Source organism: Halichoeres trimaculatus, unplaced genomic scaffold (genome assembly GCF_033239565.1).
Source record: "Halichoeres trimaculatus isolate MK-OKI-2021-1 unplaced genomic scaffold, fHalTri1.1 fHalTri1_scaffold_11, whole genome shotgun sequence".
In the NCBI taxonomy this organism is placed as follows: Eukaryota; Metazoa; Chordata; class Actinopteri; order Labriformes; family Labridae; genus Halichoeres; species Halichoeres trimaculatus.
The window spans coordinates 5,933,575-6,077,753 of record NW_027437189.1 but is presented as its reverse complement, the minus strand read 5'-3'; the positions used below and the strand labels follow the sequence as shown (position 1 = coordinate 6,077,753).

The following is a 144,179-nucleotide window of genomic DNA, read 5'->3' as shown; positions in this document are numbered from 1 at the left end:
CATAAAACATGTGCGTGCACACATAAAGCCCAAAATGCACGCCCACACACTCGCACAAACAACAGAGATGAACCGCAGCAGCACGGCGAGGGCCATACCCCCGGCAACAGCACACAAAAGAAAGTCAAATTATTAGAAATAATGAAAAGCCATCAATAAGAATTCTGCAGAGAGTCATTTCATTCTGTTTTCAACAGCGCTTTTCAGCCCATTATTTTCTGTAAATGTTAACATCGCCAAGCCTGCCTATTGATTCTATTATTTTTGACCTTGCATTAGTGTCGGCTAATCTCGCATGCTATAAAATTTCATTTCATAGTGAAAAATACTCCGAGGCCCTAAGGGTGAGTTATACACAGGTTGCGGCACTCCTGGGATTCATAAGTGCACATGCGGGTAAACAAACTGTACATTTAATGTTTCTTAGATGAGTGAGCAGCGCTGGGGGTTTCATTTCTTCCTAAACATCAGGATTTTTCCCTTTTTCCTCCTGTGAGGTGGCTCAAAGTGAGTGTTAGGTGTAGAGAGGCTCATTCAAAGATGAATGCGAGCGTCTTCCAAAACGATATTGTGTTTTCACTCCCCTGCCCAGGCCTGAGAGGAATGCTGATCCAGGAAAGCCAAATACCTTTTTTTCCAATGCATGTATGAGGCATCGCAGCGGATTGTTACATTTTTCAGATCACATTCAGGAATGACCCAAGCTTGACCTGGACGGGAGAACAATGAAGCCGTGCCTGTTGTACACCGGCGCTTATTCAATTGACACATAATACTGCTCTGTAGTAGATCCAGTAAATGTCTGATTAGGACTGCTACCTTGATAGATGACGTTAGAAAAACTGCTGGCTGCTTTTTTTTTTTTTCAAGGTACACGTCCACAGTGATTACAGCTGTAGTAAACAGAGGTACAGACCAAGGATATCAAAGTAAACATACAACCCTCCAGCTGATATACGATCCTGAATTCTTTGCTGTGACAAAAAGTGTACCATACCTTCATCCTTTCACGCAGCCAGTTTTAAAGCTGTTGTTTGCCTTATTAATAAGCATGAATATAAAATTTTTAAAAATTTGATAATCTCTTGTTTATTTAACACTTTTTAAGGTTGTTTGTTTGGGGATTTTTGGTTTTACTGGACAGGACAGCTGAGGAAAAACAGGAAATGTGGGGAGTAAAGCATGGGGTGAAGACATGTAACACATGGTCCAGGTCGGGAGTCCAACCAGCATCTGCTGTGACTACAGAACCAGAATCAGGCTCAATTTTATTGTCACTCCCAAGTACATGGAACATACAAAGGAAACACAAACAAAAACATGACAGTTCAATACAGCGAAATACAATACAATACCAGTGGCGGCTTCTGAATGTTACAAAGGGCAGGTATCTGGTTACAGCCTCTGGAACATGCACTAAAGCTAATGGCACCCACATTTTCAATATTTTTAAAAAAAGTGGTTAAGATTGTACAAAATTATTTTTTTCCCTGAATTAGTTCAGCCAATTAGCGCAGACATCAACATTTGGGATTTATAGGTTTTTTAATAAAAATGGAAAATCTGTCAGTTTATACATTTCTTCTACTGTCTTTTGTAAGTAACTGTCAGTCTCATATGACATAATCTAACTAAGGCTGTTTACTAGCTATAATTTAATCAAAATAAGGGATGGATATTAATTTTCAAGTGTTGGATTAATCATTCAATGATGGAACAATATATATATATTTTTTATTTGCTTTAACCAGCCCAGGGTTTAATTATGATGTATCTATGGGATGTTGTTGGTAGGGCTTCTGGAAGCCAATCCATAAAAAATAAAAAAAATAAAAAAACAAATGAATAAATCAATTAATTAATAAAAAATTAAAAAAACAAAACAAAACAAAAACAAACAAGATAAACAGGTATGGCATTGTGAGATTCAGCAAAAAGCTTTTGGAGGATCATCTGCTAAAATATTATAACATGAGGCTAAGTTCTAAGTTTGCCAGCTAAAACTGGAATCAAGAATCCAAATACTTGTGGATCATATCCAGTATTGGGTGTCGGTATTTTTGCTTGCAATGTCCATCCCTAATCAAAACATGTATCACGATACAAGGGCCATTATCTGGTTTAGTCTGATTCATTATGGGGCCATGAACAAGGAACTTGCCTCTGCTGATGGCATTTGATGAAGAGTCAATGCAATTTTTGATGAAAAAAGTTCCAGTGACATCATCCTTTGGTTTCTGCAAAGGGGTTTGGATGCCCAAGGATTAGGGATGGGTACCGAATTAGGTACTTTTGTCGGTACCGACTGATTTCTGTCGAAAGTATTTGGTAGCGATTCATGTAAAATCAAAAGGTACCATGTTTAGGTATCTAAATGCATCCTTGTGACTGTGAGATAGTGGAAGAGTAGGCGATTTACCATGCTGGACATGAACACAGCATTGCAAGGTTATATATTGAAGAACAAATATGTTAAATTTAAAAATATATATATATATTAAAGAAATTGATATTTTTTACCACATAAACACAAAAAAGTACCAAAAATTAGTACTGTTGAGTACTGGTACCAATTGCCAGGTACTGGGCATTGGTACCATATTGTTTGAAATGTGAAAGGTACCCCTCCCTATCAAGGATGGTGGTTGCCGGATGGAAATCATATTTTTGGTCAACACAAAGGAAGTCTATTGGCTAACGGCTACATCCCACCCATCTCTCAGTCAACTCAGCCACTTAAACTAAATAACCTGGGAAACAAATTGGTAAATTATACATCCTTACCAGAAATAAGACTTCAAATAGAATTAAAAAAGGTGAATGGACTAAGAAATATACCCTTGTTACAGCTTTTTTCAATAAATTTGCCCTTTTATTTTAAGAAACTGGAGAAGTGTTTTCTTGTTCCATTGGAAGATTTGTTTACATATTGCAAACAAATCAGGCCTGATTTTGAGCTTTTAAACCTTAATATGAGACCTTTCCAGACTTTCTGAGGTTAATCTGGCTTTTATTAAGCCTAAAAATACCAAGATAAAGACAAAACACTTGCACTTGTTTGAGTTTTTAAAGTGAACTCAAACTAAATATTCTATTTGGTGTTTTTGTTTTCAGACCAGAGGAGAATCAAATTAATGAGAAATCATGGAAAATCTCAAGTCATAATTCAGCTGGTAACTGTAACATGAGGTTATTTTAAGAATAATTTATAATTAAAATTGACTGGAAAAGGCCTCTACTCTCGAAAAGGATCTTCCAGGAACATGCAGCTGAATGAACGTGAGCTGATCAGCACAATTCAAATCACGCTTTAACACATAGCAATGGAGTCAGTTGCACCTATTTTTTTTTTTTTTAAGCGAGGAAAAAAAGTTATATCTTTTAATTACGAAGGCAAAAGAACTTTGAACAACAGATTCTGGGTCCATAAAATGAGATAAATGAGAGAAAAAGGTGATGACGTGAGTTCTTCATTAAGCCAAAAGCCTCAGCTGTGAATCCTGCAGTCTGAAGAGTTAAAACCACCTCAGCTTTCAAAGTGTTAGTTTGTCCTATCAGTGCTGTTTTCCTTTAAAAGTGTGAGCTGGGATTGTTGATTAAAATACTTTATAGTGGTGCTGAAGCGTGCCTATAAACAGGTATAAAAATAAAACGCACTCCACATTCTGTTTGTTTTAATTACAAAGCTGTAATTATTGACTAAATACGGTTAAATGAGTGGTTTATTTTCAGGTTGTGAGCCTGATGCACAGCAGACTCTGCCAGATGGTTTCGTTCTGAGTGATTCAGAGATCATACAGTCATCACGACACCAGTCTATCTGACTAATCTGTCCTTTTATTCTCCAATCATTTGATAAGCAGAACTGTGATTCCAACCTCTCTTTGGTCATTGTTCCCCTCTTTCATATTCCCACATTAGCCCACAGATGTGTGTTTATCTATTTTTAATGTTCCTCCCACCTTATCACACTTTTCAATTTGGAACTTTTGACACAAACACGCTGGAGCACTTTGCTGCGAGCTTCCAAAATTAGAGACTGAGGAGAATAGAGGGAGAGGGAGAAAGAGACGCAGTGATTTTCCAACTGTGGATGCCTGTGTTCTGGGTGTCACTTTGGTTAATAATCTCCTACCAATCCTTCAAGTTGGGTGCACGTTCAGGACGCTTCAAACCATGAAAACAGCTGGCTCTGTGCAGCCCAACTGTCAGAGTCTCCTTTGCTGTCGATGATGGAAATATCAACCCAGTGAGCCGTGAGTGGACATCTCAATCTGAATCTCTTCAGCTCAGCTAAACCACGGCCGTCCTCCCACTGATAATTCATGCAACATACACTCGCATTAGGAGCACACTGAACCGTCTCCTTCCTCTCCTCTTTTTTTCCAGCAGTAATACACAGAAAACATCAAGCGCAGTAATTCTGTTACATGTGGAATGAAATGGGTTTTTGTCATTTCTTAGATTGAGCTGTGCCGTTCATATACTACTGTCCAATAAGCATCAAGATTCAGAGAAGGGCTTCGGCTCTTCTTGAACACTGAGCAGAATGAAACACAGAGGCCAAAGGAAGGTCATTGACCTCATGAACGAAGGCCTTTTTCACAACGGAAGAAGCCAGTGCTGAAATGATCTTAATTTAGCAGTTTGACCTTGATACTACAGCTGTTATGTTACCACATGTACACCAAAACATAGAGACTTTTGTTGTGTGTTAATTATGTGTAAAATTAATAATTTAATAATATAGACAGATTATCATTCTTTGTATAAACAGCTTTTAGTGCAGTTACCTTACAGTAAGAAGGTTCCTGGTTCAATTCCCCTGAGTTTCATGTGTGTTTTCTCTCCCTGAGTGCCATAAAATGCTCACATGGTTGATTGGTCACTCTTAATTGTTAAGTTGGTATGTATGCTTTTAACTGATGTTGGTCACGTGATGGCCTGGGGACCTGTCCAGGGTGAACCCCTCCTTGCACCCAAGCTACTGGGACAGGGGGGCTTCACTGTTTACCTTTGATGGGTGACAAAAATAATGATTATTTTTTTCTTTCGAGAGTCCATCTTTTCTTGGCTCTCCCTCCTGACATGTCTTACTATCCCGGATAAAAATACACAAGAACAGCAGCTGTCAATCATTGGAAGCATGACCTAAAACGTCTTTTTAACCTCTCATAACTATTGAAAACGAAATTTTGTAGAGGACTTGAACCCAAGGCAGCAACATAATTAATATCTTTAAATCACCACAATAATCAGATGTGAGAAACATTTCTACAAGATGTATCAATTTTTAAAAGTTTGACCACAGCCCATCTGGAATGACTGGGGAGATGGATTTTTTGACCTATCCTCCAGTCAGCCACCAGAGGGAGTAGTTTCTGTGGTGACCTCACTTCAAGCCGAGCAAGATGACGTCTTTTTTCTTTCTTTTTTTTTTTTTACAGTCCATGGTATAGATGCAGTTTCCATGATGTCACCCATCTGTTTCTGTAATGTGGTTTTGTAGCCAATCTTTGGCAGGGGCCATATTGGAAATGAGGCAGGCTTTAAGCCTCCACACTGAAAATTAAAGGATGCCTTCCTGTCAATCAGCTGAGCTGATTGGGTAAACTTGTGATATTGATATCTTCTAAACTGCTGAGTTAGTAAAAAATGTTTACCCCGTACATTGTGTGCTAATTGAAGAATGAGGTACTAAGACCTCAGTTGTTGTTTGAGCCAGCCTCAAGCATAATCTCAAAGAACTGTAGTTGGCTTCATTTCTCACAGCTTGCAGCTTGGACATATTTTTTTCTCTCTCTTTTATTATTCTTATTTTTTATTTATTTGTTTTTTTCATTAGTAAAAACAGTGAGAAAAAGAAGCTCATTGGAGGTCACTTACAGATGTGAAAACTTTTGTCTGTCACTTGCTTCCAGCTTTGATTGTATCAGCAAGTTTGCGCTGCTCCAGTTAGCATCAATGGCCTTTCATCATTGAGAACTACATGGAATATAAGGGGGGTTAATTGCATGAATATAGAGAAACACAAAGAGCATACCCACTGACAAGTTTAGCCGAAGGTCTCCAGTTTACAGGGTCAAGTCCAAAAACACTCAGAGTGCACCACCAATCAGAAATGTTCATTATCCAGACCCCGCCCCCAAATGTATAGATGTATAGAAAGAACCACCCCCCAGGCAGGGTCATTTTCAGGGATGAATCTATTACCCCAGAACTTAATTAAGACCTAAGTTCCTGCAGCCAAAAAGCATTTAGTTCCCCCAAAAGTCCTGCAAAAAATTACCTTTAAATGCCATCATCTATTTTTTAAACAATGTTTAAAGTTTCTGTTTTTCCTACATCGCCAGCCCTGACATCAAAATTTGGATAACAAACAAACAAAAAATAAATAACATAATCTTTGTCTGTTTGATTCCACGTAACACATTGTCCAAACATCCCATCATCCTAAGAACTCCCAAACTTTGAAGGACACCTTGCAGCAGAAGCTTCACACTGCAGTCAGGATTAGCTAGCTAGCTTTTCCAAGGCCATGTCCACACGTACCTGGGTATTTTCAAGAACGAACACCCCCCCTTTAATCGTTTTTAAAAATACATTTGTCCACATGCAGCAGGTGAATGCAGCGACAAGTGCAGCTCAAGGCACTTTAAACACATATTTGGCAGTGTTTTCCAGACATAAAACCCGTGCCAGCCAATCAGAATGAGCCCCCGTCATTCAGCTGTGACGTTTGTGAACTGGTGCGTCGGCGAAACCATGAAACCAGAGTTTTCCAAAATTTTCACTTTAGCTGTAGTTTTCAGAAAACACTGTTTTAAGTGATGTAAAGCTGCAGTTTCTTGTGGACAACAGGCGTAAACCTTTTTTGAATACATGCAGTTTCTGTAATACCCAGCTGCAGATGTGGACATGACCTGGATCTTCTACAGCTGCTCCTTTGTCTGCTCTCTGTCTTATGGCATGAAAGACTACCACTATGAAAGTGAGTAAGGTGTAACTATGGCAATTTTTTTAGCAGAGTATTAATAGCTTTTTTTTTTTTTCTAAAAAGGGGGCTAAAGCCCACACCGGTATCTTATGACAGCCCTCAGCTGATACCATCAACTGAATGCCACATCAGACCCTTGCATCTGTTCCTACATCAAAAATGCTGCTCTCAGATGCTCTGCCAGCCTGCACTCAACCCCTCCATTCATCATAATCATCACAGAAATCTCAAAAACAAGGAGTAATAGGTGTGGCACGCCATGTGAAGCACAATCAACGTACATGTCTAAACATTTGTGAGTGATTTGTGGAATCAAAACAAAGAATGCCTCTCATCTATTTGGAGATTAATAACAGATAGATGGGGCGGAAATTAAAAGACACAAGTGGATTTATTCTCCACTGAGAGCAGATTGTAGTTAAAGTTCAAAAATGGGGGTGGAAGGAATGCCGTGTTTGTTTTTCTTCTCCGGACCACCATTATGTGTTTTCAATATGATGTGAGTTGGAGATAGAAATTAGAGACGTCCCTGGGCCTCATCCAAGTTTAACAGAGCTGCAAGGACAGACAACCTTAAGCCCACACAGCGCTACAATGCTCCTCTCATGGAGAATGTAATAAATAAATGAGCAGATGAGTTTGGTTCTGACAAGTGAGGGACATGGCGCTCCCCGTGCATTTTTGATAGTGATCTAATTCATCTGGCAGGCGTGGATGTTGATTAAATCAGAATGTCAGCCACTTGACAAGACAAGACGCAAGCCGGCGCAGAACCTGTTTGAACAGCACGAGCTGTGCGAGATGGCCAGGGAGATTTGCAACGCTGCGTGGCCGCTGAACCCGGCGCACCGCCCTGTTATCATCACTGCCTTACAACACGTCCGGAGAGACAGACAGACAGACAGATGGAGACAGACGCGGAGGAATCCACCTCCTCTGTTCTCTCTCAGGGTGACATCAGCCCTCTGACACTCAGGGTAAACACAAGGGTGTGTGATGGCACGGCCATGTTCCCCTTCACTCACACGCCGCTGATGCCTCCATCAAATCTCGGCGACAATCACAGAGCTGGAGGCGAGACATACGTACGTGCTGAAATCACAGGCCCCTGTAATTACTGGGAACAAAGCCTTTCTGAGCAGACTCACTATATGAAAGAGCATCAATGGGAAATCAGAGCGAAGAATACTAAGGGTTGGTCCGTCTGTATGGCGCACAATAGGACTATGATAAAAGGGGAGGTTCAGAGACAGAAATCGTGGCGGCAGGTTGCTATTTAACTGATGAGTGCCTCTCCAGAATCACTATATCTGTGGAAAACTATTGCTTTCCCGCCAAATCCAACACAATACCCCAACCGTCTGCCAAAATATGACAACAGACTGATGTAAACACCCTTTGAGAGATGATACGCGTCTTCTGGGATTGCTTACACAAACATACAAGTGACGTTTCTTAGAATCTGCTGACGTGTCCCTGTAATTACCACACCTTTATTCACAACTACAAACTACTTCCTTTAGGTGAGTGATTCTATAATTACAAATTTCATGTCCATGGGATATTCTTATCGATTTTTATTCAATATTTATTTCAAGCAATGACTAGTTTTACAGTGGGTCATTTGGGTGATATTTCACTTTTTTTAATACAGAAAGTAAAACAGGTCATGCGTTGGAATTTGCAATTTTTGTGCTCTCTGATTTCTCAAACGTCAAGTTTTGTCTTCAAAATTAACACTAGAATATATGTTTGTGAATATTATTTTCAGTATTATTTGTTTAAAAAAATGTGGGTTTAAAAACTATTTTAATAATCTATATGGATAAAATAATTCTTTTTTTGTGTCAGAGAAATCAACGTCCACCGTGTTGCCCATTGAAAAACCCTACAAATCAAGCAATGGTTTGCTCCAAAGTCACATAACTTAAATTAATTAAAGTCACATCCTTTTTGGTGGAAACCTTGAAGAAGGTGTTGCATATTTTAACTCCTCATCAATATTTCATCAGAATGATTGTCTGTGCATGGGGCGCATTCATTGTTCGTCAGGTGTGTTAGCAACATTTTCTGGTGTTCTTACTATAAATGTTGAAAAAAAGAACAAACTGTGAAGAAAATGCACAGAAATTTGAGGTGATTGAGGTCAGGTGGTGCCATGTTCAAGGTTTGCAGTTAGCACAAGAGCCATAAAATGTTGTCCGTGACAAAAATTTAATGTTATAGAGACAGGTTTGTCCCGTCAACCGTGTTACCATGTGTTGTCAATAGGGGTGCACCAATCACAATTTTCTGGCCAATCCCCAATAACAAATCTTTAAAAAGCCTGTCCTGGCGATACTGATTTAGGCCGATTTTTTTTTTTTTTTTCATTTTTTGTAACTGACAGCATATACCTCCAATGTTCCATCTTAGTTTAATGAAAATCATTGAACAATACCTGTGAAACAATAAAATCTTTATGTTTTAACTTAAAAAACCAATAAGGTGTCCTGAATTTTTTGGTCTCAGAGCAAAAAGCAACAATGTCTGGCTGTCAGACCTTCCTGGAGGTATATCGATCAGTTTCAAATGTAAGGATGGGCCGATATCTATGGCCAATGTCTAGTTGTCAACCATGTTACTGTGATTTTTGTGCCATAATTCTTTTAAATTTTGGCTAAACTGTGATATTAATGATGAGGGACATTACTATGGTGCGTAGTCTGACATAGAATGTTGAAAAACTCTAAATTCAGTATAATATGGATCTATGTTGAAAAAATAGTTACAACTTTTGTCCATAACACAGTGGACGAAATTATGCTCCTTAATTTTTTTTGCAACTTATATATTTAGAATTCATTAGAGCTTAAGCTTGCTAACTAATGAATTAAGTACATTGCAGGCATATCGTTTGCTATCAAATAGAAAATGAAACCAAAAAAAGCACTATTTTTTTTTCTTACACTTTTTTGTAAAGCCGAAATGTTCTCCTAATTATAGAATTACTTTTATATAGCTCTTAGTCTTAAAAACGATAGAGAGCACTTGGCGCTAGCTTGATGCTAACATACATCAGGAATTCCATTAATATGCTAGCGGTTAGCATACATCGATAAAACTTTTTCCAGCTGAATATCAACTGTCATCACTGAACACACAAACAAATGTACAAAATTTCCTGCACGATCACACGTAATTTCCCTAAGCGCGTAAACAATCAGGCCACAATTAAAAATATGAACATAAGTATTAATATTAACCATACAGCAATGACGATAATGCACCGTTTTGGATGATTCAGTAACAAACATTTAATATTATTATTCGGTAGCACTGGGCTCTACGGTAGCCGAAAGTTCACACACCACCTGATTTTTAACCGGATACACGTCATGCTCGCTTGTGCATAAGGCCTATTTTCTGATGTGTTCCTGTAATTATCATACCTTTATCCACAAATACAAATACTCACAGCAGCACACAAACTACCTCCTTTGGGCGTCTCCTCCTCTCCTCTCCTCTCCTCTGTCCTGCATGCATAAGCTCCAAGGAGGTCAAAGTTACATGTAGAAAGTCACGCTGCTAATCTCCTTTGTCACTCATAAAATTTACACAACATCTCCCTCATGGAGGCCTGTCAGTTTGCTGCTGCCTGCGTCTGTCAGAGAACACAGATAATTACTCTGAGGGATCGGAGGAGGCCTCGATTATTTATGGGGCTGGATGTTTGAAAAGGAAAAAAAAAACACTATATGAGACTTTGAATGATTTCTTGTCAGTAATAATACAACATTATTATCCTTTAAAAATCTTCACTGCAGTTATCTTTTTCTTTTTTTGTTGGGAAATACAAAGCCAAAGAGTGTTAAACCCTGGAGCCTGAAGGTCTTATTTATTACTCACTGAATGAAGATTTCATTTTGGTTGAAACTCAGAAGTGGAACGTTTTCAGGACCTCAGAGGAGAGGCTGACCATGAAAAATTGACACGCTACAGTCATTAATTTAGTGTTGATGATAGTTTAACTTCTTCTCTTACTGTCCAAATTCTCTGTTTTGCCCTTTGGTGTTGTAACAAAACTGTTCCTGCATCTTTCATGCTCACAAACGCATGACTCGCCGTGTCTCAAACTGGACCATGATGTAATTTTAGGGCCTGGAAAACCAGCCCCAGGCCGCACCACAGCGCTGATCCCTCTGAACATTACACTCCCTGCTTTGTGGTGTTTTTGTTCCCCCTTGTTGTCGTGACCTCACCTGCTGTTTGTGTGTGATTCTCTCCCGGTGATAACAGCACCATAAATTATGCTAAGCCTCGTGTGAGAGCGGGGAAAAAGGAGAAAAACAAGCAGCTCTTCAAGAAGACATGACGATCACTTTGCAGCAATGACTGCTTTTGATTCGGCTCCTCTTCAGATCTTGAATCGTTCTGTTTTAATTTTCAGAAGAAGACGGCGCTGTAATGTTCTCTGAGGTTTCAATCCTGGAGTAGTTTTTTGGAGGTTTTAAAGACGCTGGCTTCCATTGTGAAACATTTCTGAACAGGCGTTGATTAAAGTTACAGGAAGTAACCCTCAGGTCACAGTTGACTTTGTCATATTCTTATGATTAAAAATATTTGTTGATGACATTTTTTTACTACCAGAAAACAACTGAATAAAAACAAACCTTTGAGAACAGGAATAGTGACTAACTGCTTTACATTCTGCTTTTATGAATAAAAATGAAACAATAACAAGCGAGCCAACAGATCATTATTAAACCCTACTTATTATCTAGTAGGAAAAAAACACAAGGAGCAACATTAACGGCATATTTACATCTGGTTTAAAAACCTTCTTCTTTTGTTTACTAAACCCACAAATGGTGAATGAATTGGACCGACTGTTTAGTTTTATTGACCTAAACCTGAGGTCTTTTGGACAGGTTGGGGGTACGATTCTCTGGTTTTTGTTGCTAGACGCTAGCTAGACTCTTTTTTGTCATCTTTGCATTTGGAGTGGGTCATTACTTTGTATGGTTCATTTGTTGGTCGTGGCCACCAAACTGGTTTTGTCTTCAGTGATATTTTTACTATTTTTGCTCCTGTGTTTGTCTAGAGATCCACCATGTAACCATGGCTGCATTGCATACATGTGACATCAGCTGTTAGCAGCCTTTAGCATGTCAATGCTAACTGGTGCAAGGCATGATGTTCCCCACAAGGTGAGGAGAAGGAGGTGAGGATGACGTGCTGGTTCTCAGGTGTGACCTAAGAAGTGACGACATCGACCTGTCCTTCCATCCATCGTTGTCGGGAACGTAAGATCTATCTCCAATAAGATGGACGAGCTAGCCGTGCTAACCCAGCGACAGAGGGAATACCAGAAGGCAGAGTAGCATCATACTATTCGCAGACATGGCTAACAGAGCTAACACCAGACATCAATGCCACATTGGAAGAACTTCACCTGCTGTGAGCAGACAGGATCCAGGAGACAGAGACTGAACAGACTGCTGAAGAAGCTTAGTCCTGGACCCTGTGGAGGTGATGGCTGGCTGAACTGGACAATGATGGACAAGCTGTCAGCATCTGTTTTCTTATGGAGCTTTTTGCACTTTCCATACACTTTCTTACTTTTGTTTTTTTGCTTGCTGCTGCGACTCCTGAATTTCCCACACCAGTGCAAATTTTTGAAGCTTTAATATCTGATAGTTCAATTTTTGTGTTTTTATTGTAGGCTGAAAAAGTGGGGACTTCGACCACAGTTGAACAAAAGAAAAAACTGTTACTATGTAACATGAGGCTGAGTGTGAATTATTCATTTTTTTAGCAGGCTAAAACGATTGCTAAACTTTGTTTATTTTACAAGGACAGCCCATCTAAAGGGACCCCTCCTGCGGTCCCTTTCACGCTGAAAATTTCCAACCTGCCAGACAAAGATGCACTATGGCCAAAGAACAGGATCTCCTAGTGGTTGAAGTGAAGAAAAACAGGCTTCTGTATGACTTTTCACACAGAGATCACTGTGAATAACTGTTAATAAATCATGGCGTGCAATTGCGGCCACTCTCAGCAGAGAAAAGAAATTACTTTAAGAACCTGGAAAAATCTCCGGGATGGATACACGATGTTGTAAACAAAGGCAAACTTCTCCGACTTTCATTGAGTACCCTGTTTGATGTACATTTGTGATATACCGCCCCCTGCAGTATCGGAATGTACACTAACATACCTCTGTGTGGGGTGTTAAAAAGCATTAAGGCCTCACGTTTTCTCTTGTGGGGATTTCATTTGTCTCATTTCCGCGCATAAATCATAACACAGCCTTAACACTAACAAACCCAATGGGAAATGGAAAAAAAACAAAATGCTTCTTTTAAATCCACTGAAAAACAAAATTAAAGAAAGGTTTTGGCTAGGCCTGTTAAAAAATGTGTGGGCCTGGGACTGCTGAGCCCACCCATAATGCCGCCCCTGGTTTGAGTCTTATCATACCACATACCACTATCTGTACCCAAACAAGCCTCTGAAGGGAAATCTGTAACATTGAATCATCAAATTGTTCAAACTCTTTCTTGAGGCGGTGTTTTCACATAGGATCCTGTCACTCAGAGCAAAAAGCAGACAGAAACTCCAGTTTTCAGCAGCTTTAAGCTTGGTTAATTAAATCTCCAAAAGTGGTAAAACAGTGCAGCTGACCTGTATCCAAACGGCTGGTCGTACCTTTAAATACACGCGCCTGTTTAATTCTAATACTCTACTTAAATGCCAGCTTAATGAGAGATGGCAATACCGCGTGCAAATCAATTTGATATCTGCAGGGACTGAAAAGTGCACATCACACATTACGAGTCAGGATCAAGCTGGGGGCAGGTGCCTCTCCTCGCTGAATTACAAGGAGAGCTCGCAGACGGATATGAATTTACAATTAGTCTCGTCCTGGCGACTTCTTAAGGTTTGTGACAGTGTCTGGGGTTCCACTAAAGGCCATGTGTGTGGAGCCATGAATTTCTTGCGACAGGCTATGATACCAGAGAGGCTATATTTAGGGGGGATAACTAGTACTGCACGGTATAATCTGACATTTGTACCACAAGGGAGTCATACTGCATTGCTCACAAATGACAGTGTCACTGTTGGTTTGTGTCCCCGGTGGAATAGGTTAAAGAGAACAAAACATGTTTTTGCAGTGGAGTGCCGCTCTGCAAGACAGATCTAATAAAACTGTATTTGATTGTGGGGGTATGATCTGACTGTGGCTGTCACTGGTGAGTGAGCCCCCTGAGCGCGGAGACAGCAGCAGTCTGCTTGAAAAGGAACAAAGAGTCCCTGGGAGCGGTCTCAGTAGACTCTGAAACAGGAGTCTGCATGACTGGCCTGCTTTTGATGGCTGACTTCAGCAGGACATTACAGCTTCCCTGGCCCTCTAACCAGGGACATCAAGACCACCATCGCCTGGCTGTACCACCTGCATATTTCCTCAAAAGCTGGATTTTATACGTTAACACTTTCAGGCGTAAACATCCTGAGTATCCTGAAAGACTTTGTCAATCTGCGCTTGCATTTTCCCCGTTCCCTCATGCAGCATCGAAGCCTAAATTAGAACGTCAACCCGCATATTTGAGTACCTGTCAAATCCTCTTAAACAAAACAAGCATGATGTAATTCTGTTCAACCAGGCAATTCATTAGCCCCAGTCAAACACTCGTCCTTCTGCAGTTGGCTGCTGTTGTCCTCCCCGTGGACGCCCCGAGAAGCCACTTAGGTCTGCATTCACCAAGGTGATCAAACCTGCGTCAGCTTACACCTGCCTCCCCTCTCAGGAGGAACCGGGACAGGCTGCACAACAAAGCTCCTGCTGCACACTTGGGGGAGTTGGGCTAACTGCGTCTTCAATCACCACGTCTCAGTGCTATCTGAGGATTGTGGTCGTTTAGGGGAAGAGAAGAAGAAAAAAAAAAAAACATGGTATGTTTAGGATGCATGCTGCAGGAGCTGATTGATGCATGAGGAACAGTCCAGGTACTTCTGCACTGTAGTGTTTATTGTTTATTTTAATCCCCATTAGTCAATTTAAAAACAAGAACAGTCCAAAACGGAACAAAGCTCAATAACAATCAACTACAAATTCAATATAAAACCTTTTACATATATATATATATATATATATATATATATATATATATATATATATATATATATATATATATATATATATATATATATATACATATATATACATATATATATATATACACATATAATATATATATACACATATAATACATGTGTGTGTGTGTGTGAAATAAGTGCCAGACCTCTCCCCCATAACTTTGACAGTTTTTTCAATTTGCTTGGACCACTTCTTCGACTCATTCTACTGGTACTCCTTTTACAGACACATGTAACTGTGGTCTGACTTTAAGTCTAGTATTTGTTCCAAATCAAATGTTCTTTTTCTTAGATAGATTAAGAATTAGGTTGTTACTCCATGCCCAGTTTACAACAGCCTGTAGCTCCTGATCCAGAGTACACGATAATCCCTCCCGAGTTAGGCTGCGTGCATGCCCCTCCGTGGCTGAGCAATGACATTTATGCAAGTCCTAAAGTTTTTGTTTGTTGTTATCATGAGCTTATATGCCCAGTCGTCTTTTCTTGATCTCAAACTACGCCCCCTGTTGGGAATTGTCTGGAATTGACCTTTTTTTTCCCCCTCTCTTCTCCCAATGTTATTGTTTTTTCATTATTATTGCAAAGTGGTGCTGGGTAGCTGGCAGCTCCTAAGTTAATCCTATTTGATTTAGAACAAGAGGAAGGTCAGTAGTGAAAATAGAGAAGAGTAAAGGTCCCAAACAACTCCCTTGTGGTATACCACACTGCACATTTTTCATTTGAAAAACAACCATTATCAGGGATGGGTACTGAGTTCGTTACTTTTATAGGTACTGACCGAATTCTGTCATAAGTACAGGGTACCGAATCACGTAAAACCAAAAGGCATCATGTTTTGGTACCTAAATTCATCCTTGTGACTGTGAGGGAGTGGAAGAGTAGGTGATTTTCCACGCTGGACATGAACACAGCATTACAAGGTTAAATATTGAAGAAAAAATATGTCAAATTGAAATTTTGTTACATTCTTTTATTGATCAAATTGATATTTTTTTACCACATTAACTCAAAAATGTACCAAAAATTGGTACCGTTAAGTACTGGCACCAATTGTCAGGTACAGGTAGGGATGGGTACCTTTCACATTAAAATGATTTGGTACCGATACCTGGTACCTGGTATTAATCGGTACCGGTACTCAACGGTACCAATTTTGGGTACTTTTTTGGCTGTATGTGGTAAAAAATTATAAATTTGTTTGATAATGAAATATATATTTTTTTCAATTTAACATGTTTCTTCTTTAAGAAATAACCTTGCAATGATGTGTTCATGTCTAGTATGGAAAATTGCCTACTCTTTCACTCCCTCACAGTCACAAGGATGCATTTAGGTACCTAAACATGGTGCTTTGTGATTTCACATGAATTGGAACCCGGTACTTTTGACAGAATTCGGTTGGTATCTTTAAAAGTACCTAAATCGGTACCCATCCCTAGGTACCGGGCATCGGTATCATATTGTTTCAAATGTGAAAGGTACCCATCCCTAACCATTATAAAATACAGATTGTTTCCTATTGGACAATACCTCTCCCCACTAGTTTCTTATTATCATTATCAGCAAGGCAATCATCAGTTATCAGTCCATCCTGCTTAATGTTGGAAATTAGTAACCAGCATATTTTCTTTAAAGAAGCAGTGTGTGTGCAGTGTTCTGTGACACCCTGCCGTTTCCTGTCCTTGCTGAAAGAAAGAACGAAACAGTGTCGTTAATAAATAGACATATGGAATATGAGTGTTGAAGACATCTTTACTGAGAGGCATTAAAGCCATGTTAGCAGAGGCGGTAGAATATTACACCAGCTAGACGCTCAGTGGAGATTTGGGGATCAGCAATGTGCTGGCTGTTTTTTTCAATGATATGTTTGAATTATTTCTTATGGGTGTGCATAATGGCAATATAAATCTTTCTGGGTGTGCAATTACAAAGACTGGCATGGTCTATTCCCCGCTGGGTGATCGCCTGCGAACAATGACATATTACCGGCCGGCCGGCAGTGGTCATTAAGAACTGATATGGGATTTATGGCCAGTCTTTAAACATGAGATGGCATTAGAGAGATTTGAATACAGTCAAAATGGCACAAAGAACCCTGCCTGCACGGGCAAGATGGAGCTAATGAAGTGTGGTTGGAAAGCAGGGGGGGATATAAAGTTATTTTGGGTAAAGCCAATTTCTCATCAAGTCAAATGAGTCTGATTTTAATCACGGGTTGTCAGAGTCCATAACAGGCTTTGCTGTGTTATTGTATTGTGAGCTTTTATAGGGTCGTAATGAGCAAAGTCTGACAATTAATATATTAACACATGCTTCAATTTGTAATAATGAAATGCATGTTGAAAAGCAGATGACAAAATATGCAGTATGAAGAAAGCACGGCGTGATTATATTACAGACTTTCAGGGAGCAGTACTGTAGCATCTCAGTCAGTGTTGCTGCACCGCGACGAAAAAGCTCGAGCATCGTGCTAATTTCCAACGGCAATTAAGGCGTCTTACATTCCTCACGATACCTGCTGGGAGAGTATAAGGAGCTTAAACATCAGATGTGTTCATTGGAAAGAGAGAAATAAAGACTTTGCCTCATCATATTAGTGCCAGCCCTTAAAGTGACTGTTTATCATGAGGTAGTGCTCAAGGTTTTAATGAGCTCCCTGCCTGTTCTAGTATAATTCCAATTAGTCCCTCCGTCTCATATAATGGCATGATTACCTTGTGAAGCCTCCATTGTTTTCTGTACAAGCCTTGAAAGGAACCCTGACTATTTTAATCTGTTTCCCAGTGGCAGCACACCTGCCAAGCCAGTTACACCTCCTGCAGAATGATCACAGGTATTGGTTCATTAATACAGAGAATGGACGGGTTTGAATCCCCCTCCTTCGGTCACGCTTAGGGGATAGATGAGAAAATGAAAGTCAGAATTTGACTACATTTCTCTTTCTGTATGGTATCCACGCTGAGCTTAAGAGCACAGCGCGTGAGGAGAAGGAGGAGTTTACACAACAGTGTTTTCGCATACATCTATTTCTGCGTCTCCTACTTGAACCCCTTCTTGAAAATCTCGGCTCACTCATTATGAAGCGCGACTGATCTCAGTCAAAGTGATAACAAAACCCCGCAGCTGTGTCAGCCTCCAAAGAAAGGCCCATTACCTCAATTTTGGTCACGATCTTTTCAGAGGGAGAGGGAGCGAGAGGAGAAGGAGCTATTTTTGATCCAAACCCAGGCAAGAGGAGAATGAGTCATTAGCAGGAGCCATTTGCTCTGTCATCTTGTTTGGACAGCCTGTGGCTTCTTCTCCAACGACGGTCCTGGTCGTGGAGGAAAATGCACTGTGCTGCCTGAGTGTTCTCCACACTGGGCTGATTTCATGAAAGATTAATAAGAAGCACAGTTAGCCACCGTTAGGTCATCTACTTGTTTTATGACTGCTGTATTAAAACCAGTAGTGTAGCAATGTCACCGCCACCATTTTGGATTATGGAGCCAGAAGTGACCATTTCCAGGCAGGAAGGTTGGGCTCATCGTATCTGCCACATCATCAAAACTCTCTGGTGCTAACAGCTGAGAATAAAAAAAAGCTTTATGTGTTAACTCTTAACTTACTGAGGCTAAAATGGTCTGGACAGATTTTGTTCTTATAGCTGTAAAATGGCCTGAAAATGCCCTGTGTGTGAGTGCTTTAAGACCTTTGTTCAGTCGTACAGTAACTTGTTTTTTTCAACATTTGATAAATGATTATTACACATGGTATGGACGTATTAGCAGTGTAAGCGCTGGATTTTTGTGACTTAGGCAAAACCTTGAGAAGTAACAGCTGTTAAGCATTTTTAGGATGGTTCTGTTAGGGATGGGTACCTTTTACATTTAAAATGATACGATACCAATGTCTGGTACTTTGTATTCGGTATCTGTACTCAATGGTACCAATTTTCTATACATTTGTGTGTTAATGCAGTTATAAACATTGATTTATTTGATAATAAAATCTCAAAGTTTTTTCAATATAACATATTTATACTTTAATATACAAACTTGCAATGTTGTGTTTAAGTCCAGCATGGAAAATCGGCTACTCTTCTACTCTCTCATGGTCACAAGGATGCATTTAGGCACCTTAACATGGCACCTTTTGATTTTAAGTGAATCGATACTACAGAAAGAATTTGGTCTGTACCTATGGAAGTCCCTAATTCAGTACCCATCCCTAATTTCTGCATTGTTGCTTTGTGGGGCTACGTCATATGTGATGTGATTACCATAATGAACCATATATTACTGGACAGCGCAAATTTTAAGGGTTCCATTGCTGTTTGAATTTATCTGGTCAAACAAGGGGTGACAGAATTAACACTGTAGTCAAGGTAAATAGAGCATGTGGTCTACTGTTAGGTGTTTCAGTTGGGTGGTTCAAAATAGTTGCTACACTGCAACTGAGTATTGTAAACTAAACAATATTTTACAGTAATAACAACAGGAACTTTAATAAATACTACTATGAACAGCAAAGGATTATGGGGGGAAAAAACGATACTTTTCCAGCAACTTACTGGCACCATGCTGACAGTACTTAACTGCAAATTTTATAGCAACCTTTATTTTTTACCGTGCAGGGAATCAGATTCTTGAGTTTATTTCTTTGTTTTTATGTCTTAACAGACAAATTATGAATATGGAGCCTTCATACATGGGGCACATGATTTAACCACTGAGACAAATAAATTCGCCAGATTCTAGTTTGATGAAAAAAAAAAAAATGTCAGACTTCAGAAACATTAAGAAAGCTAACACAGCAAAAAAGGACTGGCATCTTATTCTCACATTATATAACGTTTCACCAAAAAGGCACCAAAATATCAAACACAACTGAAATGACAGGTTCAGTTGACAAATGAACTTGCACATATCACCTTACAGACAACCAACGGCACCCAGTTAAAACATCCACGCTTAAAGTTAAGTCAAGCTCAAAACTTTAAAGCTCCTCAATGAAAATTCTCCTGCATGATAATTTTGGCGCCCCCTGTGGAAAAAATAGGAACCACTTCCTCTTATCTGATATTGTTAAAAGCATGTGAAGGTGGTGACAAAAATCTTATCTGTGGTATGCTGTAACTGACTTCATCAGGCACCTACCCTGCAAGAGTAGTAACAGATTTTGAAAGGATTGATCTTGTTTGCTTTTTAAAGTCACATGAATAGAAGCTCCTCCAAAGCCAGCTTTTAAAAAAAAAAAAAAAAAAAAAAAGAGAAAAAAAAAAGAATCTCACAGGAGCTTTAATGTCATTAATCATGCAAATTAGTAATACTAATTTTTATAACTAGTCTGTTGTTTTGATTGAAATCATAACCTATGTTATATGTACATGTTGTACATGTGGGCATTTTCAAATAAAGCTCTTTGGGGGTTGACTCACCTTTGGGGGCAGCCTCAAGTGGCCACTAGCAGAAGTGCAGGTTGTGACACCTACCCTGCAGCAACAGTAACAAAGATTTTTTTTTTACTTACAATATGTAGAAATGAGGAATCTTGTGGCTGGTGGTCTCATTTGGTTTAAGAAGTCTCATAGATACTTCAAATAGTCATTTCAGTTTGTTCCATAAACAGGTAAAAACTCCTCACAGGAGCTTTAATGCATTTTTTATAATGAAATTTATTTATACTCATGTACATTCTTGTGTGTTAATGCTGATTGTAATCAAAAGCCTTTTTTTGTCTCCAGTCTGCAAACGTGCAACACATGGGAACATTTTAAAAAGAGGCTATTTGGAGATGACTTACTTTGGGCAGCAGCCCCTAGCGGCCACTAGAGGAACTGCAGGTTTTGGTGTATTTGCAAAAGAGCAGGTTAATGAAAGTGCACGAAAGAAAACACTCTGCAAACTGATAATTGAGCTAAAGCTGTCAATGCTATGGGTTTTTAATGCTTAGGGCAGCACTCTAATGCCACTGTAATGCCCCCCATGTATCTGGGTAATTGATTCAGAGCCCAAAGAGATGCTGTCTTCCACAAGAAATGTTTCATTCAAATCATAATTTAACAGGGTATCAGCAACAACGAGCACAATAGGAGGGGATGGTAATAGCCAGAACCTAAAACTGAATTTAGATTTTCTCCCCGATTTGACACTCGTGCTGAATAAGAGACAGGAGGGAAGAAATGGTAATCTGCAAGAAAACCCTTAAAAGAATCAATTTGGCAAGGTGTCTGCGAATGTGACTTTATCCGGCACTGTGATTCCGACTGTCTCCTGCAAGAGTGGGATGACTGTCTTTCTTCCCCGCTGACAGGCAGACCCGGGCCAAATTGACAGTTCTTTAAAGCGCCTGACAGAAAGCCGCATTAATTAAGTCATTGCTGGACTTTAATTGTGTTAAGAAGTTGGAAAAAAAAAATCTAATATGAGAAAAGGTTACCAAGTCCTCGGTGGTGTCAGATTTTCTACTTTCTATGAATATTAATGTGCCTAATGAAGACAATCTTCGCTTCATCTCCCCATTGTTCTGTATTCAGGTGCCAAGCTTTCAGCGCCATTGATTTGTTGTTAAAGAACAAATATGTCATGGGAGAAAATGACTGCCACGTCTTTTATCTTAAATTTATCAAGAAAAACGCCTCTCTCTTCAGTTGAAGTGTGGATTTTTTTTCCCAGCTACTTTAAAAAGATTTTAGCCGAGTGAGTGTCACGCAAAAGTTGTCAAGGTGTGTTTGGGTGTTAATTAGATGTGGTAAGCCAATTTTGCTGTTCGCCTGTGAAAAAGAAGAACAAAAGGAAATTTTATTTCATGAAGTGCGGTGAGCACAAAGTAAATACAAAGCAAAGAGAGTCTTTGTCTGCTGGTTGCAACATTATTAGGCTTTTAAGCGCTTAAATAAGCACGTTTCATGCCATGGAGTGTAAACACTGATTTTGCGGATCATGATTTGTCCGCTGAGGTGCGACTGTCAGCAGTCACAGGCAGATTACCGGTCATGTGATAAGATATTTGATGGCAAGGTACAAGTTCTTTGTGGCTGCTGCAGAGCCTGGAGGGGAGAGCAACACCGCGCGCTCCCAACACTTCAATATTAACCAAGCGTCATGATTGCCAGGCATATTGAAGAGACAGAAATTCAAATGAACCCTCCCCCCTCCTCCCTCCGTGATAAGACGACCTGAGTCCTTGTGAAAGATGAGCTATGGCTATTTCTGGAGAACGAAGTGCTCGGTCTCGCCACAGGGCAAACCCTGAATAGCCAGGGTTGGAATTACTTGAAAAGAGGGACTGGGTGATGCACTTGGCACTTGTCATTGAAGGAGTGTCTTTTGTTCACGCTGCCATAGATCTCCATCTGAAGGAAATCTGTACAAAAGGACTCATGTATTTGTGAATCCTTTTGTGAAAAATTAACACGTGAAATGTTACCAAAAGGGAAAAGGGCTAGTGTCAGAAAATTAATCTTGCATCGTTGAAATTTTTTGGAAACTGTAACACACCCTCCTGTGCATCTTCCCCGTCTCCCGACGTCCTCGTCTTGGACTGCCGATGAAAAGAAAGCAGTCACCATGGCTAATTTATGTCGTGGGCTGAGCGTACACACACACAAAGTGTGAAGGATGAGGAGCTACAGCACATGTGGACTCGTCTTTATTGCATCTGACAGAGACGGCTTCTTTCTGATGTCATCCCTGTGCGCATGTGGGAGTCAATGAAGTTCACATTGTTTCCCATCAGAGCGGAGACGCTCTCTCACACAGGAGGAATCAGTCAAAGCTGTACTGAGATCAAGACTCAGACATCATCAATTTAATGCGTCTTTCAAGAGGGAGCTGTTGTTTTATGTCTCTCTGCAGTGTATGGTAATTAAGGACCAGATCATCTTATTCACTACACGTCATAAATGTTTTAGTGAGCTGAAAACTTTTCAGCTCAGAAATTCACATTATGTCCTTCCTGTCATTTAAAGGCCTCATCTGTAATCTGTGAGGAGCGATACATTACTTTAAACTGTTTCAGCGTTGTAATAAACAGACCTGGCACAGTCAGCCCCCGGGGGAATGTTATCCACATAATTCAGTTAAACTGATTCAAATTATAAATTATATCAGACACAGCTTTGATTCCTTTCACATGATGTCACTACACTCCTGTACATCCTGGGTATAAAGGGCTAACAAAGCAAATCAGGATTATTGTGCCTACATTTCTCTAGGTTGATCCAAAAACAGACTTTGGCCTTTTGGTTGAATCCCACAAGCTTAAAGCGTCACCCTGGGGTGACGTCCCATCCTCTGCATTGGCATAACTTCTACAACAAAGTGCATAGGTGACTCTGTTTGGCGGACCAATACTTTTTTGCCCCTTCACATCATAGTTTCTTGTTGAAATTTATAAAAACACCTGAATTACACAACCTTTGATGCATTAGGTGAGGCTTGTGAACTTTATTTGGCGTTAAGTGACGCTAACTTGTCTGTTTTTGCTGGAGAGTAGGGGTGGGCGATATATAAATATGTATATTGTGTACGATATCCAAAATGTTAAGTCACATGACTCAGTGGTTCGTCATCCCTCACCTGGAAATGGTTTGGAGCCAGTGTTGCATCTTCACAGAGGAGGCATTGGGGAGATGTTTCTTGAGTTGTTTTTCAAGCTCTCTGTCCGCTATATGGAATGTGCTTCTCTGTGTGTGTAAATGCGCGCAGGGGTTTGTGTAATTGTGAACAGGTTGGGGCGGAACCTCACAGTGTGTGAAACAGCGACTGTGTACTAACAGCATCCCATCCTGTAAATTAGATATTAGATGAATAACATAAAACAAGGTATAGACCCCTACAGTGGTCGGGGTAACGCTGTCATTGTTAAGTTGCCATAGAATATTGTTGGGCAACGTTTTACAGAGATGTATGAAACACTTTTAAAAAAACAGGAACTGTTGTTCTGAAATTCTGTGTCTATTCATAGTCCACAGTTGTCTTCTTGGTAGGCAAGTAGTTTTTCAGTATTTTTTGTTCAATATCGTCAGAATATTGTTATCAGCAAATTTGAAAAAATAATTGAGATATATTTATTTTCCCTTATTGCCCACCCCGACTGGAGAGTGACGACAGATTAGCTCAAACATGGGCCACATCCGGCACTTAAGGCATCCCTGTCTGGCCCACATGAGGTCAGTTTTAAACTAGAATAAAGATAAAAAACAAAAGCTGCGCACACAATTCAACTGTGCCAGACTGACTAGATCTCTCTCACTGCAGAGGTAAAATGCAGCGAAAAACATTCAATTCAGCAATTTATTTGCATACAATTTTTATATAATTTTTAAGTATTTGTGGAGGCTAACAAGCTAAAAATTAAAAGAAACACTAGCTGAATTGATGCCAGGAAAATACAGAATTTTTGAGTTTTATCATAATATACTGTAGATTTACCTACATAACTCAGTTTATTTGAATATTTAAACAGTTTAAGCTTTACAGTGTTTAAGGCAACAGAAGAATTTTAAGACTGAAACACACAAAAAAAATTGTAATAAAATAATCTTGTCTCATGAAAAGTATTTACAGACTTCCAATCTAAGTTTTTCATTTTTTTGTTCAGATTATTTTGGATTAATACATTTTGACTCTATTTCAAAACATGTTTTAAGTCCTTTTTTTTTTTTTTTTTTTTTGCTTTAATAAATTTTTATATTTTTAAAACTTTTATTTTTTTTATTATTTTATTTATTTATTTATTTATTTCTCTATTTATTTATTCAATTTTAAGTGACTTCGCACCCTTGTCAGCTAATATTGCCATCTTGGGTGGGTGCGACTGGATGATGGTTGTGGGGGTTAATGGTTGGGACGGACTACCATGCATGTTATGATAACACTGCCAAAACCATTGGAAAAATAACCAATAGATAACTGATAAAAGAAAGAAAATTTAGTCTCGTTAAATTTAAACAATAACAGTTCCATCATTATGTATTATGGTCTAGAGGCCCAAATTGTTCGCATGTGAAGCGATTAAAATCCACCTAAACAACCCCCTCTTTGCAGCTTTCTCATGGCTCATGTTTTTAGTCATTGTTTAAAGTTTATTTACACAGCTGGTCTTTAATGCAGAAATTGCCGACTTTTATTTTAACAGTAAATAGTCTTTTTTAAAATCCATTACTCAAACTCTAAAATTATTAAGTGGGTATTCTCAACATTTATGTGCACAAAGAGAAAGATGGATCATAGCGTTAAGGCCCCTCCCTGAAACAATTTATGTTCCATGAAGCAGATTTTTCAAAGGTAACTCTGCAGGGGGAACTTCTCGCTCAGATTTACTTTGGTTCCCATGTGCTGCGAACCACCCTCGCTTTTATTTATGAGCAAAGTTTAACTTCTGGCTTTGTGCTGCACTGATTATAATCTCGACACTGCGCCATTATCCAGCTTTAAAATGAATCAAGTGTAATGGCTCTGTTGCCTTTATAATTTCTTTTTATTTGAGCAAAGATAATAATAATAGTAATAAAAACAATCATTATTTATGAGTTTTCCGCGACCCTTAATTGTAAGTCGACTGACCCAAAAAAGACACGGGAGAACAAATGAAGAGCAGCATCAGAGGGAAAGTAATGAAACGTCTTTCAACAACACTTTGTCTCCCTTCCTTTGGCCAAGTCTGGGATACCTATTAACATTCCCTTTAAATTATTCATTCTGATGGATAAAACACCTCCACAATTAATTGCATGTGAGCCACCCAACCCCCTTAAATCTGTTGAAGAGGCTGAAATTCACAGCGTGCACTCGTTAAACGTATCATTTCCTTTACACTAGACTTTTCAACATAGTGCTGAATGAAAAAATAATAACTTCTAGGTAAATAAAGAGAGAGGAGGATGACTGCTGATTAATGGGCTTAGCATGAAATATTCTCTCTTCATCAGGGCCCCCGTTCTGTAATAACACGGCGTGCAGAGACAGGAGGAAGAGGAGAGACATCCTTCTGATATGGAACTTTCCAGTGGTTTGTAAATTCTGTTTCATGGACATCACTTCAGAGGAAATGAGTACCCCACGTCTGGCACACTCATGTAAATTACATCAGACTCCCAACCTCACACCATGCAGTGTGAAAACTGCATTCAGTGTTATACATTAATCATATACATCATGGATGTATGCACTATTAATTGTCACACTTCTTATGGGAAAAAGAAGATCAGATGAACGCGTTTCACAGTAGGGAGGATTTCTCTGTTATAGCTGTTAGTATACAGATAATTTTATGAATTCTTGATAAAATTAAGTTGAAAAAACTTTCACTCTTCCCTCTTAGATCAGATTTGCAGTGTGCAGAAAGCAATGAGTAATGGTGGACGGGTTGGACATCTCAATTGCTGAAGTATCCACAAATGTTTCCTTCTCTTTAACACTAAACTTATTCTTTAATGAAACTGTTCACAGACTGACAAAATAAGAGAATTTTGACTCCACTATTCCGTTAAAGCTGGGTTTCATGAAGGCTATGAGGTATTAGCTTACACCATTGTGTCTTCTTGCTCAGAATATCAGCGCTCAGATGGATTATTAAAAAAAGGCCCAATACATTCTGAGGGGAAAGATTCTTGTTTTTAAACTCAGAGAAGAAAAATGAACAAAATGTTTGTACTTTCTGAGATGCTTTATGGGTTTCGTACCTGGCTCTCTAACTGCAGCATACTAACTGACTCTAGTCCCTCAATCACTTTAATGGCTATCTTTAAAGCAATGGTTCACGGCCTGGTCTCAGAGCCCATCACAGCGTCTTTGATGAAAACTGTGACACAAATTTTAAAAAAAAGAAAAGAAAGATGAGTGATAGAGAAGTGACCTGTCTAGGGTGTATCCCAGAAACAGGACAAGCAGTAAAAGTATTTCATGAATTGTCTTAAAAACGTTTGTGGTTTGGTGTTGCTGTAACAGAAATCCAAATACCGACTGGCTGACTTCTCCGATGGGTCTTGAAACGCTCAACAATCTTTTAAAATCAAGTAGCAGTCCCCAGTAAATAGAAATGTTCCCCTTGTGGGAAATGCTTAAACTGCAGTTCTTCAAGCATCCACTAGAGGCTTGCTGTCAAAACACCATAAGCCACATACACAACAAGCCCCAAAGACTATTTTAACAGCCTGGTTCAAAAAACTGCCTCAGTTTAAGAACTTAAACAAGATCAGCATTTCCAGGATGGCATCTGTCAACAATAGGCCTCAAATCTCTGTATCAGAGACACATGGGTGACATCACAGAGACAGGAAACCAAACCTTTAAGTTCTGGCCTCTTTTAAACTCAAATTGAAAAGGGTATCTCTGCATCTACAAGTCCATTTGAATAATTCTGGTGTCGTAATGGAAAAGGACAGTTGAGAAATTTGATCAGATGTGTCAGTATTGGTATTTATGTCACTGGATGGCATAGCTCAAACTAACTGAAAGTCTGGTTGAAGTATGACTTGACAGCGTTTGTAGCTGATGTGCAATATGACAATATTTATACCTTATAAGTGCTTCGTTTTATAGTTGTTGTGTAGTGACCTCAAAGTACCTCAATTCATGCTAGCTAACAGCTAGCATGAATTGAGGGGTTAAACTTCAAGTCTCAATCCTCACCCAAACATGAAGAAGTGAGGTTGAATTCAACGTTTCCAATATGACTGCCATTGGAGATAGGCCTCACAACTCTGTATCAGAAACAAATGGGTGATGTCACAAAGATTACATCCTGATGTTATACTGTCCATGGTTTAAACTTGAGATGGCTTAAATTGAATGGATAATGAGGGAATCAAACAGTTTGCAGGCTAGCAATTTTAAATTGGTTTGCTGAATGTGACTACTACCAATAGCTGAGCTAGCACCCAAAAAAAGATTGAGCCTACAAACCTCTTTTTCAAGGGAGACCTGGCCAAGAAGCAGCAGCAAACACAAAGGTGCAGACAGGAAGCCCAAAAAACACAAAGCACAGTCAACAAAACACAGATAATGGATTAAAATCCTATTCTAGGGATCCATTGTAAAAAAAAAAAAAAAACTAAAATACTGACATCTTATAGATGTCTTTCATATTAGATTTACAAACATTTAAGGACACCACCTTGCTGTATGCCATGTATCGTCTGTGCCTGTTTACATCCAGGTTGTAGAGTTTTCATGCAATATGACTGGTAGCTGCACAACGGCATAGACCCAATATAAAAACAACGTTTCATTCCTAAACTAATGGAAATATTAATGATTTGTTTAACAGAATAATAATTGTAGGGTGACTATCGAGGATATCAATATGTCATTGTTAAATTTACTGAAGAGGTTAGTTACAACCAGCATTAACTTAAATTGTGATAACTAATTCTGCAAATCTCTCTATCCTCTTAAAGACACACATTTACAGTACGACCCCTTAGGATGTCTTTGCGGCCGACTTTTGGGACCCAACCCACTGGTTGAGAACCCAAGGGCTAATTAGGAGACACTTATAAAGTGTACTTCAGTGAAAACATGGGACTCGTGTAAACCAATAAAGAATCTCAGTTTGATTTAAAATAAATTAATGGGAATAAATAAAAAGAATGAATAATTCATAGCATCAGGAACAATTCAGAGTGGATACGCCTCACCACGGAGACTTGTTTTCACTGGTAACTTGCTGATCGGTGATGTTGTTCCCACATGGAGAGCAGAGCTATCAGGTTCGTCTAACAGTCAAAGATGAGTCAGGCAGACACTGCAGTATTGATGCAGAATAGAAACATAAAGGCAGACTGATGGCTGCTACTAAACTGATGTTAGTGTCAGTATTGACGTTTTTGGACAACGCCATTTAAAAAAAATGCAAACTCAAGAAGTTTTGCGGGAAAAAAAGTCATGCTGTAAGCAGAGAGGGAAAATAAGCATTGTGTTTCTGTACAAGTGAGCTGTGCTGAAGCTCATCCAGGAAGAAGAGAGTGCTGCCCAGCTATTTATTGCGACGCCGCTGAATGCAACGCCAGCTCGAAAGGCTTCAAATCATCGGGGAGATTGTTAGGCCTCTGTGAAAATTACGGAAATGCAGGGGAAATGGATGAGCAACACTTCATAACAATTAATCAGGGGCGGCTGATTAATAAAGTTCATTTTTTATTCTCGATGATTCAGGGGATTATCAAAAGGACACTGTCCTTGTCATTTTGATTAACAAACCCATCCTCGCTCTGGAGGAGGACGCGCTGAAGGGAGACGCTTTCTTTCGCCCATAAAATAAATATTGAATGAGAATATTAACTCGTTAACCTTGACAAGTATTTGTAATTTTCATAAGGGGGTAAACCAGCAGATTCAGCACAAAAACTGCTGTGGGGGTTTGAGAAAAGGCACAGGGAAGAGGGGCAAGGGGGGCCGACAACACGCACAACAAATTAGAGAGAATGAAGAATGCTACTGCATGAATCCTGTCATTTTTATGGGCTGCTATGATTAATTTGTTTGTTCAAATTCTCAATTAAGCCAGGAGGAACTGGCAGAATTAGAAAAGGAGAGCACTGCAGTGTTGTCTTGGCTTTGCAAGCGCTCTGGGGAGATAGAGCCCTACCTGATCTCAGGTCATCAGGCGGCTCTGCAGACAGCTCACCGCCTGGAGCAGGGGTGTGGTGCATGTCCGGGAGATTCATTTCAAACAGCCGAGGAAAAGAAATGTAAATCATAATATTTCGTCAGCCAGCTCCTGATAAATCATCCTGCCTTTTTCTTTCATTTGTCCAGGTCGCCTTGTCAAGGGTAATGCCCTTAAAATGTCAATTGTCAGTGTGAGCATGCATTGCATTAGAAATAAAGTACAGTTCAGCACACACAAAAACAGCAGTCAGTCGCTGCGTTGTACAGAAAGAAATAAAATATGGAGCCTGCACTTCCCTTTTCCCTAGAGACCCTGTGCACTTATTATTTGTCAGAGTGACAGATGTTTTTCAAATGATGGTGTCTCATGTGTGCTGAACTTCTACCAAAGCCCTGCCGTGAGAGACTGCCAGACGTTATTCACCATCTGATGGTGGAAGCCTCCGCGGACTGAATCCCTCTGCTCTGAGGCTTTCTGCAGGGAGGGCTCCGCAGCGCAGGGAGAGGTTGTCAGGGTGGTCCGCAGAGGTGATCGCTACACTTTGGTGAGCAACAGTCCACGTACAGCAGAATCCAGAGTCAGTTTGCACATATTGGCTATTGTAACGCGTTGTATGTTGGTGTCTCCAAGTCATCACTCTGCCGTCTTCAGCTGGTACAGAATGCCGCTGTACGTTTCTTAACAAACACTCGCTGTTTTGAACATGTTTACCCTGTTTTGTCTTCCATTCACTGGTTTCCTGTTTCTTTAGGAATTGATTTTAAATTGTTACTTTTTGTTTTATCGTGCTTTTATTGAACTAGTTTTAGCTTTCTGTCCTGTTTCATGGCTTGGAACATAGACTGTAGACCGCCATTTACCATTGTACGGTTTTGAAGCCAAAATACCCCTGTCACAGGCGCAGCCATTGGTAGCAGTTGCGCAGCTAGAGTCTGCGCAGTAGAGACTGTGAGGGATTCTGGGAGAATCTGAGTGGAGCCGGGTGACAAAAAATATATATATATTTTTTCTTTTCCAGAGTCTAATCACTTCTTGACTCTACTCTCTGACATATTTTACAATCCCTGAAAAAAATGCACAAGAATGTCAGCTGTCAATCATCGTTAGACGTGACGTAAAACCATGTTTTAACTTTGTATAACTAATGAAAACAAAACTTTTCAGAAAAAAAGGGACTTAAATAAAAGGCAGCCAAATAATATCGTGAAATCACAACAGTCAGACATGAGAAACATTTTACGAGGCGTATACATTTTTTAAATTTTGACCACAGCCCATCTGGAATGACTGGGGAGCCGGATTTTTTGACCTACTGCAGCCAGCCACCAGGGGGAGCAGATTTTTTTAACAGTCTATAGATACAACACATTATCCACACAGAGCACCATGTGACATGAAACAGCTTTCAACTGGACCATTCGACAACATTATTCTTACATGGTATATTAGCTTAACAAGCTAGCTCTGTTTTACTTTTTTACTCTTAATGACTGAGTGGGTCAGAGTTATGAAACACAGTGCTGCATAATAAAACAAACATAAAAACAGCCTGCTTATACGTAATAAAAATACACTTCTTAGTCCACTGAATTTTCTTATGTTTCTTATATTCTGATTAAAATGCTCCAAAAGGCATCATTTTAACGTTAGCATAGCAAGATTTTTCCTCTGGGGAACATTCCCCTAGACCCCCTTACTTTATTGCCTTTTTTTTATACATTAACTTATTCAGATTTTTATTTAGAGTAGCTGTTTCTTCTGTTACTCTATAAAGCAATAAAATTCAGAAAATTGTAGGTCAGATTTGTTAAAATAGAGGCCAAAAAAAAAACAAAAAAACCTTTAAATAAAAAAATAAAAAACATGTCAGTTTTATTTCTTAAATAAAAATAAATGTCTGTTTTCTTTCTTTAATCCCTGTGATAGCCAGTCCGGGACTATGGGTAGGTGCAAATTCATTGAGGGTTGGCTGGGATTGCAATACAGCAGAATCCCTTGACCATCACGCGTATTTCAGCCTTAAATTTCCGTTAGGGTGGCATTGAAAAGTCTTAAAAAGTCTTAAATTTGACTTGCTGAAACCTGCAGATACCCTGACAAATGATACCCTCAGATGTGAGTATTAAAATTGAAGTTACTCTGAGCGAGCAGCTCCACAAACTGGAGAGAAAGAAAAAGGTCATTTTGGCAATGTTCAATTTTATCTGCATGTGGGAGGAAACCGCTAAGGTAGCATCACGGAGCTAAAATAGTTCAGCGAGTGGTTGTCAAAGTATGCAGCGTCTGCCTGCAAAGAGAGGGTCAACAAGGTGCTTCTGCTGCTTTCTTTCTCACCTGCAGCTCAAACCACTCAGGGTCAGACACAGAGCGCTCAGAACAGATACCTGCGAGAAGTTCATCAAATAGACAGAGGCGCTGTATACACAGGATGTACTCTTTAAAGCTGTTGTTACAACATATTTAACTCCAAAGCAGCTCATGATTTAAAATACTTCACATCAGGATATCCCGGAGTAGGTATGCTATTTTAGTCCTGCTTTATTTATGTAACCTCTGCAGCATTGTACAGTCACATCTTCTAAATATAACCGCCTCCTCTCTTTACTGTAAAACACATTTGAATCAAGGTATTGCTGCAATAGAAGCTGGATCCCTGAAAAGCTCCAGAGCTTGACAAGCTATGGCAATGACATTTTGAGCTTACTTGCAAATGAAAAAAAGACTAAACTCTGAGCTATTTCAGTGAAGTAAAAAATTGTTTTGTAATCTTTGCAAGCGAAACAAACACACGCAGGGCCCAGTTTCTTAAACACAAGAAGTTTGTGGTTTGAATTTCAACAAAATCTTTTTGTCTTTCTTGAAATTTGAAGGCATCCCTTTGTGATGTGACCAATTTAACATTTCTAAAAACTTGAACAACCCCCTGCTTGCCCCATTCAAAACTCATTTTCCAAAAAACACCTTTTGAAGGAATGAGTCATGTGTTTCTAAAGAAACCGTTTGAATTGAAAACAATAATAAAACAACATGAAGTGAAATGAACTCATATTTTCAATATTTTTCAAAATGATATTGTCACATTTAATCGAAAAAAAAGTGATACGTTTAAATATTTTCATGCTGTGTAACTTTGACTCTTTTCGGTGGAGAATGAGTAAGCTGCAGCCTCCAGTCTAGAAATATGGAGCCTATGCAGAGGTGTTTAAAAGTGTAGTTCACTGAGCATCCACTTGAGGCTGGCTGCGAAAAGACAGGAAACCACATACACATCAAAACAAGAAAGAAAAAACTTTTACAGCCTGGTTTAAAAAAAAAAAGAAGGGTCTAAATAGCTTGTTTTTCTATCAAACCGTAAAAAAAAAAAATGGGCATCATCTCGCTCTCCTTGAAGTTAGACCACCAAAAAAAGGTTTGGTGCCCTGTAGCTGTTAGCTAGGAGCTCAAAGCCGCCTCTTGAGTCAGCAGTTCCAATATGGCACCCACGACCAAAGCCTTCATTATTCTTTATCAGAAACAGATTGGTGATGTCACAGACTATGTCCATATATTAAACCGTGAGTGAACTTTGGATCTGTTTTTTTCTGGCCCATACTCAACAATGCCTCTTAAGACTAGAATAGAAAATACTGTATATATGCCCAAGGGGAAATTCAGGAGGAGTTACAGCAGCAATCAAGAAAACAAAAGTAAGAAAGTGTATAGAAAGTGCAAAAAGGTCCACAACAAGATAGATGATGAAAGCGCGTCCACCTTTCTCCAGTCAGCTTCTTCAACTCCACAGGGTCCAGGACTGAGCTTCTTCAGCAGTCTGTTCAGTCTCTGTCTCCTGGATCCTGTCTGCTCACAGCAGGGGAAGTTCTTCATGTCCAGTGTTAGCTCCATTAGCCCTGTCTGTGAATAGTATGATGCTACTCTGCCTACTGGTGTTACCTCTGTTGCTGAGTTAGCACAACTAGCCTGTCCATCTTATTGGAGATAGATCTTATGTTCCCCAATAACAATAGATGGAAGGACAGGTCGATGTCTTCACTTCTTAGCTCACACCTGAGAACCAGCACGTCGTCCTCAACTCCTTCTCTTCACCTTGTGGGAGACATCAGGCCTTGCACCAGTAAGCATTGACATGCTACAGGCTGCTAACAGCTGATCTCGTATGTAAACAATGCAGCCATGGTTACATGTAGGATCTCCAGACAAACACAGGAGCAAAAATAGTAAAAATTTCACTGAAGACAAAATCAGTTTGGTATCTTTTTGAGCTTGCCATTTTTAAACATCATATTTCTTCCCTTTGTAAAACCTTGTTTGCATCGTTAACCATTATCTTAAAATCAACATTCATGCCTTGATTGTTCTTTCAATTCCAACGACTTACAAGCAACTTTGTTTTGGGCGATCACTGTGTCTCGCCATCTCTTATCCCTCAGGCACTGGGGTTGTGAGCAACTGAGACCGAGTCTTACTTCACAGACATGTAGCTCTACTGTTGAAACAAATATTGACTCTAAACCTCCAAAATAGAATAATCCCACTTTATTGGTACTTCTGGGTTCTTGGGTTAACACGGCAGACTAGCTATAAGACTGTGCACCAGGTTTGTTGATATAGATAAGCACAAGTTGCATCGTAATGTTTTAGAAGTTGACGCCTACCTTGCTGGATGGTCAAAATAATGACACCATTTATTCACATTGGGTGTTATTGTTTTATTATTTATTTAGTAAAGGTGACTCCATCATAATACATGTCTGTGAACATGTACATGCCAAAGCTAATTTTTCTCTGAAAGGCCCATATTGGCCTACGACAGCTGTTTCAGGCCTGTATGTTTCTTTCAGATGGAGAGAATTTGAAGCCACTGTGTTTATTTATCATCCTCTCTGTGAAATATTTGTTTACCCCTATAAGAGCTTTATAATATTGAAATCAGACGAAAAGATAAGTCCGAAGCACTGAGGTGTAACAAAGAAAATCATCCTGAGAGAGCTCTGTTTCTGTTCTACATACGCTGCAGATTCTCCCAGCAAAAGTGCAACTTTGTTATTGTGTTTACGACCATTATATGATTTTTGTAATGAAATCACAGTGTGTTTTCCGGACCACTGGGTGCTTTTAATAGTGCTGGCCACCTTTTCTTTTTTTCCAATTCAAGGTGTCCTCTGTACAGCCTGCATATCCAGAGCAGCAGCATTGACTAGAGCCAGCACTCGTGAAGCGAAAATGCTTATTAGTCAAACAGTCCCATCGGAATAATGCCACGGTCAGCCGGTGGTGAGGGATAACTCTGTGTGGATGACACTCTGGAGCTTATTCTGTAGGGGATCTGCCTCAGTACAGCACGCACAAACATGATGTATGGACACACAAGCAGAGAAGCATCATGGGACCACACAATGGAGGAGGTGGGGATGAGTTAGTGTAGCGAGAGCAGGGCTCGCATCGAATGTGCTCTTCAAAACAATGACAGTATGTTCTAGTTTCTGTTCAACGATCCGTTTGCCCCAGCAACCTTGATCAAAAGCTGTCTGCAAAATACAGCAGCTAAGAAAGGGCACGGAGCGACTTCAGTGTGTTAACGCAGACACATAATCACATGAGTGTTTGTATTCCTGGTGACTGAAGACTCAGCTGTACAAAGATATTCACAGCACCACTCAATGGCTTTTTGTTCTAACACACAGGCTGCAAAGCTAACGGCTAGCATTGTAGCATCATGCAAGCACAAAGGAGACAAACTCAAATACACTTCTGCCAGCTCTTAAGGAATTGAGTTTTGTTGATGTTTAGTTAAGAATATATTTGCACAAGGAAAGAAAACAAAACTCATCAGTTTGTTAAGTTAAAAAAAAGGAAATGCAGTTTAAAAAGTTGACAGCTGGAAGGAAACCAAATGTATGTATGGCTTGACAAAGATGCATTTTATTCTTGTTTGTTTTTATTCTTGGATTTGAATTTATTGTATTTTTAATCTCCAGTTGTTTTACTAATCTGCGAGGACCCTTTAACACAACATAATGTCATGACTGACTCAGCACGTCAACATAAGCCGTTGAAAGAGACTGGAGCCAGAATGAATGTTTGAAACAGAAGATATTTGTTAAGTTTAGTTTATTGGCTTACACAAAGACAATGCACTTCAATAAACATTCTTGTTAGTTTTAAAATACTTTAAAAAAATAGCCCTTGAGATTGCGTGTTGTTGAAGGAATTCACTGTACTGGATCAGTGTTGCTTACTTGGCGACTTTGTAGCTATGTTTAGCGGCTTTTCAGACCTTTCTATCGACTCTTTTTCTCAAAAGCAACAAATCTATTGACTTTTTCTCAAGTTTGAAGACTCTAACGTGAGCGCGTGTTTCAAGCTACTTTTCTCAACCAGCAGTGAATGCTGCGGTCAGTCCCTCCCTCAGATGTAAACGGATAATTCAGGGTCTGAAATAAATCACTGTCACAGTCCCAAGCCTGGATGAAGGAGGACGGTTGTTATTTTATTGTACAAAAAAAGGAAACAAGAATCAACAAAGGGAAGTTCATTTGTAGTTCTTAACGTATTAACACAGTTTTTACTCACTTTTGTCAGTTTTTACTCACCGTTTTTGTCACTTTTGTCACTGCATTCATGAAAATTACATGCAAAAAGGTAAAAATGCAAATTAGGCAATGATGTCAGGCAATAGCTACTATGTCATACTTGTTAACAAATTGCAGCTGAGATCATGCTTGCCTTGAAGTGTCCAGATATTCATCTTTAAATCCATTTAGCAGGATGACCTCCCCAATATACAATAGCAACAACAACAACAACAATTATATAAGAAATGAGAGGAAATTCATACAATAACTCAACTAGATCAAAAACAAAACAACAATAAAATATGTCAAACACATTCTGTGAGATACAAGCTTAGATCGTACACCTCCATCCCTGGACCACAGAAAAAGTCCCTCCTCTGCAAGGTTTGTAAGTTTAGTTAAGAAAAAGTGTTTATTTCTATGAACGAAGGAAAGAAGGGAAAGTTTAATAATACACTTTATTATTAAAGTGCATCATACAAAACATAGTTTAACAACAAGTTTTAAAAAAACTCAGAAAAGAAAATGGGGTAAAAGTTTAAAAAAAGAAAAAATGATTGATTGAGTTTGCCACATTGAGCATTTTTGGAGCCTTTTGGGAAGTGGAACCTGAATTACGAACTGAACTGATTACACTGAAAATGGTATTACCTACCAAAACCCTACCAAAGACTAGGGATTTCCTGATCTGATACATTGATCCACATTAGCCCCGATATAGCTATTTTTTGAGGATTGGATAGCATCAGATTTTGTTACGTGATTGGGACCGATCCAGTTTTCACATGTTTTCACTTTTCCCTTTGGAAAGCGATGATTGTAAAACAGTGTCTTGCAACATTTGTGAAGTGAGTGTTCATTGAGGAGGTACCAATGGGCCTCACTTCAAAACATCAAATATGATTTTTCATTTACAACGGAATCACCCAACAGAGTATGTGTAAAACATATCATAAAAAAATCGAATCAGATTGGAAGCAAAAAAAAATCTGTATCGTGACATCCCTACCAAAGACTAGCTATAAATCAAACCTACTTTTTCAAGCACTCGTACTTAAGATGTTTCAGTAACAGTCCACGTAGAAACGTGAAATTTCATGCAGTAGAATCATCTTTTTTTGTTTTGTTTTGTTTTGGTCTTCACTGCTTTTAAATCGGGCTGTTATTGGTTTCATGTTGACCCACACACATCTGAACTAGGGATGAACCGATACCGATCCTGGTATCAGGTATTGGTGGAAAGGGGCCAATTCATGGTGCAGATCCCTTTTCTGTGAATCATGGTTTTTACCAAATTGTTTTTTACAAGGTGGTTAACATTTTAATATTTTATATTTTAAATAAATATTACCTTCACTATTTCTATCTACTCATTTTTTGCCTTTTACCCAAAACACAACCAGTCTCATTCAACAGTAGGGCATGCAGGTTGTAATTGAACACTGGTATCGGATCAGTATCGGTATTGGTCGATACCCAAAGCCCAGGTATAGGTATCGGTATTGGTGCATCTCTAATCTGAACCTCCATGAGTTAAGTTTGGTCCTCAAAAACCTCCCAGTTCTTAGTCTTTGGGCCTTAACAGAGTTATATTTAGTCTGACTTCCACTGCCAGGGCCCTTCAAGTTTAATACAAAGAGGTTTGTCAAAGCCTCATATATTTATGTGGGACATTTGCTGCGTATGGGGAAGGGGAAAATCAATTTCCCACTCTTCTTGATAATTGATCAAGTTTTTTTCTATATATGTCTATGAGTAAATCCAAATGGTATTAACACACTATCTATCTATCTATCTATCTATCTATCTATCTATCTATCTATCTATCTATCTATCTATCTATCTATCTATCTATCTATCTATCTATCTACAGTGTTGTGTACTTTGCTCCTTTAATTCCTCTGTCTCTGAAGATTCAGCGTCATTAAGCCTGTAAACCTTCTCAAAATAAATCCAATCCTATAAATCTACCTCTGAAGGAATCTGATACTTAAAAAAAAAAAAGTGACAGTGACTGACCTTGAGATTTATTTTTGTCACACCAGAAACTGTCTCCCTCAGCAACGAGAGACGTGCCTGTCCAGATGGTTTTGTGTGGCATCGTCTTGCTAATTGTCAGTGATGCCATCAAAGGGATGTAGCAGACCTGACAACTTAGCTGATGAGCAATAAGATGAGTATGAGGGGGGAAATTAGAGCCAAAAAAAAAAAAAAAAAAAAAAGGAAAACACGTGACGGTGATTTTGTGCAGCCTACCTATGCTTTTAAGCCATTTGAATCCTTTTGTTTCCTGAATCGAGTCGAAAGCAGAGCTGGTGTTATTAAAGCAGGGTTCAAAATAGTAATTTCTGCGTAATTATTATGCCTAATTACATTACGCTGGCTATAAATATCTCTGAAAATATAATAATTCAGAAATAATTGGCCCATAATAACAGGCTGGATTAAATAGGGCCTCTGCGGTGAATAAATAACATGTTTTCAAAGCTTTCACCTGCCTTTGGCTGGCTTTAAAGTTGAATAGGCTGCGGCACAGACGCCCGGCAGTGCGTCCCCGGTGACTGTAAAACATGCAAGACAAAACATATGACACAGGGGATGATCCTGACCTGAGAATGACATGTGCTAAAGTACATTATAGTCAGTGCCAGGATAAAGGTCACATTGACTCCTGTTATAAATTGGACAGGACAGCTCCAGCATACATGGAGTGTCAAGTGTGAGGAGGTCTGAAAGAAAATCCCTGGGATGTTTCAGGACACACACGCAGAGGCACACACACACACACACACACACACACAGGGGTGGATAAAAGTGTCTACGTCTCGCTCTCACTTGTGATTAGCACACTTAATCATCACATTAAAGGAGAAGTCCGCACATAGTTCATCATATTATGGAGTCTCACTTTAAACCCTCCTTCTGGCCTGAAACTGTGGAGCACAAGTTGAACTCCGGGGTGTATTATCGCTCCTTAATGAGTAAAGTCACAGGGTTCTGCTGCTGCTGCAAATATATATTTACATATTGATTCGAGGCGTGATTCTGTTTTGACTAAGAATACCAACAGCGAGCACGAGAGCAGACTTTCTGCTCTGAGATACAAAGGAGAAGGACTTGAAAGGAAATAAGCAAATGAATGCAATGCCTCATTAGGCGGGCTTTATTTGACCGTAGCCAATTAGAGAGCATCTGTAATTTAAAACAGTCAACCCTAAAAACAGACTCAACGAAGAACACATTCCCCTCATGGGAGCAGATCTTTCGCCTTGTTTTCATTCAAATTATTTTTTTTCCACTGGTGACATTTTCTATTTGAATGAATATAAATAATACACAGAGGACGCTCAAGTTCAGGAATAGATGAAAGGGTTTGAGGGATTTCCAGGGGAGTCAAGGTTGCTCCTGTGCCCGTGTGTTCGGCCTTGGTCGCGGCTCGCTGTGCTGACTCGTTTTGTCGTTTCGCTCGCGGATCGATACCCTCTCCCCCCTCCTTCCGTCTTAATCAACGACCCCGCTGAGGTATTTGCGGGCTGTTACCTTAATGACACAAAGGTGCGCTTTTTAAGAAACAGAGCCGCAGTCAAGGGGGCGAGACTGACAGCTGTTGGGCTGTAAATCACACCTGAGTGTAGATTAAGGTGGCACTCCTCACAAACAGACACGGCTTTGAAATATTGATGCCGGGGAGGAAGATTCAGAGACTCGAGCGAGTGATCCGCATCAAAAGATACCACCAAAAAAAACAAGATCCCGGCTGCTTACTGTGCAAGGGGAGCCTCGTGAAAAATAGTAACACCTGTATTGCTTATACTGGTTGTTAAGCATTGGAATAAAATTTTGTGCAATATGCATAACCAAATGCTGGAATAATGAGCCATCTGTATGTGTGGTCCCTTCCTTGGAGATGCCAAGAACGGCACCATCTGTGATGCAGCTACCAGCTGTTTTCCTTCTTATTACATGTTTATTAAAAGCTGAAGTTGTCCTCTTCAGGAAGAGTAAAAGAGAGCACGGGTGGCAGTGTTGGTTATCTGATTGCCTCCATCTCCATTAGAAACAGAGCCGAGCTCCAGCACCAGCTCCGGGTCTTATAAAAACTACACCAAGTGTTTCAACAGAACAGAGGGGCTGCTAATTAAATACTTCTTTCTTTTTCATCAGCGGCACGCAGGAAATTAAGAGAACAAACAGGAGATTGACTGGCAGCAAAGCAGCAAACATGAAAGAGGATGAATGAATCTAATCCACCAGGACTGGAAAGAAATAAATAAACTGTGTCACTCACCCCACCTTCGCTTAGCCCTTTGGGTTTGTGTTTCAAAAATCCCTCAGCAGGGTTTAAGAGTCTTTTCTATTTGCATTGTTTTCAATTTTCAAAACCTATTAGCAAGCTATCGATCGACCACAATTGAGCATTTATGCACAGCAGGCAACCTACATCCCTCAAGTCAGAATCAGATCACATCTCCCGTAATTGAGGGTGGCAGAACTGCAGACCACCCTCTGCAACTGTCAACAAATTTCAGGAGCTCAAACTAAGATGCGTCAGGGATGCATCCCGCGCCGAGTGATGGACACGGAGAAGGAGAACTGGAAATGTCCATCAGCATCCTCTGCCATGTGCTGAACAAGACAGGTCAGGTCTGAATAGACACTGACAAACCCAGGGTGGACACACTGTCGACGCAGACTAAAGCAATACCAAGGGACAAGTGACAGGCTGCTCTGATGCCTTACTTAACCGCAGCGCGCACACGCACACACACACACGAGGGAGGCAGGAGCAGAGTGCGGAGGATCGGACACCCACGCGCACGTCCGTCCATATGGACAGACAGGCCTCACACCCTACAGAGGAGATTAAAGAACTACAGAGGCTAATGTGAAAAGTCAAAATGCTGAAGCTAGCTCTGCATTTTAATTCATGTGATGAGAGCTGCGGGTGTTACAGTGGTAAAAAAAGTAATGAACGAGCCAACTTTTTTCTCATCACATTTATTTCCAAAGATGCAATTCAAACAAAATTTCTACCAGACATTGGTTTAAACTCAAATAATCCACACATGAAAAGAAATCACAACGTTCAGGTCCATAAATAATGATTATGGTGAATTAAGTACGATAACATAGGAAAAAAGCATTGAACACGCTAACTGAGACTCATCTAATACTTAGTGGAGAAGCCTTTGTTTGCAATGACAGCTTCCAGAAACTTCTTGTATGTTTGAACTTATCGCCCACACTGCTCAGGTGTGGTTTTGGCCCATTCCTCTGCACAGATTGTCTTTTAAATCTGGAATATTCTTTGGTGCCCTCTGGTGAACCCTTTTCTTTAGTTCTTTCCACAAATGTTCAGCTAGATTTAAGTCAGGTGATTGACTAGTCCATCCTAACAGAGTGATTTTCTTTTTCTGAAACCATTTAAGAGCCAACTTTGCTGTGTGCTTTGGATCGTTGTCCTGCTGGAAGGTCCAGCCACGTCTCATCTTCATCATCCTGGTGGAAGGCAGCAGATTCATATCAAGAATCTCCCCATACATGGCTCCATTCATTGCTCCGTCAGTTATATGAAGTTTGCCAACACCATGAGATGAGAAACAACCCCATGCCATGATGCTTCCACCTCCAAACTTCACTGTTGGTGTAGTGTTTTTTGGCTGATGTGCAGTGCCATTTCTCCTCCTAACATGGTCTGTAGTATGACAGCCCAAAAGTTCAGTTTTGGTCTCATCTGACCAGACAACATTCTCCCAGTATTCTACACGCTTGTCAAGATGCTGTTTAGCAAACTTTAAACCAGCTTCAACATGCCTTTTCTTGAGGAATGGAGTCTTGTGGGCTGAGCGTCCACAGAGGCCATGGCCGTGGAGTACTTTGCCTGTGGTTTTCTCTGTAACAATTATACCTGCTGCCTCCAAGTCTTCCTGGGGCACTTTGCTTGTTGAGTACTCTTCTGACCATCTTTTCTGACTCCATGGTCAGGGATCTTGCAAGGAGCTCCTGTGCGTGGCCTGTTGATGGTAAGGTGGTGCTTCTTCCACTTGCGAGTAATGGCCCCAACAGTGCTGACTGGAATATTCAGGTGCTTTGATATAAGTCTGTAACCAGCAACAATCAGGTTGTGAATGTCTTCAGAGAGCTCTTTGCCTTTACCCATCATGAGGTGTGTTGGATTTAACTGCTTGGTAAAAAACAACCTTTTTATAGGACCATCAATTTGTGGACAGATTTTGGGTGGTATGGTGCATTTCCTTGCCAAAGTATACAGCCTTTTTATGGTGTGTTCAATACTTTTTTTCCTGTGTTATCGTACTTGATTCTGTATAATCATTATTTATGGACTTGAATGTCATGATTTCTTTTCATGTGTGGATTATTTGAGTTAATACCAATGTAGGTAAAAACATTTGTTTAAATTGCAGCTTTGGAAATAAATGTAATGATAAAAAAGTTGACACGTTCAGTACTTATTTTCCCCACTGTATATCAGAGCGTGCATCCATTCCTGGGTTTACTGTGTTCCCTCTGCTCAATGCTCAATAAAACAAACAAAATGCCATCTCTTTCTGTAGAAACAATTACCTGCCATAGATTGTAACCTCATTGGATCAAGTGAAATGTTTGAAATAAATCATTAAAGGCGCTGACAGGGCATTTATCTTCACTCTTGCTTTAATGCTCTATGCACAACACACTGGATGAACTCAGTCAAGGGTGTGCAAGTTTTTTTTTCAATTTTTTTTTCTTTTGAGTTAATCCGGGCCCCTGTGTGCCTCAGTGTGTGCGCTTGTAAGAGCAGCGTTGCGTGTGTCAATCCTCCTGTGGAGCCATGTTCTCAAAGCTCTTCATTTTGAAATCAAGCATAAATAATTAAGCCATTTCACAAGGCTGCTTTAACGATATATTACATTTGAGGAAATAGGTCAAGCAGCAATGTTAGAAAGATTGTTTGCCTGGGTGTTACGGGGTTAAAAAAGAACTGCCTTCATGCTCCACATACTGTGCTTACTGTGAGGAGTGAATGACAGCTGCAGCTTCACACTCATTTTCTTACAGATGTGAGGTTGGCTAACATCTGGGTCAAAGTGTCTTTCCACCTGAAATCACAAGTCAACTTTAACCCCACCGCTGAGAGCTGATGTCCACGAGCAGACAGAAGCTACAACAAGAAAAAGAGCCAATCATTAAAGCATTATTATAATACAAAGATACATGACACATTTTTAACTGTATCTGCTGTACCCCACTCAAACTTCCCCCGAACGTTGTCAGATTTAAAAGACAGATTCTTTACCTTACTTCATTAGTTTGTTTTTCGTCATTTGTGGGTAAAAGCAGCCGCTCTAATCCAAGCTGTGACATATTATCACCTCGTAAAGTTCGTATGGAAAACTTGAAAAGGAAAAAGTCGTTAAATGAAACCACAAAGAGGGGCTGAGAAATGCTGACTGAATTTAAGAAATGTGTGTCTCAGGGTTGCTGAAGATTTAAAACTACAGTTGATACCCTGATTGTTGCTCTGTTTTGGTCTCCACCAATTCAATTAGAGCTATCATACCTCAAAAATGGAAGCAATAGAAAAAAATGTTTCAAGAGTCACAAAACTCCATAACCTTCTTATTTTGTAAGATTTGCTCAGGAGCATAATAATAGTCTCAGTTTTAAGGCACCATTCAAATCCTCTTGAAGTACCTGCCTGTTTCTCTGAAACTTAAATGTATTTGTTTTGGGGTACCCTGGGTACTCCCTTACGCGTGGTTAGCCTTTTTCAGCCTGATTTCAGGTATCTGTTTTAACTCCCTTTTTGTTCTTATTAACTTAAACTTCAACCTGTTTTATGGTCCTCTTTACCTTTAATTTAAAGGTTGAACCCCTTGCTTTTAATACTACAGTTTACCTGTTTTCATGTACCCTACATCTATCTTTAAGCTTATGTGTATTTCAGCCTGTTTTGAGATACCTAATTAGCATTTTCAAGCTTTACTTTTATTAATTCATTCTGAACTGTTAAGCTGTTTAACTGAGGGGCCGTCAAGGCGGCAATGGTTTTAGGGGGGAATGCAAACGTTTTGTTGCGTTTCAGCCTCATGTTTACATGGAAATAGCGTTTCAGTCGACCTACAATGCAAACTTTTGAAAACGGCCTCCAGAGTGGAATTCTTCCGAACTGCTGACACCGTTGTTGCGATCGCCATGGACTGCCATGTTGTGTTTGTGCTGAATCTGCTGACTGTCTTTCAACAAAATGAGTATCTGTTGCTCCACTTATTAACTTAGTATTCCCTAATACACCAGATGATCAGCACGTCAACCCTACTTTGGTGGAGATCTACCTAAAGTCGCTTCTGGACAAGACAGTTATAGCGCTAAGTACAGGCCTGGCATGCTTACTACAGCGTTTTCAGTTGCTCAGCGTTTTAGTGTAAATGCAGATTTTTCTCACTGCATTTTAGCGTTTTTGGATGAAATGTTGTGCAAACGGGGCCTGATTCTTCCATTTTCTGACACTTAAGTGTGCTTAATTTGAGGTACCCTGACACATATTGTTAACCTCTGATCGTATCTTTGTTTTGCCTTTTTTGGCCTGTTTTAGATTACCCTGATGCGTCTCTTACAGACTGTTTAAAGGTTTTCTTTAAGCTTCTATTTTATGGTTGAAATTCACTTTTTCTCACACCCCAGGCTATTTTTTTTGGGTACCATCAGCTTCTTTGTCAGACTCTGATCTCATCATGGCTTTCAAGCATCTAGCCTGTTTTAACGTATCTCATTACCACTGTTTCAAGGGAAGTTTTCATCATGTGTACATTAACTTCAGCCTGATTTAAGATTGTCTTTTCCTTCTATTTTGAGGTTGATTGCCCATTTTTCTTACGCAAGAGATACCTGTTTTAGGGTACCCAGGCTTTGTTTTATGCTGTTTTGCCTGTTTAAAGTAGTCTTTAAAGTCGATTAAAATGCTCATTTTTAATCTAAAATTATATATAATTTTGTCTGTTTTAAGGTACCCCTTAACGTCTGCATTGGCCTCTTATTTCTCTTTTTCTTTATGCTAGCAACACCTCTTTTAAAGATACTTTTAAACCTGCTCTGAGCTCCATTTGTCACATTGATACCTGTGTTTAGGTAGTGTTAAGTTCTGTTTCCTTGGTTTGGGCGACACATCCCAGTGTGGGTTAAAAGATCAACCACATACTGACGTGTGTATTTTCGTAAAGTTGCAGCACTGATAAGGCCGCTTCTTGGGGAAAAGTCCTCCTCAGTTCAGCCCTGCTCCCACCTCAAGGGGATAATATCGGCCTTTCCACAATGTCATCTCCCTCTGCCTCAGGTCGGACTTCAAATGATCTTGGAGTGTGTGGTCTGTATGATAATCATAATTCACCACTCTTCAGAAGCACCAGTGAGAACAGTGAATGAGAGCTGCCTGACATGTTACACATACCGTACATTCCAACCGTTTCGTCATGCGCTGAAAGACCACGGCAGCTCCGAATCAAACGGAGTCACATACAGAAAGTGTGCGGTATTAACACCTGTCAGAGGGAGAACGACTGGTACCCACTTGTCAAGAACATTAGGTACAAACAGTGCAACAATGGTGTCTGTGTCTCCATAGTACACTATAAAAATGTGAAAAGGAGTAAGTTGTGAGTGATGTGGAAAAAAGCTCCAATGATCTCTGTCATCTGTTACATTCAGCCCCGAGGACAAACACGCTGAGTCCCACAAAGCTCCTTTAACTGCTTTCAACAACAACAACAACAGCAACTCTCACATCAGCTCCTTCACCTACTTTCAACTCCTCTCTCTTCTTCTAACACAGGGTGGGACAGCACGGCTCTGTGTGTATAACCATCACTACTCTTTGTTTAGACGTGTTTCTTAAACCGACTCATTTACAGTAATTTACATCCAAATTTAATGACGTCATCATACATGTACAAGTGAAGTCTTCTCCTGCTTTAAATGTTTGTATGATCACCACCCTCCCGTTTCATGGGAGTCCTTTTCATCCACTTGAAACGAGCTCACATTAAGCTTATGATATTATATCGCTGCACTATTTTCAAGCTCTGCCAAATTTATTTTTAACTGCTTGTCAATCAAACATCTGAAAAACTCCTATTTTTTAAGACATGCTCTGATTTAGTAAAAGCTCTTTGTTTTATGTTTTTCACAAGTAGCACATGAATCGAATCTTTAAAAAAGGAATCAAGCAGCTGCTTTTGACTGTATGCATATGTTGTTGTTCAGCTTTGAACGTTTTAAAACCAGACTTCAGTCACGGGCTTTCTATTGTACATGAAATTTTATCCATGGATTAAAGACGGGTTTGGATTTCCTAGACCGTCATCCTTTGATCACTATAAGAGCTTATAATTAGACTCCCTATATCCTAAAGGCTGTAAATAAAAAAGTACACATGCTGAGGATACTGGAAGCAGTTTCAGGTTGAGACTGACATGTTTGGATCTTTCAAAGTTTTTTTGTGTTTAATTCTTTAGATAAAGTGTAAAGCTGTATGTATATATATATATATATATATATATATATATATATATATATATATATATATATATATATATATATATATATATATATGCATTAGTATATTTATACTGAGTATACAGTTGGATTAAAAAGTGCCTCTAAATCTTCTGTGAGAGTTAAAGCAACAAACCTACAAAGCCATAATGAACAACTGAGAAAAATGATCTAATTTCCTCAAAGGTGCCCCAGAAAAAAAAAGGCAATTTACATTCACTTAGATTTTCAAGAATACAGTTTGAAATACTTGAACTCTGTGAGCTGAGATCTAACCAATTAAATCTGACTGAAATGTTAGGGAGAGGAAGAAGACAGACACAAATGTCAGAGATGAGGGGAAAAAAAAGAGAAATAAAACAGCTTAATTGCAGGATTGTCCTTCACACTGGGCTGGCTGAAATGAAAGGATGTTTTTATCAGTTTGTAAGTTTTAAAAGAAAAACCTTTTTTTGACCAACTAAATTAGCCACAAACGGAAAAAAAAAACATTTAGTGTCATTTCATAAAGATATTATAAACCATTCAAGGTCTGTGCTTGGACCTTTTAGCTCTGTTTTGGTCTCCACCACCTCCCTACATACGTCTGTTTTTCAAAGAGTAACCAAATAAGCAAAGATGTGGCCTTAAAAGCCACAAATCCGTCAAAGTTTATGCTACTCTAAAATGTTGTCTTATGTTTGTTTGCTCGTCTTCTGAGAGATTTTAAGCTTTCTCTGACAGTTAAGCTAATCAAAGGTCAGTTGATTATTTTCAAATATAAAATGTATAGATATTCGGCGTCCTGGTAGCTAGTGACGCCCCATGGAAGGAAATTTCCTAGCTGTGGTGTGAAGGGAAGGACACATTCAGAAGACAGTCAAAATTCAGCTCAATTATTTCCTCTTTGGAGGCGAAAACCACGTGTTGAAGTGGGTGAGTTCCCCTGTGCCCTCGTCTCCCTTTTTTCCCTGACAAGTTCATGGACTCTCTGGGTAAAGGTGTCCATCTCAGTGAGAAAAAGAAGAAATACGCCAATCCAATTCTTGATTTAGTATCAGTTCAATAATGACTTAACAACAACTGTGTGTTCAGTGTGTGTTGGCAGTTGTTTTGCGTGTGTTTGGCGTGTTTTCGGTATGTTTTTGGCATTTGTTTGGCATGTGTGTTACGCATGTGTCCAGTGTGGGGCATTTGCTCTGCATGTGTTCATCATTTGTTTTGCGTGTGTTTTGCATTTGTTCGGTGTGTGTTTTGCATTTGTGGGGTCTCTGTTTGGCATATGTTCGGCATGTGTTCTGTGTGCGTTAAGCATTTGATCCAGGTGTGTTCAGTATTTGTTTAGTGTGTGTTCAGCATGTGTTCGGCATTTGTTCAGTTAGTGTTAAGCATTCATTCAGCGTGTTTTCCGCATTTGTTTTGCATGTGTTTTCAGCATTTGTTTGACGTTTGTTCGCTGTGTGTTAAGCATTTGTTCTGCATGTGTTTGCAATTTTTTTGGCATGTGTTTGGCGTGTGTTCATGGCATGCATCAGGACACTGCAGGGGCTTGGGCATCAAACCTTACACCTTGGAATCGAGAACTCTACCATTGAGCCATGGTCGCCTCATTTCCATCTGAAAACAATAAAAATTTGGGATCTTGGAGCGTAGATGGCCTAGTGGTCTAGGTCGCGCTCTATGAGGGTTAGCCCTTGCGCGGACGGCCTGGGTTTGAATCCAGCCTGTAGCTTCTTTCCTTCATGTCACTTTCTGCTCTCGCCCTGTTTCTTGCCCTACCTGCTGTCCTCTCCTCTGATTAAAGGCATTATAGCCCCTAGAACTTAAAATTAGGGGTCCGGCAATCTGACTTTGGTTTGGGTATCAGTTTGATACAAACCAACACAACTCTAACAGCAACATCTTAAGCTAACACATCATCAAACTTGTCCAAAAGCAGTCGGCATGAGTGCGACAACACACTTGAGGAGCCTGGGGTGGAACCCTCAACCTTAGGGTATCATTTTCAAGTTAAAATGATAAAAATTATAGATGCACTCCGGTTTGGGGAACAGTCCAATAATGATCAACAACAACTCTGCTGGCAATTTGCAAAAGATTAACTCACCACATATTTACTCATTTATAATCCCATATGATAAGAATAATACAGCCATCTTAAATATAACTAATTTTATTTTTTAAAAAGTTAGAAAAGCCTGAAGTTGCCAAACTCTCTGTCTCATCCTCATATTTCAAAGCATGTTAAATTCATGCAGGTATCTGGTCGGATGAGTATCTCAATCAGCTGATAACAAAGTCCAGGTATCCGTTTTGGTTTTTGGACTTTAAAAAAATAAAGAAATTAAGAAATCAATCATATAAAGAAATCCTCTTACTCTCTTGTCTGACCAGTTCAGTAAAGTTCTCTAAGTAGGGGAGACTGGGTATGGTTGTAACATGGGGAGAGTTGTAACACCACCAATTCTACCATGCTATACCGTAAGGTATGACTCATATGATCATTTCATTTCAAAATTTGATGCATATTTCCCATGCTAATTTCAATCCATATGCTAATACAGCTACCTGGTAGTGGGGTAGGTTGTAACAAAGGACCACCATGTTTTTGACATCACCTGGTGAGCCCACAAATATGGGAACTTTGTGCTTAATTTTGAGAACTCTGACTCAAAAATTCATTGAGTTGGAGACGCTGAAGCAAAAAGTGTTACCACCATACCCGGTCTCCCCTATTTATCTTAAAGACATCAATTTCATGTGCCCTTACACATTTTTCTGAAACTAAATCAGTTAATAAAAACAGTTATTTCTGGTTGCTAAATTCACAAATTATCATCATTCAGAGTGTTGTGCTGTCTGATGCGTGAACTCGCTGTAAATCATCACCCTGACACCTTTTGGATCAAAGTTGTGCTTGTCAATATGAGAATCCAAAAATATCTCCTATCAGCAGAGGGTGTCAGACATAAATGGGACCTTTATCAGCATCAGTGAGGAACTTAAAATAGCTTTGAAACTTAGTTTTTGTTGTTTGGACTGACAGCGTTTTTTCATTGATTTGCCTAAAGCTTGTACAAGAACACAATGCGATAAATCATTTTTAATGTTATTAAGGCTGCAGGCCGTTATCAGCTGCATGATTTGTTGGGTTTAGTTTCAGACACTGATGCAGCACAGTCTGATCTTTCTCTCTGATATCTGTCCTGGGTTTGTTTCCCTCAACACTGCCTGAATCCGGCTGAATCTCTGCTCCACAAACGCTCCAGAATAGACAGATCGAAATCTCTCAGAGCTTAAATGTGAGGAGGTTAAAACTCTCGCTGTTGTAGAAAGCGATTTCTGAAGCTCTTGAGTCAAAAAAATAAAAAATAAAAAAATAGCCGGACTCTCTTCCAGAAGTGCCAGGAGTGACTTCCAAAGAATGTGGGCACTTTTTCTATCCGGGAGCCTACGCGGGCGTTAAAGCTCAAAACAAACATTTGAAGAATGCAAAAACTCTGCTCACTTCTTGATGAGATGTGAGATAAAAGATTTCAAGTTTCAGGAAATATCTGCTTGTGTAACTTGGAAGATTTTAACATTTCTTCAAGTTAAATTTATGATTCAATCTCCAGCTGTGGTGAAAAAATCTGTAATCACACTGAGGTCAAAGTTTACGTGAGTTTTCTGTCTTTTTTCTGTAAGTGAGAAGCTTCTTTTTTCCCAAGCTACAGGTGGCTGCAAAATAATTTTAAAAAAGCACTAACAAGACATATGTTTGTCACATTTTGTTACAGCAGAGGATCACACTGAAAGTGAAATCTGTCGAAGTTGTATCCCGGAAAATCCTCGAGCAGCCAGGTATGAGAATTGCAACCATGTGAGTGAGGAAGAGCTCATCAAGACGAAAGGGATGACAAATCCCACCATCTGCACGTGGATCTGCCGCTGACACTGACGCACCAGAGGTAAGAGGAAAGTTTTAAATGAAAGCTCTAATCAGGGGAAGTTTGGTTGCAGGATGGAGCTGTTAGTGTTGCAGCAGCAGCAGCAGCAGTGGAGGCCGGGCTGGTGGAGATAAGGTGGTGGGCGCTGGTGTAACTTGTCACCGCACACGCTGGCTTTGTGTACACACAGGGTGTTAAGAGCTGTCAGGCAGGTATGGCTCAGTCTTGATCCGAGCCGTGATTGATCGCTCAGGTTCAGGTGGAGTTCACGGGAGGTCTCTGCTATCATTGGCGAAATGAGTGACAGACACAAAATGGGGTGATGGAATATTATCAGGAAGCCATTTGTAATCCGGGGCGAGCCTGGATCTCTGAGGGGTGTTGTCTCTCTGAAATGAAGTCATCCATCACTCCAACTTCATATTTGATTAGGTCATGAGTAGCTTTTAAAGAGAAAGAGAGGCTGGAGTATTGTGCAACAACCCAAGTTAACGGTTCAGGCTTTCAGGGGCTCCCTTTAAAATCTGAGCGTTCTTAAAACGCAGGGTGCTGCTTCAAGCTGCTGTGTGGAGATTTTCTGGTTATAAACCAGACTGATTTTAACACAGAGGCCTCTAAGGGGTCGTTTACACAATACAGTTTTAGGATGACACGCAAAAGTCTTCTTACATATTGGCCACTCGTTGACACGGAAACAGCGTTTCTCCAAGAAATTGTGCATCTGTTGCTCCACTTCTGCTCTTAGCATTCACCAATACACCAGATGATCGGCCCAACTCCACTTCAACGGAGATCTACCAAAAGCTGCTTCTGGACAAGACAGTTATAGCGCCACCTACAGGCCTGACATGCCTTTAAAAAAAAAATTGTAGACGCAGATTTTTATTTCTCTGCCCTCGTGCGTTTCGAGGTGAAATGTTGTGGAAACGGTGCCTTAAATGATTTACAGAAGCAAGTAGGAGCATTAACATTAGGATTAGTAATGGAGAATACATCTAATATACTCAATATATTGCAGGTTGTTGCACGTGAGATGTATGAAGTGTCTACATCGGGACCATTGAGAAAGGAAGTAAAAAAAGTTGCTTACATGTCTTGTGAGTCGAGGGCTTAAGGATTGTAAATGCAAATTTTAAAAATTCAACTGAAGGGTTTGTTTGAATCTGAATTCTGAATATTGCTGTCATTTCATGCATCAAAGGGTTTAATTTAAATTTTATACAGTGATTAAAGACAGAAAATCGAGATATGTATTGTATATCAGGAGATAGCTCAAAAGTATCAAGATAATTGTTTTAGGCTGTTAAAGCTGATTTTAAGGCCTACAAATGACTTTTGAGGGGGGTAGCTGTAAAAGAGTAAAGGGTCCATTGTCAAAAAAGTTTAATTTTAATATTCTGTGAAACAGTTTGAAAGCAGAGTTTCAGAAAACCACCCCTAACATAAGTAAGTTATGAGATACCAACTTAATCCACAGGGGGCGCCAAATTCAACCCAAAGGGGAGCTTTAGTTGTGAAAAATGTACTGTAAAACATTGTAATGCACTTTTTCTGTCATCTTAAAGGTATCTGCATCCTTAACATGGGAAAACAACCGAATACAGAGTATTCAAATATTCATTCATTAGATGTTTAGAATATTCCAATACAGAAATTACACTAAATTCCCATCCCTAGTGTTTGATAATAGCGCTACATAACTACAAATATGTATCCAGTTAGAGGTGTCTCCCAAATTATGGAAATAAAAACCAACCCTCACCCTTCAAACTTTTGAATTCCATCTTAAAACTTGTTTTATTCTTTGGCTTTTAATTTAGCATGAGAGTTGTGTGATCTCTGCCCTTTTGTGTCTCTAATGGTCTTAACCCTTTTGTTTTTATGGGTCTTATTGGTTTTATTGTGTTATTTTAAATCATTTTATTTGCTTCGTTGATGTTTGTATTTGATTTTTATTGTGCAGCACTTTGGGAAACTTGATTGTATTTTAAATGTGTTGTATAGATAAAGTGGATTGGATTAGATCAGAAGAAAAGTAGATCTACTCTTCGGTAAAACTTTGGTAAAAGTCATTGTCTCACGACAAAGGATGCTAGTGCTCATGGGAGACGGAGTCTTTATCCCAGAAAAATTCTAGCTCACCGCCCCTTAAACTCAATCAAACATTAAGTGACCTCCAGACAGCTGTCAGACTTTGAACACAAACTGAGCATGCTCAGAAGCAGCACTTTGGACGGCACTTTAACTTCTTCAGACATCCAACAGTCCCAGGCCCACCTCAAACTTTTCTTTGAAAACTTTTTTTTTCTTTTTTAAATCAATTTGAAGGAAGAATATTATAAAATTTTCTCCCTTTACGTTTTTTTTTGTTATTGTTAGATGTCCTGTCTTAATGAAATGAGCCAAGTTTGGCCATTTTTAGCCTGTTGGTAAAAAAGTTATGACTCATTCAGCCTCATGTTATACCAGTAGGACTAGAGAATGATTTGGGGAAAGACTGTAGATTTTTGTCTTTTATTTAACTGTAGTCAATGTTGCTGCTCTCACAGACTATAATATATGGAAAGTTGAGACAGAGCAGCCCATTGGTGGATTAGAGCGCTATACTTTAGCCGATACCAATGAAAGCCATTGCTGTCTGATGCACAAAAAAAAAAAGATAAAATTAAAACATAAATAGAAACAATACTATGTCTTTATAGATATAGTGATTTACTAACTCTCGTCATTTAAGGCCCACCTGAAAATGAAATCCTGGCTCTGTCCCTGCTTGGCACATGAGTCGTCATCAAAGTGTGTGATACAACGTGCAACAGAACAAGAAGAAGTGCATTTCCCTTTTCAGATCACACAGCCAAAACACTTCTTCTGGTGTTAACATGTGATGCATTTGTGGTTTGTGCTGTGACAGACAACACCCCGAATAACTGAAGCACACTGGGTTAATCACTCATTAGATAGAGTGACTCAAATAGAAACTTTATTCTCAGTTTTGGCAGCTGAAAAAACAGCAGCTTGGAAACCAGTTTGTGAATTCATGTTGGGCCATGTTTGAGGTGTTGTGAAGTCAGATTGATGCTTTTGATTTTCATTAACAACTAGGGGTGCACTGATCACTGATCTTTAGAAATTTAGATTTTGATTTGTTATCTTTTATAACTGACAGCATATACCTTTAATGTTCCAATCTTATTGTATTGAAAGTCATTGAACAACGCCTGTGAAACAATAAAATCTTTATGTTTTAACTTAAACAACCAATAAAGTGTCCTGAGTTTTAGGTCTCAGAGCATAAAGCAATGGGCTGATCAAAATTAAGGAAATCTGCACCGATCAATCGGTGTATGTCGATTTCAAACCAAGAGGGCGATTCCAGGAAAAGGATGTTTTTATGGTGGGATCAGGATCTGGATTTTATCAGGATTGTTATTATGATGATTTTAAGACTATTTTGACCCCAAATACTATTTTTATCCCCTATTTTTTTGTTTTCTTTGCACCATTCCATAACTTTACTCTGGTCTTGTGTCCGCTAATGTGATTTTTGAACTGTTTCATCATGATTAATCCATTCATTTAAAGACGTCAGCTGGAAGAGTTGTTGAGTTTCAGCAGAATATACAGAGCTTTAGCGTCATACAAGCAGCCTGTACACAATTCAAATGTAGTTTAGTGAGACGTTAATTAGAGCCTGACCGATTAATCGGTCCGATTATGCCTGTCACCGATTAATCAACATCAACATCGTTATTTCGCATGTCCACAGTTATCTAATGTAAGACTATAATACAGCGTTTTAACGTTGTGCACGTTCATTGTGCTCATTGTGTGTTTACAGTTTGACTTTTTTTCTACTTACTGTGTTTAAAGTTTGACTTCTTTATTTATTATTGTGTTTACAGCTTGTTCTTATTTATCATTGGTTTACACTACAGTTCTTATGTTGACAGTTTTATAGTTAAAGTTCCTTGTTTTAATTTAATAGTGTTCTGTCTCTGTCTTGAATCATATGGGTATTATAATAATTTGTGTTCATATACAGTATATATCCTGTGTATATCAATGAATTTATTATATATATATCGGCTGATATATCGGATATCGGTAGATATATTGGTTATCTGCTTTTTTTTGCCCCAAGTATTGGTATCGGCATCGGTCCCAAAAATCCCATATCGGTCGGGCTCTAACGTTAATAGATACACTTTGGATTAGTTTGTGACCTTAACAGAAAATGTACATGTACACATGATCGAGAACATGATTCATTTTAGTATCGTAATAAATTTATTGTAAGATAAATGCTGGGAGCTGTATAAAAAATGGAACTTGAGCCTGACTTTTGACATGCGTGGTCAGTGGTTTGAGATACCAAAGGAAGGGCGGTAACGGCCGATCACCGCCTGACACCGATCTTTAAAAAGCCTGATCTGTCCATACCAATTTAAGCCAAAACTGTTTTTTTTTAATAACTGACATCATATGCCTTCAATGTTCCAATCTCATTTTATTGAAAATCATTGAACAATAAAATCTTAGTGTCTCAGAGCAAAAAGCAACAATGGCTGAGGTATATAAGATCAGTTTCATATGTGAGGATGGGATGATCACAGATCCCCCAAAATTAAGGAAATCGGCCAATCAATCAGGGCATGTCTAATTAATCATCATATGGGAAGTAGGGATGTGTACCGAACTAGGTTCTTTTATAGGTACTGACCGAATTCTGTCAAAAGTACCAGGTACCGATTCATGTAAAATCAAAAGGTACCATGTTTATGTACCTAAACACATCCTTGTGACTATGAGGGAGTGGAAGAGAAGGAGATTTTCCATGCCGGACATGAACACAGCATTGCAAGATTACAAATTGACGAATAAATATGTTCAGTTGAAAAAAATGTATATATTATATTACTAAACAAATTGTTATTTTTTACCACATAAACACAAAAAAGTACCGAAAATTGGTAGCGTTGAGTACTGGTACCGATTGCCAGGTACCGGGCATTGGTACCAGTATCGTTTCAAGTGTGAAATGTACCCATCCCTAATGGGAAGTGATCAGACTGACAAAAGTCACATGGAGAAGTGAAAACTAAAGGTCAGTTTGTGGTGTAGTCATAAAAATAGATTTCAGTTGGTTTGATTATTTATGTTTTGAAGCCAAATCTTATAATTTTACTGTTTTTACGCCAAATTATAGCAATGAAAGTTGTAAAATTCCATCTTCAAGCTACTTTTTGAAGTCTAATGTTTTTAAATCCAGCCTACCAAGTATTTTAAAGGATCGATGTGCTTTATTTTCCAGGAAACAGCTTTATGTCTCAGGGAAAAGCTAAACTGTCGATCGTGAACGCAGCGCTTCATTCAAATCTGTCGCAAATCTCACAAACTTTCAGTCTTTCATTCAGCGAGCAAAGCGGAAGCTGTAGGATCTGGAAAAGCAGGAAAAAAGGGCTGCATGGAAATCCAGCGAGCAGAGACAGAGAGTGATAGAAAGCAGCAGCAGCAGCAGCAGCAGGAGCAGCTCACAGCCCGGGCTGCTCTCTTTTCCCTGGCCTCTGTTCCTTTAATAAACTCATGGTTATCTAGTGTAACAAATGTCTCGCTGCCATCATCAAGTCCAGGCGAGGAGGGAGGAGTTTTTAATGTTCAGTTTGTTCTATGGATCGATGTCTGCTGGCATCGCCTCTCCCCCTCGCCTGCACCGTGCGTAATATACTGTACCATTACCAAACGCTTTTTACGCGCTTTCCCCGCACATATTGTCCGCTTTAAACTGCCCGCAGGACTGACTGACACACGTCGATCACCGTATGAGGCACTGATGGACAAAAACGGATGGTGAAAGGAGACGATTCGCCCCCCGTAGGAGGAGGAAGAAGAAGAAGAAGAAGAAGAAGGTGAAAGACCGATTTAACAGCTGTTTCCTTCCTGCTGCAAGCGATTCTGGATTTTTTTTGTACAGGGGGAGAGACCGAAGTACTCCGAGAGCCACAATAAAGCCTCACACACACTCTCCCCCTCTATGCATGGACTATCGTAGCCCGCATTCAGATTTCACCTGGGCACTGTAGTGAACCGCGACTCCAAAAAATGCCACGGAGGAAACAGCAGGCGCCCAAACGGGCTGCGGGTAAGCGGATTTCTTTCTTTCCCCTTTCAAAAAACCTGTTTAATACGAGTGTGATGTGTGTGTGTTCGCCTTGTTACGGGTCTGCACATCGCTTGCTTTTCACACAGGGTTTCCCTCTCAAACTTTTATCATGTGGGACCCTTTTTTTAGACACGCACAGCCCCTCGGATTTACAAGGATGTTGTCCCGTGTGAGCAGGTTTTTGTTGGTGTGGATTCAGCAGGCTGGAGTTATTATATAAGTGAAGAAGTGCTTTTATTTGTCTGAAAATTGAACATTTAAGAAATGATCTCCTCCCTGGGGGGCCCCCCCACACACACACACTGATGTGAGAAAGTCAAATTAAAACAAAAGGAGGTGGAAGTTGCAGCATCTCAAGCTGCTCCTGCAGTCAGAGGTCTGGTACTAAGATAAGAAAAAGAAAAAAGAGGCAAAAGCAGAGGTAAACAGTTTATCAGGGTTTAAAAGGACAACAAAACAGCTGTGTAGTTTTCCTCACATAATCCAATAACATGTCACAAAGCGTTTAGTCACTCATTGATCTGGAAGTCCAAGTTTTTAAAGCGCTCGCAGTTGAGAAGGAAAAAAGCCTCCCTGGCTGTGTTTGATTTGACCCGCATGAAGTGTAGAGAGGGGCTGAAAGATGTGGAGCCGCTGTATCCGTAGCAGATGAACTCTGTGTGAACTCCTCATAATCTTATGGACAAATGGAGAATGGGTTACACTCACTCACACACACACATTAAGACACACACACACACATAGATGCAGTTCGTCTGCTGCTGCTGCTGAGCTGGCAGTGTTAGGAAGATGCACACACACTTTTCTTTTAGGATACTTTCACACTAACGTTTATGTTGTCATGTTAATGAAGCGCCTGGTGGATTAATAATCTGATTTTCCCCAAAAAGGCCTTAGATGAAGTGTGTGAACGCTCAAAATTCACATGCCTCTAAATCACTCTCACCTCTGACCTTTCCTCTCTGCAGCTTTGACCACTTCCTGAATTATCATACACCCCCTCCTCCTCCTCCTCCTTAAAAAAAAAAAAAAAAAAGTGCCTCATTATGACGGAGAGACTGTGGCCTGAAACCAGATTGATCAATCATATTTCATTGTTCGAGGAGGATGCAATCGCTCGCTTGTGGTGTGTGTGTTGAGAAGTTATCAGTCTTTATTATGGTTGCGGATGTAGCAACCAGATGGCGATTGTTCCCTGCCAATAATAGCGTCTCTTTATACCCGCTTAAGATACTGAGACCCTTATCTGCTCGGCACACTCTCAGTTTACGCATACACATGTACACACAGAAGCACTCGCTGGCATACAGTCCCACACTAAATATTTTTCCCACATTTCAGCCTCCAAAAAAAAAAAAAAGAAAGAAAAAGAAAGCCCCCTTTTCTTCAAAACAAAGCCCCCCTGCTTTTTTATTCAGTGAACTTTTTTGAGGAGATGCCTAAGTGATCCCTTTACACGCTCTCAGCTGCCTCGCCTGTACTCTGGTAAATGTGTCAGCCCTATAGAGAAATAAGCCTTCCAGAAGAGTTTCTTCATTGTTGAGGTAATTGTCTCCTCTTTGACAGGCACATTCATCAGTGGCTTAATGGTCAATCAAAAGTTGGCAGGCAGAGTGTTTTCATTCTTTCCTATCCACTACATTAGGAATACTTAATCAAAATGTCTCCCGGTAATGGCTGTGAAGAGTTCATGACTGACTGATCCGTTGTCTGTGCCGATAGAAAATTAACAGCTCGGCACCGGAGAGATGTGGGCCTGCAGATAAACAAATTGTGCATTAATATTTCATCTTCAAGACCTGGGATGTGCTATCAAGCGGTGGAATATTCCTGGGCTGTGTTGTCATTTTTCTCGCGTTTTTTTTTTCCCTTCCTCACCCCCCTTCCTCCCCTCCTTCTCCTGTATTCTTGAAGGCTCTTTGCAGCTGTAACTCATTTCACTTGATGACTTTACTGGGGTTACAGAGAGTGACGACAAATTGATTACCTGGCAGAGCAAGAATGGAGCGAAGAGAGACGCGGGCTGACAGTCATGTTATAATAATATGTTTAATGATGTGTGGAGGGGGAACAAGGAGAGGAGTATTGAAATAAGAGCATGGAAGATGCTAAGGAAAAGGTTTCTTTCCTTTTTTTTTTTTTTTTTTAGCTGTAGTCGTGGGGCTCTTAAAGATGCAGCATCCTCTCTTGGTGGTATTACTTCAGAATAAAAAAAGCATCAATTCTGAGGACACTTTGCATCCGGGGTGTTTGTAATCTCCTCTGGGACTTGTATTATTAATAGGCGTATTTGTAAACGTGGGACCACAGATGCACCAGTAAAGGCCAGTTGTATCTGATTTACTTCCTTTGCATACATGGTTTGTATGGTAATTCAAAAACGCCAATTACTCACCGGTGCAGGAGAGGATGCTCTAAACCTTTTGCTTTATCACTGAGAAAGCTTCACAGAGCTATCAGGCTCCAGATTCCTGGATGAAATTTGTGTATCAGGTTTATATACGGCGTGAACCTAAAGCCCTATAAGTGCACGGGATGCATTTTTGAGTGAAGGCAGCCATATGTTATTTTAGCGGCCGTGGGAGTATCCCTCTTACTGTTTTTTTTTTTTTTTTTTTTTTTACAATAGCTCTGTGCCTCAAACCGTTAGCCCAATTTGCTGTTAACAAGATAAATTGGAGAACAGACAAAGGCATTAAGTGTTGCAGTGCCAGCCAGTGACTGACAGCAGCTTGTGGGAATTGGCTAGCAGGAATTCCTCCTAAGTGGTTTGTTCAGAAAACATCCTACGATCAAGGCAGATGTTGTTTATCCAGTTTAGGTAGAGAAAGGAAGTCCATTTTGAGTGACAAAAGCTGGGGAGGAAAATGGCAGAAAATACAAGGGGGTCTTATTTTATTTTTTTTAATACCAGATTACCACCTCCTTTATTTCCCACTGCATTAGCACACTGTTCTTTTGTCTGCAGCCATTATCACAACACGGCTCTTTTTCTATGATTTGCTTGAATTTGTTTGGCTATTGTTGTAAATCAACAACGAGGAAGAATGATAGCCTTTCACTGGACTTTAATTCAGAGGTTTGTTTTAGATTTGGAGGGCTGAGTTTTTTGTTTACAGGCGACATTTGAGCTCTGGTACCTGCAGTTTTGAGGAGACTGAGGATTTCTGCTCAAACGTACACATGAATGCTCATATTTTTTTAGCTATCTTTATACAAATGGATGTATCGTAGTATCAGGAGTTTTTGTTTGATGATTTTAATTGGTGATTTTTTTTTTTGAAATTTTATTTAAGCCCTTCATTTTGATTGTTTATGAGCTGAGTTGGAAAAAAGTTGAGGTGTCAGATCCCCCGAATAAATTCTAAAAACTGACTCACATGTGAGGGAAAACATGGCTCCTGACATATTTTCACTCGGCCTGTTGTTGAAAGGCAAACTAAAAATCAGGAAAATCCAAAATATTACAAAAATCACAATTCAAATCCAATTGGCAGCCCAAAAATCGTAAAAGAATCAATTTGGGAAAAAGGCATCTCGTCCCACCCCTAGGTTTTGAGTTTTGATGTACTTTTTTTTTAGCGGCATGTAACGAGGGATTTGATTGGCTGTAGCATTAAGGTTGAGTCAGGTAATAACCTGCACAACTGAATCCAAGAAAGATGACAAATAGCGGCTGGTTTATGACAACTTTTGGCAGAATAAAAACACCTGTAAACAAAAATCCTTGCAAAATTATGTTATAAAACAATTCTTTTGAATTATTCTACCACTTTAAAATCACCCTCTTTTGAAAGATGCCTTTATAAAAATAAACAAAAATTGTTTTATTTTTATTTTATTTGACTCCTTCATTTTAGTTCTTTATGAGCTGAGTTGGAAAAAAGTTGAGATGTCAGATCCCCTGAATAAACCCTAAAAACTGACTCACATGTGAGGGAAAGCATGGCTTCTGACATAGTTTGTAGACATCATCATCATCATTTTAAAACTTTTTTACTTAGTCTATTGTTGAAAAGCAGACAGAAAATCAGGAATGTCCAGACTATTGCAAGAATCGCAATTCAAATCGAATCAGCCCCCCCAAACAAATCTCTGCATAAAACGAGGGATTTGATTGGCTGCAGCACTGAGGCTGAGTCAGGTGATAACCTGCACAGCTAAATCCGAAAAAGATGCAGAAAGCAGGTGTATAAGGACAGCTTTTAGCGAATTTGCCCTTATTTTTTTTATTTTTTTTTAAATGTGTAGTTTTGATTCATTAAGGCAGTGTAAAAACACCTGTAAACAAAAATCATTGTGACACTATGGTTCACAATGTTTAAAATAATTCTTTTGGATTATGATGCCCCTATAAAGTCACTGTCTTCTGAAAGTTGCCTTTTTAAAAAAGCTAAAAAATATTTTATTTTATTTTTTAATTTTTATTTTAGTCCTTCATTTTAGTTGTTTATGGCTCCTGCATAGTTTATAGACATCATCATCATAATTAAACCTTTTTACTTGGTCTGTTGTTAAAAACCAAACAAAATCAGGAATGTCCAGAATATCAGGAATAAAACCCACCCAGAAATTGTAAAAGAATCAAATCGGAAGAAAAGCAAATCATCCCAGCCCTAAATTCTAAGTTTCTTTTCTAACTTTTTTTTTTTCCCAAGGCATAAAACGAGGGATTTGATTGGCTGCAGCATTAAGGTTGAGTCAGGTAATAACGTTCACAGCTAAATCCCAGAAAGATGACAAATAGGTTTTTGAACATGCAGTTGTGAGACATTGAGGCAGAGTAAAAACAAAAATCCCTGCGACATTATGTTGTAAAACAATTCATTTGGATTATTTTGCCACTTTCAGAAAAAAAAATCACCGTCTTCTGAAAGTTGCCTTTTTAAAAAGCTAAAAGTCATTTTATTTTTATCTTATTTTAGTCCTTCATCTGAGTTGTCTATGAGCTGGGTTGGGAAAAAGCTTTGATGTCAGACCTCCCCCCAAAAATCCCCAAAACTGACTCTCATGTGATCTTCATTTTTTGGGAAACATGGCCTCTGACATACTTGTTAGACATCATCTTCATTATTAAACTTTTCCCTTGGTCTGTTGTTGAAAAGTAGTCTAAATTGGGAATGTTCAGAATATCAGGGATATCAAATAATTTTAATTTAATCACCCCAAAATTGTAAAAGAATCAAATCAGGAGAAAAGCATGTCACCCCAGCTCTAAATTTTAAGTTTTTTTATGTTTTTTTTTTACTGTTGTTGTTGTTTTTTGGCGGCATTAAACGAGGGATTTGATTGGCTGCAGCACTTTTGACAAATTATCCCTTATTTTCAGATTTTTTTGATGTGCAGTTGTGAGACATTGGAGCAGAGTAAAAACACTTCTTTTGGATTATTTTGCCACTTTAAAATCACTATATTTTGAAAGTAGCTTTTTTAAAAAGCTGCGTGCATCCATGCACATACCCCTTCTATCAGCTGTATCAGCTCTTCTCTCCCATCCTTTGCACATATTTCTACCTCAAATGAGTCTGAAAATAAAAAACTGAATCACCATGAGCCCATAATCTTTGCGGTTTTCTCCGCTCTGTATCTTTTTTGAATCCACGTCAACAAGCCAATTCTTTCTGTTTTGATCACATTCAGCCTCAAAATTCTCATTGGCTCGTGAGCCAGCCACACACGGTATACTTACACTTTGTTGCAATGCTTGCAGTTTTTTTATACTCGCAGGCGCTCCCCACAGAGATCCCCTTTAATAACTTTCTGCTCATCAGCTACTTTCCATGCAGTATATTCTTACTACAGAGAAAAAGAGAGTAATACAAAGTCAGTTTCTTTTTCAGTGTGTTATCTCAGTGCATTTTCTCCTCCATGCCACTAAGGTGACAGGTGTAGATAGCTAATAGTTTACGAAGGCTTTTGTTTGCGTGAGAGGCAGACAGGGTGGTGCACTGTCTAGGTGATAAGAACCAAGACTCCTGTGCCCTCCAGCACAGTGATCTCTCTCCTCCGCGGTGGAAAAAACAGCCTGTTATGATTGGTCTCAAAGCAAGTGCCTGTGCAGTGTTGCACCTCTCTACAGCAACTGCTCATTCACCTTGCCTTCCCTCTGAGACCTGCACTAGTTTCCAGGCAAATGACACAATTTGATATGCCGTTGGGGTGATTCATGTGGATAATGTTTCCATGTGATCATCACTGCAGAAAAAGAGACTATTTCTTGTTATGATTTTTTTTTTTTACTCATTAAGTCTGACAATAACTGGAATATTGGGAGAGTTTATTGCGAGCGGGCTAAAACTCATTATTTCTGCTAGACGTCCCAAGTACAAAAGAAATTATGTTATGGTATTTTGTCCAGGTCCCAACAGATATAATGATTTACAGAGGAGAAATGGGGAGGAGATTTTATGGCTGGGGTTGTTCATTTATGTGGATTTAGAGGATAAGAATACAAGGCGAGCTCTCTGGGCTCGTACAGTAGCAGCGTGGGTCTGGTATTGATTACACAGAGGAGGTATGGTAACGTTTTCTATGCTTTATGATAAAAAGCTCTGCACCTCATGTGCTCTGTGTTACAGTAATGATAGACAGCCCCTCCACCGTTTATGTCTTTATAATTTATATCATCTGCAGTTTCGTCAGGGAGCACGTCATCTCCTTTTGTTCATGCAGAGTGAAGGAGTTTGGAGTGAGGACATCCATCTTGTAGTTGTTGACCTACATGAATCGTCTGAGGGCAAACATGTTGGCCATATGGTTAAGAAACAATCACAGCCGGATCAGGTTAGACCAACCAATGAAAAAGGAAAAAGAAAGCATGGCGCTTACTTCTTCACACGCTAAATAAAAGTCATATAGCCTTCGTCACAATTATGCAAAACGCCTGGAATGAATGTGACATTTCCACCCGATTCACCGGCGCCAAAAAACAGCGAAAACATTAATCTTAAGTTATCCGCGGTGTACCTGATTTGCTTCTTATCAAACCCTTAATGAGCTTCAATTAAGATTTATTATGCAAATTAACCCTCAGCTGCTACTGACTGCAGGAGCAGGAGCTATGACAATATTGTGCTAATGGTGTGATCTGTAACAATTACAAAGGTAAACTGCCTTCACACTGCATGCACCGAGAGGTCAGCGCGTTAAACCTGCGTTCAGGTGTTTTCATGAGGTTTGGACGCTGGTGAATGTGTTTGTTTGGCGTCGACAGCAGAAGACACAAACAGGAGTGCAACCTGAAGAATCCGTGCTGCTTGGAGCCGGAGTCTTTATACACTTATGATAAATAATCTCTGCGATGTCAGCGTGTGCGTTTACTCCTCTAAAGCTGATGAGTCAAACCAGAGTGAAAAGGATTATTCATGTAAGAACCTCATTTCCTGGCAAAACGAGGAAGCAGGTTTTAATTTAATATGAGTAACACATATGACTACGAAACAGGAAGATAACAAACCAATCTCTTTGAGGAGTTTGATTAAAAAGCAGCTGAGAAATGTGTCTGTTTCCTGGTTACGAGGTTACGACCGGACGTGGAGCTCCTGGACACTTTACTCCTCGGCTGCATGAAGTTGTGAACCTTGCACCTTTTGTAACTTCATTTAGCGCCCGGCTGATGGCTCCCTGGCAGCTTTATAGCCGACATGTTTTATGAGTCGTCATGCAGCGCAATTACATAGGACCTAATTTGATGAATCAAGTCAATGTTTCACCGGCTCTGTTGACCTCGCTGGCCTGTGATCTCCTGTCTCTGTACGAGGGTCAGACTGAGGCTCTCACACTCTGTACCACTCACTCACACCCTGTTAGAGTAAAATCTCCAACATGCACTTGTTATTACAGCCAATCAAGGACATAGTGATTTGTAACGAGCTATTGTGGGTTTGTTTTAAATGACTTTGGCACGTCATCAGTCTGAGTGAATCAGTTTAATCAGCCAGCCACAGAAACATGATGCACTTCTTATAATTCAGCGCGAAATGAGTCGCATGTTTCTGGTTTTTGTTTATATTTATCATCCATGTGAAGTGGTCTCAGTGTTTGAAAATATACAAGCAGGAATAATCACAATAGAGGGTATTTCACAGGCGACAGCCTTTAATTATCTCAATCTAAACACCTTTAATTCTCCGGTTTCAGACTTACGGAACAGAATTAAAAAGCAAGAGATATTTGACGTTATGGAAAACATCAGTTTTACATCATAGTGTGTGTGTAATTGTTTGGGATTTCTTTTCACGAGAGCGAGGGTTTAACGTTGGGACTTTAAAAAACAAAACTAAGTTAAAACATTCGACACTGTGGTGGGCAGAGTCCACATTTGTGAGGAAAATATGTGTTTGAATGATCCAAAAATGAGACTGGAGGCTTCTTTGAAGACATGTGAAATTTTAAAGAGAGTGTCATGAGATTGGCTCAATTTGTGACATTACAGATTGTTGGCTCTTCTATGTTAAAGCTAAAGATTCGTCTAGGTGATCCCCTTCCAAACTTTTGGGTTCCAAAATATTTGTCTGTATTTTATAGTTCTTGAATTCAAGTAGAGAAACAGTGGTTAACTCAATTCTGACAACTTGGCAACAGTGGAGGAGGCTGCTAAAGAGCAGTCTAATTGGAATAAAGTGAGATTTTGAGGGAAAAGCTCTCAGAGACAGATTGTAAAGCTACTGTAAAAATATAAGGAGACTATGTGATGTCTAATACCTAGTAAAGTACCCCCCTCTTTAAAGCTCCTGCAAGCAACTCTCAGATTATGTTGTTTTTGGCGCCCCCTGTGGACAAAGAGGCGTAACTGTGAACATTTAAGGATTGTTTCAACAAATTCCCAGATTTTTTTTTATTGTTTTACTAGTGAAGTGTGTCGCTCATTGAAAATCTTTGCTTTGAAAATAAAATATTAATAAAGGCTGTTTTGGAAATTAAAGTGACTGACACCTACCCTGCTGCTGCTGAGGTTTCGGACATTGCAAAGTTAAATACAAACTGCTAACCTGGCCACTAATATTATGTCTTGTTTTGGTGGGCCATAAAAAGCCATAAGTATCCATTCCAGTCTGTTTCATTTCCAGATTAAAATCACTCACAGGAGCTTTAAGTTTGATTTAAAGTAAATCACAAGATGCTGTTTTTGTAAGACCTTGCAAAGGGAGCACAAAAACAACAGTATGGCACATCACAAGCATTCAAAAAGGTGTTTAGATCTGTCTCCCATATCATGCCTTTAATTGTAACCCAGCTCTAACAAACAAATAAGTTAATATGTTTTGATTAGTAGCTGTTGAAATGGATTTATTTGAATAAGAAGCTCATCCCGCTCTGCTAACTGGCTAATTGTTCCGTGTATTTTTCATGCTTCCAGTGTTGTTATCTAACAAACTCCTGAATGAAAACACTGATTTAGAGGATTAAAAAAAAACTCCAGCTTTCTAATTAGTGAGCCTCACAAATACTGAATGGCTCATTTGATCATTTCTTTGTGAGCAGCAAACAAGTTTTAATGTCAAACCCAATGTAAAGTGACAGGAAGAAAGAGTTTGTTATTCCTCAAGGCAGGGGGTCCAGGAGGATCATGCACCCTATTTAACACATTAACATCCAGACCCTGACACCTTGAGGTGCAATCTGGATGTCAAGGCTGGAGGGTGACACTTAACTGGTGCCAGTTTACCCAGAGACTTTTCCACCTCTCTGTTGACCCAGATTCTGTTAGTTCTTAGAGACAGTTCTGAACAGTGAAACATTAGAAATAAGAAAAAAATCTGAAAACTCAGTCTGCTGTAGATTGTATTACATTAAAGTAGAATTCAAATAAAAAAGGGGAAAAATAGATACAAATAAACACTTTTTGACTCAAGTAAATAGAATGATCCAGTTCAGTTTTAGATTTTCAAATAAAATTTGTGTTTGGTTAAATTAAAAAAAAAAAAAAAAACATATCAAGCTGTTAATGTTATCACCACATGCACAGTTAAGTGCTGTAACGTCACCATTGCTTTGGTCATCAGCTCACTTTCCAGTCACAGCACGATTAGCTACGTGTCATTTCCTCTCTCTTGCTCCACTTTCCATGTATTACTCAAGCTGTTCTTTCAAAATAAAAGCATAAACCCAACAAAATATAAGCTAATAATGGCTGATGTGATGATAAAATAAAAACCATGACATTCATATTAATTTACATTAAGTTAAAAAAAAATGGAAAAGCATTCTGAATGAGGAATACATTCCTTAAAATTCTCCACATTTTTTTTCACCCTACTTTTTGACTCGTTTTGATAAATCTGCCAAATGTGGCTTAAAGGAATGTTGAATAATGCAATGTCATCCTACTGTTGGTCATCAGCTGAATTTCAAGTATGTCTTATTCCAACCTCCCTCTGAGCTTTTCCAGTCTTTCTCAAGCTGTCTTTTCAAAATAAAAGCATAAACCCAACAAAAACAAGCTTATAATTGCTAATCTGATGCTAAAATAAACATCAAGATGTTTCCTTTAATTTCCATTGAGTAAAATAAAAAATGGAAAAAAAAGAATTTTGAATGTGGAAAACTTTTCTTAAAATTCTGCACATTTTTTCTTCCCCCTACTTTTTGAGTCATTTAGATAAATCAGACAAATATGGCTTAAAGTATTGTTTAATAATGCAATGTCATCATAGCATTGGTCATCAGCTGGATTTCAAGTCCTGGCTTGATTTGGTATGTCCCCTTACCATCTCTATTTAAGCTTTGCCAGTCTTTCTCAAGCTGTCTTTTCAAAATAAAAGCATAAACCCAACAAAAAAAAGCTTATCATCGCTAATGTGTTGATAAAATTAACACCATGACATTCATATTAATTTCCAGTAAGCACACAAAATATGATAAAAAGTATTTTTAATGAGGAGAATTTTGCTTAAAATTCCCCAATTTTTTTTCATCTTACTTTTTGACTCATTTAGATGAATCGGACAAATATGGCTTACAGGATTGTTAAAAAATGCAATGTCATCATACTTTTGGTCATTGGCTGGATTTCAAGTCCTGGCTTGATTTGGTACGTCCCATTCCCACCTCCATCTGAGCTTTGCCCAGCTTTTTCAAGCTGTCCTTTCAAAATAAAAGCATAAACCCAGCAGAAAATACAGTAATAATTGCTAATTTCATGATAAAGTAAACACCAAGTTGTTAACTTTAATTTCCATTAGGTACAAAAAATATGGGAAAAAGCATTTTGAATGAGGAATACTTTCCTTAAAATTCTCCACACTTATTTAACCTACTTTTTTTACCCATTTGATAAATTGGACAAATGTGGCTTAAAGAATTGTTCAATAATGCAATGTCATAAATACTATTGGTAATTAGCTGGATTTTGAGTCCTGACGTGATTAGGTACGTGTCATTACCACCTCCATCTAATCTTTGCCAGTCTTTCTCAAGCTGTCCTTTCAAGATAAAAGCACGAACCTGAGGAATAAGCTAATAATAGGTTATAAGATGATGAAATAAACACCTATATGTTTATTTTATTTAACGTAGCATTAGTCAAAGCATTATGAAAGATAAACACTTTGTTGAAAATTCACTATAAATGTAATTCTTCATATTTGTTGGACTGATTTAATCAAATTTGTCAGATATGTCTCTAGATTTACTTGTAAAGGCAAACAGAAAGCACATCAAGAGGAGATGTAAGGCCAGCTTACAACAAACAGCAGTTTTATAAAGAACCAGAAAGATTAAAGAAGGTGTGTGTTATAAAATAACAGATTTTCGTTGATTGTCACCTGTATAGAAATGCAGAACACCTCCTTTGTTTCAGCTCCAATCCTGCACCTAAACTACCTCGGAGACGGTGCAGAGTGTAGTGCTTAGAGGCTGCTCCTTAGGGCTGCTCCTGCCTGTTTGTGTCTACAGTATGTGCTGAGCTAGTCTGTTGAAACAGCTTAATTGATACTCATTAAACAGCAGTGACAGCTTAGGTGTCCTTGATGAATGTGGAATAATTCGGTTGTACTTACAACTTGATTAAGGAGCAGCACACAACATGTCAGTGTTGTAGCCCATGGCTCGGTCTGTACGCTCTCACTGCCTACTTCTAACCATCGGCTCCTTTAAGTTAATCCGCTGCTGTTGTCTGAAATAAACAACTTTTCAAACTCTAAATGAAAAAGTATTAAAAACACAGCAGCTTATTTGACTTTGATAACTTGGAGAGTGTTACACCTCAGAATATACTTCATCTAGAAATGTGAATTATGTTGACTTTTCTTTGTGTTTATTCAGCCACAGTCTGGCATTTCCAGACAATAATAAAGTCAATGGATGTCAGGCAGATGAAAAATGTGCATCTTGTATTATTTCAGTTAAAAATTAGAGGCAATTGGAATTGGTTCAAAATTGACTGTCTTTGTAACGAGCGCATGACGAATGGTATAATTTAGAGGAGAAAATGAACGTGGGGAAACCAAAAATATTATTCTGCTGCATTTTATATGCCATGATACTCCGTGAAGATGAACTAATTTCGCTAAATACCCTGAGAAATCTGCTCACAATATTTCTTCTGCACCCACATAGAAGCGTCAGGGTCACCAGGGCACGAAGCAGACATTTCTTTTGGTCTAGTTTTGTTTTCAGTAACAGCCTCAGAGTAAAATTAAAACCCCTCCATAACTTTCAGATTTCAAGGCCCGTGCAGCCTCACGATCCTCCGACATCTGACGCTAAAAGAAAGAGCCCCTTTTCTCCGCGTTGAGACGACATGAAAGCAAGGGGGGAATTTCCGCAGAGGATGGATTTACAACTTTATCCTCACATGATTAATATTACACAGGGAGGTCTTTGTACAGGAAGCAGCATGTCTAATTATGGTCCAACTGTGTCTGACTGAGAGCAAACATGATGCCAGAGACTGCCAGGAGGAACTGCACCGACACGTCACACAAACGTGGGTGTGGGGTGAGGTCATCGTCACCCAGAAAATTTCACGATCCTTAACCCAGAAATGATTGAGCAAGAGCAGAAGTCAGACTCTGGCACGTCCAGCTGGAAAAACCCTGAAACACAGATTTAGTAGCTTCAATGAAACTCAACCAGGAAGTGTATTTGTGTGTTTTTTTTCACATTTTCAAGGTTACACACGTCCTCAAACACATAATAACGTCCATGACCTCACTGATGATAACTACAGTTTGTCCACATTTGCTGTACAGTTTAGAGCAGTTGCAGATTCATCACTTCTCCCCCTCTTTTTTTTTTTTTTTTCAAGAATTTCAGGGACTCTGTGTCCTCCCACGTTTGTCTGTTCATCATATATCTCAGCGCAGACATTCAAGAGGTTGCTCGCCAGGCCAGCCGTAAGTCATCCTGCCTATCAAGACAAGACCGTGTTTCTTCCTGGGCTTGATTTTCAGCTGTTACTTGTAAACCCGAGCAGCATTCTTAAGATTAACAGAGTGACGGGGGAGGCCTCTTAAAGCAAACTATAATAGTACGATATGTTACAGTCATATTTTACGGCTTTTTGCGTGTGAGGCCAAGTATGTGTGCAGATGGATCATCTGAAGGATCTAATAGGGTTGCATTGCACCTCAGGGAGAGCAGAAAATAATGGTGTTGTGTTTCTGCTGTTTTTCATTAGGCTGATAATAATAACACAGGTGTGCACGTCACAGGAAACCTGCACGGGCCTGGTCATCCTCACAAGTGCACATCAGACGTGACAAGGTTATTCTTCCCCTTCTTCCAGAGGCTTGTTTTTCAATACGTCAAGTACTCCTTTTGAAGAATATGTTTTTGTCTTGGAGTGTATCTCTAAGTGTGTGTGTGTGTGTGTGTGTGTGTATGCTCGCTTCTTTGTCTGCCTGAGAAAAAAGTCATTGATATAGAACTAACTGTCAAAATAAGTCGTGTTCAATCCAAAACCGTTTAAGTTGTCAAGGACACATTTTCCTCCTTCCCATATCCTGACAAACATTGAGTCAGCGATTGTCTGTTGTATTTTCAGTGCTGGTATCTGGTGCTCCCCCCCAGGCCATTTGAAAGTTGTAGAAAGTGGTCATTTTCTCTGTGTCAGTGGGAGGTCAGTGTTGTGGCAGTCAGCAGAGCTATTCAGTCTGCTGAAACAGAGTCTATTGGGAACCCTAAAGACATTTTGTCCGGCGTAGTTGCCTCTCCCTGTCTGTCTTCTTGTCTGTCTCATTGTACTCACGGCGCTCGTACAAAGTCAAGGAAGAGATGGAAACATTTGTGAGATGATTTCCAGATCTCAAAACTTTTATGCAGACCTGACGCTCTAAAACTGCTCAGCTGTCACCCGACTGAAACTTAAACATGAAATTGGCAAAAGGATCCCGTCGGATATTTCTCATTTGCATACCCGTCTCTCACTCTGCGGCCATTTGTCCTTCTGTCAAAACCGCTACTTGTTATTTCCAGCTCTTACTCTGTCTGAATATCTACCTGTCCATCCAGCTCTCTGTCTCTCAGAGTCTGACATGTCCTCTTTGTTGCTGTGTATCGTATCCCTGGTAACTGTCGCCCAAGGCCCATTCATCCCTAAAATGCTACAGAGGTCACACACAGATCATTGCTCTCGCCAAAGGCCCTGACTTTAACACAGAGTGACCCGTGCAGGACAGCGGTGCGCTGATGGATCTGGAAATAACGCGGAGCATAATCTGCTCCATCATCACAATTAAAGGGAGTCTGGTGTGCAGAAAACCTGGTTTGGGTGAGATAGAGAGGTGAGATTCGGGGATTAAAAAGAGAATCATATCTTGTTCGTACAAATCATTGAAGCCTGGGATGCTTCAATATCATTTTCAGGGGTCAAAAGATTAAAAATATTCTATATATTTTACAAAAGACATAAAAGCACCTAGTTAGACTTTTATTGGGCTGGAAAAATTAAACTTTTGGAAAAAACATGAGTTCTACCAGCTGCTTGAAATGTTTCAATTAGCATTATGCTAACATCATCACATTATTTTTTGTCGTTTTGGGACAGCCTTTATTGAAAGATTTAGCAGCGGATAGACTATAAATGTAATGAATGACATGCAATAAGCAGGATTTAAAAAGTGGTTTGAGGGCTATAGCCTCTTTATATGGGATTAGCCATTTAGCTAACTGCTTCCTTACTTAAAAAGCAAATTTTAAGACTTGTTTGATATATTTCTATTACTCTGCACATCTTCAATAACTTAAAGTGAAGTGAAATTTCAAGGTGTTCTGGAGCATTAAATATAATATTATCTTAACATTGAGCCTGTTGGTGGCTCCCAGTTTACACTTTAGCATCTGTGCTAACATTAGCTTCTCAGATGAAAGATGAAATAATAATCAAAATGATAAATGGCTTTAAAGTATAAAAACAAAAGCGGTCACTAAACTTGATCTACTGTCAGATCTCAGTCGTCACGTTAGCTGCTAAGCTAATTTTGCTAAAGCTAATCTGTGCCTTAGCAGACATTTATGTTATTTTGGCCTTGAAAGAAGAAGTGATCATGCACAGTTAGCCCATCTTCTCTTCTTTTGGTAACTCAACTTTTTTCACTTGCCCAAATAGTTGAATAGTTACGGTAAATGATAACAGCTTGCATGAATTATTGCCTGTGATTTGAACATAATTTCAATCCAGGCTCTGTAATTTGAGCTCTATATACTTTGTATATGGGATTAGCCATTGAGTTAACCATAACACCGGGGTTCAAATGTATAGATGTGATGAGCCTTGAAATACTAAATTTATAAGCCTTTTGGTGGTTCTTGGTGTCTACTTAGCATCTAAGCTAACACAAGCTAGCGCCAATGAAAGACTAAATATTAGATTTCATCTCAATAAGTTAAATTGTAGCCACACAGTCCAAACAGAAGTTGTTAAGCTAAAATAAAAAAATATAAAAATTACCGTATAACATCTAAAACTTGATCTACTGTAAGCTAATTTTTGAAAATCTAATTTGTGCTTTACCTTTTATCATCCAAGTATCATACAAGCCCTGTTTTGGCCTTAAAAGAGTCAGAGTTCATGCCCAGAAAGCTTATCTTCTCTTCTTTCAGGAACTGTTAGAATTTCTTTGCTTGCCCAAATAGTAGATGAGTTACAGTAATATTAAAAACTTGCAAAGATTATTGCCTCGGTTCTTGCGTGTAAATTCATGTGCAGTACTGTTATACCCAGAAAGTGTGTCTTTTCTTCTTTTAAAGACTTTTTGAATCTATTGCTAGCCCAAACGGTGGAGGAGTTGTGGTAATTTAAATAGCTTTTTTAAAAGGGGACTGCCACCACACGGATGGGTTTCACAGAGTTTAAGTTCAGCTAAGTGTTCAAAAAAGTGTAAGTTGACATCCAAATTTGGTTATTTTTTGAGAATGGCTGCACTTTTTGTCTTAAAAACAACTACATAACTAACTTTTTTTGCTAATTGTGAAACAACAAGACTTTTTGCCATGGATTGTACTAAAAAATGTACAAAACCTTTGTGACACCGCTGGTTTCTGAAGCTGTGTTATGAAGCCAAACAATGATGTCCATCAATTTGGAAATGTTGACTCAACCTCCTTCCTGATTGATCTAACCGCAGACAAAAAGGTGGAGCTCTAAAGCTGGCCGTTAGCCTTCTGGCTAACAGCTACACACACACCTAGTTGTGCTAATTGATGTGTTACTCACAGCCTTAATATTATCAAAACATGTGAATTATTAAAAACACACCCCAGTGCAGTTTGTGCAAGAAATGGGTAAGTGTGAGTGTGATTTTGTCCCAGCCTGTTTATTTCTGCTGCCACTCTAAAACTGGTCTTAATGGTGTTTCCTGGCTTTGGCGAACCAGCCTCAACACAGGAGGGAACTTGTGTTTTTACACTTCCACACTGGCTCCATCCTCAACACCAGAGGTTTTCTGCCTGTTTCGCACATGTTTACCTAATAACAGCCAGCAGTTTGATTCTGATGACAGCCTATCTTAATGAGACGCCTGCTCTCAGCTTTGATTCTGTCCCAGATTTAATGGGGGACAGTTGGGTGCTGGGAGGCTGGAGTGACGGGTCATTGTCACAATAGTATGCTCTGGCTCAAACTCCGAACATTGCACCAAATTATTTCTATCACTGTGGGTCTCAAACAACAGGATAATGGGGCAGCTGACCTTGTGAGCCAAAACCTCATTAAATCACTCGCAAAAGTTACATTAGTTATCTTATGTCACAGCGAGCACCTCCACCGTTTGGAATGCAGTTTGTTACTTCCCTTTCAGAGCGGCTCCTCTTTTTGTTGCCTTGAATGGCCTCCTTTGAACCCCTCTTTAATCCCTGACCAGGAATTCCTCACTCCCTCTGTGAGTTAGTTGTTGATGTGGGGGATCTGTTGCACCCAACTTCCAGGGGGCCATGGCGAATTATCCAGGATAACTTTTCCTCCTTGCCTCCTGGGCTGTTTGCTGTTAGTCATACGGATGTTTTGCCTCTTCTGTACGTGCTACAGTGTTTGGAAACTTGGGACTTCTTAGATTTGTTATTTAGGGCTACCAAAGGTACTTTTAACTCCCTTCCAAAAGCCAAATGTAACTTGGACACAAACTAAATCCAGTCAGAATTGACCCTTGTGGATAGGGATGTGTACAGTTCACATTTGAAACCATATGGTACCAATGCCTGGTACCTGGCAATCTGTATCTGTACTAAACGGTACCACTTTTCAGTACTTTTTGTGTCTATGTGGTAAAGAATAAAAATTTGTTTGATAATAAAATATTTTTTTCAATTTTAACATATTTACTGTTCAATATGTAACCTTGCAATTAGGGATGGGTACCTTTTACGCTTGAAACTATAGGGTAGCAATGCCTGTTACCTAGCAATCGGTACCGGTACTCAACAGTACCAATTTTCAGTACTTTTTTGTGTTTAAATTGTAAAAATATCTATTTGTTTAATGATAAAATCTCTTTTTTAAAACAATTTTAACATATTAAGTGTTCAAAATATATCCTTGCAATTAGAGATGGGTACCTTTTACATTTGAAATGGTACGGTACCGATGCCTGGTACCTGGCATTTGGTACTGGTACTTAACGGTACCAATTTTTTGTACTTTTTTGTGTTTATGTAGTAAAAAATATCAATTTGTTTAATGATAAAGTATTATATTTTTTCAGTTTAACGTATTCATTCTTTAACATATAGCCTTGCAATGCTGTGTTCAAGTCCAGCATGGAAAATCACACACTCTTCCACTTCCTCACAGTCACAAGGATGCATTTAGGTACCTTAACGTGGTACCTTTTGATTCTACGTAAATCAGTACCTGGTACTTTTGACAGAATTAGGTCGGTACCTATAAAAGTACTTAATTCAGAATCCATCCTTACTTGTGGTGCAGGAATAAAAAGTCCCCGTCCTTCAGATTCTAGGATGTCCATTTGGGGTTGTACACCCCTCAGCTATCCCTCTTACCGTGCACGTGCCTGAGTGGAGCTGTTTGGTCTCTCCTCTGTCTGTTTGTACGACTGAGCGCCTTTGTGTTAGCATGTGTTTCCTACATGCTTCATGGCAGCCCTCACACCCTGGCAGCGACCCAGCTGAAAAGTTCCGGTACTGTCCAGACGCATCCTTTAGGGACCTCATCAGCCCCTGAATTTCCTTCCCCTCACGCCTGAGGGCATCCATATTCATTTCCTCCTCTGATTTGGGGAAAATGATGAAAGGCTGGCCTTTTTCCCATCTCTTATTTCCTGCCAAGGTTGCCTGCATTTCAATGCAACGTAAATCTGCAAAGACCTGCTTTCATTTGGACTTGACCAGTTCCATGTTATTAGTATCATGCCATGTCGAGGGGCTGGGGTTATTGTTGTAGCGGTGTCAGAATCTCTGTGTGGATCATTGCTCTGCATACTGCTGTATATTAATCCTGTAGTCTTAAAACGGGCACATTGTAAGTTTCACTATTGTGTGTATTTACTCCACAGGCCTGCTTCTCATAAAATAAATATCTCATCCAGCATCAGGTTATGAGAGTTTGATGATATCATGAAGATAAGTGCATTGGGTTGAAATGAACCTGTGATTAAACTGGTGGGTGGGTATTTACTCTTACCGGAGACGGGAAATGAATGTTAATGAAAATAACAGTCGCATACAGTAATAACCACACTCTGTAATTATTGGCATGCTTTGATGATGCCATATATACTCAACACACACACACACGCACACACACACATGCGCCTACTTAACCAAACCTCAGGTAGGCTATTAGCTCCGCTAGCAGGATCCTGTCCTCCTCAGCGCTCAGGGCGGGGCCGAGTCGCAGAGTTGCCGAGACAACCCCAAACACATGTGTACACAAAGGGAAGGCCCTGCTGCGAGAGAGGATCATCTCCACCTCTGCCGGGATAAAGAGCGGTGTCGCTCCACTCGCTGGAATGCACTCCTGCCCTACAGGCGAACAGCAGAGTGTGTGCGAGTGTGTGTGTACACCGTCTGTAAGCTTTACACACCGAACATTATTAATGACACATCATTCATGGAGGTTTATTCTGACAGTATCATAACTAGAACACATTGTTCAGCTGACACTTCCTGCAAATAAAGCTTTAAAGCTCTTATTACTAAACTATTAACAGGATGCTTTGATGCAGATGACAGAAATTTTACTGGCACACAAACGGATGACATCACCGTTAATCAGCGGCACTTTTATCTTTATTTGAGCTTTATTTTACACATAAAGTGTATAAATTCCTCCTGTTTATTTCTGCCATCATGATTATCATCATTATAAAATGAAAGATGTGCATAAATTCACCTTTTGTGGGAGAAAGTTGCTTTTTTGGCAACTTTCTTTTTAACAGCACCAAACCCCATTGAAAAAAACGTCGATTTTTGTTTAAGCAGAGTTTCCCATCTCTTTGCATCTTTTTCAGTTTTTTAAGTGTATTTTTTGTGCAATTTTGTCCTTAACAAATATTACATTTGATCACAAATAGCTCTTTTCTCTATCAAAGTCACTCGGCACGAGATAAAAAGATAACTGATAAAGGCTACAGCTTGTGTTTTCTGCTGGAAAAAAATCACAGTTTTGTAAATGGAGTTTGGTTTGTGTGTAGAATTAAATGCAACAGCTGCTTTTAGGTAAAGAAACAATAATGAGGAATTCTGTAGGACTACTTTCAGCTTTATTGTTACTTAAATATGTAAAAATAGAATTTTTTTTAATCCCTGGATTATTTTCAATCTTTTATTTCTTGTCTTTAAAACACAAAACTATTGATCTGGACGTTTTTTCTTTGCAGTTTCGTCTTTGTCATCACTGTGACAGCTCTCTTTCAAAAAACCCACTTGATAGATTTCACCAGTGGATTTTGCGAGCTCAGAACTAAGTCTGTATTGTTGCTCTCCAAATCTGGGCCACATATGATAGCAGAATTATCCCCCCTCTCTACAGTAAGCATGCTCATGCAACTGTCTGTCATCCCAGGCTGGAAAGATGCAAAACAGCTCGTGTCTGTGGGTGTCTGATAGACCTCGGTGTCTTTTGTAGTGCAGCTTTTTCGCTCCACGCACCGAGTGTGTGGGCATGCTTCACTCTGACCCAAACACACTTTTCCTGCTGACCGGCGCTGCGCGGCGGTTTGTGTACTGATGTTGGTGCAACTCTTAGCACGAGGGCAGGTTATATTTTGGTAGACACGGTGTCACCAAGGCTTTTATGTAACACAACACATTCAACAAGCTGGAGATGAAAGCTGTAGAGGCTGAGCTGGAGTCAGACTTTGTAGAAAGCACAATTTCAAGTGTCGTAACTTTTTCCATCATTTTTGAATTAATATGTTTTTATTTTGAGCCGTGCAGGTTAATTTACTCTGGTTACGTATATAAAGGAGCTTCAATGTTAGGCCATCTGGAAAATACAGATTTTTAAGAGGCTGAGTAAAGCTTAAGCACCGCTACGGGAAACAATTCAGCTAATTGTAAACACATGCAGGTGATATCACCCCTCAGACTGCAGACAAAGGCCGGGCTAAAGGTCCCAGCGAACAGCTCAGGGTTTACAGGAACTCTTAAATCCACACAAACCTACTGAGGAAAACATGAAGTGTCTGCCTTAACAATAAATGATTCCAATTTAATCTGTCCCCCAGTGACAAACGCTTTCTTCAGAACAGTCATGCATTTGCACGGCAACGTTCCTACAGGCAAAACCCCCACCGAAAATCCCATTAGAATCAAATGAATGTCAAACTCTGCTAAGTGTTTGCACATGACAAACATCGAACATGGCTAATTGCAGATAAGTGTCAGGGTGAAATGTGTTTTTGAGGCTGAGATGCTGCAAAATGGCGCTGTGTTATTTATTTATTTATTTATTTTGTTTTAGTACAGTAGTGATAAAGCCGTGGGTTGTGGGAAATTTGGAGATGTCTGTAAAAACTGGATGATGCTCGTCTGAGTCTTCAGGGTCTGTCAGCGCAGAATCAAAGCGATAGTTAGGCGTCAGTTTGGGAAAAGAGACAGTTTGAGAGACAAAAAGGCACATTCTATAAAAAAAATCATACACGAGCTGACTTCTCTTCACATATTCTGCCTAACGACCGCTCACATCTGCTGACCAATCACTGACGTTTATCCTTCACACTTCATTAAAAAATTAAAGGTGATCGAGCATTTTGAACATGAGTGACTTTGCCAAAAAATCTCTTTTTCCTGTTCTTTTTTTTATTATTATTTGTATTCTCTTTTCTTTAAAATGCTTCAAATCTTCTCGTACTGTTTTTATTCTTCCTCTGTAGACGGCTTTAGTCAGCCTTTAAACAGAGTGTCTTACTCTGCTTTTGTATAATGAATAAAGTAAAGAATACACTGTTCTAAATGGAGCTTTAAGAAATCATTGGCTAGAGGATAGAAAGATATTTCTAACACCAACATATGAAATCATTTCTCTTTTTCCTCCTGCTTCAAATTCGACTTCCTTCAACCACACAAACAATCAAGTCTGCAGAAACCTGACGTCTTACGTCCTCTTATTTGTCTACTTTTGGTCATAAATACCTCATTATACCGAATAAAAGCCTCATGAACAGCTCCTAATGTAACATCTTATTTCAGGAAATTAGGACCACGCAACATGTTTTTTGATACGTTTCTTGAAATAAATGCGACATCTTGTTTCCATAAACTTAAACAGGAAATTGCTTTCACAGCTCTGGCCTCCCTTTTTAGTCGTTACAAACATTTACATCTTTATTTTTTGCTCCTAATATCTTAAAATAAGATGCGGTATCTGGACTTCTCAGGCAGAGAGAGTGGGGATGTTAGGTGTAATAAGATATTTGGACTTGAATGTAAATAGCGTTGGGAAGAATCTTTTTTTTTCAGAGAGCAAAAAAGACTTTTTCTGGAGGTGTGTGTTTTGGAGATGAATTAAACTTTTCTTGTAGTCTGAGCAGGTTGAGCTGCTTTAGGATTTTTTGCTTTTATAGTTATTTTCAACAACTTAAAGAATGAAATGTGTAAAGTATGGTGAGAAATATTAACTGATCAGAACAAAAAGAAAATACCTGATTAAAATAAAATGATGGTTGGAAATCGTTTCTTCTTTCCAGTGGGTTACTTGCAGCCCAGAACAAAATGATTAATGGATTGATTTCTAGTTGAGTCGAAATTGTTTTTAACGTATGTTCAAAAAATTTGGAGGATGAACACTGCAAAAAGTGAATTCTTATCAAGTAATTTTGTCTTATTTCCAGTAGAAAATGTCTTTTTAGACTCAATATAAGCCAAATTCTCCTGACCAGTCCAGAAAAATTTCTTGTTTCAAGTTATTTAAAGACAAAATTGAGGTCTGAGGTGCTTGTAACAAGTTCAGAAAAATGCCTTAGGAACAAGAGAAAAGTTACTTGTATTAAGAAATTATTGTAGTATGAAGCAAATTTTTCTTGTTCCATTGGCAGGTTATTTTTCACAGGTTACACGCCATTCAGATCTCATTTTTGTCTTTAAATATCTATAATTAATTTCTAAACTGATAAGTTAAAATTGGCTCATATCAAGTATAAAAAGAGTTTTTACTTAAGCTAAAACAAAGACACTTGATAAGATTTCAGTTCTTGTTCAGTTTAAGAGACAAGACAAGACTAGATAGATAGATAGATAGATAGATAGATAGATAGATAGATAGATAGATAGATAGATAGATAGATAGATAGATAGATAGATAGATAGATAGATAGATAGATAGAAATAAAAATACATAAAGCATATGTAAGACTTAGGGACTCAAATGCTTACATATTAAAGTCAGGTTGATCAAGTGATTTTGTCCTTTTTTAAGTAGAACATGTCTTTTTAGACTAAATTTGAGCCATATTCACCTAAACAGTCCAGAAAAATGTCTTGTTTTAAGTTATCTAAAGACTGAAATCAGGTCTAAATTACTTGTAACAAGTTAAAAATCTGCCAATAAAATAAGAGAAAAGTTACTTGTATCAGGACATTATTCTAGTTTTAAACAAATTTTATTTGTGTCATTGGCAGATTAGATTTTTCTTTTACATGACACTAATTTAAACCTTATTTTTGTCTTTGAATAACTTAAAACAAGACATTTTCCTGTACTGACCAGTTTTATATAGCTCAAATTACGTATAACAAGACATCTTTTACTTAATTTAAGACAAAAACACGTGATAAGAATTCAGTTTCTTTTGCAGTTTATGAGAGAAGATCAACAACTTGGAAAATCAGCTTTATAGAAATAAAAATTCATGAAGCATATTTAGGAGTTAGGGACTCAAATGCTTACGTATTAAAAATCAGTTTTATCAAGTCTTTTTGCCTTATTTTCAGTCGAAACTGTCTGAATACACTTGGTATGAGCCACATTCAACTTATCAGTCCAGAAAAAAAATGTCTTGTTTCAAGTTATTTAAAGACAAAATGAGGTCTGAATTGCTTGTAACAAGTTTAAAAAAAAATCTGCCAATGGAACAAGAAAAATGTGCTTGTTTTTAGCCATTATTCCAGTTTTAAGCAAATTTCTCTTGTTCCTTTGCCAGATTTTTTTGTACCTGCCTCAAGCAATTCAGACCTCATTTTTGTTTTTAAATAACTTAAAAAAAGACATTTTTCTTGACTGTTTAGTTTAATGTGTCTTAAATCAATGATAACAAGACATTTTTTACTTAAAATCAGACAAAATCACTTGATAAGATTTCAGTTTTTTGCAGTGTTGCCATGCAGTGGTGTGACTGGGCACCATCTTGTGTCCTGAGCATTCGCAGCAGTCTGCTCTGTGGCTGAAACACCAGCTGCCTGTTAGCAGGAGAAAGAGGAGAGGAAGAGAAGAGGAAGAAGGGAGGGAGGAGGGAGGAGGAGGTGCAAGGCTGGAGCCGGCCTACCTCAGATTTGGGTCTGTGAGTTATTGACCCTCTTTGATAAACCCCTCTGAATGACACGGGCGTAATTCAGCCTAAAAGTTTGCACTGTCACCGGGACGAGCTGACTGTCTGCGCTGAATATATGGCTGCAATTTTCCAAATAGGTTTATAGCAATTCTTGGGAGAGGAGGGCCAGATAGTGATATTACTGACTTTATCACTGCAGCTGAGCAGCATGTAGCACCTCTCCGCTCCGTATCTCTCTATTCCTCTGCTGTAGAGCATGAAGGATCACACGACACGGCGTCTGCTAGGTGCTGCTAAAGAGAAAAGAGCAGGGGCCTTAATGGAGGCCAGAGAAACTGTGCCTCTGTGTTACAGTAATGCACTTTTATCGACTCTTATCATCAGCTCACATGTTTTTCTTCCTCCTCCTGGTTGTGCTTTACTTTCACACTCACTGTTTTCCTTCCTGCAAAAGCATCGAACACAGGAGCCATTATGCTGTGTGATACCAAGGCATGTAATTTTCTCAAAATTAGAAATCAAGTGTAGTTGTTTGGTGGCGGTAAAAGTCTGTCACTTCACTTTTTTCCATCTTAAATCATTCTTACATTCGATTAAATGAAAAGCAGCACTCACCAGCAGATTGACTCCAAGGGAAATAAGATAGTTGCCATGTTTTTATAGATGACACTGCAAAAATCTGAAATCATATCAGGTGTTTTTGTCTTATTTCCGGTAGAAAATGTCTTTTTCAACTCAATATGAGCCACAATCACCTGATCAGTCCAGACAAATGAGAGGAAGGTTACTTGTATTGAGACATTATACTAGTTGCAAGCAATTTTTTCTTGTTCCATTAGCAGATTTTTTACTTGTTATAAGCAATCCTGACCTCATATATATCTTTGAAAAACTTGAAACAAGACATTTTTCTAAACTGATAAGCTGACTGTGGCTCATGATGAGTTTAATAAGACAGTTTTTACCATAGACTGTAAAAAAAATGGATGTCATTTTGCTCGGCTCAAAGTGAGGTCGCCACAAAAACTGCTCCCCCTGGTGGCTGGCTGCAGTACGGGTCAAAAAATCTGGCTCCCCAGTCATTCCAGATGGGCTGTGGCCAAACTTTAAAAAATTAATACACCTGGTAGAAATGTTTCTCACGTCTGATTGTTGTGGTGATTTGAAGATATCTTTTCTCTGCCTTGTATTCAAGTCCTATTTTTTTTTTGGATAAGTTTCAGTTTCATTAGTTATAAGAGGTTAAAAACGAGGTTTTACATCACGTTTAATGATGATTGACAGCTGCCGTTCTTGTGTATTTTTTGAGTGTCAAGAAGATATTAGACTCTCAAAAGAAAAAAATAATTATCATTTTTGTCACCTGGCTCCACTCAGAGTCTCCCAGAATCCTTAACAGTCTCTACTGCGCAGACTTTGGCTGCACAACTGCTACCAATGGCGGCGCCTGTGACAAGGGAACTTTTGACTTCAAAACCGTACAATGATAAATGGCGGCGCCACACTGTCCACTCTATAAAAAGTCTGTGGTTTTTACTTAAGATAAAACAAAAAAACACTTGATAAGGTTTCAGTTTTTTGCAGTCTATGAGACAAGACATACAACCCAGAAAATACACTTTAAAAATCAAATAGTTGTCATGTTTTTAGAGATAACACTGCAAAAAACTGACATCTTATTATGTTTTTTTGTCTTATTTTGAGTTGAAAAATGTCTTTTTAGACTTAACATTAGCCACATTCAACTGGTCAGTCCAGAAAAATGTCTTGTTTCAAGTTATTTAAAGACAAAAATGAGGTCTGAATTGCTTGTGACATGCTAAATAAAAAATCTGCCAATGAAACAAGAGAAAAGTTTCTTGTACTGAGACCTAATTCTAGTTTTAAGCAAATTTTATCGCTTTTTTTTTTTTTTTTGATCAGCAGTTTTTGTACTTGTTACAAGCAATCCAGACCTCATTTTCATCTTTTAAAAAAACAAGACATTTTTCTGGACTGATCAGTATAATTAGGCTTGTATCGAGCATGATTAGACAGTTTTTACTTAAAATAAGACAAAAACACTTGATAAGATTTCAGTGTGCTTACAGTTTTTGAAACAAGACAAACAACACTTTAAAAATAAAAAAGTTGCCATGTTTTTTATAGATTACACTGCAAAAAAGTGAAATCTTATCAAGTGTTTTTGTCTTATTTTAAGTAAAAAAAAGTTGTCTTGTTGTAAGTGATATGAGCCACATTCAACTGGTCAGTCCGGATAAAGGTCTTATTTTTCCTTTTCCCATTTGCAGTTTTTTTTTACTTGTTACAAGCCATTCAGACCTCATTTTTGTCTTTAAATAACTTGAAATAAGACATTTTTTTGGACTGATAAGTTGAATGTGGCTCATATTGTGTCTATAAAGACATTTTCTACTAAAAATAAGACAAAAACACTTGATAAGATTTTATGTTTTATTTTCTGGTGTTTTAAGCAAAACTCCCAACCTTTTGCTGGTTTTTGCTTCCTAAATCTTAAAAAATCAGTAACCTAAATAACACTTTCAGTGCTGGGAAGCCATGATGAGTTTCTTTCACATCTTTCTGACCTTTAAAAGATGAAGTTCAGACGCAGAATAATTTATAACAATCAAACTGTATTTGCTGCCCTGAATGCATTATTTAAAAACCAGAAGTTTGTCTGTCTGGACTCATTTAAGATGAATAATCAAGCGTATTTTTCCTAATCACTCTGACTTGAAATGGGTGAAATCGAGTCAGAGCGAGTGTAATCTAATAATAATGGAGGACTTGTTGAGCAATAAGCAAAATAATGAGTCATCCGTCTATAAACTACACCTTTAATCCCTCCTCATTTCTCTCAGTCTGGCTGCACTCTTAATGTATTTTCGTCAGTCTGATGTGAACAGCTCATTGTTGAAATCTTTTTTTTTCTTTTCTCTTTCATGTGTCGAGGCAGAATCTGAACCCGTAAGAATCTAACGTAGCGAGCCGGGTTTAGTGCATCCTATAAATTGATTTTGACCCAGCCTTTGAACAAAAGGAACACTGTTGCGTTGCCATCCACGGCTGATGCCACTCCCTCTTTGGCTCACTCTGAATGCTCTCCTTTAATAGTGTGATGGGTGGTAGCTGGCTGACAAAAAAAAAAAAAAAAAGTTCCTTATTTAGCGGGCTGTGTGGGGAGGTAGGCAGAGCAGGGATGGGCTTTCTCTGACTGGCAGCGATCAATCACTCTGTGAGGGGAAGCTAATGAAGCAGGCTATGGTTTATTAAAGGGTTAGCTAAGAAAAGATTACTGCGGGGCCTCGGCTTCCCAGAAGCCCACTGAAGGAGGATACAGTGCACCTCTAATGGTCGGGGCCAGACATAAAACAATCAAGGTGTTTGCTCTGAGCTGCATCCTGTTATCACACCTGGGTGTGAAAACAGACACATTCAGATTTACAGCTTTGTCTTTTTGCCATGTTTGCCTGTTAAACAAGGAAGAAAATAAGAAGTAGAGCTTCTAATTACAAAGTCAAGTCAGGTCAAGTCAAAGTTTATTCATACAGCACATTTAAAATCTACCTCAGTTGACCTAAGTGCTGTACATGTTTAAAACAATATCATCACAAATATGAGGGAAAAAAGTGGAAAGTATAAAAAAAACACTATAAAATATCCTCAACAAAGGTTAACAGCTTGAAAGTAAAATAAAACAGGCTGAAAATCTATGTAAGAAAAATAACCCCCCTAAAAAAGCAAAGTGAGCTCTTTTCATGGCCGTCCATCAGGGGGGAAACAAGGGGGCCCATTCCAGTCAAAAATTAACATAGCTCATCAAATTTAACCAACAGTTGCCACATTTTGAGTCCCAAGTCTCACAATTTATATCAAAGAAACAAAAATTGAATTATAATTAAAATGTATTTGATAAGGACGATGCAGTTAGCATAGTTCTGACAAAGCATGAATCCAATGTGCTGCACAGAGAGTTTATAGCGAGTGCTAATTTCCAACTCTTGTCCCTTGTTGGGCCTTAACTTGATCATAAAATGTGCATTTACCAGCAATGAAATGGAAAAAAAATACAGGATAACAGTAAAAATAAAACAGGAAATTAAAAACATAGCAGACTAAAAATGATTACCATGATTACCAATGATACAGTTTCCATTCACTGCCTTTGAGCAAATTTGGAAAGAGTTTCAGGGGCCAGATTATTGACACATTTTAAAACTAATTTGAGAAAAAAAGGGTTGCATGAAGCTCTCAAAGCTCAGTAGGTTATATTTTTTCGGATATAATGTAACGTAGACTGTGCACAGCTTGAGAATGTTATAAATTTAGCCACACAGCTAGCCACAAGCTAGCTAAATAGTCAGAAATTGAAATATATATCTTAAAAGGAATTCCCGTCCAGGAAGTAATTTCAAATTCAAGGCACTGTAGGGAGTTTTTATACAGTGTTGATTCTGGTGACCCCTTTGGGTGAAATCCGTAGTGCATTTCAAGGATGTAGACTACATTTCCCATGAGCGCCATCCTCTTTAGTTGTCAAAGCAATTGAATGAAGACAGATGTTTTCTTTTTGGAACTAACTTTCTGTGTTCAAGGAAACTTTTGAAGTGATAAAATCATTAATTTTAACATTGAAAAAAAAAGTGTGTAAGCGTTCTCTGAAAAATTGCCCTGATTACAGGCGCTAATATTCAGTTGTTAGTCAGATTTTATGATCAGTAAAACCCTTCTTACAGTGTCTTTACCTTATGTGTAGCTTCATAGTCATCAATCCATACATATTTAATAAGTAATAATAAAAATACCCCTGACTTAGCTGTTATTTTAGTACTTTGAACAGATAAAAGGTGCTAAATCAAAGCTAACATTTAGCATCAGTGCAAAATGGTGCAAGAAACATTTTTTTTTAAAACTGCTAAACGTGGATATCCTTACTCTTAGGATTCAGTATGAGTTTACCTCCAAACAATACCTGAATCTAATAAATCTGAAACACTTTGTCCATTAGTTGACGGAATTTTCCTTTAATTGAATTAAATGGAAAAAGTCTAAATTCTATACCTGTAGATTTTCAAATGTTGAATTTAATGACTTATTTGATTACTTTATGGGTTTTAACCTTTGCTTTTTATTGTATCCAAACAGTTTGATCAGTTAATAATATATTGGAGTGTCAGAGAGAGGTTTCAGTGTTAGTTTGGTGTCTCACATTCGTTTTTTGCGTCCCCCCCTTAAACCAGGAGATGAAAGCCACAGAGCACACAGAATGATTTGAAGCCAGCAGTAAAGTAATCAAGGTGTGAGCTCTAAGCCGGCTCATGAACGTGAACACAGATAGTTTCCAAATCTGTCTTTCTGGCAAGAAGTCCCAAGAGGAACATAAAACAAAACACAGCAAACTGCTTTGCTGTATTTAACGAGTAGTTAGCCCTTGTTTTGGTGTTATCCAATCCTGAATGTAAGCTTCACTTCCATCAAATGGAGTCCGTAAAATAAGCTTCTTCTGAAAAAATATGAGCACGTTGAAACTAAAGCCGTCTCCAGGATAGTTTGAAAGACAGATGAGTAGCAGGGGAGTGAAAAATGCAAAGCAGATGTTTTTCCCACCGTTTTTAATGGCAGCGAGACATTACTGATGCCATTACAGAGACCTTTTATGGCTTCTTTTAATCCCCTGGCCTGCCTGAGGAAAGAAACCCCTTGTGGTGCAAAGTAGCCTCTTTACTTCAGAACGACAATTTGAACCCATTTCCAACTCACTTCCCTAATCTGCCACGGGGTTTTACATGGCTTCCTCTGTAATTATTCTGCTCTGAAATCAAAGGTAAAGAGGCATTAAAATACACCTCTTAGGTAAACATATGCTGCTCATCAGGTGGGGCTCGGCTCAGAGTGTCTTTTGTAACAAATACTTTCAAAATACTGCAGCTCGTGTGCACTTTTCCCCTCCCTGCTGCAACTTATTTCTGGTCATTTGGTTCACATTTTCAAACAAAGCAATCATGGCTAATGAGATCAGATAACTACTTTCTAACTCCAGTTTCACGTTGGGAGTGCTAGATCTGCATGCAGTGCCGTGTTCACTGTCTGCTTCCCGCATCAGAGCGAACCTGTAAAGCTCGGGGGGGCACTTACAGGGGTCTGGTTAGGGGCTGAAAATGAGGAGGAGATGAACTATATGGCTCCATCCCACAGTCCGGCTGACAGTATATCAGCGGAATCGCAGCCGCATGGGCGTGTGTGTGAACGCTCCACTCATAAATATCCCCCCACCCCCCTCTCACACCACCCTAAAGGGGCCTCTCTGATGGTGATGGCGAAAGGATGTCGCTGTCTGGGTGATTGAGTGCTGCTGGTCCTGGCCCTGGGCACATCCCAGCGCTCTGAGCCCAAGTGGGAGGCCTACCGCTGAGCGCTGGGCCTGGAGGGACTAGCCTGAAGGCGAGCAGCCGCACAGCAGCAGGATGTGCCTCCCCGTCTGTCTCCCCACCGCAAGAACACCAACTTAGGGAAACTGCTCCAGTCGCGACTAACGGAGCAGACAATGAAGGGGGGAGGAGGGCGGGGGATCGATTCAGAGCTGTATTGGAGTATTTATGTTTAAAGATACAGAATAATCTAGTATCTTTGTGTTATCATAGGAATTTCCAGAGTCATTTTTGTTGATATTTATATTTCTTTTTGCCTAAACTGAGGAATAAATCTACATTTAGATCCCATATTGTAAGAAGCCAAATTTCTGGGGGGTGACCTGACCAGACATTGCCAAGAAATTCGTAGATACGCGACACTACTGGCAAAGTATTGCCAACAGCAGATAGATATCAGAAATATATAAGAAAAATTATCCCCATATGTATGCATAAATCATTTACATGCAATGACTTACTTTCTCATTATTCTTATTAAGAAATTAAGTAAAGGTTGGTTAAAAAATGGAGACGTTTAGAATATTAGCAAAAGTCCGATACTGTACATTCTTAGAATTTAGTCCAAAAAAGGTAGCGACTCAATGACTGACTTAAAGATTAGCTACTTATTTACTTTTTTTTTTTAGTTTAGGAGATCAAACTTGCAGTTACTGTTTTTAAAAACCTCATTTCCACAAGTCGGGTTTTGTACCTTAAGTTTTAGTGCTAGCGCCTTTTGCCGCAAACTGAAATTAATGAACATATATATATAAATATTTTTTAAATCAGTACTGTTACAAAAGATAATAAACAAATAGATCCATAAAATTTACATTTTGTCATTTTAAAAATGAGCTGCACTCCTTCCAGGAAGTTTTCCCATTGTGTTACAAACTTCCGTCCAGAAGAGGGCGCTTAAAGACTCTATAGTTTGCATAAGTGCGCAATCCATACTCTGCCTTGTTTAGTCATAATAATACTTAAAAAAAAACAGTGGTGCACAGTTATTACGTAAATATACACAGTTGGGAGACCGTTTCACTAATAAGGTACTTAGGATAACAAGTGACCAGCAGAGGGCGGTAGTACAGGTTTTGGAAAAGTGGTGGCATCTATACCTCCAGAGGTGCCAAGTAACAAAGTATAAATATATATACATATATATTTTTTTTTAGCTAAATTTTTATTTCTACTCTTTACATTTTCCCACAAATACCTGTACTTTCTACTCCCTACATTTTAAAAATAACCTTGTTAGTCCTGTTTCATTTCGGCTTGTTTTCATTCCAGCCTCACATCACAAAAAAGGCACCTTCTAAGTACGGTGGCCCTAATGGGGAAAGAAACCAGTACTTTTAGACTTTTACTTAAGTAAAAAACTTGAGTTGATACTTTAACTTCTACAAATGTCTTTTTAAACCCTACTATCTATACTTCTACTTGCGTAATGGATGTGTATACTTTTGACACCTCTGCATACCTGAATGCTATGAATGATGCCGCAGGCTGTGCTTAACTTGTACAGGTAGTTAGCAGGGTGGGGGTAACAGATGCTACACATCTGCTCGAAAGCTGCAGATTGCTGAATGCAGGAGCAGTTTCAGAACAGTTTCTAAGTTATAGGTACGAATGTGAAGTGTATGTAATGCAAAAATATCGTATGTTAACGTGTTGGTATAGAGCATAGACTGTAAAAAAAAGGACATCATCTTGCTAGGCTTGAAGTGAGGTCGCCACTAAAACTGCTCCCCCTGGTGGCTGGCTGCAGTAAAGGTAAAAAAAAATGTGGCTTTCCAGTCATTCCATATGGGCTGTGGTCAAACTTTCAGACATTAATACACCTCGTAGAAATGTTTGTCACAACTGATTGTTGTGGTGATTTGAAGATATCATTTGGCTGCTCTGTATTCAAGTCCTCTTTTTTTCTGAAAAATTTTATTTTCTTTGGTTTTAAGAGGTTAAAAACAAAGTTTTACGTCACGTTAAATGATGATTGACAGCTGCTGTTCTTGTGCATTTTTTATGTACAGCCTATGGTATCGAGTTGTTGTTTCTCTTGTGTTTCCACCTCTAGATCATCAGTACATTTTCATCCTGATGGTTTTTAGTTCAAACAGTATTTAATTTCTTTAAGTTTAATTGATGTTAACTCTTTTATGTGAACCTGAACCTCATCTTTCTCAGTCTTTGTCTTTCTCACTCATTTAAAAATCGACAATAATCAAGGCGGCGTAATTAGCCTCACTTGCTTCTTTGTAATTGGGGGCAGGAGGAGGTTGCTCATGCTATATTTTCCTCCCCTGTTTGATAATTGCAGACTTTAGCGCGCCCTTTGTTTTAATTTTTCTGATCCTCCTAAGCTCGTTCCCATAGATGCTGCTGTTATTTTTAATGCGGTGGCTCTTGTTGCCTTTCATCAGTCATCCTGTGTTTCAAGAGAGGAGAGAGGAGAGATAGAGGGGGGGGAGAGTTCATTTTGGAAAACCCACCGTCTATTCCCTTTTTGGGTTTCAGCGCCGTCAGCCTTCCCCTTCAGCCTCCGCCATGAGAGCCCTGACACTGTCCAGGTCCGTCCTACTTGGCAAGCGGGAGAGCGCTACAGAGAAAGGCAGAGTTTATTTCCTGTTCTTGTGAATCATATATCAGTACAATTCCCTTCTGTGCTGTTTGGCAACGGCGGAATGACGGGTGTCATTTATCATACGGACTGAAAGAGGCTGTGGGAAAAGGGATTTGAATTCTTCTGGAAGTGTGTGGACTCTCCTTAGTGGTGAATCATTAAACGGAGGAGTTTTTCAGCAGGGATATGAGTAACTCCTCGCGCTGGTACTTTGTTCCCCCCACTTTCTCCGGCTGGCTCAATCATTAAACGTCTCAAAAATAAGATTTACTACTTTTATATAAATTGTGAAGGGACATGGCATTTAACTTGTAATTGGGGATTTTGTCCTGCTGAATCCATTAAGTCGCTCCTCAGTCTTTGCTTTGCGTGCGAGCTCCCTGGTCATGCTTTGCAAGAATTATACTTAAGCTAATTTGAATTTACAAATTTGATTAGCACTGCATTTGTCAGCTTCTTGTTGTCCTGCTAAGTGATGACATTTTCATCTCCACTATATGCTTATTTTCCGCTCCCGCTTATGTTGACTGGTATTTAAGATTGTGCTTTATAAACATTTTGTGTTCCTTCGGATTTCTCTTTTCACTTGTCAAGGACGGTTACTATTTCCCACACTTTGAGTCTTGTGATCAAAGAAAAACGACTTTTGATAGGCTGTCACCGGCTCCTCAGCTGCACTGGCAGAAATAAACGTGTCAAGCTTTAACTTATCCTCACAAAAACATACTCCTAACCCCTGCTGCTCTAATTGAGTGTAACTCCCAGAAACCTGTGAACACACATGCAAAACTGAGTGGATCATAAATCAGGCTTCTATAGACAGCCGCTGCCCCCTCCCACCCGTCTCAGAGCGTCCCCCCAAAGGAGCGACTGGTTTCCATGAGCTGGCTGGAAATCAACCTTTCCTTTATGATATTTTTGTACCCACCATCCGGACTTTTTTTCACCGTTTTTTCATCTGAAAGTTGGTTGAAGTCCTCATCAAATAGCAAAGTGTCAATAAGGCGTCGTATAGGGAAATGGGGCTCGGTGTGTTTCGGCTGTCAGCAACTGTTAGCTGTCTCTCATGTGCAGATCACAAAGTTAAATGTGCTGTCAGCAAGTCCTCAGCTAGAAATAGACGTGTTGAGGTTAGCCTGAGAAGCAGCCGCCACCCCCTGCTGCCCAGCAGAATGTGGATCCATCAAACAATGTGAACACATTTCAAATCAGAGCGGAAAAGGTGTAATGAAGCACATTTTCAGGTTTGGAGGTGTTGGAATCTGCTTCAAAACAAAACGATCCACATCCACGTTTGCCGGTCTTCGACTGCGAGGCTGCACTGCTAACACGTAGGATGCTGTTTGCTAATGTTTAGCTCTGCAGCTACACATTGCACTGCAGAGGTCTGTGCCGCCTCGCCTCTTTCTTCCTCGCCACAGAGTTATATCTTGATGTTTTCTGAACCTAAGCTCCGAGTGCGTGACCTCTCCCAGAGGCCCGGAGTCCCGGCCCGGTATCTTGACATGTTAGCCTGCCACCGCCTGCTAAAGCAGAGTGTAGATGCCCCTGAGGTAAATGAAAACATTTGGTTCTTGCCAGACCTGTTCACATCTCGGCTGGGCCACATGAGCTGGCAGGTGACGCGTGTACAGAGGAGAATCGGAGACCGCAGCGGTGGCCTACTTCTTTTCTTCCACACAGGCCACAACCCAGAAACAGGGATGAATATGTTCTTGGCTTAGAGAACACTCCGCTGAAACTGACAAAGACTGACCTCCATCCAGGTGAAATTCAGCCTGGATCTTTGAGTTTTATACTCGGGGATCTGTTTCACTGACTTCCTGTGGGAGAAAATACGGCAAAAAAGGAAACCTTACACTGTAACTGATTTTGTAATCTTAACAGTGTTTTATTGTGATATCCGTCTGAAATCAGTGGGAAGTCTGTCTGGTATATAAGCAAATGATTCAGTGATGATACTGAAAACATTTACAGCAGCCTTTGTGCAGTTTGTCTCATTTCAATTCCAGATGTCAGCTTGTTTTAAGATTTTAAAAGGCTGAAAGGAAGACGTCATTGATTAAAGCAGCTTCCAGTTCAGTTAGCAACGTTTTCTCAATCACACATTTAAAATAAATCTCACAGGCTACAAACCTGATCAAAATTTTAAGACCGCCACCAATTTACATTTTGCACTGTTGGATTTTAAAAGGTTTCAGGTTGAGTTTCAAAATGAGAATTTAAGAAATGGAAATGCTTCATTAGCTCCCCCTCAAAAAATAGATAAAAATTGAGTTATTAATTTATTGAAAACAACATTTAAACTGAAATAGGCTGTTCATTAGCTGATTAAAAGTTTAAGACCATAGCCTTTTAAAGCTTAAGTCTGTGCAAAACTGTGGATTCATCAATATATTCTTACTTCAATTTATTCTTGCAAACCAAAATAAAACTTTGTCAGGTCATGCCTATGCACAATGACAACCAACTTCCAGAAAATGTAAACACAGACACTTTAAACTAAATGCGTGACATAAACTACTTTCAGCACAAGAAGACTGTAAACTTATTAAATGTATTTAATGACCATGAAATTGACGCCTTTTCACCTTTCACCACTTTAAATATTGAATCTTACTTTAAATACTTAGTCTACAGTTGAAAATATGACAATGCACATGTTAAAAATTCACATTATTGGTGATGCCAATATTCTGTCAATTCAGAATTATTCAGATTGACTAATACATAAAAGGTTGTTCGAACAAAAATGGCGCATATGTCGTGAATAGGGGTGAGTATTCGCAAGAATCTCAGTTGGGTCACCATACGATAAAATCACAATATCACAGTTAACGCTTTGATTCAAAACAACTTTTCTGTTTTATTGTGTTTGAAATACTGAAAGTCAGATGCAGTGTTTCATACACTTAACTTAAAAACATAAAGTGCACCAAGTTTATCACTTAAACTACTGCTACATTAAACAAATGTTGCAAAGAAATTATTGGGTTAAAGAAGTGGTCAGTTGGTAAAACTGATAAATGTGAGTTGGTGTAATCAAAGTTACTCATAAAAAATCTAATATTGCGCAAAATACGACTCTGATTATTGTTTTATCGGTCTACTACACAGTAAAAATTACACTTTAAATGATTTTAAACGGACTGACCCAAGAATAGAGAGAAAACATTGATGTTTGCGGCATCAAAACCCACATCATCGTGATTACGTCGTGATTGTGTTTATTTTATACAGTTTATGGGCAACATACAGCGGAGTAGCTCTTCAGCGCCATCTACCGCAGTGGAAGTGTGGAAGACATATTGTACTTCTAACTCACCAAAAATATAAATTTCGGTATTTTTACAAAAATATCTAAATTAAGAGTTGAATTATCAATATTTTACCACTGGTCAAAGTCTTGCGAGATGTTGCTGTATCAATATTTTTTCACACCTCTAGTTGTGAACCTGATGGTGATTTTTGTACCCACTTATTAAATGCTCAGTGTAAGAATATTTCTAATGAATGAGTCCCATTGTCATTTTCTGTCAGGTATTCACTCTGTCATAACCTCCTGATGGCAAAGACTAAAAAGCTTTCTCGATTCGATCGTGGTCGGATTGTTGAGCTGAGGTTGGACGCAGTAAAGGCCTGTTCATGTGCTCTGTTCATTTCGTCCTTGCTTTTGCACGTTTCCATGAAGCTCACGGATACGGACCACACAGAGCAGTACCACCAGGAACCATAGGGGCAGTGTTGCTGTTACTACCTGATACAAAGTTTTAGTGCAGACATGAAGAAGAAACAACAATGGTGATGTATCCGCAATGTATCTAACTGCCTCATACAACACTGCCTCCATTTTTGTCTTTAATGCAAGAGGTTTTTGAGGTTCGTTATCGTAAACTTTTGACTCTGGGCTGCCCCCCCTGGTGGTTGTAGTAGTTAACTGCAATGCCAATGTGGATATATGGAAGTATGTGAGCTGTGACGGTAACATTGTTTAAAAAGGAAGAAATAAATGAGCCTTAAGACAGCCATTTTTAATTTCTTCAAATATCCCGTGGGTTAGGAAACAAAAAAGTCAAGTAGTAGACCCAAAAAAGTTTCACTGGCACTGAGCCGGAAGATCTGATTGGTGGTCCGATTGGCAGGTCAAGGGACGACCCAACTGAAGGCTGTTACCGGTGTCGACAATCAACATCTGACGGCATCTTTGAGAGAGAGCACCAAACAGGGACGTCTAACAGCAGCTGGCCACTTGGAGATTTTTATATTTGGCTTTAATGTTGGATAATGTTCCTAATATCAAGTGTAGCATGATATTTTCATTCGGAATGAGACAAAAACATTGAGAAAGATTTGGGTCGTTGCGCTGTCTTCCTTGTGATATCAGACTTTTCTTCTCCGTGGCTCTGCAGTCCTCTTCATCCCCTGTTTTTTAGTCTCTAATTTTCAGAAATAGACTTGACATGGTGTCACCATCTCATATCAACATCTGCAATTACCAGACAATCCACATCCAGGTCCCATGGGGAAGTATGATTGCAATTAAAAGCGCGGGGCAAATGTTAATTAAGTAAACTACTCCAAACTGGAAACAGCGGATGTTTAAAATGTTTTTACTTTTAACCTTGCTCTTCTCTTTCTTTCCCGTTTCGATATTTATATATTTATGTGTTCCTTTCATTCTTTAGTTAAGCCTGGAAATATTTACTTCACATTTCGGCTAATTAAACGTATCAGGGATGCTGAACTCGGAGAGTAATTCGCCGTTCTGTGTTTGAGTTTCTTCACACTCTGCTGTAGTTAAATGTTGGGATGTTCTCCTCTCCACTCGCAGGCTGCTGGTGGGTAACACTGCAGTTCATGGGGTTATTAAATCAGAGGGAATAACAGGCCAACTTCTGGCCATTGTGGTGATTGATGAGCCCTGCTTTATTTGCTGAGGCGGTGTGTTTGTTCCTGTGTAATTGTCTACCAGATGGCTAAGCTAACTGTTCTTAAATGCCTTCAGACCTGCAGGGGTCCCGGGTCTTAACATTTTCCCTGCTAATGACATTACGCCTGCAAACATCCTGCTTTTTTTTTTTTGTCTCCTTCACTTTTCTGATCTCTAATGCTGGGAATCAAAATGGCTTTACACGGCGTTTAGTTCAAATGATTTTCTCTGTGCGGTTCTGTTTTTAATTCGCTCAAAGTGGATGTTTTGAAGTCGCTCTGTTGGTAAACTCCTTTGTGAAAATGAGCCCTCTTGAATTTGATGGGAGATGAGAAAGAGAGGATGAGAAGAAGGGGGTGTAGGTGGGTGAGTGGAGGGGGGAGGAGGTAGGACTCCACTCTACCTGTGAGGAGTCAGATTGGAGGAGAAAATGGATCTAGGTGGCAGTGCGAGTCATCAATCACAGCCCCTCAAGGGGAGCTGCAGCTAAAGCTGCTCTGAAGTGCTATCTGTCAGCTGCTCCGATCCAGCCGGGGGACCAGAGAGGGGCCGTATCGCCACCCATCAGCTCATACCCAGCACACAACTGCCATGTAAACATGTGCAGGTGCTGCTGTCAAAATAACCCAGTTCACGAGGCCGCGCATATTTCCACAAACGGTCAACCCCGGCCTCCTTCTCTTTCATGGTCTTTGAGAAAATATCTCCGGATGCTGCACTTCCTGTAATAGCTTTTTGATTGTTAACAGTGTTGGGTGGTTTATTGTAATTTAAAAGTGAGTGCGCTGTGTTTCCGTCCCTCCCATCCCGCTCCTGAATAAAGCCACCAAGTGCTTCTCCGCCGATGTCGAGCCGCGTCTGTCGATACCTCTCAAGATGGATAGTTGTTCTGCATGCTTATTGATTCGGCACAGGCCAGAGATATAAGTATCATTTGTCATTTCTGGAATTATTTGGAGTCCTAGTTAAAACCCAGAGTGGTGGGGGGAGATGGCCCTGCCTTGGGGGGGTTGGTAGTTGGTGGGGGAGTAGCGAGTTGTCTGGGCTTTGATGAATGACTGCACGGGTTTTTGGTTTTTACTGCGAGCGCCGGGGCCCTTTAGCTGCTATTTGCTTTCACCATGGTCCAAGAAAAACAATACGATGGGTCCAAGGACTGAGCAGCATCGTCCTGTCATGTAGTGGATCACGGCGAGCAGGGTGGTCCGGGCAGAAGAGTCTGGAGGAGGGTGGGCTTTGGACACTACAAGCTGCTCCTCTAAAAGACCCGGTGGGATGTGAGCTGTCCTGCTGCTCTGTGGTCCCAGCTGACGGCATCAAACACATGCTATGAATTTGAATATTTAGCATTCGGGATCTAAAGAGTAACGACAAACAGATTTCTTCTTGTTTTTCATTTAAAGGGGCGCACACAAAGGCGAAGTGGAGGGATGTTGTTTGGTAACAGAAGCTCCAGTCTCCCCTGTGACTTTGATTATGTCCCGTTTCGGGCGTCAGGCCAGCAGCAGCGGCGGCAGAACTGGCTTCATTACAGTATGGATCATCTTTTAAGACCATTTAAGATCAACGAGAGCGTTGTCCATTAAGAACAGAGACTCCCAGAAGTTCATTACGCTCAAACACTTTGATTCATTCAGCTCAGAGCCGTCACTCTGGCTGTCACCGAGTTTTATTCCCAGTTTCCTTTTCTGAAATTGTTTCATTTTTATTCAAAAGTGCGACATGAAAGTTGACTCTGAGCGTTTCAGAGTTTGCCGAGGTAAAAAGTGTTTAACAGAGGAACATGTTTAACAGCAACAAAAGAGGGAGAAGAAGAGAAACCTCAGACACATGAATGACAAGTAATTATTTCCCTTGTCCATCAAACTCTGTTTTGATGCAAGGATGCGATCAAACATGATATTAACAACTTCAAGCCTTCAAATGAAAATGATTCTCGAATCATGCAGTGCCTGAGCTTTCTGAGCTGCGTTTATAAACACACACACACACACACACACACACACACACACACACACACACAGTGGGCAGGGCATCCTTTTGCCTGACCGATATTATTGCCACTGCTTTTCAGCGCTAGATGACCATTGTGTATTCATTTCCATTCTAGCCTGCCAAAATGTCTTCTCACAGCAGGAGAGGCATGGAGAGAGCGCGAGAGCGACAGCTTTGTGTGTCTTTTCAGTTCCATGTTGGTGAATATCCCCGAACGCAGCGGGCTGACCGCCTGCCCCTGAACTCGCTGCACAGACGTCAAACAGGACGATGCACCCGGCCCCGCTGTACTTTCAGCGCTCCGTCCTCTGTCACATGGGCAGAGCGACCTGCCACGAGGCCGCTAAAAATACTGTTTCCCAATGGTTCAAAAGCTCTGTCTATGATGTACTTTCTGTAAAAGAAAACATCAGCCAGGTGCCTCCTGTCCAGTGTGAAATATAACACAGACGCAGAGCTGCACTATCTGTGTCTGGTTGAAACAGAAATGCAGTTAATTGCTGATTTTCACTAGTTAACCATGACTAATCACATTTTTAATCCATTATCAACCAAAAGAAATTCAAACCAGCATCTGCTGTTGTGACTCACATATTCAAAGAGTCGTGCTCTGCTAGCTTTGAGTTACCTGCGCCTGTATGCTTGGTTCGTAGGTGGCAGCTCAAACCCACATCCTACAGTGATATGTTAAATCTGATTGACAAAAAAATCACAATATGACTTTTATCCAGCAAAATATGTCATTAAAAAAGTGCGGTGGTGACGTTATTTTCTGTTAATGATGTCCCTTAGCGACTTTAGCCCCTGATCCAGATCTGATTTTTTAGCATTGATTGCTGAGATAGATCTTGCAGAAGAGTTGTTGTTTTGCGCTTTCCTGACCATAAATAGTAAAAAAAATAATAATAATAAAAAATAAAAATCATTTACCACACATCTATTGAAAAATGTCCAAATTGGAATCCAATCCAATACTCAAGGCTGTGATTGGGATACCCTTATTTTCTATCGTTAATGAAGCGGGAAGCTGGAAGACATAGCAACAGCCTAGCTACAGTGTGCCAAATAGGACAAAATAACTCAATTTAAGAATAATGTATCACATTTTGAGCTTGATAACATTGTAGTCATCACATTACTGCTGCAGGCACTACTTTCACGGAGGTAATGATAATATTATCAACAAAAGCTGTAATTATATAACTTCGAAAAACCTTGGTTTAAAAATGTATTAATGGTAATAAATAATACATAAAATATATAAATGGATTTATGAAAGTCGGTTAATAAATAACATATGATGGTTTCAAATGCAAGCGCTTATCCAGTGCTTTAGATCTGGATCGGGACATCCCTAATCTATCCTTATTTTCTATTATTACAGCAGTGGGAAGCAGGAAGACACTGCGACAGCCTAGCTACAGTATGTCATAAGGGACAAAATAACACAGGAGGAAAATGTTGTGTAGGATTAATGCATTACTGTTGCAGGCACCACTTTAACAGACACAGTATCAGTTACAGCCCTTAAACTATCCAATATTAAGACCTTATCAGGGATCCAAACCAAAAAGTTAAGCGCACAATGGGACCTAAAAACCGCAGTCTGTTAAAAGTGTTAATTGAAACATGGATATCTTTATTTGTCGGGATGTTTTTATTTCGGCTTTTTTCCCCTCAAATAGTTTGTATTTTATTCTGTATTGCTGCCTTTTTTGAAAATCAAATTGAGATTTGTTGATTATGACGGTCAATATTTATAGGCCTTAAAAAGATATGATCGATATGAGCCACATTCAACTTGTTAGTTTAGAAAAATGTCTCATTTCAAGTTTTTTAAGACAGAAATGAGGTCTGAAGTGCTTATAAAAAAGTCCCAAAAATCTGCCAATGGAACAGGAAAAATTTGCTAGAAAATTTGCTTGAGTCTAGAATCATGTCTTAATACAAGTAACTTTTCTTTTGTTCCATTTGCAGATTTTTTAACTTGTTGAAAGCTATTCAAAGCTTAATTTTGTCTTTAAACAACTTCAAACAAGACATTTTTTCTGAACTGGTCAGTCTAATGCCGCCCATATTAAGTCTTAAATCTAAATTAGATTTTAGTTATACAACAACATTGTTCTTCAGGTACATAAGTACAAAAATGATCATTCAAAAACTTATTTCTAAACTTAAATGTGAATGTTTTGTTAAATTTATATCATAATGAATATTTAAGGACTTTGTATGGCTTTTAAAAATCAACTATTGAAACGATCTAAAGAACAAACCGCAGTTCTCCAAGCTTCCTCCGGGGGCTCTAGCACCCTCATTCCTGAATCCCTGCTGTTTGCTTTTCTAGAATCGTTAAAAACCACTTTATATCAACTCTGCTGTGATTCCTGCAGAAGCTGCGTTAAACTGGGTTAAAAATGTAAAGATGGGATAAAATAAAAACCCTGATCTAGATTCTGTGTTTTAAAGAATTCATGCTCAGTATACCATGAAAGAGAGCATTTGCATTAGTAGGGCAGTCTTCTCCATTTTGTTTGCCCGAGCAGCGAGAGGACAGACAACAGAGGCCCCGCTTAATCCCTTTGGAGAACTAGTGCATGAATTGATACATCCTCCTCCTCCTCTCCTCCTCTCCTCCTCTCCTCCCGCTAATGTCTTTCCTAGAACTTGAACAAACAGCCTGTGCGTGTAGGACACATAAGACAGATGTTTAGGATTACTTTCACCTCATTGCTCTATTGTGTGCACTTTAAGGGAGCTCAGCTGATGTGGAATGCCACTCATTCAGGCTCCGTGCTCCTACAGGGCTCCTCCTGTTTATCAAAGTGCCATCTGCACTCCAGACAGAACAACACAATTTTTAGAAAAAAGCTCAGGAGAGAGGAGCTAATATTCCCTTTATGTTACATTTTTTAAAAGCTGATTTAAAGGTCGAGACAAACACGCTGACCTCTGTAGGAGAATTTGTGTTTGGACTCAGACAGTTCACACAAACATTAAGCTTGAATTTGTTTTTTTTCCCTGTAAAGAAACAAAGCTGGCCTCCTTCTCCCTGCCTCCCGCTCCTCTCGGTTTATGTGCGTGTTTACAGATGTAGAAACAAATGGGCCAGAGCCACATTGATATTGTTGAGGGGTGACATTATCTTTTAGCAGAGCACTTATCTAATCTGGCTGCTGTGGGAAGCTGGAGGAAGTGGCTACGGGACAGGGGCCGGGGATACTGCATCTTTAATTACCATTGATATCGCAATAGAGAAGAGGGGAGGATAGAGGGGGAGCTGTGCCTGGAGGAGGAGGAGGAGGAGGAGGAGGAGGAGGGAAGGAGAAGACCCGTGTTCACTTTTTAATTAAGGCTCCGTAGTGTAACTCGTCAATGTACATTATTGGAAGAATGAACGTCAATGCCATTGCTTTTTCTCCCCCTCCTTTATCTCTGTCAATGATTCAAAGACATGATTTATGGTTCGTCTCCGTCTTTCAGGATCATCCATCAAGCGCCGGCTCTGCCGCAGCGCCACCCGTTGTAAATCATTCTGAAAGCCTGTCACTCATTTCCATTAACCGTTCCTCTGTCGCTCTGGTCTCCGCCTCTCTCAACCTCCTTTTTTTTTTTTTTCTTCCTTTCCTCCTCCCTCCTCCCTCCTCCCTCCTCCTCCCTCGGTGCACAACCTACAGCCACGCAGGGGTATCAGTTCCGTTCGGCTGCTCCGTCCGCCTACCTTCTTTTCAATAAATTAACCACTTTCTCCCATGCAATGAATAAAAAGCCTCTGCACTCGTCTTGCAGTCGGCACCTACTCCTCCTCCATTACAGCTGAACACCTTACAAATGTCACGCCGCTGACTCGTGGGCTAAATGAGGATGTAGCGTGGAGAAAATATTTTTGTTGCAGTGGAAATATTTGGACGGCGTTGAAATGTTTGCCGTGCATTAACGAACGTATATACCACACATGCAGGCTGCTTTTACGACCTGCCTTTTATTGTAGGTGAGTTGCCAAAAATTGAACACGCTGTAAAAGCCTGAACGCTCAGGTTAGACTGTTAATGCGTTCATTCAGAGAAATGACTGTTTTCAGGTTTAACAGTTAATGGAAACAATATTATGTGTGTAATTATTCCGCGTAGTAAAAGCAGCACTAAGTGGGCAGTGCTGCCATTAAAGGCTGTTCTGTAAATTCTAGCAGTGGTTCAATTCAGACACTCTAACAATGACTGGAGTCTTTAACCAGTTTTTATAGAAGCAGGTCTTATGAACAGAAATAATTGGCTCAATGGAGTGACTGTCAATCTCCTACAATGGTTGATGTGGCTGCTCTGGGGAGCCCAATTCACAGCCTCCTTTTTTCATTCTAATCAACATCCAGATATCAACACAGCAGAATACCCACAAACAGCAGAAAGCCTGTTTTGAGGGGAAACTTTCAACTACTCGGTGCCAACACATTTCACTATTTGGGCAGCCATTGTTCTCCGAATGGGCTGTCAAAGTGACAACGCGCACCAGGCAAATCCAGAAGTTTGCACTTTTCAGAAAACAGCAGGGCCTAATCATTTCACCGAGGACACTTGACAACAAATTTGCCATTAAAATGAATCTGAATAGGAGGGAGCGCGGCGGTTTTTGAAGCATTTCTGCCTCTCGTACCGCTGCTCGTCTTGTCCCACAGAGCTGCAGGTTTGGCGGGCCCGCTTCTCCCCCTTTTCACGCTTGCCACCGAGCCGCCTTTGGTCCCACTAGAATCTGACAGTAGCACGCTTCAGCTGCAAATTCACTCTGTAGCCTCATTGTATTTAATGAAGGGAAAAAGTGGCAATCTACTATTAATGAACTTGGAATGTAAAAAAATGCCTCCCTTTGCTGAAAACTGCGTAAAACTGCTTGTACAAGGAAAGCTTTGGCTGGAGCCCATCCAGCGTCTAATGAAAGATCCATACAGGGACAGAGCGGGCGGGAGGAGTTAGTGAAATGCAGATTGTTTTAATAGAATACACACAGGCTCCTCCAGCTGCACTATCAGATTCATCACGGCCTGACCTTGATGGAGGGCTGTTGTTGTTTGGGAGGGCTGGTGTTTAGGGTTCATGCAAAGTTTATGATGCAGGGACTGTATGTACTGTATATACGTCTGCAGATCTCCGGGGAAGACTAAATGGAGCACAGTCCACAGAGCAAGGAGTGAAGGAGATGTGCCGCTGGCTGCTTCCACTGATAATATTATATCAGGGTAGAACTCGGGGTGTGCAAAAACAGAATACAGCAGAGAGACAGGACAGTTTGCATGGCGGTTTTGCATCAGTAAGGATTTTATTCCATGTATCTGTCATTAAGGTGCAAACTCAGATCACACTTTTTTTAATTAATGGAGTTGTTCAAAAAAGTAAAAGGCCTAGGGATGCATGATAATATATATTTTACCGATATCCAACATGCCGATATTTAACAACTCGTTCAGCTGATACCGATAAATCAAATGTTGTATTCATTTCTTATGCAAAATAGCAAAATATATACTTATAACTGTATATTTATTAGCTGTGGGAAAAAAAAATACAATATATAAGGATTTTTTGTTTGACAATATCAAAATTGGGATTCTTGGTCAAAAAAATAAAAAAAAAAATTCAAATTCTTCATTTCTGTCTCTGTTTATAAACTGGATTGAAAAATAGTTGCCACTTTTCTCCAGCAGAGGGCGAAATGTTTCTCGCTGAGTTACGTAATGTGGATTTTAATGGGAATATACGGCTCCTGATGCTGTCTGTAGACATTGTCATCATCGTAAATATCGAAGAATTGCAATTTAGATCGAATCAGCACCCCAAAAATCTTAACAGAATCGAATCGCGAGAATAGCATATTGTCCCAGCCCTGATGTTTATTTATGATGATTGCTTTCAAACAAAATTCAAAAAAATAAAACTTACTTGAAAGCTGGATGATGCTCTTCCTGGGAAAATCATAACATTACCCACAACCAGGGCAAATTTCATAATTAACAGACAGTAAACATAAGAAGTGCAACTGTACAGCAGCTAAAGCCAAATTGAATAAAATGGTTTACTTTAGTAAATGTTAAATGGGCCTTTAATGAGTCAGCTACATGTTCCTTACAGACTGCTGTATAAATTCAAGTTTTACTTAAAACAGGAGCCAAATATGGGACTGATCAATCTGAGCTGTGCAAACAAAACCACAAAACCTTCAAAAAATATCTCTGAAAACAGAAGAAGAAGAAGAAAAAAGCATTAATGCCAGGTTCCACTAAAACTGATGTGGTCCTACAAGTTTCTGAACCAGAGAGGACAGGACAGTGAATAGAGCAGGAAACAGGGTGAGAGTTGCGACTGACATGCAGGAAAGGAGCGGCTAGGCTATACCTAGCCTAAACCGCTAGGCTACATCCGGCGCTGCTAAGGCTCATGGTCCTTTTTATCCCCTGTAGGTGCCTCAAGTTTAAGCACAGTGAAGTTTGTTTTTCTATCATCAACTGTATCTGGAATATCAAAGGCCAGATCATAAAGTAGATTAAAAACCATTCTTTGAAGTCCTTTTAGGTTTTCGGTAAGCACAGAAGCCATAGTACAATTGTTCATCAGATGGACTTAGACAGTCCAGATTTGGAAAAAACGAAAATCTTATCAAGTATTTTGGGTTTTTCAGTAAAAGTTGTTGTGTTATACTTGATGTGAGCCACATTTGACTTATCAGTCCAGAAAAATGTATTTTTTTCAAGTTACTCAAATACAAAAATGGGGTCTGAATTGCTTGTAGCAAAAATTGCCAATGAAACAAGAAAAATTTGCTGGAAAATTTGCTTGAAACTAGAAAAATGTCTTAACACAAGTAACTTTTCTTATGTACCAGTGGCAGATTTTGTTTATCTTGTTACAGGTGATTCAGACCTCATTTTTGTCTTGAAAAATTGAAATAAAACATTTTTCTGGACTTGTCAGGTGAATGTGGCTCATATTAAGTCTAAAAAGACATTTTCTACTGGAAATAAGACAAAATCACTTGGATTAGATTTCAGTTTTTTACAGCCTATTTATCCTCCCTTTACATACGAAAATGTATCCATCCTTTTCAAACAATGTTACCGTCACTGCTCACATATTTCCATACGTCTTTTACATTGGCATTGCTGTTAACCAATACATCCACCAGGGGGCCGCCCAGAGTCAAAAGTTTATGACAACAACAAACTAAAAAACAAACATGACGACTGTGGAGGAGGTACTGCTAATGAAGCTCTTGCAAAGAAGACAAAAAAGGAGGCAGTGTTGTAGCAGGTGGTGGTTGGTAAGACAGTTGGATATGTCGCGAAAGTTCCGCCATTGTTATTTCTTCTTCATGTCTCATTATAGCTTCATATCGGATAGTAACAGCAACACTGCCCCCAAGGATTCCAGTGGTACTGCTCCGTTTGCCTGTATTTGTAAACTTTATGAAACACTGAGCATGAATGGGCCTTTAAGTTTATGTGCAGTGTACCTCATTGACCCAACTGGTACAGCGACCTAGCTCAACTATCAATCCCTTTTTGAAGTGTAACTTCAGGAAAAGCCTGAATATTGTTTTTATAATGAAATTAAATGTAAGTGATGAGGAATAAAGCAAGGTTGGTTATGTTCTCAGAGTCTTTTAACGTTTTAACGCATTTGGAACAGTTTCTTAAAAACGCACCAAGCTCAGTTAACGTATAACCTGTCCTGCTTTGTGACACCTCATTGACTCAGTTTCCAGAGAAGTGATGCCATCACTGACTGAATATTGGCACATTTTTCCTTAACCCTTAATGTAAGACAATCCTCTTTTATCCGGTGTATTTTGAGAAAAGTAACCTACCCTATATTCCAGGAAATACGGTAATTGACAGGTATGATGGTTGAAGTCTTTCTGGCCACTTCAGAACCCCATGTGTGGTAATAAATAGTCTCATAACCTTTTTTATTCTTAGAGAGAAGATTAAAAAACTAGTTTTACTTCACAAAAAAACCCCTGAAATTCATACTTGGTTTTTCTAACTATGATTACTTTGCTGCAACAAAAAAATGCATTTCCTGTCTCTATTACAAGCTGTCCGATCAAAAATTAGGCATAAGTTTAGAAAAAAAATCTAAAAGTCAACAAGAAAAGAAGTAACAAATCAGACAAATTTAATGTTTAGGATAAATTCCCAGATACTGTGCCTCAACATGTAATAAAAGATAAATCTGATGATGGGGCAAATGTTTACAAAGCATCCAGCAGTGATTGAATCGAACAGAAAAGCTCTTTATTTAGCCGGGCTAGTGGGCATGAAAAACAAACAGCGCGTCAGCCGTGTGCAGGCCATCATACCTTTCACTCAGTATCTCATAAAAGTAGAACAAAGGCCTTATGTGTGCGAGGCAGTGGTCCTTTAAACGATGGCCCACTTTCCTCCCCGCTGCCACGCAAACATTCCTGACTGACATTCAATCAGGGAAATTTGAACCAAAGCAAGATGGTCTTTTATTAGTACCGCCCTGTTTGCTCGACTGGTCAGCTCCAATATGCGGAGCGCTTTGAGTGGCACACTGTAAGATGATGGGTTCACTCTCTGATAAGGGTGAATGAGGGGTAAACTGCTATTCTGCAGAAAGGAACCATCAGACCTCATCATGTCGCTCCTGGAGAGCCGTGTCACGAGCTCTTCAGAAAGCGAGTGACAGAGCGGCTCCCGCTCAGCCTGCCGCCGTCGCTGCTGCTGCTCGTGGAGAGTACAGTGAAGCTGAAGCCGCCCTGCTTCTGCTCCGCCAACTGGAACTGTGCATCAGTCAGGGCAGAAAAGATCATCCATAATCTGACAAATATACGCTGAAGCCTTTAAGCCTCCACATGTAACGTTATCCTGCATGCTCATCCAAATTGTTTATGTTTACCTTTCCTTGTTAGCAGAAGAGGACAAATAGGAGGGATAATGTTGTTTACAGTACATTTCCATCTGTTTCAAACAGACAGCAGCATATAGCTTAGTCAGCAGGCAGTAATTTAAAGGACTCAAAACACCACCAAATATTTCTGCATATCTCCGGTGGTCCATGAAGATGGTTTCTGACAGTGACTCCCTGATTTTATTTACTGCTCTCTCACAGGAATCGAAGATATATTAACACCATTTACAACTAACACTACTACTGAACCCAAAACTAGATCTGAAGGGAAACTCTTGGTTATTTTAAAGCAAAAGACACAGTAGAAACAGAACATCAAAATTACATTTTTAAGCATCATTGAGCAGATTACAACTAGTTATTGAAAGACTAGAATTTACAGAGATGTCCTTTTATGACATGCTAAAGCAAACAAAACCATCAGCAAAATCTATCTTTCTTTATTAAAATATGTGATGCCTTTAACCACTAAGAACAACAGGCACAGGACAACAGGAAGGTATTATTTGTCTGAAAGGAAAGAAAATGCTACTTTTGGACCAATAATGTGCAAAATCAGCCAGTTATTACTTTGACCACAGGGGGCGCCAAAGTCAACTTGATCTTTAAGGAGCCCTTACAGTATTTCTGACTTTAATCTGTATAATCTTAAAGTAAAAGTTAAAGAAATGTAGTAAAAAGCATTTTTCTGAAAGGTGCTGCGAGGAACTTATTGTTCATGTTGATTTTGGCGCCACCTGTGAATAAGATGCATATCTCAATAGTTACTGATTTGTCATTCCCTGTACATATTTTCTGCAGAAAATGTAAAAGCAAACTTCTATTTTAATAATTTTCTAATATTTTTCAATGTATAAAAAATCAAATAATTCATGTGAATTCTTTGACATCTTTTTTGTAGATATTTGAATATATTTTTTCATTTTTTTTACTGCTTACTGCTGGCTTTGACTGGCTTTAATGCAGTTTAACTGACATAACTACTCCTCTGAAAAACTGTATGCTAACTGCTGATAAAAAACAGAAGAATAAAAAAACAGTAATGCTAGGTTTGGTAAAACTGTTCTTGTCCTACGAGATTCTGAGCCAAAATATAAAATAAATAAATAAATAAATAAAAAAGAGAAGCTTTTGGTTTTTCAAAGAATCTGTGAAAAACTGCATTGACAAAATAAACAACACTAGCATCAAGCACTAACTTTCACAAGGCCAAACTAGCATAACATAAGTACACAACATCATTCACAGAAAGCAAGGCTTCAGCAGAAGGAGCAGTAACTTTTTGACTAATCATCTAATTGTCCCTAACTTTCAAAAAGTATAACTATTGCATATAGGGATTGTTACCTTTCACATTAAAATAACACTGGTACTGATTCCCGTTACCTGGCAATTGGTATTGGTACTCACCGGTACCAATTTTCCGTACTTTCGTGTATTGATGTGGTAAAAAAATGTCACTTTGCTTAATTATAAAATCTAAATTCTTTTCAATTTAACAAATTTATTTTTCATTTTATTACCTTGCAATGCTGTGTTCATGTTCAGCATGGAAAATCTCCTACTCTTCCACTCCCACACAGTCACAAAGATGTGTTTAGGCACCCAAACCCGGTACCTTTTGATATCATGTGAATCGGTACCCAGTACTTTTGACAGAATTCAGTCTGTACCCATAAAGTACCTCATTTGGTACCCATCCCTAATTGCATTGTATAGATGTTTAAAGCACCCAACCTTGCTATCAGGCGTTTAAAACAATGGCACAGATATTGTCAGTCTAGTTGCTGACGATTACTGATTATCTTGTCGTTTTTAGGCCATGAAGAGGTTTCAATGTCAATTTTAATCTCTGTAACAACCACTTAAAAACTCCTCACTGGGGCTTTAAAAAGTAGTTAAGTTGGAGAGCAGTGGTAACCTAAAAAAAGGGAATAATTTAATAACAGTATAAAATACACAAAGCAGATCAGATCTGCCAAACGTAACTGTGAACTGCTGAAGATTTGAACAAATGTTATGAACTTATAGCCTGAAAGTATAAGTTTGTAAATTTATTCACTGCACCTTTATGGAATAGTGCAACCAAACATGTACAAACCTGTACATGTGTTTTTGGTAATTCTAAGAAGGCTTAACACACCTGGATATAACTAAGCAGTTCATGGTTTTGCTGCTGTTAAATGTTGTTTTGACAGATTTTGCAGATGTATCTTATAAAATGAGCATTCTGTATGAATATCCCCGTCCCCTTCCCTCAGCCTGGTTTGTCCATGCATGTGATTGTATACGTTGCCCACAAACGGCACATTTCCACCTGTCCTCGTGTCTCTGCTCTGCTCACACTCCCTGACACAGGGACGGGGAATGTTGTGTTGTATGTTTTCCTCCGCCCCTGCTGATAGGGGGACCCTTCGGTGAGATGCAACACCAGGCGTCTGCATGTGATGCGGCGGCGGCGGTGGCGGTGGCTGTGGCACGTTCAAAGTGATGACTTAGGTGCTGGAGTGCAGATTGCAATGCTCTCCCACCACTCACTTCCAATTAGGCGGCGGGCCGTCTGACGCGTCTCGGAGCAGAAGCTTCTAGTAGGCATCAAAAAGAGCAGCATCTCTGGGTGACATCATGGGAGAGGAGGGAGGAGGGGGGGAGGAGGGGGGTCCTGGAGCTGGGAGCTGGATGTGGCTCACTGAATATCATGATTAGCATCCGTGCAACACGAGAAAACAGACTCTTGGAAATCCTCACAATCGTAGGAAGAGATAATAATCTCAATTCTCCGAGTGTGTGCAGCCCTCAGATTTTATTCTGTTTGTTGATTGTGCATTTCCAAACTTCTCTGTGTTTTTAGTTAACAGAATGTTGGTTGTGAAAACATTTTTGATTAATTGCCATAATTATTGTGATCATTTTTGCCCAAATGAACAGCCAGATGGCAGGATATGGTGTCATATTTGCGATCCTATCATATTAATCTGGCTGCGGGTCCATCTGAACACATTGTGCCGTTTTCTGTGTTCACAATCTGTCCTCGAGTTGTCCATGTCTTTTTTAGAGCTGCAAGTTTTTATTTGATTATATTAGACGATTAAATATTAAAGCTGAGGGTGTATGAAAGCAAGGCATTTATCTGCATGAATGGCTTGTGTTTAGTGAAGTAAGTAATGCGCTTTAAGTAACATCTCCGTCATGCATACAAAAATTAACATGAGTGTTTCCGTCTCTCGGTTTTGTCAGAGGCTCTGGAAGATCCGACGAGACCGCCCTGTAGGGGTTCATGACTGCTTTTAGACCTGATTTTCACCGTCGAGCACAAAGATTGCACTTTTATCCGCACCGCAACACTCTGACTGTAAAATCTAAAGCCGCATACAGGATGATGTAGAGACATTTTCTGGTTTTACAGCCTTTTTAAGGTGTTTTTTAAAAAGCGCAGGAATGAAATACAGGGTCAGATGGGAGCTAATGACACATCCCGACTTAAAAAGCGAGTCAAAAACTGTTTAATTCTGTGATATCAATTAACCTCCAGACAAATTTCGTCAAAGCGAGCAGCCAGCCTGTGATTGTTCTCTCTTTACTCTGCAGTGTCCTTGGGCTCGGGGAGACTGTTTCCTGTCAGGGAACAATGAAGAGAGAGGTGTTTACAGATCTTTACAGATGGCTCCGGGGCTCAGAATTAGCTCTTCACCATTTCTCATGTGATTCAGTTCAGACTTAACTTCAGATGTGTCATCAAGACTATCATCAGGAAGTCTGACAATGTTTCCGTTTGATCTTGACGTGCTCGGCTCACCGAGTTAGTCAGTTATCACTGTCAAATATTAAACCCTGTGACATGTGTGTGTCTAATGATAGCTCGCTGAAGAGAATCGCTTCATGGTGACTTTTATAAACACGCCATCCTGTTCCTAACTTTGCAGGCACAAAGGAGCCTCACAACTTTAAAATTATGTACTTTTTGAGTGACATTTCACACCTATTTATAACAACAGATGAGCACGGTGACTAAGTGTTTTTTAAGACACCATTAATTGGGCTCACATGAGAGTGAAAACAGAAAGAAGAAACGGATAATTCTTCCTGAGACAGCCTGGAGATTGTTCAGTGATCCTGACCTGCGTTGTTAGCGTGTTCTCAGCCTCTCCTTCTCTTTTTTTTCCCCCTCCTTCTTCTTCTTCTCCTTTTTTTTTTTTTTTCCTCTTCCTCTACATGGCATAAATCCGGGAGATGAAAATGTCATGGAGCAGGTTCATTTTGCAAAGAGGTTTTGATTGCCATGCGCGTGTAATTGATTGTTCCAAGGACAGGGGGAAATCTAGAAATGTCATAACAGTCCTGCTTAGGTTGGTCCCACCACTAGGCAATCAATGGGAAGTAAAAAGAGATATTGATTTGCGAGCAGCAAAAACTGTAGCTTGAGACAACCGGAGAGCGGTGGGGAAAGTGGCACAGACGTGCAGACCTGTCACTGGCACCTATGAATTACCCAATCTCCTCTGAAGATAGTGTTACGGCGGATACTCTCAAAGTCCTGCGCTGGGTATTGCAGCTGTCCATTAGCTAAGCTCCTCAGGCTGCTAACTCTCCATGGCTTGTCAGATTAATGAAGGAAATGTTGTCGACCTTCCAGGGGATAAATGTTGATGTTCTCAAATTTTCAAAAGTTTCTGCTGGCATGTTGGCGTTGGAAACGAGACGCTCTTTTACAGCTGGCACGCACGCTCCTGAATGATTGACACATTTTGAATCGCTCACACAAGGGAGGGGGGTCCGCTCGCCGTGAAGATATTAATTCTTCAAGTAGTAAATATATTGTCATGTAAGCCTTTAGCAGCGATCCAGCTGGACAGCATGCTGCCATGAAAGTAGCAGTAAATGTAATCTACAATTTCCTACGCAGTTAGCTGGTTTCTCTAGATGTAAGGGGAAAAAAAGGCTTTTGGCTCGGAAACAAGCTGCTGCTTCTGTAAATCCAGGCCTCGCTATGCCAAGAGTCTGCTCTAACGGATAAAGGTTATAAACATTTCAACTGCCTGATTTATGACGGACACCTCAGGTTTTTTGACCTTTGCATATCTCTGTCTGAAGATATAAATTTGTAGTGACACAGATTGGAGGCTTTACAGCAGTTTATGACATGCTAAATCTCAGGCGAGGCATGCCAGCCTCTTGTTTTCTGAGGCTAGTTAGGCAGGGAGTTGCCTGACTTGGACTCTAAAGCAACATTTTGAAGAACAGTGAGGAAAAAAAAAGAAGTGCCTGAAGATAAGAAAAGCTGTTTTAGTTTGCACTTTTAGTTCAAACTGTGGCACACCACTTCTCAAAAGTTTTTCTCAACAAACTTATTTTTCATTACACAGTCAAACAACCACAGTGTAATGAGAACGAACGTCCCATTGTTCTTTAAGGGTGTAAAAAAACATCACGAACCTAAAGAACAGCAACACTGTGTTTTGTCATAGGGTACCAGCTTTCAAAACCATCCCAAACCACCAGTTTGATGAATAGTTTGTAAATGTTTCCTTTTGGCTGGAACCAGTCGATGTTGAGTTGCACAGAAGAAGCTTAGTGTTGTAACAGGAAGTGGATTAATATAAATGAAGAGAAGAGTAGAATATCTCCAACTAGTTTAGTAGCATAGGGACAAAAATGAACTCTTGTGTCACAAAACCTCCTTCATCTTGTTGTTTTTTTTATGCTCATACCAACTTTGGACATCCTGTTAAAATTAATGAAAAATCTTCTTTTGAATAAGATTTAACAAAGCCAACAGCTCAACTTTTGTTTACCACCTTTCTTACAAACAATCGTACAACCCAAAGTGGTTCACAAAGGACAAAGAAATGTGTTAAAGCATGGATCTAACTTATATCTTGGTACCAGTATATATACTGAGCTAATCCAATACCAGGATTAATTCAACATCTTAGCTCTGCACTCAGCACAAATGCACAGACCTACCAGGGTTGATGATGAAGTGCATAGAACTGAGTAGAATAGATCCGTCCCATGGATCGGCCCCTTGTCACTGATGTCCAGTCTGGCTTTCTGAGTGCATATCAGCCAGATATGTGGTACCAGGATCAGATCAGGGCTAGGGATGGGTACCAAATTAGGTACTTTCATAGGTACCAACCAAATTCTGTCAAAAGCACCGGGTACCGATTCACAAAAAAATCAAAAGATACCATGTTTAGGTACCTAAACACATCCTTGTGACTGTTTTAAGACTGGTATCGGACAGTGACAGTGACACTAAATAAAATAATTCATTGACATTTTGCTGAATTCAATTCAACCCAAATTTAAAGCATTGAACTATATTTTTCTTTCTTTTTTTAACTTTATTTCCTTTTTTTTTAATTTTTGTAATTTTTTAAAATTTCATTTTTTTCAGATCTGGCAAAGTTTTGACATTTTTGCAAATATCTAGTATTTTGAAATTCTACAATTTTTGCAAATAACTTAGATTCAGCTTCTTTGAAAAAAAATGATTTTTTTTTACTTTCTAGAAAAAAAGGTAATCTTAAAATTACAGTTTTTTTCTTTTCTTTTCTTTTTTTTGTCAATTCATAAAATTGTGGAATATTTTTAAAATTACATATTTTGTATTTTGTTTTTATTTTTTATATTTTGCAAATTTATGAAATGGCAATTTTGGGGAATTTTTAAAATTTTGCACATTTTTTTTACTTTTTGACAAAAATTGCAAATTTGGGGATTTGAAAGTTTTGGAAACATTTTGCAACTTATTTAAGTTTCATTAATTAAGCAAAGTTATGAAGTTTGTGCCATTACAAATGCATTTAATTAAAAAAAGGCAAATTTAGTAAAAAAAAAATAAAAATAAAAAAAAACTTAAGATATCAATTCTTATTGAGATAATTATTCACTAGATTTTTACTTTGTTTAGAATTTTATACACTTTTTTGTCTTTAATGTGGAGATCAAGTAGATTTTCTGGCTCCTGAATGACATTAATCCAGGTGAGCTGAGGCAAAATGGCTCTTCTGAAAGTAAAGGTTGCAGACCCATGAACTAGATTCTGAAAAGTGCATTTACCAGTAATAAAATCAACCTTTAAAAAAAAGGTGTTCATAGAGTTGCTTTTTATGCCAATAAATCACTTTCAAAGAGCAGAATTTGAAGGAAAAACAAACATCTTGGTTGCATTTCAGTGTACAGTAAAGTCATAAAGTATGTCATATAGCACACACACACACACAGTTTGTCTGAAGCTGCTCTATTGTCCTTGAATCTGATCTGGTATGAAGAGTAATGCTGCTTGGCATGGCAGCACTACAGTGGCAGAGCGAGCTGGCAAAGCACGGTTATAAATGGTGCTGGAAGTGGAGTAAGACATGCAGGTATCTTGGACTGATCCCTGCCAGAAGGTTAATTGGTGCCTCTGGATGTCTGCGTCTTAGGGCATCTGATAGAAAGGCAGAGAACAGCAGGAAGGGCAGCTGTTAATCTCTGTCAGCTCTATCCTTAAAAAAGCATGATAAGAAATCACATCCACTCGATGCCTTCGCAGGTATTTCCTGGAAAACACTATGTGCTCTTCTTTGTCTTATCCGCGTTTATCTTATTAATGGGGTGACTTTTAAGCTACATAAAATTTTCAGGAAATAGCTTCTTCATTCACTGGGCTTGAGCCATTTCTCCTAAACCATTACCGGACTGGAAAAATACTCTTTTCTCTACTTGGGTGCGTGATCTTCCCAGTCCTGCACTTTTAGTGACGACTTTGAAGCGAGAGGACATCAACTGTGAGCTTGTCATGGCCATTGGTGTTCTCCTTCACTCTGAATACTATATATAAGACTATAAATAAAACATACCTCTGTGCTCTTGACAACTCTCTCCCTCAGCATCAAGGGTGTTTTGGAGGCCATCACTGATCTCCGTCGGCCAATCAAAACATCCCTCTTGCGGTGAATCAAGGTCACAGCACATCAGGGCTCTCGGGTGCGAGTGTGTGTGTGCGAGAGGCTCTTGTTCGCCAGGCCCCATTCTCCATGTTTGTTTTGAAAGTCCGAGTCCCATCTCCATCTCCGTCCATTAGCTGGCAGGCAATTCACCTCCAGGGTTTCTCTTGAGGCGCTTGTGAAATATTGATACAAAAAAAAAAAAGTCTTATTTTCAGAAAGGCGAAGACGGAAAGGCGTTCTATGGGGCCGCCCAGTGTGGGACTCCTGAGTGCTCGGCTTCAGCCAAGCCCTCATGGAGTGCCCTCTATTCAGAGAGGAAATATTAACCAGGAGGAAAGCAGAAGCGCCCGGACAGGGCTGTTATGTCCTATTCATATTTAACTCCCAGCACCACGTCCTTCTCCCAAAATGCACATCTTCCAGCATGACTACGAGGCGGAAAATATCTCAGATATGTGACAACTCTGACAAACTGCGTTTACTGCGGGATGCCTTCAGAAGAAACTCAAACACTGGTTGTGATATTGTTGCGTGGGTTGCCGCATGGTTAGATTTAAAATAATCTGAAACACTTATTGTCAGAGAGGAGCGCTTTGATCCCCCGCTTTATGCTGAGTCAGACTTTCCTCTAATTGGATGATGGGAAATATGTCAATTAGAAATACTGTTGTTTAATTATCTGTTAATTGAAGCAATAATGTTTGTGCGCTATGAGTTAAGAGACTGAACAGGTGAATAGTGAAAGAAGTAATTGCTGTTTATGAGACTGTCAGGGAAAATATAATGATGTGACAGATTGTTGCTAATTTTTTTGATATTTTTTTTATAATCGTCGCGTTTTAATGCTGATAATTGAAGCAGCTTTTCATCCAGCGTGATTAACATCTTCATCTGTTTCCACCAGTATTGCTTTCTCATCTTTTCAGTCAAAGTCTGTTTTATTTATCGGTGGAGCAATGCGGGACATTAAAAGCGTCCGTCTGTGTTTGGCTTCAGGGGAAGCAGAGGTGCGGCAAAGAGGAGAGAGGTTTTCATTTTCATCGCCGTTTTGAGGCGTCCATAATCACCAAGGAATAGGTCGTTTACAATAACGCTTAACAGGCTCCAGAGGAATCGATTTCTTTTTGTCACTCAGTGGCCAATGATTGTTGTAAACATCTCAACTTGAGGCCAGAAAAACCTTGGACACAGCACTAAGTCAATGGCCTGTCGTGAATCACAGGGCGCTGTTACACCAGCAGCAGTCTGTTAGTGAAGACATTACGTCCTGCTCCACTCCAGTCTCTCAGGGCACAAAGCAGCCACTATTATGTCCTCTTAAAAGGATCTTGTAAAGAATATTCGTTTTTATTTTTATTTTTTTATTTTAAGGAAAACTCTTATTTTATTTATTATTTTTTATGTTATATTTTAACTTATTTTTAATAGTTTTTTTTTGTTGTAATTTTTTTCTTCGTTAAATGTTTTTCCTTTTATTATCTTATTTTAGCTGATTTTATTTCACACCTGCTGTTACACTTTCTCATTTTACCATATTTTTCCAAATTTTATTGTATTCTGTTTTTTTTATATATATATATATATTATTTTATTTATCAATGTATTTACACATTTACTTATCTTATCCTCCAGTAGGGTTGCACGATATATCGATACTGAGAAAGTATCAATACCCCCGTTTTCAAAAAGGAAACAATACCACGTGTTTTAAGCAGGGTGTCCGCTGGGTCTTAAAAAGTATTAAAAGTTGATAAATCAATTGTGGGAAAATTAAGGTTCTAAAAATGTTTTAAAAGTCTTAATTATTGTTTTCTGAGGTATTAAATTTCATTGGTGTTCAAGCTTTGACTCCAAAAGTATTCATGAATATTTCTTTTCCTCCTTGCAACTGTCCCCTGATTGGGCCGTTAAGCATTTGGCCAGTGAAGTTGTCAGCTATTGGAGCTTAGCAAAATTTCCTAAATTTTGATAACGATGAAACAAGTTCTTGTTTTTTCAGCTAGTTGGCCTTGAATAATTGCTGTTACTTGTTGTATGGGAACAAGAATGGGAGTGTCAATAAACCTGCCAGTAGTTTAATTTATTCTTTCAAGCTTCATTCCTTCACAGCTTACCTCATTTCTATTGAAATAAAAACCACAACTGTTAAAGATGGGTTGCTACCAACAGCTTAAAATTGCGATGAGGTCTTAAAACTTTTTGAAAAGTTTTTAAAATAGTCTTAAAAAGGTATTGTAATTGACCTCTGGGTTTCAGCATACACCCTGTTGAAGTGAGTGTTACACAAGTCTGCAGCAGACCTGGGCAACAGACAGAACTTCACAACGACACACGTTTCACTATTTTAGAGTCAGCCTTCTCACTATAAGATTCACGCTGCTCTAAACTCTCCTTATTGGAGAGGATGCTGCGTTAGAGCAGAGCTACGTTAGTTTAACTCACTACATGTCGAGTCAACACCAAAAAAGAAAGAAAGAAATCAGCTAAGGCTCTGATAAACTCTTCATCAACGAGTGCTGCACAGTTATCTGTATCTGTCTCTGAGGTCTCCTGCAGCATCTTTGGATCAAAACCAACTTAGAGAGACAGGGGGTGGATGGTTTTTGAGTTTTCGATATAACGCCCAAGTACAGGACTTGATTTGACTTTGAAAAATATAAGCGATCCCAGAAGCATACTTAAAGTTGGGGGACAATCAGAGACTCCCTCCATATTCATTAATTCTATATACCTGCTCATAACTGAACAACATTGACTTTTTTTCTATTTAGTTATATTGTACACAACTGTATACAATTGAATAAATTGTCAAAGCACAATTTAGAAATCTCTCTTAGCCCCACAGACACACAAACAGATGTCAGAAAAATCAGCATTGACTCACTTTAAATTCTACAGTTTTTTTGAAAATAACTTAGATTTAACTTCTTTTAAAAAATAGCTTTTTTTAATTTTTAGAAAAAAAGGAAATTTTAAAATTACATTTTTTTCTTTTCTTTTCTTTTTTGTCAATTTATGAAATTGTGTGTGGAATATTTAAAAAATTACATATGTAATTGTTTGGTTTTTATTTTTATTTTTTGCAAATTTATGAAATTGTGGCAATTTTTTTTAATTTTTAACTTTTTGCACTTTTTTTTCTTTTTGACAAAAATTGCAAATTTGGGGAATTTTAAAGTTTTAGAAACATTTTGCAACCCATGAAGTTCCATAAATTAAGCAAAGTTATGACATTTGTGCCATAAAAAATATTTTAACCAAAAAAGGGGCCAATTTATCAAAAAAATTAAAAAAAAAAAAAAACTTAAGACATCAGCTCTCTTTGAGGTTATTATTCACTAGATTTTTACTTAGTTTGGTATTTTAATCACTTGTTTAAACTTGGAGAGTTCACTGGACTCTCCATGATCACCATCACCTGAGGCAGCCTTCCTTTCAAGCTGCTTGTTCTATTCATTTTCTGATGTTTTAAGTTTTGCCATGGTGTCATTTAAAGTATCTGTATTGAGATATTTTAGACAGGTATCGTATCGACTCACAATTTTGGTATCGTGACAACACTACCCTCTAGTGGTTTCGAGTTTTTTTTTTTTTAATTAATTATTATTTTAGTTTTAACTCCTGTGTTTCCCCATTTTAATTCGAGATTTTCTCAGTCCTCGTATTCTGTTTTCTGACAGAATTTCCTTTTTATGTCTTTTTGTGTTTGAGTGAGTGAGTGTGTATATTGAATGAGGTAAGGGGGGGCTTATGTTTTCATTTATGCAATTATGCAATTTTCTGCTTTTTATTCCACTTCTTTTAAAAAAATAAAGTTTGATTGAGTGATTGAAGCCATATCTTGGCTATATGATTGTTCAACCTCAGGGATTTGAATTACACATTCACATAACTGTTGTTGCTCCAGCATCACTAACTTTTCTTCTTCTTCTTTCTTCCGTTTTCAGTGTACATGCCTGATGAAGACCCCGCTCTCCAGGATTCCATCGCCGAGGAAGATGCGGACAACGACGCTCAAACCGAAGAGGAATGCTCGGAGAAGACCAGCCCCAAAGTGTCAGAGGACAGAGAGCTCGACAACAAGAGCACCAACACCTACAGCAACCAGAACTCTCCCGTTAGCGTCCTGTCCAATCAGGAGGCAGAGCTAGAGTCCCGCCTTAGCGACAGCAGCGACAGACTCTCAGACTTCAAAACCTCCTCGCCACCGGAGAGCCAGAAGGATGAGGAGAGCCGCAGCTCCAAGCATAAAGACGAGACGGGCGGTAGCTTGGAGAAGATGAGGGCGGCCTATGCAAACTTCCTCTCTGATTCCTACTGGACGGGGATCGGGATGGACTTGAAAATTGGCAAAAACACCAGCAAAGCCAACTGCGACAGCACCAACGGAAGCACGAAGAGCGAGTTCGACTGGCACCAGGACGCCCTCTCCAAGACCTTACAGCAGACGCTGTCCCCGAAACCCGCGTCCAAACCCAACCTCTTCAGCTCCGTGCACCTGTACAGACAAACCACCAAACCCTGCGGCTCCGTCTTCACGGGAGCCAGCCGCTTCCGCTGTAAGGACTGTAGCGCCGCTTACGACACTCTGGTGGAGCTCACGGTGCACATGAACAAGAGCGGGCATTACCAGGACAACAACCACAGCAAACAGAGCAACGCCACCGCTTCGTCCTCCAAGTCGAGGAAACGAAACCTGCAAGACATGGAAGGGAAAGAGGACGCTCAGAAAGTTTTGAAGTGCATGTTCTGTGGTCACTCATTTGACTCTCTGCAGGATTTGAGTGTCCACATGATTAAAACGAAGCATTACCAAAAAGTGCCTTTAAAAGAGCCGATCCCGGTAATCACGCCCAAGCTGTTGCCTCCGGCGAAGAAGCGGGCCTTTGAAACGGCGAGACCCTGCTCCCCTGATTCCACCACTGGTCTGTCCGCGTACACCGAGGCACAGCGGGCGGCGTCACTTTCAAACGCAAACAACAACCGCTACGGCTATCAGAACGGAGCGAGTTACACTTGGCAGTTTGAGACGTGCAAGTCTCAGATTCTCAAATGCATGGAGTGCGGGAGCTCCCATGACACCCTTCAGCAGCTCACCACACACATGATGGTCACCGGACACTTCATCAAAGTCACAAACTCAGCCTCGAAAAAGGGGAAGCAGCTAGCGCTGGACCCCCTTGCCATAGAGAAGATGCAGGTTTTGGCTGATCCTGCTGCCAGTGACACTGAGGGAGAAAAGGTTTCTCCGAAAACGGCGTCCCCCGGGAGCTGTGAGAAGGATAGCCAGGGGGAAGGCTCATCAGACAAAATGGAAGAAACCGAAACTAAAGATGACAAGCAAGAGAGTGAGGATCAAAAGGCAGCCAATGGGGCCTTTAAGTACCCTTATCTCCGTGAGGAGGATCTTGAACAGGACTCAGGAGGAGGAGGGGACATTCTTAAATCTTTAGCCAACACAGTGGCCTCTGCCATCAATAAAGCTCAAACAGGGACACCGAGCTGGAGCGCCTACCCGAGCATTCACGCTGCCTATCAGCTCTCTGGCATCATCAAAAGCGCCCCTCTTTCTGCGTCTCCCCCCGCTCAGCTAAAGCAGACATTTAACCACAAGCTGAGACCGATTGCCCCTAAGGGGAAGTTTTACCCGGGTGCTGTGGGAGTCGAGGCTCCCCAGGGACAGCATCAAAATGTGGACATCAAAAAAGAAAAGGTTGGCATTAGCGATGGTAAAGAAAGTCAGAATATTAAGTTTGATCTGGCGGAGAATGATGACAGCGATTGTCAGGATGATTCCTCTTCCTCTTCAAAGCTGGATGCAGACTGTGTGAATGAAGGCAGTGAGGCGATCAAAGGGAAGTTGAGCCCAGATTTCTCTGACAGAGGCAAGACGCCGAGTCCCTCCGCCAGCAATGGACGCAGCGCTACTTCAGAGCCTCTCAGTGACACTCCGGCTCTGCTCAGCATAAACCCTCTCAGTGCGCTGCAGTCGGTGCTAAACAATCATCTGGGCAAAGCAAATAAGCCCAATCACTCAAGAATAGATAAAGTATCTGCTCACACCAAGTCTATTTACTCTGACATTAACCGCAGTGGCGAGAAACCAGCTTTAATGCTCGGAAAGGCCATAAGAAACCAGCCTGATAACGCCTTCCTGTTCGCCACTGATGACCAACCCATAGATCTAACGAAATCCAAACACAGCAAGTCGACCTCCTCCCTCCTGCAGCCGTCAGCCCCGATGCCTCAGAAATACGCTCTGTCAGACATCGCAGATATGGTCAAAGTCCTCCCGAAAGCAACGACGCCAAAACCCTCCCTTCCATCAAGAATCCCGAGCATGAAACTGGAATCTGACGTCAGGCGGTTCGAAGACGTGTCCGCCGAGGTGTACTCCGTCCACAAGCGCAAAGGCCGGCAGTCCAACTGGAATCCTCGCCATCTCCTCATCCTGCAGGCTCAGTTCGCCTCCAGCCTCTTCCAGACCTCCGAGGGGAAGTACTTACTCTCAGACCTCGGCCCTCAGGAACGGATGCACATCTCCAAGTTCACCGGACTCTCCATGACCACCATAAGCCATTGGTTAGCGAACGTTAAGTACCAACTGCGGAAAACCGGAGGGACCAAATTCCTCAAGAACATGGACACGGGACACCCCATCTTCTACTGCAATGACTGCGCTTCTCAGTTTAGGTCCCCGAACACGTTCATCACACATCTGGAGTCCCATCTCGGGTTCCAGATCAAAGACATGTGCAAAATGCCCGTAGAGCACCAGACGAAGGTCGAGGAGCCCGAACTGTCCAAGGCCCTCGGCGTCAGAGCCACTGAGGGTCTGGTCACGGACGAGGACATTGACTCAAAGTTCAAATGTAAGCTCTGCTGTCGGACATTTGCGAGTAATCACGCTGTCAAACTCCATTTGAGTAAAACTCACAGCAAATCTCCCGACAACCATTCACAATACGTGGAAATGGACAAGGACTAGTTTTCATATTTTTTCCCTTTTGTTATTTTAATACACGGGTCAGATATTTCAGCCATTTTTCGATTAGCATTGTGTAGTGTGCATCATTTCAGATATTTCATGGAGTACAGCAAAGACACACTGGTTAGAGAAATTGTATAAGGAAACACTAAGAGATACTTTTGCACCCTGCTCAATTGCATCACCAGTAATGAAATGTATTACTGCTTGAAGAAACATAAATGCTGATGTTTGCATGCAATAGCCCTGGCTATGACTACTATTTATTTGTATGATATGTCAAGTTTCAATTGTATTTCAAAGACAAAATAATAAACTAATTGTACTTTACAACCTCTGTGATACAGTCCACCTGCAGAAACGTGCAGCTCTTAACACAGGTAGCCCAACACACCATAACACACACACACACACACACGCCGACCTGTACAGTGTATTGCTATGTAAAGATGTTTTGTGTTGCAACGATAGAAGAAAGAGAAAAAAAAAAAGCACTTTAATAAATGTTTAATCACCAGTTTAGAGTTGGATTCTGTACATGACTCAAAAAGAATTAGGTTATTTCACATGTAAATATATTTTAGAAGAAAACAAAAAAATCTGAGCATTTCATGCAGCGAGGACGAGAAGAAGACAGACGATACCTGTGATACCTGCACCTTTTTTTACTTATTCAAATAAAGAGTTAACATTTGATAACAGCTTGTTTATCCTTTTTTTCTTTTGTAGGCTCTACTGAAAAGTGTTTTCCTGAATAAGCAGCAGCTTTTCTGTTGATTATTTTCAAGGTTTAAACTTGAGTGAGGAGTTTTTGAGTGATTATGATACAAACTGAAACTAGATATTTTTTAAAGACTTACAAAAGCAAAGCAACAAGGTCCAGACAAGAGGGCAGATGAGAGGACGCAGATTGTTCTGCAGAAAATTTGATTTTTCTTTTTCAGGAAGCTCTGGTTAAAAATGTACCACTTACGACAGCGCTATTCAATTAGCGACCCACGGGCTTCATGTGTTCGATGAGAAAAACATCTTTTACTAACACTGACAAATTCTTACAAATATTCCAACATTGTTATAAATATTGACTGTAACGCCTGTTGTAACCTAGCAACAAACCCACAATACATTGTGTCATTGAGCAGATGTGTTAGAAAAGTTAACGTTAGCAGTACTGCATAGGTGAAAAAAGCATGTCTCTTTCTAACCTGAAACAAAAATCAGCATGGAAAATCATAAGGAAATATTTATTATTGTTTATTTTAGCACCAAGTCTAAAAACCAAACCAAGGGCAGCTGAAATTCAGAGTTTGACTGCGTCTAGCAGACTAGCATAGCTCAGGAGAGAACCACAGTAGCTAAACTTTGCTGCTAAAATTCTGCCTCCCAGCTCATGTCCTTAGTCTGCAAATCCGGCCTGACCAAATTTTTAATCTAGTCTCCCTTAAGCTGTCAATAAAATTAAAAAGAAGCCATGAAACAAAAAATTGAAAAATCAGAAAACATCCGAAAGAAGAAATTGCAGTTTGCCCACAGGGGGCGCCAAAGTCAATATAAGAGCTTTAAGTGATTTGCTGGGAAATGTCGGTTCGTTTTTCTCAGAGCTTTATATGACAGTGTAGAAGTCTTGACATCCAATATAAACATTTTTTAGGAGAGTTTGTCTGTTTGTGAACAACAGAACTCAAAAATTAACCAACGGATCTTGATGAAATTTTCAAGCAGATTTAATACAAAGATTCTCAACAAAGTAGCTTCAGACAGACAAGTGTGAACAGCCAAGACTGCAAAATTGTAGCTGTATCTATTTAGGAAAGTAGCTAGGGAATTTAATCATGCATTTAATTATGTATCACTGAAAGCAAGAGGTCCAGATTTGGCTTCAACCAGCAGTCTTTTGTATCATGTCATGGCCTATTCTCTCCTTACTTTTAAAATAATGACAATAATTATAACTGTATATGTATCCAGAGATATACCCACTTCTTTTACTATCCATACCCATCAAAAACAACCAAAACCTTTTTTTTATTTTTATTTTTTTAATTTTATTTTGTTGTATTTTTCATTTTTTTTGTCTTTTTTTTGGTTTTGTTTTTTTGTTTTTGTTTTTTCTTTTAATTTATATCATGTTTCCAATATAAAAATTCACAAGCACAACTATTATTATTATTATGCATTTTAAAATCTCAATTAAAAAAAAAAAAAAAAAAAAAAAAAAAACACCAAAACAGCAAAAATAAATGAATAAATGCATCCCACTGAAAACAATAAATTAAGATTAACTGGGAAGAATTTTTTAAATATATTCCATTCAATGTAAGTTTTCATAAAACCCAACTTTTATCATTTTCTACAATATTAGATACATGTATAAGTATATAAATAGTAATCCTCCCCACCCAGAAAAATAAATAAATAAATAATAAAAATGATGCAGATTTAAAAGAATTTGCAATATTAGTATTTTTAGCCATCGAATAAGAAGTAACCTAATGTGTACAAAAAATTCCATTGATGATCAACATGCAACAACAAAAACAGCCCCAATGTGATCTAAATTAATGTTATCCAATAATCAATAGCTCTGTTGATAGCAGCTAAAGTCAGGATCATAAACCATAAAACAAAGCCTTTTCTCAGTATCTTTATCTGAGATGTCGTCTTCCTCTCCATGTTTTCCCACAGAGTAAGCAGAGTCTGCATCCTCCCTCCGTACAGTACACTGCATCCTCTCTTTTTACCGTATGACTCTTAGATACACCTCACAGATACATCTTCTTGTCAGACTTTATTGCTTTCCTGTGAGCGCGGCTGCTGTTGCTGCAAGATGGTATCATAACAATTAAACATATTTCCTCCAGCTCTATTATTTCAAGGCTATTAAAAATAATTGCCTCCTAAATTCATAAACATTTTATGCAATTCATCTCTTTTCAAGCAATCAAGTCCTCAATTACCTCCACCCATCAAATCCCTTTTTTATAACGGCCGACTGACATTTGATGGTAAATGGGAAAAAGCACATGGGCACTGTGGTGATTTGAATGCTGTGACACCAACTTGCCCCCTATTGTTGGAAATGAGCAGGCAATCACGTTGTTCATCAGATGACTCCTAATGCAGTTAAAGTATTCAGCTATAATTTCTCCCTGCATTTATAATTACTGTCAAAGACCACACACCTCAGTGAGCAGATTAAAGCTATAAATTATTTAGTGCCTTTCTTCGCCGATGGATCTCTGATTTGTCTGTAGGGCCATTATGCTTTAGAGGAGCAACTTATTCTAAATGGAGGCTGCCATTGTCCTTAAGATGGTGCAGAGTGCTCTGGAAAAAGAGCATTATCAGATGTGCCACTGAGTGCAAATTTAAGTGAGACTCATTGCTTTTAATTTATATAAAAAAGAGGCTTAATGCACATGTATGTTTAGTGTGAATTTGTATTAATTAACCTCATTTCTGTCAGAGAAAATCAAATGTGGGTTCAAGTCTGTGAGTGTGTTTACAAGATTTTGGTTTTTCCGGTTCTCATTGGGTATTTTACGTCTTCTGTTTTTGTTTGTGTGTGTGTAAACACATCCATATTCCAGAAACAAGAATACAAAACCCTACTGTGGTTTTGAGAAACAGGATTTTGAGATCTGCAGACGTCAAAAAGCTAAATGACATGCCTTAGCATAGCCGCTAACAGCAACCGCCTGAGGCACCAGCTCAGCTAAGTGTCATTCTCACTTTCAAAGCAACAAATTATCAAAATTATAACATTTTGGTGTCTAAGAATTGAATATAAATTGGAAGTTTGACTGACGCAACTCAAATTGGGGGGCTTGTTTAAAGAGGGGGTATTGTCCTTTTTTCAAAAAGCTTTATTCTGGCCTTTTGGTGCCCCTATAGCAGCATTACATGATAAAACTAAAAAAAAAACTATTTAAGTCACCCTAGTGTATCAGAAAACTCTCATTTCAGCTTTTTTCTGAAATTTTACATTTTAGGTTCTGTCTCTTTAAGGCTCCCTGCTTCACAAACCTTCCTCCTTCTGATTGGTCAACCAGATTTTGGGTGTTTGAAGCCTGCTTTTTTAACATTTAATGAACCAGTTAGGAGATTCCTCATAAGATGACATCATAATTTAATTAAAATTAAAGAGGGGGTTTTGTCCTTTTTTTTCAAAAAGCTTTATTCCGGCCTTTTGGTGTCCTGGTAGTAGCATTACATGATTTACAGCTCAAAAATATTTTAATTCTTCTCACATATAAAATTTTATTTCAGTCTTTGTCTGAAATGCAACATTTTAGGTACTGTCTCTTTAAGGCTCCCTGCTACACAAACCCACACCTTTCTGATTGGGCAATCAGACTTTGGTGTTTGAAGCCTGTCTTTTTAACATTCAATGGACCAGTTAGGAGATTCCTCATAAGATGACATCATAATTTAATAACAATTAAAGAGGGGGTATTGTCCTTTTTTCAAAAAGCCTTATTCTGGCCTTTTAGTGTTCTTGTAGTAGTATTATATGATGTACAACTTGAAAAAACTTTATTCTACTCGCATTGGAAACCTTATTTCAGCCTATGTATGAAATGCTATATTTAAGGTTCTGTCTCTTTAAGGCTCCCTGTACCACAAACTCACTTCCATCTGATAGGTCAACCAGACTTTGGTATTTGAAGCCTGCCCTTTTGACATTCAATGGACCAGTTAGGTGATTCTTCATTAGATGACATCATCATTTCAGCAAGTCTCGTAAAGATCTCATGATGATGTCATGCTAATTTTAGAACGGACCAGTTTACAGACAGATTCAGGGATTTTAGCAACATATGAATGAGTAGAGGTTTAAAAATCTGTGCACAATTAGTTTGAACATCCAGGTTTGTTACTTTAAATCCATGATTAAAAATATGGGAAAGCAGAATACCCCCTCTTTAATATTTTCTATTTTTCCCAGAACTCAAGGTAAAGACGACAGCCCCTGTAGAAATGCGATGCTGTTTAGAAATCAGGATGCTAATATTTATAATGCACACAGAGGTTTGTATAACCAGGTTTTCCATGTGCATGTAAACACATCCTGACTGTGATCAAAACCTGGATGCATCTCACAGCTCTCGTGAGCTACAGGCACATTTTGAGGATTCAGCACAATCTAAACGAGCTTTATTTGGAGCTAACAAAAGAAAAATGCCCTCATCAGTGCAATCACAGAAGGAAATTAGATGTCTTTGACCATAATTTGCTGAAATAAATCAAAGTCAATGTGAGATTTATTGTTGGTAAACAAGAATTTCATGCAAACTTTGCGGAGCTAGCGTGATTCTCACGAAGCAATCAGAGGATGATTTAAAGAAGTCAAAACACGAGCTAGTTTTTCATACTAACATGACACCTTAAAGGAATACCAGAGTTATTAAATACTGATACACTTCAGGTAACACATTGCAGGTAATTAAGTAAAATAAACCCATAATTCTCCTAAAGCTCTGTATTAATTCATTTTAGATGTGTGCATATTAACACAGTTAATCACTGCAAGTATCCAACCTGTCACGGCTAATTATAGAACACAGATTTCTGCACACAGACACACAATCCAGATTCGAAACAGAGAAACATGCTCTTACGTAAGGAAAAAGGAGGAAACATGCATCTTAAAGAGGAATCCCAGAAATAAGATCAGAGATGATGTGATTAATTATGGACAGAGTCATGTCTGGAACCTTTTCTGTCAAAGTAAACACAGCATTAAGAGTGAAATTACTGCCCACGCATTCATAATTTATTGTTTTCTCTCTCAGTATCATCAGTATTTGGACTGGACCAAAGTCTGGCTGTGAAATCTGTTCGGAAATGTCTAGAAGCTCTGCAAACGTCTCTCTGTCTGACTCCAAACATCACAAGTGCTCACCCTAGCTTTGAGTTGCTCTCTAAAACAGATCTAATAGCTTAGTTGAAAAATCAAATTATGCACATAAGTACACATGCATTGCAGACGCAGTGAAACCCGACCTTAGCAGAATTGACGCCAGCTCGCGTTTGCAAATCCTTTGTCAATCTGTCATTAAACATGCTATCAAATAATGATAAGTGTACGCTGCTTGCTTGCACTCGCGTGCGTCTGGCTGACGCTGATGTGCTGTAATAGGGCAAATGTGCATCAGAATTTGCCTGCTTGGATACACACAAAACATTTACACTGGGCCTGACTTTGCTTCGCCCTGCGCCAGACGAGATTCTCTGCATCATCTGGCCTGTAAACCAGAGGAAGAGGAGGAGGAGGAGGAGGAGGGGAAGCTGGGTTCAAAATGTTCATCACACAGCAGCGGCGTAATGACTAGCTCATGTGTTTAATGAAGGGCTTTGGAACTTATAGCTATAATGACCCACATCCTAACTCCCTTTTCTCCCATTTATCCTCCCCAAAGTCCTCAGGTTATTACGTCCCTGTGAGAAATCTCCCAGAAAAGAGCTTTAACGTCTCCACATCCTCACACAGGACACCAGGACGCGTAGCCATGCACCTGCATTGTTCTGTTGCAGACGCTCTGACGTGATTAAAAATGTTGAAAAGCAAATACTTTGAGCGCAGAAGAGATGACGAATGATGCACCTAAACGCAGCTGTAAAATATTCTTTATAATGAATTCTGCCCCCTGAGGATTTGAGCTCTACAAGACAAAGAGGGATGCATGTATGTCTGCTCCCCAACATACATCAAATCTTCCAAATAGCCCTTAGTCCTCCTCTGTTAATGGTGTTGCTTCAAATATGCTAATTAAGCAAAAATAAGTGATGAATGGAATACATTTGATCAATCAAGTAGGCCTAAGCCCCTGGTGCTGCATATTCATTGTACATCATGAATATGAAACCAAAGTCATTTATCAAATATCAGTTGCACATTTGTATCTTATTAATCATACATGCTGAAACTTCTGTCTTGTCAAAAAAGCTGAAGGTTGATGAAGCACTTGCAGAAAGGATTAAACTCGGGGAACTCGGGGTAGTGCTTCAGTTATAATGCATGAGGCGTTTTCAAACTTCCAGAATCTCAAACAGTCTGCGGATCCTCGCCATCCAAACCCTGACAGATTTGTCTTTTTAATCATTTCTTCGCTCTTTTTTCCTCCTTTTTGGATATTCAAACTGCTTATTAATTACACATGTTCACAACAGCTTTGCTTTAAAACAGGTTATTGATTAATGTTGTGCCTTTCCAGAGAGACAAGCTTTGACTCAACATGAAAATTAATGCACCAAGGTACTAATAATAGAGTGATCTTGTCCTTTAGTTCTGAAGTTCTTAACTTGAAATAAGTCTGAAACTTGTGTTAGTTTTAGATTCTTGAGAGGGTAGACTGTAAAGAAGAAAAAAAAAAGGATGTCACCTTGCTCGGCTTGAGGTGAGGTCGCCACAAATACGGTTCTCCCTAGTGTCAAAATAAACCATCTCCCCAGTCATTCCAGATGGGCTGTGGTCCAACTTTAAAACATTGATACACCTTGTAGAAATGTTTCTCACGTCCAATTGTTGTGGTGGTTTGAAGATATCATTTGGCTGCCTTGTAAAAGTCCTCTTTATTTTGAAAAGTTTCATTTTTGTTAGGTATAAGAGGTTAAAAACGAGGTTTTACGTCATGTTTTGTGTTGATTGACAGCTGCCGTTCTTTTGTATTTTGTAAAAATGGGGGGCAGAGCCGAGAAGAGACTCTTGAAAGAAAAAAATAATTATTATATTTGTCTTCAAGCTCCACCCAGATTTTCTCTTAGTCTCTCATAGACTCTACTGCGTAGACGCTGGCTGCCAATGGCGGCGTCTGGGGGGGGTATTTTGGCTTCAAAACCGAGCAATGGTGAATGGCGGAGCCACGTTGTCTACTCTATATACAGTCTATGATCCCAAGTTTTAGATCCAATACACTCTGGAAGATTCAACCAATCGGAGCATCTAAGGCCCCAATTACACAACAATGTTTCATCTAAAAAAAACGCTACAACGCAGTGAAAATGCAGTGAAAATAATCTGCATTTACACGGAAACACTGAGGGACTGAAAACGCTGTAGTAGGCATGCCTGTAGGTGGTGCTTTAACTGTCTTGTCCAGAAGCAGCTTTTGGGAGATCTCCATTGAAGTAGAGTTGAGCTGATCATCTGGTGTTTGGGTAAAAAACTAAGTGCAGAAGTGGAGCAACAGATGCGCATTTTGTTAAAGACAGTCAGCAGATACAGCACTAAAATGAGGCCAAAATGCAACAAAACTTTTGCGTTTCACCCTAAAACAGTTATCATGTAAACGGCCCCTAAGTTGTTTCGAAACAAAACTCCTTAAAAGAGTTGTTCACATAATTTTGCACCTGGGGCAACAGACTGGAACATGGACAACCCAAACGCAGACAAAACTGATTTCTAAAGAAAAATTGATTAAAAAAAAAGAATGTAGAGGTTACAGGACATGAGGAATTGATAAAGTGACAAGGAAGTGGGGAAACAGAGACTAGGGACATTTTGTGGTGTTTTCTTTGACTTTAACGGGGATGGGTCCCCAAATTACCAACCCATATCGTCCCACTTTTTGTTTCCATACATACCAAGGTACATACCAACCCGACCCCAGAAGGTGGCGCTAGAAATGCTGTTTTTCTTCTTTGTTGGATCTATTGGCAGGGTACACTGTGTCGTGCTGCTATGCCATCACGCTATGACTTAGCTGACTCGGCTATCAGCATCCAGCCTACGCACTGCCTACCAAGAAGAGCATGGTTGGCTGTGGAAAGATCTTTACTGATAAGACCCGTACCAAACTGTACTGATCCGTACCAGACCACTTGGTGGAAACAGGGCTTGGGCTCTTAGCCTTGTTGCTCCTTCAAAATCCTTCACTATGCACTGAAACAACCGGAGACAGAAGCGCTATGATTGGTTCAATGAGCAGGATTGTGTTTTCAACATTCCTAGACTTCTGCCATTGGTCGTATATTTCATCGCCACCAACATCCCGTTTATATCCCATTGTTTAAAAGTGATTGTGCGAAGTAGGGCAGCATGCGTTGGCTTCAATTTAACACAATACTCTCCAAATTACCATGAAAAATTAACCAGAAAATGTAACAGGAACTAAAACAACCATGACAACCAAGGAGGTGACACTGCCCTTTTGTGGTTTGGAGGGGTACTGCAGACTGGCAAAGCAACTTCACCCTAGAGGCAATGCAAACAAACCGTGCAAACAAAAGTACAAACCGTGCTTTAAACCACATGATTGACTGTACGATAACAGTTTAAGGCAAGCAATGGTACAAAAAAGAAGCAACACTTTGTCTACAGGGGGCGCCAAAAGCAACATGAACCAAAAATTCCTCACATGAGCTTAAAAATTGTGTTCCCAACCTTAATCTGCAATCAATCTGAAGATTTTACATTTATTACAATCATCTTTCATTTAAAGAGTTAAGTAATTCATTTAAAGCACCTTTGTTTAAGGTGTTGCAATGTGTTTGATTGAAGTGTCGTTTTATGAATAATAGATTTATAATAAGTGAACACAGCCTGAATAAATAAATCAGATGAACTTCCTTTATGGCTGATTTATGATTTATGATACATAAAAAGTGATACCAATATCTGTGTCCAAGCCTGTGTGTAACAATGTGTGCAGCTTTTCATTGCCATCATATAGTGGATGGGAGAACTAACACTTGATTGCCAGCAGTTCATCAGTGCATCCTTCATATTTGTCACCCAGGCTGCCTCAGGGCAGCGTGCTAGCTCAAATTGAAGCTGACATCTTCCAAATATGAAAGCAACAAATCACACATTTTTATTGGGCTTAATCTCCAGCCGAGCCCCCTGCAGACGTCAGCACATTCAGGGACGCCGCAGACTGGATGCTCCCAAGCTTCTCTGGACTGGGAGAGAAAATGCAAACAGCCAAACGGGCAGAGACAGGGGCGACACCTGAGTTTATTAGGAGGCTTTTACTCAGGAGTAAGAACATGTGCAAGTCGTTTAACAAGGCTGTGCTGTGAGTAATCCATGGAAGAGCTGTAAATCGAGATGGTATCTGCAAACATGTTGGGCAGATGAAAAGCAGATGTCTGTGAGACTCGCTGCATAAATCATGCTACAGTCATTCGTCGGATTCTGTGGTTATACAGGGGCGCCTTTTAGCTGTAGACATTTATCAGGGCACTGAGTAAGAGAGATGTTTGGAGACAGGAAAAATAACTGAGAACAGAAAGAAGAAAAGATACAATCCACAAACATTGAGGGAATTACATCAGTCTGAAAAAATTCAAGATTTTTAAATTCAACAATTGCTTATTTATTTATGTATTTATTTATTTATTTTTATTCATATTCATGTTATTATTATTTTGACTATTATTAAGTGTAATAAAAATAATTATAATAATATAGAAAAAATAAAATAAATATTAAAAAATAAAATTATATCAAACGAATTAAAAACTTAATTTATTTTTATTGTTGTTGTTGTTATAATAATAATAATAATAATAATAATAATAATAATAATAATAATAATAATGAAAATAATAATAATAATACATTTTTATTTCCTCTTTTATTTTATTTTATTTTATTTTTTTTTTAATATATATATATTATTGGTTTTTAACCTGAGCTTGTATTAAAAGCTTCAGAATTAGCATTTGTTATTCTTCTGCTGTTATAAGAATTTAGTATAAAGTGTCTAAAGCTCTAAAAAAAAAATTTCCCAAAACCCGTGGACAGATCTCAGCCAAAAGCTGAAGATTAGCATTTTAATTTATTTAATTTATATTAAAAACATCAGAATTTACAGCACAGAGGCATCCCTGAAATGCTTTTCAAAGTAAAAGTATGTTCCCTTTTTGTCCAGTCAAAAAAACAAAAACTCCCCTCGTTTCTTTGCTCTCATGCTTTTATTTTGAAATTTTATGCCAAAAAAGAAATTATGGACCCATGCACAGGACTCAAAACTTGCAATAAAAAGACTCAAAATATGAGTTAACGACAAAGTATAAACAGAAAATTCCAGATAAGTTTTAGCGAAACGGAAAGACAGCAATACTTGGAAAAAAAATGACACAAGGGAAGTATTGGGGGAAAAAAAATCCAAAATATTAAAAGTAATTTGAATAACTTTGATTTGAGACTCTGACTTCTGAAAAAAGGCCAAAGGAAGATAGAAACTTTTTATACTCAAGGAAATGGGGCACAAGTGGAAACAATGAGGGTGGGGCCCTCAATCACAAAGGCAGGAAACATATCAGGGCAGGAAGTGAAGTTTTCTGAAACATGAGAAAAAACATACTACAAAAAGGGACGGAAGAAAAAAAAAGACAAGACTAAAAATATAAATTTAACATAAATGACAAGACATGACTGTAAAAGAATGGTTAGTTACGTTAGTTATTTCTAATGTCAGGTTAAATGAAAAGTTAATGTCTTGTGGGATCTCCCTTTGAAACCGTCTCTGTGACCCTCTCTCTGCTCAACTCATCATTTTTTCTTCTAAGATCATTTTCCCAATAAATCCAACTTCAACAGCTGTATTTCAGAATAAAATCATTCCCTGACAGGAATTAAAGTCTCTCCTTAACTTGGGATCCATATCTTGGTACCATTTCCTACTTTAAATGGTGGAAATGCCACTAATTGCATGAACTAACCACCAAACAGGCTCCCCCTGATGGAAACACAGCTTTAGTAACTCACAGCGCTGAATGTGGGAGATGTCAAAGCCAGTTTTGACAATGTGAGGAACAAAACAGACAATTTCTGCTTCTCCTGCTCTGAGTTTCATCCTCTTTTCACAATACTCTTCCAGCTAACTGCCAGACTGGGAAATTACATACATCAGGACAGAAACTGCAGAGCGGTGGAGAAGCAGGTGGTCTGTGAGTGTGTAACTGATCTTCAGAGCTACATAGGCTGCGTGGAGAAGAGAGACTCGCAGCATTTATGAACAAAACAAACCCGAGCAGTGACCATAAAGACTGACTGCTGGGAGCAAACAGAACCCCAGTCACTTTGTGTCAGATCCCAGCCAACAGAAACCCTTTCTTGATACCACAGAGCGCCAGTGTGTGTGTATGTGTCAGTGTGTGTGTGTCAGTGTGTGTGACAAGAAGGCCTTAAATGTTCTTCAAAGATAAACTGGACTCAACAGCCAGAGCCAAAAGAAACAAGAAACAAGATAGCAATTGACTGCAGTTTTCTGTGTGACCAGGCAGCAGTTGGATGAAGTGTTGGTGTAACTTCAAGCTTCTCTTTAGCCTCACTGATAACTTGTTTGACTGACGTTTGGATAAGTTTCTTTGATGGAAATGCACTTTTATCAACATTACATTTAGCACAGGGCTTAGAAAAAAACGGTGCCTAGTCCTAAATAGGGGTGCCCCTTGCCATGGTAATACAGTGATAGGCCTGATATGTAACAACAACCCAAAATGCAATTTAAAAAAATGTGATAAAAACTGAAATGTGATAACTGATCAATGATGTACCAAAAGTTCAGAACCTGAAATGTAATTAAAAGTTATTATTATTATTATTATTTTAATTATGTCAGGTTGTTGTTATCTTTTAAGCTTTAACAAGGCCAGTCCAAAAACAAATGAAAACAAAAAAGAAAAAGGAAAAAAAATTAGCTTATCTTTAAAAAAAAAAAAAAGATTACCTGTGTGCTCTTATTGGTGCTGTCCTAAATCAATCTGCCTTCACTGATACCGTTGATATTTTTGGCTTAGTTACCTCAGGGGGTCTGCAACAAAGAAATGTGGAAAATGCTGTCAACTTTTTTCCTTTATCATGGTTTTAGACGAAATTTTAATATTTAATTTGAATTTTTACTTTAATGGATGGAATAAGATATTTTACAGAGTTTTCAGTTTTGAAAATAATTTTGCAATCCTTATCTTGGATAAGGACACAAAGTGACACATGAGAACACAGCACCCTCTACAGGCCTGGAGGACTTCCATTTGCAGGTGAGGTTTTTTTTTTCCGTTTGCAGATGATTTCTAGTTTTTATGTAATTTAGGTCTGTAGTTTTTCTATTAGTTAGAGCACATTTGGTGTCAGTGCAGTGGTTTCAGCATTTTGCGGCATGTTTTCTTAAGTTATTTTTGGGGGCTTTTCATTGGAGAGGGTAGGACAGTGGATAGAGAAGGAAACAGGGTGAGAGTGGGGAATGACATGCAGGAAACAGGACACAGGCCGGAACCAAACCTGGGTCACCTGGGTGGACCTCATGGGGGGCAACCTAGACCGCTAGGCCATCTGCACCATTGTAGCACGTTTTCTGACTTGCGGTGTGTGTCAGCTGTTGCTTTTGACTTTTGCATGTGTTTTTAAAAATGCATTGTTTCTGCGTTTGCAGGTAGTTTCTCCTCACGATCATTCAGGCCCTTTCAGAGATTGTCTGCCCATGTTGACCACTGCTGGATACTGTCAGGGCCAAAAAACACCAAGTCTGGCTCCACTCGGTCACCAGATCTGGTAGGTTTCTGTACAAGTTAATGTGTCAACTCACAATTGACTTCTGTAAGCCGGCGCCGGATACATCAGCTAGGGTCTTAAAAGGTTCTAGTTGAAATAGAAAAGAACAGAATAGAAAATACTTTATTTATCCCAAAGGGAAAATTCAGGAGGAGTGACAGCAGCAATCAATAAAGCAAAAGTAAGAAAGCGTATAGAAAGTGCAAAAAGGTCCATAAGAAAATAGATGTTGACAGATTGTCCATCATTGTCCAGTCAGCCAGCCTCCACCTCCACAGGGTCCAGGACTGAGCTTCTTCAGCAGTCTGTTCAGTCTCTGTCTCCTGTATAATGTCCAGTGTTAGCTCCATTAGCCATGTCTGTGAATAGCATGATGCTACTCTGCCAGGCCTCTCACTGTATTACCATGAGGTATTCCCTCTGTTGCTGGGTTAGCACAGCTAGCTCGTCCATCTTATCGGAGATAGATCTTATGTTCCCAATAACGATGGATGGAAGGACAGGTCCATGTTGTCACTTCTTAGCTCACACCTGAGAACCAGCACATTGTCTTCACCTCCTTCTCCTCACCTTGTGTGGAAACATCTGGCCTAGCACCAGTTAGCCTTGACATGCTACAGGCTGCTAACAGCTGATTTCACTTGAAAACAATGCAGTCATGGTTACATGTAGGATCTCCAGACAAACATGGGAGCAAATGTGCTTTGCAAAACCAGTTTGGTGTCCATGACCAACAAATGACCCACTCCAAGTACAAAGATGACGAAAAAGAGATAAAAGAGATGAGGAAGAGAGAGCTGCAACAACAGGGTGGCGCCTAGCAACAACAATTTATGCTGGATGCTGGAGCTGTGATGCTCTAATGTACACAAAGCAGATCGAATGTGACAGGAAGTTGTGTACTGAAACCACCTTAAAACACCGAATGACTTTCAAAATAAAACAGCCAAAACCAGGTTGTATTAGCTTGACTACAACAACAAACCAGCAGAGTATCTGAGAGGTGGTTGATCATCGTCTTTAGTCCAGTTAGTAAAGTGACCCTTTTCAAACGATGCACAGTCATATCATCAACTCTTAATGTGAAATTATTGATAACAGGAGTCTTTAACGTGTATAATTTCTGAGATTAATGCAGAATCACAAAAGACCATTGTCCTAATCTTCGACGCTGATAATGCAGTGCCTCTCTGTAATGAAAGTCATCCCCTTATTAGAGGAGAGTCTTCTCTGACTTGTTGGATTCTGCAGGAATTTGTGAAAATGATTTAAGTCACAGCTGCGTTTTCAGATTTCCAGAATCACGCAGACGAGCCCAAAGAGGAGCTGTGCAACATCTGTTTGCTCATTTATGTGTCAAACACAAAACATCAGACATGACTGATTCCACTTTGACAAAACTTGGAAAATGATGCATCTCCCCACTGCTGTCTGGCATTTAGAATTACACTGATTGGTCCGAGGGGAAATTACATTTCAAAATAAAGTGACACATTTGTTGCTGATTGGCCCAGATGGGGACATTTTGGGGACAAGATGATTACTATCACTTTGTTTCTCCAATATAAATTTTCACAGGGTGCATTTTTCTTGCACATAATGGAGGTTTTGAATGATTAAATTTCACAGACTTTCAGCTGCAAACATTTTAATACTCCTCTTTAACATTGTCGACCAGTGAGGTACAGGAATTATAAAACCAACGGAAAGAGCCTGGAAAGAATTTGACTGTCAGCAACTGTGCAAGGTCGTCCTCGCTGTAAACTAACAACCGGAATTGGATGGGATTGGATTTGGACCCCTCGGATACCGTCAGGAGAATTCAGGGTTTGTTGGCTCTGCTGCAGCCAGCAGTCAACAAGGGCACACGAGCGCTTTCTTTTTACCACTGTATAAATCTGTAGGCCTGCTGAAGCATTTTTCTTTCCTCTGTACTCTTCACACCTCCCTATTATTAGATCACTTCCTGACTCGCAGGCGTGTCGGCCCTAAAGCCAAAAATCACTTATTCCTCACTTGTACTGCGCGAGAATGTAATTACAGCTGCTGCTATCACATAACAAGCTATGACCTTTTTGATTGACAAGTATTTTTACAATCTGCTGCTTTGTTCAAATACTGGAGCAAATAAAACTTGACCTAATTTGGGTCCTAACACGAACCAGATGCAGCTACAGTAGCTGTAAAACACAGAACGTGTAACATGACATAATACCTGACAGGCACTGTATTATTTTAACAACTGAATGTTCTCATTTTCCCGTGTCTATCAGTCAGCGTGAGTGGACGGTGGCCAGGAGGGGGATGGGTTGATGGATGGATGGAAAGACGGGGGGGTGAGTACCCAGCTCTCCACCTCTTGCCCTCCTCTTGCTGTCATCTGTTGCCCCACAGCAGGCCAGAGGTTGTTGGCGTTTTGCTCACTTGTAATCCGTCTCTCTGTCTGGCTGCCGGCTCTCGGGTCACCTGTCACTCACTTTGACGTGAATCAGCATTGACGCCAGCAGATTTAAGCTATTTCTCTCAGCTTGTAAACACAGCCTGTGTCCACGGGCCTAAAGCAAAATAAAACAACATCCCAAAAAAAATCCCCACCCATTAAAAAAGAAAAAAAAAAAACTCCTGAGTGTTGTCTAATGACCCAGAAGGGCTTGAATATGGTTAGACATGTTGTGGTTTTTTTGTGAGATAACTCAATTAAATGTGGAATCAGGTTGTGTTAATGTGACATGACATGCTGCTGCAACTCACTTTTCCAGCCTCACATCAGGACACACAGTCAGAGTGAGGAGGCACAGAGAGCTGGCTTTGGCACAACACATTTAAAAGGGCCTGTGACAACTTCAGACGTCGTTAAAAATTACTCTCACTTTTATATATTTGCCTGTTTGAACGCCACAATTTAAAATGATCAGAAATCAAATTGGCTAATTTTAGATCAGACAGCACAGATTTACATCATTAATGGAATTCCTGATGTATGTTAGCATCAAGCTAGCGCCAAGTGCTCCATATCGTTTTTGGTGGATTAAGAGCTGAATGGATTAAAATGACTCTTGTTTGAGACTATTGCACTTGTTTGTGTAAAAAAAGTTGAAGTTTTGCTGAAAAAAACAAAGTTTTATCAATGTATGCTACCCGCTAGCATATTTCTTGTCAGAGAGTTTTGTCCCAGTGGCTTTCAGGGAGATCTCGTGTAGCCCATTTTTACCATATGCTTTTATAAAAGTACACACATGTGAAGTGAGAGGTATATACACATGATTAAACTTACTTTAAAGTATGATTGAACTGAAGCTCTAAGCTTTAAACATGAAAGTAAGTCTTCTAGCTTAGGCTAGCTACTGTTAGCAAATTATCTTCAAAGACCCAAACAAATAAAAATATGTACATTTCAAAGCCCTTATTCAACTTGCTACATGGTGTTGTACTAGATACTTGGAAGATTTTCTTTATATCATTAACAGAAACTGTTTGTTTGTTTTTTAGAATGAGGGAGAAAATAGACCTGAAAATCTGATTATAACTACATTACTGATATAGAATTCCATGATAATTAAAATTTCCAGTATTTAAATACTTGAGGACTGACATTAGATGAAATTACTCAAGGCTTTTTAGGGACCAATTTTTGTAGATTTTATCAATTTGTGTAGTAGCCATACCACTCGCACCCCCACCCCCTCTTTTTACCGGAATGTTCCATTAAAAAAAAACACAAATTCCTCACAGTCGTTGCGGACCACTAGGGGGCGCTGGCGGATCACAATTTGAGAAACACTGTCTTAGAGCACCGGACTGCCAGCTATGCTAAATATAAAGCTACTAAACTACTTACAAACTGACAGTGTTTACTTGTTGTCATGTTAGCCTACAGATACGGCTGCTGATTGTGCCACATATAGCTGACTACCGCAACGTTTTCTTGTTTTCATGTTTCAAACTGTATCGCTACGTAACTGTACTAATAAATAGCTCACCTTGGCGCGCTGTATCCAGTAAGAAGTTGTCTTGAACAAAGAAAATTTGTTTTGATCTGATCTCTATTTAATTCCAAAACAAACACACACCTCACTAAAAGTAATTTACGACAGTGTGCGGAGACTCTGGGCCACAAGGTGGCGAGAGAGTGCAATAAAAACAGATCCTCCACATAGCAACTTTAAACTCAACACACAAAACAACTGCTTTATTTGTACCCTACCTGTAATATTTTCATGTTTCAAAGAAACATCTGAAAAACCATCTTCATAAGTCGTCCCCCTGACAGACGCCTTTACAAAAAATGTTTATCTTAAGAAAAAAGTGATGGATTTTAAGTTTTTTTTGTTGTGTAAGATTGTTTTTAGTTGACCTTTCCCAGCAGCACAGAAACCAGTTCAGTAAGCGCCACCTGACCTGGTAAAAGCAGGATATGTTTATTGACAAGTGTATGAAAAATAACCAAGCTACCGGTGTGTCCTACCGGTAAATATCCCAAATCTCAGATTTTGTCATCAATGAATCCTTTTAAGGCTTAATGAAATTAAATATCTAGCTTCCCCTTAGCCTCACGCTAACTGATATCACAAAGTCATAACAGTCAGTGGATGTATGAAAAACAGATGAGTGGTGGTGTAAGTAGCGTCTCTGTGATCAGACATAAAACACCAAACATTGCATGTGCCAAAAAACTGAACAGTCGAGTAAATCAGATATCTTGCAACACTGCAGAGTTTTTGATGCACAACATGCATCGACTTTCAGAGATTGATCTAATGATGCAAATGTGAGCAACAGAGGTTTGTGTGAGCAGCAGAGACAGTTGTCACTGTGGTCAAGATTCAGACGTGGACATGTGCAGTCTTAAAAAGCCAGCCGGTGTGCAGACAGGGAAATCAATACCGCATTTTGTTATCTATCTCTATCTTACAAGTTAAAAGAGAAGGATTATATGTCATAGAGTGAGCTCAGGCGGACTTAGGCACAGATCCATCATTGTAGAGAGTCACAGGCCTTTTCCTGTGTAAATCATGTGTCACATGGGCTGCAGGTTCATTCTCCGGCCATGGAATACATTTAGGCCTTGGACACACTCTTCCATTTTTCACTTTTGATCGAGTGCTTCCCTGCAGTGCTGGACCTGTAAGTAGATTATTTTCTAGCATGACGCCTTCATTGTTCGTTTTGTTATTGCCGTGCGTATCGGATCAAACGCAGGGAGGAGAAAAAAAAAAAACACTTTCATACGCTCAAAAAAAGTGATTGATATATTTTAATTACTCCACTTCTCTTAGGAGTGTGAGTGTCAAAGCTGCTGAGGTTTTAATGTGACAAACGCTCGACAGCGAAACAAGAGAGGCAAATGACACACCTGTGGCAAAGTTGTGAAGGTGTGCTGAATTCCTCCCACCTGAGCAGTCAGTCCCTCACATGTCAGACGCGTCATTTCCAGCGCGGGATGGGAGACAGTGAATGATCCGGCTTCAGGACCCTCATCCTTGTGTTTTATTTCGGGACCATCTCTCATGTGGAGCGCGTTGCTGACCGAGCGAGGTGGATGAAGTGAAAAGTAGCCACAGGAAATATGAAGTGTCACGCCCTGTGATGCATCCTCTGAAGGGAAGATGGAGGGATGCTGTGTGCTGCTGCTTCAAACAAAAAGAAGATCCTGATATTAAAATGTAAGATCCGAGAAATGATTGATTTCCCATTAATGGCTGCGATACGGCAAACCATAAAGACATAAAGAAATTGATCCCCAGCGTCAGTCTCACCTCCTTAACCCTCCTGTGGTTGGCATAAGAAGGCAATCTTGTGGTGTATCTACTGCGGTGGGAGCTTTATTCTACAGGTACTGTATATTCTAAGTTATGAGTACAAAGGCAGGGCAGCAGGTAGTCACTCATTCAAGACATCTATATTACATCTGTGAGATGGGGTCTTCAAGAGACAATCATTCCTACGATTCACTTTCAGCACACAAGAATCATCTTATGCCATGAAAGTATGTGAGCGCTGAAATTGTCAGACAGCTCCCACTTCTAGCTTTCATCATCTCTTCCCAAAGCATTTCGATTTAATTTAAGTGTGCCGGGAAGTGCTTTCATTCTGTTTTAATGAAGTTTTAAAAGTTGGCTGATCTGTAATGCAAGCCGAGCTGCCGAGGTCCAACTTTCACTTACCTATCATCCGTTCTCATCCGAGTGATTGCCACAGAATACAATACGATGACCTGTCAACCATTATACTACGAGTGTGTGTGTGCATGCGTGTGTGTGTAAGTGTGGAGAAAGTGTGTGTGTGTAAGTGTGCGTTTGTGAGTGTGTGTGGGATATTCCTGAGTTCACTCAAAAGTTAATCACCATTGCAGAGAGATAAGTCTGTCCTGCAGTTTCCCTACTGAGATGAAAAGCCGTACAAATCTATCTATCTATCTATCTATCTATCTATCTATCTATCTATCTATCTATCTATCTATCTATCTATCTATCTATTTTTATTTCTCGCTGATTTTGTATCTCGTTTTATGGCAACCCAACCAATCTTGCAAAATACCCTGCTACCTTGTAAAATTCATGTCTAATCATTCCCATTCTTCTATCTTGGTAGATATTTACTCTTGTTTTATTGCTATCTCCCCTAACTGCTAAATGTTTTATCTTGTTTTTGCTATCAGGAGCTTCAGGATCTTGCTTTTTTGCTAGATCCTTAATATCATCTATATTTCTGTGCTCCATCGTAGTCTTGCTATTTGTCAATCTTGCTAATTATCACATCCTATCTAATTACTAACGGTCTATCTTGCAGAGCACAGTATCTTGTTTTATTGCTGTTAGCCTATCTTGCAAAATCAAGTGGCTTTTTTATTTTGCAATTCTTCCAATCTTGCCAATATCTTTCTATCTTGTAAAGATTATGTCTAATCATTCCCATTTTTCTATCTTGCCGATATCTTCTTTTGTTTCATTGCTATCTTTCTTAACCGCTAAATGTTTAATCTTGTTTTTGCTATCAGGAGCTTTAGGATCATGCAATTTTGCTAGATCTATGATTTTATCTATTCTTCAGACAACCCTTCTATGCTCTATTGTTTCTGTCAATCTTGCTAATTATCACATCTTAATTTATTATTAACGGTCTATCTTGCCAAGTATAGTATCTTGTTTTATTGCTGTTAGCCTATTTTTCAAAATCAAGTTGTTTTTTTCTTTGCAATTCTTCCAATCTTGCTAAATATCCTGCTGACTTATAAAGTTTATTTCTAACCATTCCCATTGCTTTATCTTGCCAAATATCGTATCTTGTTTGATTGCTATCTGTCTTAACTGCTACATGTTTTATCTTGTTTTTGCTATCAGAAGCTTATGACCTTGCTATTTTGCTAGATCTTCAATACTATCTGTTGTTTTGACAATCCTTCAGTGCTTCACGATAGTCTCGCTACTTGTCAATCCTGCTTACTAATAAGTCTGTCTTGCCAAGTATAGTATCTTATTTTATTGCTGTTAGCATGTCTTGCAAAATCAGGTTGTTGTTTTCTATGCAATTTTACCAATCCTGCCAAATATCCTGCTATTTTATACAGGTTATGTCTAATCATTCCCATTCTTCTATATTGCCAGATATCTTATCTTGTTTTATTGCTATCTGTCTGAACTGCTAAATGTTTTATCTCGTTTTAGTGCTATCAGGAGCTTTGGGATATTGCTATTTTGCTAGGTCCTTCTGTGCTCCATGGTAGTCTTGCTATTTGTCAATCTTGCTAATTATCACATCCTATTTTACTAGTTACAATCGATCTTGCTTAGTATCTTGCTCTTCTTTTATTGCTGTTAGCCTGTCGTGCAATATAAACTTGTTGTTCCTTTGCAATTCTACCAAACTTGCCAAAATCTTATTTTCTTGGTATCTTGTTTAGTTGCTTTAAGTCTATCAGGCCAACTATCTTGTTTAATTACTATCCGTTCATCTTAACTGTAAAAAAAAAATGTTCCTGTTGAAGCTATCTCTCGCTCACTAGATTACGTATCTTGTTTTAGTGCTATCTTTCTTTCTTCTTTTATTGCAATCAGTTCATCTTGCTCAATATTTTATCTTGTTTGCTGCTATTAGTTTATTTTGATGTCCACCTCGGTATTTATAGGTATTGTTACATAGCTTTAAATCTGTATTGTTATCTCCATAGAATGTCGTGGTTTATTTTGCTAGACTGCTATCTTGTTATCTATCCTGCTAATATTCATCCTGGCTACTGTCTACTTTCGGAATGGTCCATATTCTTATCAAACTCTCATTTTATCCCTTTATCCCTGTGTCCTGCTCTAATTTTATAATCTTGCATTTTTTTTTGTAGCTGAATAGCTACCTAGCTATCCATAATTTAGCAACAAATCTGTCTTGCTATCTTGTTGGCTAGCAACCAATCTTTCTTGCTCCCTGTCTTACAATCAAGATAGCTATCTGTCTTCCAGTTATTCTATTCTGCTATCTAGCTCGAAAATGATCTAGCGAACTACCTTGCAGTTTAGCCAAAGCCATGTTGCTATTTTGCAATCCATCTCTTTGCCATCTTTCCGTTGCTAGGCGCTACCCAAGTAGCTGCCTGTTGCAGCAGCTCTCTCGTCTTCGTCCGTTTCTTGTAATTTTTTTGTCTCTTTTTCGTAATCTTTGTATTTGGAGTGGATCATCACTTTGTGTGGTTCTTTGTCGGTCACGGACACCAAACTTTTTGTGGCTTCTGCAATATTTTTTACTACTTTTCTCCTGTGTTTGTCTGGAGATCCTACATGTAACCATGGCTGCATTGTTTACATGCAAAATTAGCTGTTAGCAGCCTGTAGCATGTCAATGCTAACTAGTGTAGGGCTTGATGATTTCCCCCGAGCTGAGGAGGAGGAGGTGAGGACGACGTGCTGGTTCTCGGATGTGAGCTGGGAGGTGACGACGTGGACCTGTCCTTCCATCCATCGTTGTTGGGAACGTGGGATCTCGCTCCGGAGGATGGACGAGCTAGCTGTGCTAACCCAGCGGCATCGTGCTGTTCACGGACGTGGCTGACGGAGCTGACATCGGACGCCGGTGCCACATTGGAGGAGCTTCGCCTGCTGTGAGCAGACAGGATCCAGGAGACAGAGACTGAACAGACTGCTGGGGAGGCTCAGTCCTGGACCCTGTGGAGGTGGAGACTGGCTGGGCTGGAGAGTGGTGGACGAGTGGTGGACGGGATGTCGTCATCTAATTTCTTATGGACTTTTTTTGCACTTTCTATACTCTTTCTTACTTTTGTTTTCTTAAATGCTGCTGTGACTCCTGAATTTCCCCTCGGGGATAAATAAAGTATTTTCTATTCTATTCTATTCTATCTAGCTAGCAAGTATTTCTGCTATCTGTTAGGCAACCTAGCCATCGATTTATTGTTTAATCAATCTATTTTGCTAACTAGCTAGCACATTATCCAATAATATATCTTGCAGTTTTCCTAAAGATAAATTTTATCCTTAACTTATCCTGTTATCGACCTTGCAATTGAGCTAAATTCTGCTACACTAGCTAGCTAGTGGGTTTTCTTGCTACCTATCCTGCAA

General features: G+C 39.3%; 1 protein-coding gene across 2 annotated transcripts; it reads left to right on the top strand.

The window, feature by feature from the left end:
- The first annotated feature begins 50,692 nt into the window (after positions 1 to 50,692).
- tshz2 (teashirt zinc finger homeobox 2) lies at positions 50,693 to 121,789 on the top strand. Of its 2 annotated transcripts, none has more exons than XM_074682045.1 (2): positions 50,693 to 50,786; positions 118,072 to 121,789. In XM_074682045.1, exon 2 carries the CDS (start codon positions 118,077 to 118,079, stop codon positions 121,110 to 121,112), a length of 3,036 nt encoding a protein of 1,011 aa, XP_074538146.1. In that variant the 5' UTR covers positions 50,693 to 50,786; positions 118,072 to 118,076; the 3' UTR covers positions 121,113 to 121,789. The 2 variants fall into 2 exon arrangements, with proteins under 2 accessions (XP_074538146.1, XP_074538145.1); XM_074682044.1 differs by lacking the exon at positions 50,693 to 50,786 and adding an exon at positions 56,236 to 56,904.
- Positions 121,790 to 144,179: the final 22,390 nt, after the last annotated feature.

Bases quoted from the DNA above. Each gene is read 5' to 3' on its own strand.
- tshz2 (XM_074682044.1), top strand. From the start codon at position 56,865: ATGCCACGGAGGAAACAGCAGGCGCCCAAACGGGCTGCGG. The intron at 56,905-118,071 runs GTAAGCGGATTT...TTCCGTTTTCAG, and splicing joins GGCGCCCAAACGGGCTGCGG to TGTACATGCCTGATGAAGAC.